General features: G+C 37.9%; 8 protein-coding genes across 16 annotated transcripts; 3 read left to right on the top strand and 5 right to left on the bottom strand.

The window, feature by feature from the left end:
- Nucleotides 1-3,750: 3,750 nt before the first annotated feature.
- On the bottom strand, nt 3,751-8,291 carry LOC6040877 (cyclin-dependent kinase 20). Its single transcript, XM_038249310.1, is given in 5 exon segments — nt 3,751-4,411; nt 7,219-7,485; nt 7,487-7,879; nt 7,935-8,083; nt 8,086-8,291. Coding segments are annotated over 5 exon segments (951 nt in total). The 5' UTR covers nt 8,138-8,291; the 3' UTR covers nt 3,751-4,321.
- A 4,418-nt stretch (nt 8,292-12,709) lies between these two features.
- LOC6040872 (EH domain-containing protein 3) lies at nt 12,710-42,191 on the bottom strand. Of its 2 annotated transcripts, XM_038249309.1 has the most exons (4): nt 40,602-42,191; nt 33,270-33,323; nt 14,469-14,639; nt 12,710-14,408 (listed from the first exon to the last, which is right to left on the bottom strand). In XM_038249309.1, the coding sequence occupies exons 1-4, from the start codon at nt 41,824-41,826 to the stop codon at nt 14,194-14,196; spliced, it is 1,665 nt and encodes a 554-aa protein (XP_038105237.1). In that variant the 5' UTR covers nt 41,827-42,191; the 3' UTR covers nt 12,710-14,193. The 2 variants fall into 2 exon arrangements, with proteins under 2 accessions (XP_038105237.1, XP_001850207.1); XM_001850155.2 differs by lacking the exon at nt 33,270-33,323 and having other exon boundaries at nt 40,602-42,190.
- A 3,764-nt stretch (nt 42,192-45,955) lies between these two features.
- On the top strand, nt 45,956-46,660 carry LOC119765134. The gene is made up of 2 exons (XM_038248330.1): nt 45,956-46,350; nt 46,418-46,660. The coding sequence occupies exons 1-2, from the start codon at nt 46,156-46,158 to the stop codon at nt 46,658-46,660; spliced, it is 438 nt and encodes a 145-aa protein (XP_038104258.1). The 5' UTR covers nt 45,956-46,155.
- A 1,223-nt stretch (nt 46,661-47,883) lies between these two features.
- LOC6040871 (kanadaptin) lies at nt 47,884-50,148 on the top strand. Its single transcript, XM_001850154.2, is given in 3 exon segments — nt 47,884-49,086; nt 49,147-49,461; nt 49,464-50,148. Coding segments are annotated over 3 exon segments (2,034 nt in total). The 5' UTR covers nt 47,884-48,008; the 3' UTR covers nt 50,105-50,148.
- On the bottom strand, nt 50,148-53,052 carry LOC6040874. The gene is made up of 4 exons (XM_001850152.2): nt 52,893-53,052; nt 51,434-52,828; nt 50,358-51,378; nt 50,148-50,301 (listed from the first exon to the last, which is right to left on the bottom strand). Exons 1-3 carry the CDS (start codon nt 52,926-52,928, stop codon nt 50,662-50,664), a joined length of 2,148 nt encoding a protein of 715 aa, XP_001850204.2. The 5' UTR covers nt 52,929-53,052; the 3' UTR covers nt 50,148-50,301; nt 50,358-50,661.
- A 3,346-nt stretch (nt 53,053-56,398) lies between these two features.
- Nucleotides 56,399-58,092, top strand: LOC6040873 (lysosomal acid phosphatase). The gene is made up of 2 exons (XM_001850151.2): nt 56,399-56,981; nt 57,041-58,092. The coding sequence occupies exons 1-2, from the start codon at nt 56,730-56,732 to the stop codon at nt 57,968-57,970; spliced, it is 1,182 nt and encodes a 393-aa protein (XP_001850203.1). The 5' UTR covers nt 56,399-56,729; the 3' UTR covers nt 57,971-58,092.
- A 10,906-nt stretch (nt 58,093-68,998) lies between these two features.
- LOC6040876 (serine-arginine protein 55) lies at nt 68,999-79,561 on the bottom strand. 7 transcript variants are annotated; one of them, XM_038252888.1, is made up of 9 exons: nt 79,348-79,561; nt 78,988-79,135; nt 78,839-78,909; nt 78,172-78,288; nt 77,432-77,513; nt 74,065-74,138; nt 70,825-70,857; nt 70,203-70,511; nt 68,999-70,126 (listed from the first exon to the last, which is right to left on the bottom strand). In XM_038252888.1, the coding sequence occupies exons 2-9, from the start codon at nt 79,111-79,113 to the stop codon at nt 69,793-69,795; spliced, it is 1,146 nt and encodes a 381-aa protein (XP_038108816.1). In that variant the 5' UTR covers nt 79,114-79,135; nt 79,348-79,561; the 3' UTR covers nt 68,999-69,792. The 7 variants fall into 7 exon arrangements, 6 of the variants coding, with proteins under 6 accessions (XP_038108816.1, XP_038108822.1, XP_038108835.1 ...); XM_038252894.1 differs by having other exon boundaries at nt 77,432-77,507; XM_038252907.1 differs by lacking the exon at nt 70,825-70,857 and having other exon boundaries at nt 77,432-77,507.
- A 5,023-nt stretch (nt 79,562-84,584) lies between these two features.
- LOC6040944 lies at nt 84,585-91,043 on the bottom strand. Of its 2 annotated transcripts, none has more exons than XM_038266623.1 (3): nt 90,852-91,043; nt 87,931-88,737; nt 84,585-87,225 (listed from the first exon to the last, which is right to left on the bottom strand). In XM_038266623.1, the coding sequence occupies exon 2, from the start codon at nt 88,698-88,700 to the stop codon at nt 87,939-87,941; it is 762 nt and encodes a 253-aa protein (XP_038122551.1). In that variant the 5' UTR covers nt 88,701-88,737; nt 90,852-91,043; the 3' UTR covers nt 84,585-87,225; nt 87,931-87,938. The 2 variants fall into 2 exon arrangements, with proteins under 2 accessions (XP_038122551.1, XP_038122550.1); XM_038266622.1 differs by having other exon boundaries at nt 87,947-88,737.
- Between the last annotated feature and the right edge of the window lie 11,031 nt (nt 91,044-102,074).

Raw genomic sequence — 102,074 nt, 5'->3', positions numbered from 1 at the left:
AATTGAAGGGCGGAGCGTCAGCTCCTGTTACGTCCAATCAAGCTCATATTTTGGATTTAGGCTTAGTATGCCCACCGGAACAACCCCTTGAATTCCCGCCAAAAAGTCATTTTTGTTACACTCTTTCACCCAAACGACCCACTATTTTCTAATGTCGATGTCGATGTCGATCACCGTTTTCTATTGTCGATATCTCAGCAACTAACAGTCCGATTTACGATGTTAAAATATGAAACATTCGTGAAATTTTCCGATCTTTTCGAAAACAATATTTCTAAATCAAGACTAACATTTCAAAAGGGCCAAATATTCAGTATTTGAAATATTAGTTTTGGTTTAAAAATTTTGAAAATATTTTTTTCGAAAAGATCGGAAAATTTCACAAATGTTTCATTATTTGACATTGTAAATCGGACCATTAGTTGCTGAGATATCGACACTAGAAAACGGTGGGTTGTTTGGGTGAGACTAGGAAAACATCAATTTTCATGTTTTTAAACCTTTGCATGGCAATATCTCAGCAACTAAGGGTTGCATCATCAAAGTTCAAAAAAGCTATTCAAAAATATTTTTTTTTGAGGCGAGCAAACATGTGCACCAATTTTTAAAAATGAAAATAGTCGCAGTATTTTCAAAAAAGTAACTTAAAAATGGCTTTAACTTGAAAACGGTGCACTTTATCAAAATTTCACTACAGTACTTTATGATTGCAAATTTAATTTTAACATCGAAAAATGAAGTTGAAATTTTTTTGCGGCCAATATTTCGATTTTTTGAAAAAAATCAGTATTGATTAAAAACATTTATAACTCGCTCAATGATTTTTTGCACAACTTGGAAATTTCTGAAAAGTTGGCATTTGATATCCTCTAAAACATATCAGAAAATGAAAAAAAATGTGTTTGTTTTAGTGACAAAAAGTTAAATAAAATATCACAATTTTTACCGTGTATCATTTTTTCCAGTGTAGTCCGTATCCATACCTACAACTTTGCCGAAGACACCAAATCGATCAAAAAATTCCTTCAAAAGAAACAGATTTTTGAATTTTCATACATCATTTTTGTATGGACAGCTGCCAAATTTGCATGGAAAATTAAATGGACAAACTAATGATGCAAAATGGCTTCTTTGGGCATACCGAAGGCACCGAAAAAAATCAGTAGGATTAAAAAATACAAAAAAAAATCGAATGACCGAAATCTGAGAGAACTGCTAATTTGATGAACGAGTGATTTAAACTGGCTCCATGGGTGCTAGAGACTCGAGCTGAAAAAATCTTCATTTTGCAACTTTTGCAAAAAATCTTGTTTTGTGAGATTAACCTCGCATGGTTTAAGCCATATGGAACATGGATACGTGAAATTTAAAAGAGTAATTGCTGTAAATACTTAAATGTCTAAAATACGTTCCGCACCATAAACCAGGCACACGCAAGTACACTCTCCACGTGTGAATGCGACCATGCTGAGTTGATTCACGAGCGTTTTCCCGTGACACGTGTGCCAAAGGAAGTTAACCGTGGATGGCATGGTGGGTGAGGGGGGAGGGGTTGTAATGCGATGATACTCAACTTTCACACACCATGCCAGGCCCCCCTTCAAAGAAGAAGCTGAGGCTGCAACACTTCCCGTACATCACCAACTGAAGTGGTTTTTTTTGCCTCAGCTTCAGCGGAAAAAGCTCTCAGATTGATGAAAAGAGGCACCGTTTAGAATCATTGAAAGCTTTTGCAGTGGATAGTTGCTGCTGAGCTGTTCGTTGCAATTTGAATAGACTTTAATTATAAAATCAGGAAAGAAGCTTTAATCAGCACTCCTGAATTTCCCAAGCAGTAAAATAAATAAGTTATAACTCAATAAGATAGAATTTGAAAAGTTAAAGTTTTCATTCGCTATTCAACGCAAAGTCAACCAGGTGTAACAAGATAACGAACCAACTGAAAATTCCTTTCACAAACTGAGCATCGTGGCTCCAGCAAATTTCAATACCTGGACGACTACCTCCTGGGCTCACCCACACATAATTACACAATGGTGCCAAAAGACCAACAACGCTTCCGAAACGACCCGGAAAATTGATTAATATTCGCGCGCCCGCAAACTTTTGCCCATTTTCGGTGGGGGCGAGGAAATTTTCAAAAACAGTTGCCAAAATTTGCCCCGAGTACATAATCCTTCTTTATCGTTTAGTGACCTCGTTTTCACTTTTTCGGTCCCGGCCACCATAGTTCCGGGTGGGAACCAGGAGGAGGATTCTGGACGACCAGCGTGGTCGTCGCAACAAAAGTTTATGCTAAATTGAAGCATTTTTGGGGGGCTCGTGCTTGCTCTCACTCTGTTGCCGAAGGTGGTCGTTTGGTGCAGGATGATTCACATGGTGGCGACTGAAAGTTCTCTGGAAAAAATATCTAATTTGTGACCAATATAAGCAGTGTAGAGCAGATTATAAATAAAGTTTCGTTAAAATATGATGTAATTTTCATGTTGGCAAACAAATACTATCATCATTACAATTATCTGAGTAGGGGAAATTCTCGTATCTTTGGCAGGTTAATCACTCGCACCTAATTCCATCCAATTTGCTGATTTTCACTATTTAAACAACTAAATTTGCAAAACTTTTGATATAAACTTGCTTGCTCACTTCTTATTGAGCTATTTATCACTAGATTTCAGTTGAAAACGCTTTTAATTAGCTTTAATTGAATGTCAAAGTTCTTACCTGCCAACATTAGAGGCACGCTGGAATTAGATGCTGTTCCCTAGGCGGTGTTTGTCCAGATTTTTGGAGAAATTCACTTGTTTTTCTTCTTATGTTGGACCAAAACTAATACGTTTTAGGCAAGTTGTTCTAAAAAAATTTAGAATGTTCTCAATAATTTGATTGATTCGAAAATGTTATAAAATTTAATGGTGTAATATGGCAGAGAAGAGGATTGAAATAGAAGTTTATGCAACAAGTTGCTATAAAAATATTTTCAGCAAGATTTTTAAGTTCTACTTTCTAACATCCATTTCAGTGCTTTAGATATTGAATGATGTTGATTTTTTATTCTGTTATTTTTGGTATCGAAAATGAGGCCGTTTAGTCATGACTGGAAAGGAAGTACTTTCACGACAGAATTGCAAAATAGTAGTTTATGCAACAAGTTGCAAAGAGGATTTTTCAGCATGAGTCGTACATTTATCCAACGAGGTTCACCGAGTTGGATAAATACGAAGAGTGCTGAAAAAATCAAGTTTTGCAACGAGTTCCATACAACATTTTTTCCAATTCCAAAAAACACACACTGAGTGAAATTTTATATTGAATTTTCATGTATTTTGTCAATAAATCGTTTAAATCAAAAAAATGTTGAAAAGTGTTACTTTTCAGCATTTATTTTGAAAAGTGTTGCTATTCGATTCTGCTATTTTTGGTACAGAAAAGTAGGCTATTTCGTCGTTCAAGAATGACAGGAAAAGTAAACAGACGGAATTGCAAAAAATATTGTATAACTCCGTCGTGAAACTTCTTACTTTTCCTGTCATTCTAGAACAACGAAACTTTTCGTTACCAAAAATTATAGAATGGAAATGTTTTTTTTTTTAAATTCAGTTTTTGATTTCAACTGAACTGTGTTTTTCAGCTTTCGTCGTATTTTTTCAACTTTTTTAATAGCTTTGCAGGATTTTATAAGAGAAATGAGATGTTCGGATCACGATGTAACTTAAATTGGATTTCGAAATGTTAGACAAACCCCCAAGATCGCTTGAAACCCAAAACTTATTCGACACCCTGTAATTGCGCCCCTTTTTCTCTCTCTCAACTTTACATTTAAATTAATAATGACGACGATAAAGCGCTCATTTTCCACCCGCCATAACCATCATTTTGCAAGCGTAAGGTTCCGTGTGCCGTGTGATGTCCTGGTGTCGTTTTTGCGCCGCCGGAAACTTTTGCTCTGGCCTCGTCGCCACTCTGCTGCCACCGCTTTTTATCGCGTTAATCACCACCGGTGGAATAATACATATATTTAGTTTACTGGTCTCATCCCTTTTTCTCCGGTCGTTTATTTGCTTCTTCTTCTTCTTTCGTGTCCTCCCGTGATGTTAGTTAAATGGGGCTTGCAGACACGTCCACCAGCGCAAGGTAGACTCTCCTCCTGATGGTAATCCTTTTCCGGCTCGGTGGCTCGACGATGGTCGTCGGTCCCCAGTCGCGACGCCGTGGTTGATGAAGCCACCTTAAACTAGGTAATATGACGACTATATCCTAGAGACACGTGATGATGCTGATGATGATGATGGTGATGATCTCAGCTCAGCCTGGGCTCAGCTCAACTCAATTCAACTCTCTTGCTGTGGTGCTGGTGCTGTTGCTGGTGGTCGGAAGTGTCTCCCTCGGTAAAGTAAGGATGTTGCATGGCCTGAAAAGTAAAAGAGGAAGTAAAGGCAGGAAGGAAGGAAGTAGGATGTAGTAAGGAAGCTTAATGCGATGAGATGTTTTTATTTCATGAGTATTAATGACTTTCTAATTGGTGCTGGAAGCGTGCCAGAGTTGCCGCAGTGCGTAAGGGAAAACTGTAATTTGTTATGGAGGAGAAAAGGCTGTTTCGGTTGTTAATTTGGTCATTAGTGAACCTGGCTTAACCCTGTAACTTGTGTGGTGATGGTTTGAGTAAAGTAAATTTTTAAAAAGTCTCATCAAAAGGTTTTAAAGAATAATGTAAATTTTTAAAGGAAAACAGGAAATTAATTTTGAAATATACAATTTAAGTAGAGAAGATTTTCAAAAACAAAAAATCATACTTTACATTACTTTACAACAACATTAATGAAAATGCTTTTCAATGTTTTTTTTTAATTTTTAAGGGGCCATCCAAAAACCAAGTGGATACTTTTTTGTGCCGTCGGCAAAGTTGTAGAGTAAAAAAAAATCAAAAAAGTTTATTAAATGTGCCAAATTTTTATTTCTTGATCTACACTACACGAAATATACGCCATTTCTGCAAAAAAAAAATGGTCGAAAAAACCTTTTTTTGGTGATAACTCAAAAAGTTATCATTTTAGCGGCCTAATATGTACTGAAGAGTTATTTATAACTAAAAATCTCACCACATTTTGGCGCAAAGCTAAATAAAGCATCTGAAAGTACCCACTTTCAACTACATTTCCTGAAAATATATCCGTGTCTTTCGGTGTCTTTTGTTATATATCTTAATTTGAATTTGACTTGAATTTTTAATAATTTTATTTATAATTTTTATACAGATTCTAACTGAAAACGAGGTGATAATCGGTAAATTAATGGGTAAATTGACTAATGTTAATGGAAAATACTTTTTTAGTAAATCATAAAACGCACTAAAATTATGAATGAAAAAATATTAAATCTTAAATAAATGTTCTTCATTGAAAAAAGCATTTTCCGAAATATTTGGTCATTTTAGAAAGTTTGTCGTGACGGGGAAGAGAGGGGGGTTTGAGATTTTTTTAAATAGAGTCCACGTGGTTTATGGATGGTCTTGAAGACGGTTTTCTTCAACCGAGTTAAGATTTTAGAAAAAACATATTATAAACGCAAAAATATAGAAAACCTAATATTAAATATTTGGCTTTGAAAGTATTCAGTTAAAAATCCAATCGAATAGAGGTGGCCATAACTCGTAAACGGTGCAATTTTTGAAATATCTGTAAAGAACTTTTCAATTAAAAATTAAATTTTTCATAAGGCCGATGCAAATATTTAAAAAAGTTTTTGTCCCTCGGCCCTGGCCGAGGTCAAGGGGGTTAAAAAATAAAAAATATAAAAATTTAAATAACAAGCCAAAATCTTCACATTTAAATGAAAAAAGTGTTTTAAAATGCATTTTACACTAGTTCAGTTGTTTTGCAATCATTAGTTTTCAAAAAATCTAAGATCTGACAAAAACAAAAATTGTATCGAAAAAAAAGATCTTGCATCGAAAATTTTCAAAAAATCTTAAGATTTTTTAATCAACCCAAACATGCTAAAAATGATTTTAAACGCAGAAGAATGTATTTTAATTTGATTTCAGCTGGTAGCACATGAATTTTCATTGAAATTTGGAAGTTTAGTGTAAAATTTGTTTTTTGCCCCCTGATTTTCGGGCCAATTTTGAAGGGGGGCGGGGGGGGACAAAAACTTTTAAAGATATTTGTACCAGCCTAAAAAATGCAGTAAAAAAAAAGTTGTGTAAGATTTTATTTTCCCAAAAAAAAATAATCCCCAAATAATCATGACTCGGCGGCAATTTTTGGCGGTACTTCTCTACGGCTCAAAATTTGCGGGTTTTTGTCCCCGAAAAATTAAAAAAATGCATGTTTCAGAATTAGGGACCATCCATAAACCACGTGGACACTTTTTTGGGAATCTGTTACCCCCCCCCCTCGTGGACAATTGTCCATACAAAAAAACTTTTTTGTATGGATCGTGGACAATCGCCTTACCCCCTCTAAAGTGTCCACGTGGTTTCTGGATGGTCCCTTATTATTTTTTTAAAGAGTTTATTCAAAACCGGCAGAAAAATATTTAAAAAAACATTTAAATATTTTTTGAATATTCCTTATCAATACCTTAAAATTTGGCCAAAGACCGATCAGAAATTCAGATTTTAGAATATTTACGTCGCATTTTGAGCAGCTGCCAAAAATACCAAATATTTTAGACATTTGAAAAGTTATTAAATGTACTCAAATCTTATTAATTGTCAAAAAAATTACGGTTTGGTTCACAAAATTTTTTATTTTTGACAAATGTAAATTCGTTAATTTAAGAGAAGTATGCCGATTTTTTTTTAATATTTTAAAATATTTTCCGGCTTGTCTGTCGAGTTACCAAGTTTTTTTTTCAACACTGCTTGTTGTCACGTAATTTGAAAAATAGGTCCAGATGTCAACATATTTATACACCCTTTTCAAATGTTACTACAGAAATTAAATTGGTATGAAAAGAAATTTGCGCAACAGAGCTCTGCAAAGGGTCAACTTCTTTAAAACTATCTCATAGACATTTTTCTTTGCGAAACGAAGCTTTGAAGGGTGTTTGACATTAGTTAGTTTTTGTTTGCTGGACGTTGCCATGATTCTCTCCCATAGCTGGGTACTGATGTTTCTCTTCCTCGACGGTCCTTTGGATATTGAAAAAGTTTCTAACTCAAGACATTTTTCAAAAAAAAACGCAATAAGATAAAAATAAACAATTTAAACTCACCTCCTCCGCCGTGAACCGCCTACTCGGATTGTACCGCACCAACCCGTCGACCAGCCCGATCTCACACTTGGTCGTACAGCTGGGAAAGATGTCCTCCCACCGTTCGCCCTTCGCATTGGGAAACCTGATCTTGTTATAGTCCGGCAAACTGCGCACCTCGGGCCAATCCTTCAGATTCGGCGTCCCCAGCGTGCGCACCACCAGCGCCAACTGCTCGATATCGGTAGCACCGGAAAACAGCGGCACTCCTCGGAGCATCTCCGCAAAAAACACACCCGGCGGCCCACAAATCTATCGACGGCCCGTACGTCTGGCAGCCCCAAAGAATCTCCGGCGCGCGGTACCACCGAGTTGCGACCTGCGGGCTGTAGACCTTTGTGGGGTCCTGGTCGTTGAAGAGTCGGGCGAGGCCGAAATCGGCGATTTTCAGCACGTCCTTGCTGTCGATCAGGAGATTGGCGGGTTTAATGTCCCGGTGCATGATCCGGAGTCCGTGCAGATACTGGAGCCCGTTGAGCAGCATGGCCATGAAGCGACGCGTTTCGCCCCGGGACAACGGATGCTCTTCGTCCTTCATCCGGCTGTACAGCGTGTGGGGCATGTACTCGAACACTAGGGACATTCCGGACAAGTCCGGATACATGTCGAGGAGGGAGAGAATCTAGCAGAAAATAGTTTGAATTTAGGCGTTTTGAAATCCACAAGTCTATACCTACATTTTCGCACTGCGAGTTCTGCAGCACCTTAATCTCCCGGATGGCGCACGGCGCAATCCAGCCGTGCTTGGTCCGCAGCGTCAGCTTTTTGATGGCCACAATCTTGTCGTCGTTGCTGAGGTCCCGGGCCTTCACCACCACCCCGTGAACCCTTCGCCAATGCGACCCAGCATCTGATACCGCGGGGGCATGTAATCGTCCATAGCTTTCTGCACACTCACTGTGCACGATCTCGGGGGGGACCGATGTTACACCGGGATTGTAATCCGGAAGTGTAACAACACAACAGAACAGACAACACGGCTTCCCTCAGAGCCCGTCGGCCAAGTTTGTGCTGGGGTTTGTTTATTTGGGATGTTTGCGTCGTCTGTTTCCATGGGGACTGAAGGACATGCGGGCCAACGTCAGCGTCGGCGCTTGCTTGGGTTTCTTCACCGGCGGCAGTACACGTGTTACGAAAGGGGTTTGAGTTTGTCTTTCTTTATCTTTCTTGTGAGACTTGTGACAGGGAAGGGATATTAGGGGGAAATCGTCCATTTTCATCAGTGACTTTATTCAAACAACAAAATTACGTAAATTTCAGTGAAATTGACTTTCAAACTTAATTTAGACAATTAATTCGAGCATGTCCTTTGTTACCTGCCCTTTTTCCAGGCAATTAACCCCAAACTCCAGGAATCTTCCATAACCTCCAGCATCCAGGATCCTTCTGCTTCTTCCAAGAGGGAATAAAACAAATTAATTTATTCATGTGCGTCGGACTCTCCGCCGGGACTAAAGAGGGACGGCAAATTATGACGAATCGTCCGATTAATTTATCATCATTTAATTACCCCCGGCCGGTACCGAGAGCCAGCCGAGTAGATATCTGTCCATATCTTTCCGTTTCATCTCTCGGGATTCCGTCGGCAGCGGACGCACAGGAAGCTCGATTCATCAAAAGTTATGCAATAACAATTTGTCCGGGCAGCGCGCTCCGCGTGTTGATTTATGGACTGACATTAAACTTAAAGTGCCGTTTTTGTTTTGTTTTTTGTCGAGAAGCGGTCACGCGTCACGCTAGATTACGAGTAAATCAAATTAGTTTTTTGTTTGGTTGTGAAGCTATCACACTTGAGAGACTGTGGACGAAGTCCGAATTTGGGTAAATTTGGAGGGGTCAATTTGTCGCAATTTGTCATTTGCTCTATTTTTCAAATATAGAGTCGCTATTCGCCCCTTCAATATGTTTAAGTTTGTCTGGGAATATATAGGGGAACAGCATCTAATTCCAGCGTGCCTCTAATGTTGGCAGGTCAGAACTTTGACTTTCAATTAGAGCTAATTAAAAGCGTTTTCAACTGAACTCGAGTGATAAATAGCTCAATAAGAAGTGAGCAAGCAAGTTTCTATCAAAAGTTTTGCAAAATTAGTTGTTTAAATAGTGAAAATCAGCAAATTGGATGAAGTTAGGAGCGAAAGCTTAACCTGCCAAACATACGAGAATTTACCCTAGCCCAAGATGCGACCAAAAACCAAAAGCATTTTTAGAACATATTCTATAATTTATGAGAAAAACCTTTTTCAATTTTAGATGCTTTCGAAAATTAAAAGCCACCCCGTATTTATACGGCAACACTTGATTTATCTATCTCCGATGTTGGCAACATTTTCTGCTCGTTTTGAGAACACTTTTTTTAAAGTTTGAGTTATCTAAAGCCTTTGTAGGTTTAATTTACTATTTCTTACTTAAATCGAATTCAGTGAAAAAAAAAACAACTTGGGGCCATTTAATAATGACGTTACGTAGTGACAAAACATTTTGTTAAAAGTATTTGATGAAGGAAATTTATGGAATAACACAAGTAAAATTATGTTTATTTCACTTAACACAGCTTACACAAAAAGCAATGTAATTATAAATCGGAGCAGTTGGTAAGGTATGTCCACGCATTCTTCCTCCCCTCTGTAAAATGTGATCCGTTCTTAGAATCTTCTCTGCGGTAAACACATCGCAGTAGGGCTGGCAGCTTTAATTTTTGTTATACTTTTTCAAGTGTTCTCGGATTACTGCAACCATTAAAATTGTCAAGAAAAGTCAAAAAGTGCGTTTGTGTTAACTGTTTTATTCACAGTTTTTTCTTGTAAAAAAAATGTTTTTTTTTCTTTTTTAACATTTTTTAAATATGATTTTATAAACAATTTGAAATGATCTAAAAAAAACAAAGACCAATTTTAATAGAAATGTCGAATTTGTTTAAACTAAAGCCTAGCGAGGATTCAGTTTTGAATGGGATTTTAAGGTCGATTTAGTGTCTTCAACAAAGTATATACCCTATATCAAAGGATATAGGGGAACTACAGTATGTAAAAAAAAGTATTTACACCCCTTGGGCACTATGCACATATTGTGATGAAACATCTAAACAATTTAATGTTGACAGAAACCTAGTACTACGTTTTGTTCAGAAACTCATGCCAGACATTTTGCTACAAAAAGCTCATGAAAAGATGATTTCTATAAAAAGTTATATAACAAATACTATTACGAAACTAAAAAAGGTGCAAAAAAAGTTTGTACACCTTTCGAAAAATTAACATAAATAATGTTATTTGTTGACAAATCACCATAAATCCAGTCTCCCAACTTCAAATAGGCATCCTTGACTGATTTATAAAATAATTTGGATTGAATATAAAGTTTACTAACAACTTAGTATAAAAGTTTATATAACTCTGGAAATTCTATATAAAACTTATCTAAACTTAATTTTGCAAACTTTTAATTCAACTAAATGTCAATATATTACCATATAATTGCCAAATAAACATTTTGGAGTGGGTATAACACCGTTTTGGGGGTATTTGTATCGATAGAATAGATTTTTCGTTGGAATTTCGTACCAACCCGGAATTACGTCGTCGGAAAATCCGCCGGCATCCGAACCGGTCCACAATTCTTAAGTCAACCTATGTGGCATCGGAAAGGGCATAAAATTTCCGATCTTTTGATACCCATACATCTAGGTTTTCTATAAAACCCACAATTTTAAATACCTAGGTAAATAGCTCAGATAAAAGTGAGCAGGCAATTCTCTATTGTTGATACATCTGAAAATGTTGATTTAATAGCGGAAAACAGCAAAAGTGATGAGAATTGGTCGAACGGCTAAGGGTGATTAAAATGGGTATATTTACACACACAAAAATATTACTGTAATGACAGAAGTAACTTACTCTTGAAATAAAAAGTGGCCAAAATTTGCTTTATTAAAAGTTTTTTTCTTGTTTTGAAAATAAAAACATTAACTGCTACAGTTTTTGAAAATCTCATTGTTAACTGATTTAAAAGTTTTAACTTTTGGTTCGACTGGATAGTTTCTTTCATTTCTTCGTTCACATGTAACCGTGTTCGCCTAAGTCCAAAATGTAAACAAACGGTTAGTGAGTGGTGGCCCACGACGACAATCAAAATCGATTGCGTCCGCAGCCAGGACTTGGACGCGGAAATCTTCGAAGGAATTGGTGCAATTGGTGTAAAACAAGGTTGGGAGATTTGGGGAAAGTTGTTTTTCAAAAGGATAAGGCCATGTTGCGTTAAATACAAAATAAATCGAAAACTTACTGTTTTACTATTAAAATATTAAAATAAACTTCATCACATTTTTGGGCAATCATCACTGTAATGTTAAATGTTATTTATTCTTGCAATAAAAAGGTTCTTTTTAAATTAAAAGCAAAAAACTTTTGCCACTACAACGATTTTGTTCCAGAAATGTATGGTAGTTGCATGGTAGTATTAAAAACTTTCCAACTTTTAAATTAAAAAGTTTGAACTTTCTACGAATATTGACCAACGCGAACTTTTAATCCAACGAACGATCTTTTTAAATTGACAGTATTTTTTCTTTGTGTGTACCCTTATCTGGACAATTCAGACAGAATAGTGACACTCATAAAAACAATATATTTTTTAATTAGTTTTTTGTCTTGAAAAGTGAAGTACCCGAATCACCATTTTTTGCAATGTTTTAGGTAACCAATACATTTTGTAAAAGATTAAAATTTAAAAAAAAGTCTTAAAAAAATGTTTAAAACTTGAATACGTAAGAACAAATTTGAAATTAGAAAGCACATAGCGTTGGGACATGGAGTATAGGAAACATTGTCAAAATACACAATAAAAAAACAAAATCATGTAATTTCTGGGAAGGTGGACAGATTTTGTTTCAGACAACATAGAGACAACAGACATAGAGGTAAGGGAGCGTTCTTTTACTACGTAACGCAGTTATTGGAGGAAGCCTATTTTGAGCTTCATACAAAAAAGTATGAAAATTGCGTTAAGGAGCTATTAGACTATGGCAAACAAACTCACAAACAAACTTTTTGACAGTTTGGCAGTTCACGTCAGCCTGCAGCCACATTTGGCGAGTTTGGCAAACTGTCAAACACAAAAAATTTCAAGTTTATTTGTTTTCCATAGTCTAATAGCTCCTTTACACAATACAAGAACCCTTATGTTAGCAAAAAAATGCAAAAGCAGTAAAAATAGAAATTGTGGCCAAACAAAAAAAAAAGGAGGATTGATTGAATTTACGGTGTAAATGTTCGAAAACTTCCGAAAAAAAAATTCGGAAATCGTCGAAAGTCTTAAAGATGTGAGTTAGTTTTGTCTAGTTGGCAAATAAAACCTTCAAAATGTTTAATGCTTTGCAGATTTAGGACTTTCTTTCAAATTCACCGAGACAAACTGGGCGCACGGTTTGAGAACAAAGTTTTATTCGCGTTTTTTTTTTTTTTTGTTATCTTTTTCACTACATTCGTATTCACTGCGCTTACTTTGCGTGTCCTTACACTTGTATGTTGTTTACCTTCGATATTTAATTAAACCATTACGATTGATTTATTTAAAATATAGATATTTTTTACAAATTTCCTCAAAAAATGCTACACTGTGTAAATATATATATGTTTTTATTTTATTCAACTTTATTTTCAATGTTTTATTTTTTGCAACCCACCGGTTGATATTCCCTTTTTCGTTTACGATTACGTGATTCTTTTTCTTCCCTTTTTTTTCAGCACTCTCACCTTTCTTAAAGGGAAGCAGGGAAACACTTTCATCCATCAACACTACTCATTGCATTGCATTTAATTTCCTCTCTTTTCCCTTTTCAATCTTTCCACTATTAGCACATGTCCACGTCCATAACTCATCATCTCTCTTTTCACTCCGCCAACACACGCACGCAACAGCAATTTTCCGCAAAATCAGCAAAAACATTTTTCTCTGCGTGTTTTTTTTTTTTTTGCCGATGATTGCTGACATGCTTCACTTCTAATTGATGCTCAAAGCCGCGCGGGAGCAATTAGTTTGATGATTTGTTTACTCTTTTTTGTGTGATGCTGCACTGTCTATCCGACGTTTTTGCGATTTTGTGAATGTTGTATTGGGGGGTGGAGGCTTGTGTGTGCAGACAAGAAGGTGTTTTTACCGAAATCAGTTTTGGGGTAATCTGTCAAAATCAAGTAAATTTTACCGAAGTTCGATAAGATTTTACAGATTTCGGTAATTTTCAGTTTACCGAACTCTTCAGCAGTTCCAAACTCGGTGAAATTGTCCGAATTCGGTAAAATAATAAGTGTGCACACGGCAAAGAAAGGTGATGTTCGCAAAAAATAACATAATAATGATCCACTAAAAAAATGTGATGAATAAATTGAAACAATACCGTCTATGTTGGTTGGATGTGTATTGCAATTCTCTCGTTTTACACTAAACCTAGCTGAACAAAAAGAAATAACAGTTTGATGGATCGTTATCAAAAATAGAGGCTAGTTGTTGTTTGTGTATATTGTTCTAGTCACAATTGGCGCAGCAGTGTAAATTGACCTTACTATTGCAGCGGAGCAGCGCGATAAAACTAATACAAATAACAAAAAAAGAAAAATTGAGGAAAAAACAAAACTTTATAATAATTTATGTATAAGTGACGCTATTTGTGTTGTTTCTCTCTCTCTCTTTCTCTCTCACTATAAAGGCATACATAAATAAGTTATATAAATTGCGTAATTAGACGTGTTTGTGGTTGTTTTGCGTTTAGCTCTTCAACAGTTGAATTTCAAAAAGCCACAATTATCATAAATATGTGTGTAAGAATTAATGGTCGAAAGTCGTCGTCGTCAAAAACGAAATTTGGTGCATCAAAAACTGTTAAATTGTCTCGTAACTCTCCGCTACTGAAATCGAGAAGGAGGAGCATTACCTGAGAGTCGCTTATTCCGCCACGCCGTTCCGCTTGGACGGCGGCACGAGATGGGCCGGCAGCGTGATCGGCAGCTCGTTGCCGTCCATCTTGACGTTGATGAGGTGCATCGCGAGCGCAAACTCCTCCACGTCCAGGAAGCCGTCCTGGTCGTAGTCCGACAGCTTCCAGATCTTGCTCAGCACGTTGTTCGGCAGCTTGGACTTGATCAGCTCGGATTTGGCCGCTAAAATAAGCAAAAACATTACAAATGGTTCCAAAATTCCCCAAACGTATCCCATCTTACCAGCGCCGGAAATCTTCCCGTCGATCGGCTTCAACGTCTCGAAGATCGGATCGGTGCGCTCCCGGTCGCGGTTGCAGATCCAGTCGACCTCGCCGTACCCGGCGTCGATTCCTTCGCCCTTGCGGTAGCCGAACGGCGACACGACGTCCTCAACGCCATCAAAGGCGCCACCTAGGAAAAATGGAAGAGAAAGAGAGAGAGGAGAGAAAACACGCACAACATTAGTTTGAACTTGCCGGTTGATTTTTGTGCTTTGGGTGTGTTAGCACGCTAGGACACCACACCGCGAAAGATTCCAAGCAAGAGAGGGAGAGGGAATCCCACGGGATGATAATTCACACTTGAAGGGAAAGAGAACGATCATAAGGGAGCGTTCGTTTATTACGTAACGCAAAAACGGATGTGTTACGCTTCAAAGATTTTTTTTTTAATTTGCGTGGAAACATTGTTACGATGTGAAAAGGGGGACGTTTTACGTAATAAAAGAACGCTCCCTAAAAGTGGTATCACAGTGCAAAATTCGCAACGTCAGTCCGTAAATCGTGATCATCGCCAATGAGTGGAGCTGGAGAACAAAAAAAAACTGGTTCACCTTGCTGACGACAACGACGTCGACGATGGTGGTCATCGGTGCCATCTCGTTTAGATTGAACGAGCAAATCACAGACAAACGGACGTAAATTATTGAACTTTCAAAACAAAAACCTCCATGAAAGCTCTCTAGATCCGTCTTAATTTATGACTTATGTTTCAATCACTGGCGGTACCAGGGGGAGGCGTTTGGGGGCTCCCGTGTCCCTCCTTCGACAGAAATTTGTTCTAGATTTGTGTCAGTCAACACCGTAAACAAAAAATTTCCCATGCGTGTGTCCCCCTTCTGTCAGAGCCTGGTCACGCTACTGGTTTCAATCAAATGTGTGCATAACGAGCTGTGGTGAATTTAAAATTGGCGTTTATAAAAAGATTTGCGTCTGTTTGTCTGTGGAGCAAGTGTTGTGCAAAACAGTAAGTACCTTTTTGGTATTTGTAGTTTTAAAACACAACATGGCTGCTGCTGCAAATAGACTGATGGCCGGCGCCATTGCTAATCAACGGGGACCAAGACTGACTGGTGACCATCGTTTAGTTAGCACAGGCAGCGAACGAGGAACGAATACCGACGTAGCAAGAAACAGTCAACTAGGGCTTAATCAAGCTTACCAAACTTGAAAATTAAATACAGTCCAAACCTCAAAAATTTGACTTTTTAAAAAAAAAGCTTGTAGTTACCGAACTTTAAACTGCCGAACAAATCGATGACTTGAAAAAAAAACAGAAATTCGGTTGAGCATCGCTTCCATGTCTAACAAGCAGACCCAAAGGTGCACCACAGACAACCAGACGTATAACATTGCGCATTTTTAATCGAAAATTCACCAATCACTGCTCGCTAGAGCCATCTAGTTGTGTACGTGCGCAAACGTGAATTGTTTGATAATGTTTGATTATGAGTGAACACAGTTTTCTGCAACTGTCAAACGAGTGTCAACAAGCGGTGGTGAATTAAAAATAGCCGTGGTGATTTTTCAATTACATAAATTGACAGTTAAATTGGTGGGCAAGACAACATTTTTACAACTTCTTTATTAAAAAGATTGTTTAACTATTGTGTTAAGTTGAAGATATAGAAAAAAAATCAGAATTGTAGAGGTGGGCAAAACCGCTCTTTTTTAGGAGCCGCTCATTTTCGTTCGCTCACTAAAAAGAGCCGCTCTTTTGAACGGCTCTTTCGCTGTTTTTCAAAATTTTGATTTTTTTTTTTGGTTTTTTTAAAGAATTTTGTGATTTTGCGAACTCTTTTCTAAATTCTGATTTAATCGATGAAGTCTATAAACACTGAAGTTAAATCTGGCAAGAGAATTACTTTTTTCCATAATCTTTCAGCTATTTAGTAGATTTTTGGTAATATTTTACAAGCTAAAATGCACAAATTTGTATTCGGATAATACTTTTATGTATGATCAGTTAAATAAAGAAAAGCTTTTCATTTTGTTTAGAAAATCATTTACTTTTGGAATTTCAAAGAAAAGAAGGAAACTAAAAATAAGTTTGAAAGCTTTAACTTTGCTATTTTGGTATCAATTTTTATAAGCAACTATTTTTCAATTGAGAATTGCATTTTCAATTCTAAAAACAAATTTTGTGATGCAATTTGTTCGAAATTCGATAAATTATATGAGCAATTCTCTACCAAAACCGGAAATGGATTTTATTTGAATTTTTGGATTAGGTCAAACTTTGTGGGGGCCTTCCCTATGACCAAATATGCTATTTTGTGTCATTGGTTCACCCGTACAAGTCTCCATACAATTTTGGCTGCTGTCCATACAAAAATGGTATGTAAATATTCAAACAGCTGTAACTTTTGAGTGAATTTTCTGATCAATTTGGTGTCTTCGGCAAAGTTGTAGGTATTGTTGAGGACAATTGAGAAAAAAATAGGTACACGGAAAAAAAAATTTGCAGATTTTTTAATCAACTTTTTTTTCACTAAAACTCAATTTCCCAAAATACGTATTTTTTGATTTTCGAGATTTTTTGATATGTTTTAGGGGACAAAAATCCGCAACTTTTGAGCCATAGAGAAACATGGTCAAAAAATCTGCCGCCGAGTTATGAATTTTTGAAAAAATAGTGATTTTTGAAAAAAAATCGAAATTTCATGCAAAAACAAGTTTGACATTTTTTTTAATGCAAAATTGAATTTGCAATCGAAAAGTACCTTACAGATTTTTTGATAAAGGGCTCCGTTTTCAAGATATAGTCTCCGAAAGTTTGATTTTAGCGAAATATTTGCAGTTTTTCAATTTTTTAAAATAGTGACCATGAGTGAACATTTCTAAAAATATTTTTTTTGAAAAGTTTAGAAAATTTGTTATAAAATTGTCTAAGAGACATTGAAGATTGGACCTTGGGTTGCTGAGATAGAGCCGCTTTAAGAAAAAAAAACACGAAAATTGAAGTTTTCTAAATCTCACCAAAATAACCCACCATTTTCTAATGACATCATCTCAGCAAATAATGGTCCGATTTTCAATGTTAATACATGAAACATTCGTGAAATTTTCCGATCCTTTTGAAAAAAATATTTTGAAATTTTTTAAATCAAGACCAATGCTTGAAAAGGGATCCATCACTGAACGGGGCTGCTCGATATTCGATAGAACTATCTGTCAGCGATCATTTCCCAAAACGATATTTGATCGCTGACACACAACGCCTATCATGACCGTCATTGCTTGGCGACGGTCGATGAACGTAAACACGAAGACGAAACGAACGAAAAATGAGCACCACTCAAGCAGCCGCCCGAACGAGACAACGTGTTCTTTCTCTCGTTTTTGTCTCTCTCTTCCTAGTGTATGCTGCGTGGTGACAGAAATGATATGATTGCTATCATTGGAGGGATGATCGGAATCTCGGTAGAATGTCAAACGACCGCTCTCTATGCGATTTTTTTCCTGGAGGGAAGTCAATGATTGTGTGAGTGACTTTGCGTAGCACTCATTCCTTTGTGTGTGAAACGAACGAAAGCAGAATGTGAAAGTCAGGTTGTCGTGGTGAAGACGATTGCACCCTTACCAAAAATCATGATTTTTTGAGTTCCAAATCCCACTTTTCATACGAATTTTTCAGTTCAACCCATATAACCATTTTTACGGTTGTAGTACCTGAACTCAAAAAATCGTATGAAAAGTGGGATTTGGAACTCAAAAAATCATGATTTTTGGTAAGGATGTGGAATGCTCTGTCAGCTATCACAAAAAAAGTCGAAATTTCGCAAGCCCTGACAAGACTAACATTTTAAAAGGGTCAAAAATTGAATATTACGCCCATTTAAAATGCTAGTGCAAAAGATTGAAACGTTGGCTAAAAAGTTATTTATTGTGCAGCAAAATAAGTATACCGTTCCCTGAAACTAAATAAAACTCGTCTGATATCGTTGAAGCAGAGCAAAATTCCTCTGTCCTCCAAAACAGTCAAGTGGTTGTGGCGCTCAATCACTTCACCCTCGAACTCGAACCGTTATAGATATTATATAGCACATTCCAGCACCCTCAATGTAATTACATTCCAAGTGCATGCACTTATGGTTTAATTAATCACTTTATCACACAGGAGCCGTTCGTTCGTTCGTTCGTTCGTTGGTCCGTCCATCGACCAACCGACAGGGGCCCAGTGCTGCCAGCTCTAGTCTGAAGTAGCGTAGCAGTGCTGCCATCACAATCCTTGCCACTAATTGCCACTCTGCCACGGCCGCTCGACGAGAAGAGAGAGAGTGAGTGATGCTGCACCACCGTAAAATATGTTATTATAATAGAGTGCCAATCAGAAGCCTTTTTTTTCGGGCTACAGGGGATACTCTTCTAGTGCTGCTATAGAGCACCCCCACACAACACTTTGATGACGAGGAGCAACAGGTGTGAAGAATCACTTCACTTTGCTTCGATGCGAGTGTTTGGGGGCGGGTGGTGGTTTGGCGCTATTGATTGAATAATTTAGTGTAGCAACAGCATCGCAGAGGGGATCGCTTTTTTGCTCTTTGATGTGTGGCGATGACAGTCAAGTGTGTGTGTGTGTGAGCGTGTGATGTTCACTTGACAGGTTAAGTATTAAGCGTCAATGTGACACGTGCCAACAAAGTGGATACACGCCTGGAGGTGTGCCGTGATTCAATTTGCGAAATTCAATTAGGTAAAATCATGCGAAAACATGATTTTCTTCAATTCGTAGAAATTAACCTCTTTCATAGCGACGCAGCTTGGATGGCACATCGACTTGTATCTAAAATTCAGATTTATATGATTTATTTGGCAAAAAAAAAAAAACGAGCATAGCCGAGTAACGCGCGGATGAAGCAATCATCAGCATCCTCAATAGTCCAAGAGAGTGGGGGCCCAGCTCTAAAACATATGCGTTTCCTCTTCAGAAAAAAAAACGGCAACATTTCTTCGTCTAGGTTCGTAAATCGTTCTCAATGGATGTGCGCGCACTCCACAGATGCTCTTCAGAAGTTTCATTCTTATGCAAAGCTCAAGTACGATCGCAACAAGTTAGTGGGTATAGTTATGGTAAACCTTGAGAGTTTGTGTGCAGCATACATATCATAGGAAACTAAGTCAGTCGCGCAGGACAGGAACTGGCAATGAGTGTGAATTTAGAGCAATTTGATTGGAATGCAAATGCTCGCCATTTCTTGCGACAGAGAGCAGTTGGCCCAACTCTGTAGGTGGGATATTCCCCATAAATTGTCCAGCCAATTCCCACTGGATGGTGTCAACTTAGTCACAAGGGCAAAAGTTAAACTGTACTAATGAGCGGGAATAGCCGAGGGACTTCTGCAACTGCACTTTGTGAAGGGTGATGAATAACGTCATGCTTCGAAATCCGGACACCTCATCTTGGGCATGATTTCGCATAAAAATTGTGAGAACTGTCTTATTTTATTAAATTTAGCATCAACTTTCACTTAACTTTTATTTGCCAACTTTATTTATCAAATAAATGAGTGTGCCTAAAATGTGAAACAATTCACTGAAACTTTTCAAAAACTTCCTAAACAACGAGAAAGCAAAGCAGAAAGTTATGACTATAAATTCTTTAAATTCTAGCAAATTGTTATACAAACTATCGATTGTTTTGCTGTTAGGGACCATCCATAAACCACGTGGACACTTTAGGGGTTAAGCGATTGTCCACGCTCCATACAAAAGATTTTTGTATGGGCAATTTAGATTCCCAAAAAAGTGTCCACGTGGTTTATGGATAGTCCCTTAACAGCTTGTTCGAGACCTAAACAACGCCGTCCATTAAAATTATAGTCCAAATTTGAGCGATGCATAAAATAAAACGGAGTGTCCGGATTTCGAATCAGCTTTTTAGCTTTAAAACCTTTTTTTTTTTTTTGAAGAATAGAGAAACTCTGCATGCATTCTCTTGAAATAGACTGTAGATGTATGGGTAATTCTCCGCCAACTCACACAGCTGATTATGCAAAAATTATGTATGAAAATTCAAAAATCTGTATCTTTTGAAGGAATTTTTTGATCGATTTGGTGTCTTGGGCAAAGTTGTAGGTATGGATATGGACTACACTGAAAAAAATTGGTGTTTTTACTTTTGTCACTAAAACTTTGCAAAAAACACTTTTTTATTTTTTTTATTTTTTGATATGTTTTAGAGGACATAAAATGCCAACTTTTCAGAAATTTTCAGGTTGTGCAAAATATCTTTGAGCGAGTTATGAATTTTTGAATCAATACTGATATTTTCAAAAAATCGAAAAACTGGTCGCAAAAAAATTTTAACTCCATTTTTCGATGTAAAATCAAATTTGCAATCAAAAAGTACTTCAGTGAAATTTTGATAAAGTGCACCGTTTTCAAGTTAAATCCATTTTTAGGTGACTTTTTTGAAAATAGTCGAAGTTTTTATTTTTTTAAATTTGTGCACTTGTTTGCCCACTCTTGAAAAAAATATTTTTGAAGAGCTGAGGAAATTCTCTATATTTTGCACTTTTGAACTTTGTTGATACGACCCTTAGTTGCTGAGATATTGCCATGCAAAGGTTTAAAACAGGAAAATTGATGTTTTCTAAGTCCCACCCAAACAACACACCATTTTCTAATGTCGATATCTCAGCAACTAATGGTCCGATTTTCAATGTTAAACTATGAAACATTCGTGAAATTTTTCGATCTTTTCGAAAAAAATATTTTTAAAATTTTTAAACGAAGACTAACATTTTAAAAGGGCCAAACATTCAATAAACCTTTGCATGGCAATATCTCAGCAACTAATGGCCTATCTACAATCACTTAGCTTAGAATAGTTAAGGAAAGTAAAACTTAGAAAATGTACACAACTTACGGCCGTCATCCACAATCAACTTAGAAAATTTGCTGGGCTGATATACGTTGCTATGCAGTTGTTTGTTTACCTTTGATATGGAAACGTCAACTTACCGTAGATTTTGAAATTTTCCAAACCAAACGTCAGTTTCTAATTTGATTACTTTTCCATTGTAGAAACTCAGATTCATTTCCATTGATTCAAATTCCTAAGCTAAGTGAAATTTTCTAAGCTAAGTGATTGTAGATAGGCCATAAGAGTCATATCAACAAAGTTTAAAAATTCAAAATATAGAAAATTTTCTCAGCTTTTCAAAAATATTTTTTTCAAAGGTGGGCAAACATGTGCACTAATTTAAAAAAATGAAAAACTGCGACTATTTTCAAAAAAGTCACCTAAAAATGGATTTAACTTGAAAACGGCGCACTTTATCAAAATTTCACTGAAGTACTTTTTGATTGCAAATTTGATTTTACATCAAAAAATGAAGTTGAAAAATTTTTGCGGCCAATTTTTCGATTTTTTTAAAAAATCAGTATTGATTCAACAATTCATAACTCGCTCAAAGATTTTTTGCACAACCTGGAAATTTCTGAAAAGTTGGCATTTGATGTCCTCTAAAACATATCAAAAAATTAAAAAAAAAATAAAAATTGTGTTTTTTTGCAAATCAAGTTTTAGTGACAAAAGTTAAATAAAAAATCACCAAAAAAATTTAACCGTGTATCATTTATTTTTCAGTGTAGTCCATATCCATACCTACAACTTTGCCGAAGACACCAAATCGATCAAAAAATTCCTTCAAAAGATACAGACTTTTGAATTTTCATACATCATTTTTGTATGGCCAGCTGCCAAATTTGTATGGAATTATATGGACAAACTAATGATGCAAAATGGCTTCTTTGGGCATACCGAAGGCACCAAAAAAGTTTCAGTCGGATTAAAAAATACAAAAAAAAATCGAATGACCGAAATCTGAGAGAACTTCTCACCTCTTTTTCACGCAAATCGAAGAGGGGTCGGGGCAACTTTTCCCGATTTCGTGTGAGTTGGTAGAGAATTACCCAGTTATAAAATTTGTAAATCATAGGATTTTTTTTTTCAAAATCCGAAAATTAAAAAAAAATAAGAAAGGGACCATCCATAAACCACGTGGACACTTTAGATTTTCCATACAAAAGATTTTTGTATGGACAATTTCCAAAGGTTCGAGATTCCCAAAAAATTATAAACTAAAAATTTAAAATTCCTAAATTTAAAAATTATAGAATAATATTTTTTTCATTTTTCTGTCACATTTGAGATATTTTTCAAAAAATTATATCTGCACCATTATGCTCACAAGATGTCTTTTTGATTCCCAAAAACTAATATTAAAAATCGAAAATTAATAAATACGTATTTTGGGAATCCACCTTTAAGTGACGAAAAGAAATAAATTAAGAAACGGGAATTTTTTAAGATTGAGACAATTTTTTATGAAAAGTCCTAGTTATAATCTACAAATTTGACACGAAGATACCAAATCGACCAGAAAAAAAACTCAAATTGTAAAATTCTAACACAGAAAATAAAAAATTAAAATAACAAAATTCAAAAATTTCAAAGTTGAAACATGAAAAAAATAGATTTGGAATTTCATAAACTAAAAACAACTTCAAAACCTAGTATATAAAAAATCAAAAATTTCTGATATCGAAGATTTTTAAATTGAATTCGTGGAAACGGGGGCACACAATGCAGCATCCAAAAAACTTTAGAAATACCAAAATTGTCTTGTTCACAAATCGATGCCTCTGTGCTCTCTTTTACTGAACTTGCTGGTTTTCCTATCAAGTTAGCATAAGAGAGCACAGAGGCATCGAAATGTCAACATTCAAAAATTATAAAACTCGAGGAACATTTTAAGGCTCAAAAATTGTATTTCAAAATTTCAATTCGTGGACATCATTTTGGAAAATTTCTATAATTTTCAAATTATTAAATTCTTATTTCTACAATGTTGAAGCTTAAAAAAATAAAAAACCTGAAAATAATAAAAATAAAACAAGATTTTTTTTTTAATTTTGATTTGAAAAATCTCAAACTGAAAAGAACTTCAAAACTTTATACATGAATATTAGGGTGGGTACGTTTTTCAAAAAGTTCTCGGATCAAGTTTTAGTATGGTTCTCCTTGTAGGGCATGCCCATAGGGACTTTTATGCCAAATATTAGCTCATTTGGTTGTAAACTGGCTGCGCGCATCAGGGTTAAAGTTTAAATGGGAATTACTATGGGAAAATTTGAAATTTTGTTCAAACGCTCCTACAGGTCTGGGAAAATAACGCGCCAACTTCTGGTATGGTCAGGCCTATGGGGAATGGTCTGGAGAACACTTTTCCCGAAGAGAGCATATGGATTCGTTGTCCCTAGACCCGGCGCATCGGCAAACAATCCGATGACTCCGAAATCAACGGTTTTCCCCCAAAAAGCATCAAATTTTCCTTAGCATGCTATGAAAGCTTGATGAAAATCGCAACGCCATATGTCAGGCAGCTACCACGTGGTTGAAATATTTGCAAAAAAAATATAAATTCGCTATGCAAAGATTCTGAATTTGAATAAATAATATCAGGATTACTCGAAATTATCATTTTCTAGTTAAAAAAAGGTTTGCAATTAAATATTCCATACGTTTCTCACCCACGTGGTAGCTGTCTGACATATGGCGTCGCGGTGTTCAAAGCTTTCATAAAGCTCTGAATGAAGAAAACGATGATTTGAGGGAAAATTGGTAATTCGAATTCATAAACAACTTATTTCTACAAGTTAATTCTCAAAGCGTGAAACTATTCTTTCCCATAGTAATTCCCAAAAAAAGTCCTTATGGGAATGCCCTCCAAGGGGAACCATACTAAAACTTGATCAGAGAACTTTTTGAAAAACGTACCCACCCTAATGAATATACAAAAAATCGGATATTGAAGATTTTTTAAACAGTTAACAATCCAAAATTAAAAATCTGAAAAAATTTTGAAATCCAAAAATTCAATTATTATAACCTGAAAAAATGTAAGGAATTCAATGTCAAATCTACGCGTGATAATTGATATGCTTAGCTTAATTTAAAAGTTTATTTTAAAATATTGAAATGATTGTATAAAACTTTCTCAGCGAAGCTTCAAGGAAGAAATTAAACAACTAAACAAAACACTGATAGTGCCAGCTCAACGTCGACAAACCTCAAAGTTCACTTCTATGCATCAAAGTAGAAAGAAAGAAAGAAGGTCAAACGCACCGCGTCAGCCAACACCAAAAATTTGATGCGGGCATTTCTTGAACAAAAGTGACAGTGGCTTTGACTTTGAACCCCCAACCGACCGACCGGGGTGCGTAGGAGTGTCGAGATTGTCACTTGAGCCGTGTCGCGTGGATCTCGCGTGTGTGTGTGTGTGTGTTGTTGGTCAATCATCTTTCACTTGACTAAGTTGAGCTAATGACGACCGAGCCGCAAACTGTTGATTGTTGGCATCGGGACAACTTTATTTGCATTTCCGGCGGCGCGGCGTCGTCGCGCGAGATTTCTAGACCGGCCGATGATGGCCACTTTTGACACGGTGCCAAATTCCGAGCGACGCTAATTATTGCTGCTCGCTTTTGAAAAAAAAAACAAATTATCACAGAGAGTCTCTGCTAGTTCCGGACTAAATCGATATCACTAGTTGCAAGGCAGCGCCGCGATGTGTCAAGTTGGCACCATCAATTACGAAACCATCATCTCACCAGTAGTGTAAAATTATCCACGCTCCAGTTATGGACTTAACTAGATCACACTAATGCAACTGACTGACACCGATAAAACGTTCAGTGTCAGCATTCTGATGGATGTGTGACAAATCAGAATCGTGTTTATGACGTCGTCGTCGACGTTTTTGTCCTACGTGACAACATGACGATAATGGATGGGTTTGCTCTCGGACAATTATTACCGTACTCAATTCCGCTTCTCTCTTTACACCAACACAAAAAAAAACAAATAAACAACAACAACTTGAGAAGGTATGTCTACGCATCCTTCCTATCCTGTTAATTCTGTGAAGTGTGATCCGTTCACACTATCTGTCTCTGCGGTTTATGTGACGCAGTAGGCCTAGCCGCCTTATTTTTTTACAATTCAAAAATACCCATTCCCATCACTCTAAGCGGTGGTGTCTGAACGATGATCGATAATGCGGGGTGTTCCTTGAAATTCACTAAAACCAAGTACACCAACCAGTAGAGCAGCTTTTTGCGAACATTTCTGTTTGATTCGACTTTTACCAAAAGTTATTCCTATGTATATTACAAGCATTTCACAAAAATATGTCCAAGCTCTATTCTGGTCAGACGAGAAGGCACTGGAGCCCACGCAATTTCTATTATCGGCCGAGTTCTTTTTTTTCAGCGCGCACTTGCGTGCACTTGCGTTCACGGATAGAAATCATGTCGTCGCCATCGTGCTAACTTGTCGTACGTGCATTTTGGGCCAAATTGAGTTAAGAACGCCATTTTGTGCAGCTCACAATGCCTCACCTTTTGACCTTCACAGAAAGTAGTTTCAATCTTGTCGTGCTATCTTGTCACTCCATGAAAATTGATGTAAGTGCGACAAAAGGCCAAAGGAATTTCAGGCCAGGAAAGTCAGGATGCGTTTGTCGCACGTACAAGCTAGACTACCGTAAACATTTGTAATTATAACTCGGGACTCCAGCAACCAACTTCAACCAAACTTTGGGACAATGCACTGAATGGTGAGCCAAACAAAACGTGTTTGTTATTGTTTACATTGCGTGCTCTCGTTTTTGAATATTCAAGGTCAAACATTAAAACGCGTTTTTCTCGGAACGTCATAATGGCGGGTGCGACAAAATAGCACGACGACGTCGATGTAGGCAAATCATTCCATCATCGTCAACAGTTTTTTCGATTTGGAACAACATTTGCAGTGAAATCGAAATTGACAACAACAATATAAATTGTACACAACTCTCGGCATCACTGGCTCTCATTGACATGCTGTGCTAGTGTTCGTGTGGCCAGCCTTTGTTTTTTAGTTGCCTTCGTTTTTCGTCAGCGTTTGACGAAAATAGGTAAAACGTCAAGTGACTCAGGGCGTTTGGTTTTTTGCTAGCGCTTGCTAACTAATTACATGTTTCGGTATTAAAAATATGGTTATGGCGATTTTCGTTAAGCGTGTTAATGTGTGTGCAACAAAAGTGATGAGAAATGGTACCGAAAAATAGACATTTTGATTGAAAGTGCATTAAATTTGATCTCGTTGGCCAGTAAAAGGCACAAATTTGTGTGCTTACTCGGGGCAAAGCTATTGCTGGCTAGTTTATGGCAAAAAATTCTTCATATGTCGAAGATAGGTGACTGACAAGAATAGATATATTTCCACTACTAACTTTTTACTCAGAAGTTTCACCAATATTTCAATTATTATTGAAACTGAAAAATTTATTTGTACTTCATCGAAGGTTGAAATATCTTGAAAAAAAATAAGCCGACCAGTTAATAGGCCTGAGCAGGGGTAAATCTTTCAGGTAAAAAAATCCTCACATTCCAAGTCACATCCTACACTAAATAATATATTTAAAAAAAAGCCAAGGGGTGTAAAGTTTTCCCAAATTAAGTCTTATTTTTTACTATTGAGCAATTCCAGCTCAAATCAGGATTTTTTATAGTACTTTTGTACCCGACTCTCTCCGATTACAATGAAACATTGTAGACATGTTATCTTAGGCCTATATAAGCCATTTTTGTGTATATGGAGCCAACAGTACTCGAAAATAAGATTTGAGAAGGGCGTAAGATTTTTAAATATTTTTGTATTTTGCAATTTAAAAAATACTGTATCTCGAAGCCGTTGCATCGTATCAAAAAGTGGTCAAAGACAAACTTGTAGGAAATTGGACGGGCTTTCTGAAAAAAATACACTGAAACAAAAATACACGTCACTTCTATGAGATTTTTTGATTTTTAAGTTTAAAAGTTAAATTTCAAGGCGATGTGACGATTTTTTTTCGCTCAAAATTTTTGAGGAAATAGCCTAAAATGTGACAAAAAGACTCACGAAAAATGCAGGATGGTATGTCTCTCAAAAAAAAAAAAATACAAAAATCATTTACTAAAACTGTTTTTTTGAAAAGTGTTATAAACGTCAAAATTTTCAAAAACCGATAGTGGGAATCGATTCCCCAGACAATTTTACATAAAAGTCTCCATATTGACCATTGTCCTAAATCCAATCCTTGGGAAGATACAGCGGTTTAAAAAAAATGATGAAAAAACTGTTTTTTTGGTGGTTTCTGGCAATTTCTATATGACAGACTTGGTTTTTAAGTCTCGTAAATATTTTTATCAAAAAGCTCGTCCAATTTCCCATAAGTTTGTCTTTGACAGCATTTCAATTGGATGTATGGCCTTACAGATATAAGTTTAATTACATTGCTCATAACTGTAAATGGAATATTTTTTTCAGTGTGGTAGAAACCTGTACAGTAAATAAGCTAACATAAATAATAAAACGAGTTAAATTGACAAGCTGTCGAAGACAAACTTATGGGAAATTGGACGAGCTTTCCGGTAAAAATATTTACGAGACTAAAAAACCAAGTTTGTCATAAAGGAATTGCCAGAAACCACAAAAAACAGTTCTTTCGTCATTTTTATTTTTAAAACCTCTGTATCTTCCCAAGGATTGGATTTAGGACAATGGTCAATATGGAGACTTTTATGTAAAATTGTCTGGGGAATCGATTCCCACTATCGGTTTTTGAAAATTTTGACGTTTAGAACACTTTTCAAAAAAACAGTTTTAGTAAATGTTTTTTTGTATTTTTTTAGGAGAGACATACCATCCTGCATTTTTCGTGAGTCTTTTTGTCACATTTTAGGCTATTTCCTCAAAAAATTTGAGCGAAAAAAAATCGTGACATCACCTTGAAATTTAACTTTTAAACTTAAAAATCAAAAAATCTCATAGAAGTGGCGTGTATTTTTGTTTCAGTGTATTTTTTCAGAAAGCCCGTCCAATTTCCTACAAGTTTGTCTTTGACCACTTTTTGAAACGAGGCAACGGCTTCGAGACACAGTAATTTTCAAATTGCAAAATACAAAATATTTAAAAACCTTACGCCCTTCTCAAATGTTATCTTCGAGTACTGTTGGCTCCATATACACAAAAATGGCTTATATATGCCTAGGATAACATGTCTACAAAGTTTCATTGAAATCCGAGAGGGTCGGGTACAAAAGTACCAGAAAAATTCCTGATTTGAGCTGGAATTGCTCTGTTGATAAAAAAGTGACATAACAAATTTGTGTTTTTCGGTGTACTGAAAAGACCAAACACATTTTTGTGAAAAAAAAAATGTATTAAAAAAACCGGAATGGAAAAACCTACGATGCAAAATGATTTATAGGATAGAGTTGTACAAAAAAGAAACAAAATTGAGAATCTCAAAAATAATGCAATAATTTAAAAAATCCTATCACATAAGATTCTAAACGTTGCTAATTTGACAACTCTGACAACAGATTTTGCTACCTGGTTCATATTTTTGAATCTTTTCAGGGCCAGTTTCTGTAAGTTTTAACTAAATGGACTGTCGAAACCGTCTCATTTTTTGAAAGTTATTTCCAAGTCATGTCCGACAAGTCAAAAAGTTGTGAAGGTCTGGCAGCCCTGTAGTTGGATGGCAACATTTGACAGGAATTTGGGCTACTTTTGATGTATGTTTATTTTGATAAAAGTTCCATCCTTTTAGCAATACATTAAATGGGCGTTTGAAAGCCAATCTGGTACTCTGGCAACACTGTCGAAAGAATACGATATATTTTTTTCAAATAAAAAAACGTAGTTAAACGTCGTCGGTTAAATCATTTCCAACCTATTATTCCGATCAGACAGTTATGTAAACAAACGATCAATCTGAACTGACAAAATGTGTGCAAGTGTGTGTGTGTGTGTGTGTGCGTTATTTGCAAACCGAGAGTACACATTGCTCGATTGACAGATTGACCTGTGCCAATGCCAAACGCGAAACCAACGCCAAGCCTCAAGTAAAGCCGGCCGGCATGTTTGCACGAGTTTATTTTCTCTTTCTTTTTTTTTTGTCGGCTTTTATGAGATCATTTGGTTTGGGTTGATGTTATTTTCCGACTCTTGATTTCATTCAAGAGCACATGCATCGAACGCGAGGGGCTCTTTTACTGATATTCTTAGAAGTTCGTACGAAGGAGGCAAAACTAGATTTAAAAAAAATAAAAAATGTGTAATATTACATGTTTGTTATGTAACATTTCCACGGTTTACATTGAAGGTGGAATTACACATACAAATTAGGTAGCATTTTACCCTTTTTGAGATAATTTTTAAACATGTTTTCTGACCTAACAAAAATTACTCATTCCCAGATGTAATTTTACAGTGATTTTTACGTTATTTTTAATGTTTCATTTCCTTGTTACAGGCCCTCACTTTTTGGTTCACAAATTCGCACCGCTGTGCAGACTATAAAAATAGCTGATCTAAGAGCGATGATGCTCATCCGTCATCGTCATCGTGTAAATCATTCTCCTCCTGAGAGGGAAAACTATCAGTGGATTTTCCCAAGTGTTTGGCACTGTCAACTGTTGAAATTCGCGAGCCAACCGCACTGTGACGGTTCGTTTAGTTGCTACGTATACTTTAATTGGAATCAATTAATCGATGACGAGTCCGGGCTTGGTGTGATGTTGAGCGGATGTCAGAGGAAACTAGAACCGACTGCAAACCCAATTGGTCTACGTCTGGCGTTCAGAATTAGAACGTGTGTTATGCAATACTTGAAGGGAAGTTGATGGTATTTTGAAAGACGATGCAGACGGGTTTTAGGTCTGGCCAAACAAAATAAATGATAGAGTTGATTCTTAAACGGTTTTTAAATACACGGTGAAAAAGTTTGATTTTATTAGTATGAAAATATGATGATTAAATATTACCTCTTATTTCAGGTAATATTACATTAATTTACATGTAAAAATTACAATTACAAATAAACAATGTAAATGCACCCATTTTAAGAGGAAAGTTACCATGTTTATTTTTATGTAATATATATTTCATAGAAATATTACATACATAAATGTGTAAATTTACATCTTTTGTTATGTGTAAAACAAACTGAGGTAAACTTACATCAAAACTAAAAAAAAACAAAAATTTAACTTTTTTTAGCTGTGAATAACATCTTCAAGATTTCCCCCTCAATTTCCAGTAGCACTCGCGTAACTTTTCCAGCAATAAAAAAGTAACACATTTTGCAACTTAGTGTGTGATAACAAAAAAAAATCCACTCAACATGCTTATCGGCCCAAGTAAGGAGAGGTGCGCACGCGGTTTCGCACTTCACAAAGGTTCCGCAAATAATAAGCACACCTTCCTCATAATTCACACTGTGCCCCTGCGAAGGGGTTAGTCACTCGCCCTGAGGGTGGTGTCCACCTTTGGTAAATACCTTTCCCGCGAATTGTGTAATTGTGTAGCAATTGAAACGTCAGCAAAGTGCTATCTTTGGCGGAATTTTTCAAGCGGTCATTGTTGGCAAATACTTTTATCAAAATTAAAAACGTGTAGTTATGAATGCTTGAAAAGTGGAAAATAGAAATTAAATTAAATTCAATAATTTCCGGTCAAATTACATAAAAACAGAAGTAAATTCACATTATTTTTTTTTATTGCAGACATTCTAACACTTAAGTGGCATTCATGTAATTTTATGTAATTGGACTGACATTTATGAGGAAAAATTGGATTACATGAAAATTGCGTGAATTTCAACAAACTGATGTAATTTTACACGGTTTTTGTCAAAATACACACCTCTTATTTTCTTCTTTTTGATGTAATTTAACCTAAATTGAATATTAAAAAAATATTCCTGAAAATAATGAATGTCAGTTTACCTTTTTTCCAAGCAACATCAACTTGTAATTTTACACAGTTTTGCATGCAAATTTACATTTTTTTTTAAATTTACCTCTTTTTATGTAATTTCACCATGATTATGTGTAAAAACTAGTTTTTGTCGGCAAATGTTTAATTTTAACCTTAACAAATTCTTCAATTTATGTAATTTTACATTTCCAGTAATTTTACATACATTCTAGGTAAATTTATTCCTTCAAATGTTAAGTCGATCATGTTTACACAATACATTTTTAAATATAAATGAAATTTAAAATTTCTAGGAAAATGACTTCAATAAAAAAACAAAAGGACAAGCAAACCTAAAGTAAGACGTAAATTTTACGGCCAATTTAAGTCACTTATTGCAATTACATGAAAGAAAAAAAAGTCGAGTATGAATGGTGTCATTGTTGAGGGTGGATGAAAAGACAGGGTGTTAATTTAGTTTTTGCCTTCACGTACTGCACAGCAGGAGGACGTGGCAGAACTTATCAGGCAAAATTGAGTGTGCCACAGTAAGAAAAAGTTTGATCTCGAGAGTGTTAACTTTTAAATGTTATTTACCTCAATGTTTTCACAAATTAAAAAGGTAACCCAACAAATTTGGTTATATGACACTTTTCTTGAGGCACAGACAAACATACTCATAACAAGATGTAATTATACAATGATTTATTTTTTTTACTGTGTATTGGAATATGCCAATGACAGTCAGTTGGTGGGTTTGTTGTGAGTCATTTTTTGGGACAAACTTTGACTGGTCTGCAGCAATTCTTGGAAAGCGTGATTGGTCGATCAAAAGCAGATAATTTTGTGACTAATGTATTTCGGGTTATTTGTTCTTAAAAGGAACTTTCAATAAATTTTACTGATTACATCAACATCATGTAATGAACACCAACATTGTTTATTTTTATAAAAAAAAAATATACACAAAGAAAAAGAATGTAAATCTAGAAGATGTCAAATTTGATGATGTAATATTGCATTTTTGTGATGTAATTTCACATCACCAAAGGGGGAATTTTAAAGAAAGCGAGGTAACGTAAATTTACATATCTTAAGAGGTAAAAAAAAATTTTTCTGACATTTTTAGATGTTAGTATTTAAATTAAACTCCTCTTTCCATAAATCAAATCATATGCTAACAAAAAAGTATACAGCTCCCCATAAATCGAATGAAACGTTTCCAACTCAAATCACTCCAAAAACAATAAATAACATTCACGCAAATTCCTCTCCTCGCAACCCTTCCGATGTCTGTTTTTATCATTTACTGTTTGTGTGGCGTAGCAAGCCGATTACAACGCCGCCGCCCAACAGTACCGTGCCTGGTAGCGCCAAGTTGGCCATGATCTAATTCCGATATCAGCCACAGAGCCCCAGCTCGGGTAGCAAATCAGTTTGTGCCATGGAAACGAACACAAGAAAAAAAAAAGAAAAAAGACGAATCGTTTATCACATCGCAGCTAACTGGCAACACAGGCCACTTGGATGAGACACAGCATTTCGGACGACTAGATTGGACGACGCGTTGGTGATTTGATTTTCTTATTTTAGTTTTTTTGTTTTGTCGATCGTAGGCAAATTTTGACACTTCGTCCTAATTAGCACAGGAAAGAGTCGGAAGATAAAAGCGACCATTTTTATGGATTTTTAAATGAATTATGAAGAAATGTTTCAGATTTTAGATATTTACAACAAAAAACAACTCGGATGAAGATCCCGGGAATAATGCGATGAGAGACCTTTCAAGCAATTCCTCGAAACCATTAGCCCGTTTTTTTTCGCTAAATCTATGTACAGAACATAAAAACAATAAGCCCAATTTTCCACCCACGAGACAGAAGAAAAAAAAACACAACGAGTAACATTAAAGGGAGACTTTGACCACCGGCATCACAACCCCGGAAACGCCGGATCTGTACTCACAAATATGCCCCAGGAACACTGGTGGTGGCGGATCGACATTGTTGTGATTTTGGCCTGGAAAAATGCGAGTTTTTGGGTGTTACTTTTTTTTGGGAAAGTATTATTTTCGCAGTGTGAGCAATCTTAAAAGTACGATGAACTTTGTTTTATTCTTAGACGTTTCTCATGGGCTTTTTTCAAATTTGTTATGAACGCTACAATTTTTACAATTTAATAAATACTAACTTGATTAAACCAGTTTTTTTTTTCTCCAAAATGTACGAAATAAGCATAAATTTGGTTTTAATCTTAAGAAGAATCATATGATTTCTTAGTTTTTCTTTTTTTTTAATTTTTTTTTAATTCGACGACAACATTTCAAAAGGCATCATGTACATTTTGACACTTTCTGGGTTATTGTATATTCTGAAAGTACTCCTAATAAGCTACCTCTCCACCAAAAATGAGCAAAAGCTACTTCAGCAAAGTCTGTTCAATAATGATTTTAAATAAAGTAACATAAACAAAATCTCTGTCATCAGCAAACCTGTTTATATAGCCCTGTCAATCTGTCAAATTAATAAAAGACTGTGATTTATGTAGTCTTTTATTTCTAGATGAATAAAAGCATCATGAAAAAGACGCCATGTACATTTGCCGACGAAAAGCGAATCATAACAAAACTTCCCCTCCGCTTGCAAAAAGCGCCATGTACATTCGGCGAAGAAAAAAGAATCATAACAAAGCTTTCCTCCAATGACGACAGCAGGGTGATATAGACGTTTGTGATTTCAAATGAAGTTATGTTTGTTATTCTTAAATATAATGACGAAAATATTGTTTTATTGTATATGGATGATCTGATCTGATTTACTTTTATAACAAAGTGGAAATTGAAAAATGATGCTCAACATTCAAATGCGTTTCTCTCAAAACGTACGGTTTGTAAAAAAATTGAGACCTTATCTAGTCTTCAATAATGATAATTCAAAGTTCTCGTGTCTGGACTGTGGTAACAAAAAAAACAAATTCATTATAAACTTCAAAAATAAAATTTAACGTGCTAAAGTACCATTCATTAAGCAAAACAAGCTCGTCCCTAACATAAACATCAACTTAAGTGAGCAGGATATACTGTATATTTTCTGGAACATTCATGCTTTTATTAGCCAGATTTTGCTTGGCTTGATTTTCACGTCATTTTTTTTAAATACATTTTTTTAAATTTATAAATTAATTTTAATGCATTAAAACGTCTGATTATTTTTTTGTAAATGATGACTTATGTTTGTATTTTTGATTATAAAAATCAGAGGCGACGCGTGGCCAAAATGTTTACCTGTTCAAACAATCTTTTTACTAATTTTCAAGTTTTTTAGCTCAATTATATTTAAAAAATATCTTTTATGCATTGTAAAAAAAATTAGATGATGTAAGCAATATTGTTGTGAGAACTGTTGATCACATGAAATTTATTGAAATAGTAACTCTTTCAAATTACAGCAATTATCATTCTTCAAGAAGTGTAAAATTGAATTGCTTTTTACATTGTAGTTTTCTATGATTACACTCAAACCCCGATGGTTTGACACCAACTGTTGTCAAACGAACGGGGTCACTTTTTAGTTTGACACCCCTTTTACACAGAGTTCACATACACTACTAAACGTTTATTTTGGTAGTGTGCGTGAGCGCCGTGTAAAAAGTGACAGTTCGTCACTTTTTAGTTTGACTTTGACCAACCAACGGGGTACAAACTAAAAAAGTGTCAAACGAAAAAGTGACCAACCACCGGGGGTTGAGTGTCGCTTGTTTTGTAAATAAAAAAACTAAATCAAAACTTGAGGCGTAATCCAACCACAAGTTTTCCCTGGAGTTTTCTTTATAATGAACTCTCTTATAATCCATTGGATTAGATTAGAGCAAAAACAATTTCATTATTCTCAATTCTCACTAAGCAAACATTCCGGATGTTGACCATTCTAATCCTGAAATCACGTGCTCTAGTTTCCTGACCAAAACAAATAGGCTATAAACATTGTATTTTACGCTTCTCTTCAAAATTTTCCTAAAAAACTAAAGGGAAAAAATTAATATCGATGAAAATTATGAAAATCTACAACAAATAAAATAAAAGCATCACTTTATAAAAATTTCCCAAAAAAATTTAAACGTTCAAAACTCAAGAATTCAAACCAAGTAGATATTATTACGGTGGGTCTCGTGGCGCAGGGGTAGCGGCTTCGGCTGCCGATCCCGATGATGCTATGAGACGCGGGTTCGATTCCCGCCTTATCCACTGAGCTTCTATCGGATGGTGAAGTAAAACGTCGGTCCCGGTTTCTCCTGTCTCGTCAGAGGCGCTGGAGCAGAAATCCCACGTTAGAGGAAGGCCATGCCCCGGGGGGCGTAGTGCCAATAGTTTCGTTTTTTTATATTATTACGACAGCTTTATTTTGATTTTTGTTTTTGGACAAACAACATGTATAAGAAATTATTGTATGCTTGATAGGTTAAAGATTTTGTTCTATTTTCTTCCAAATTATTTTGCAAATCTGTCGATGAACTGGCTTGCTCACTTTTAACTGAGCTATTTATACTTTATTTCAGTTAAAAACGCTTCAATGAAGCGTCAATGAAAATTCTCCCAAGCAGCCGCCAACCTGTCCGAATTTCTCCATGCACGAGTTCCCATACAACGCATCCAAAAATACACAGAAAGACTCCCCTATTTGTACACGCTGGACGGTATGAATATGGTAGTTCAGGGTGTGCATGAAAGCTTTTGCACAGTCGACATAAAAACGCGCGAGCCGAGACGCGAGCAGGGAGAGAGCAAAGTTCAAAGAGAGAGAGAAAACTCCAGATTTTGCTCTCTCCCTGCTCGCGTCTCGGCTCGCGCGCTTTATGTCGACTGTGCAAAAGCTTTCATGCACACCCTGAACTACCATATTCATACCGTCCAGCGTGTAATAGGGACTTTCTGTGTATTTTGGATGCGTTGTATGGGAACTCGTGCATGGAAGGGAAATTTTCATTGACGCTCTATGATACGAATGCGCTTGGCTATTTCATGGTTCCAATAAGAGTTGGCGTATTCGTTCAATTATTTTGATGAACATATTTAAATTCTTTCTTCAGAAAGAAATCAAAATGATCACCTGTCCTATGAACAGGTTGAACAGGTGGACGCGACGCAATTTTTGAACGCGACGAATTTTTGAACTTTAAATTTTGAATTCTTGAATTTATTTTTTGTGGTTTCAATTTTTTTCAATGTCTTAATTTTAGAAATCAGAAATTTTAATTTCCAAACTAAATTTTTAGAATTATATATTTTGTTAATTCACATTTTTTATTTTAACTTTTTAGAAATCTGTTATTTTTTTATTTTTCTCATTCTCAAGTAGCAGTTTCGAAAAAACGAAACGAAACTATTGGCACTACGCCCCCCGGGGCATGGCCTTCCTCTAACGTGGGATTTCTGCTCCAGCGCCTCTGACGAGACAGGAGTAGCAGTTTCATGTTTGAGAACAAATGTCTAAAAAGTTAAAATATAAAATTAAAAAAATGTAAAGATATATAATTCTGAAAATTTAGTTTAATTAAAAATTTCGAGGCCTAAGAGTACATTTACAGCACAAAAACTTGAAACCAGAAAACAAAACATTCTAGAATTTAAAATTTAAAGTTCAAAAATTCACAAATTGAAAACATTTTAAAATTCAAAAAATACAAAAATACCAAATTAAATTATCATTCACAAAAAAATCCAAAATTCAGACATTTTTATTTATTAAAATCAATTCATAAATTCAAAAAAAAAATGAATTGTAAAATTCACAGATTTGGAAATTTAACAATATTACAAATCATTTGTTTAAAAGGTTTAGAAGTTTAAATTAAAAATATCAAACATTCGAAAATTAAAAAAAAAAAATCAAGACTCAAAACTTTATTTATTCCAAAAAATAAATTAAGGGACCATCCATAAACCACATGGACACTTTTATCGGGATTCACCGCCCCCCTCCCCCCTCGTGAACAATTTTCCATTCAAAAAAAAAGTTTATGGAGCATGGACAATCGCCAAACCCCAAAAAAAATAAAAATCCGCATAAATTAAACTAAAAATATATAAGAGCAAAAAAAATCGAAATTTCAAAAATTTCAACATTCAATCCAAAATAGCTCAACTTTGCAAATTATTTAAACTTATTTAAAAATTCGAAAATCTATGAGTATAAAAATTTGTCAATTTAAAAAAAATATTTTAAGTTAAAAATTTACAATAATCAAACATTCGGATTTTTTTTTATTTTTCTTAAAGTGATAGGGTACGTTATCCATTAGTGGACCCCTTTCCTATAGTGGACCCTCTGAAGGGTATTTAATGGAAAATTCAATAAAATCACAATTTCAAGCGTGTTGTTGTCTACAAATCATTTATTTGGCATGTTCAGCATCATTTAGAACAATGTTGACTGACATTGAATTGTCCTTTTCACCAAAATAAGTGTTTTGAGTTCGACATCTGAAATCAGCCATGGCCACAAGCATTTTCACAACAAAACTGCATTTATATTTTATGATTGAATTAACCATCTAATCATTTTTTGACTGATTATTTAACTTCAGCAAGTCGAAGTAATGTAAGTTTAAGGATATTTACTAAAATAAAGCGAAGAAATGCAATTTTCTAGCAAAAATTATGGGGGTCCAGTATAGGACAACGAAAATCCAAACTTTTCCAAAAGTGGACCCCTGTTAATTAAACCTTCAAAAATGATGAAAACTGTGTATTCAAGCAAAAGTTTCTCTAAAACATACAATAAATGCTTGTTGTTATCAACCTAAACTTTCAGTTATGAGTATAAATATAGCTGTTTTCATGTTAAAAGTACCAATAATGCTGAAGCCGTAAGAAATTATAATTAATCAAAACTATAGTTAATTGTACTTAACTGAAGCACCATAATTTCAGTTTGAAATGATATTTTATAATAATAAATCAATAACAAAACATTTTTTCCAATAAACATGCGTGGTTTTATCAGCAACTGTAAACAATTCTATTGTTTAGTATCGGACAACCATTTATGTAATTAATATGGAAAAATTTGCATCAAGATTACTTTTTTTAAATTATTTTTATGTTTACAGTGGTTTTTGAGACGTTTTCTCTGATCTTTTTCGGAAATAAATGTGTTTAAATGTCTGTTTGGTTTTTTGTTGTTTTAAGCCAAATTTGTTGACAAAAAATATTTGTTTATGATGAAAAGTGACCAAAATCCATCTTTTATTCATTATATCTATCATTAGACCTACACCATGCATCAAAACATCAAATATCGGTTAAATTTGGTATAAAAATAACAGTTTGCCTATAGTGGACCCGGGTCCACAATAGGAAAAGGGGGTCCACAACAGGCAAAAAAAACTTTTTTTTTCAATTGGCTATTTTTCTGCTCAAAAACAAATAACTGATGAAACAAATAGTCAAAATTGTTCGAAAGACTTCAGTTTTCATTGTTTTGTACAAAGGGTTATGAAAAAGTGCTTAAAATATTGAAAATTTGTGAAAAATGTGCTTCGGCTCTACTAGGGGGTCCACTAATGGTTAAAATACCCTACATCAACAATAAAATAACTACTAATAATTGGGTCCTAAAATTAAGCTTAGATTGCTTATATTATTGCAATAAAGCTTATTTTTCTGAGTACAATGACCCTTTGTACGACCACAAAGAGTTTAAAATGGATTTTCAAATCAATTTTCAAAAATTAACCTCGCGGTCATTCTTAACAGAAAAGCGCCTACCATAGTTGATCCATCGAAAAAATGTTGTCTTGTAAAAAAAAAATTGCATTAAAATGATAAAAAGTGATCAGAAATGGTTTTTAGTCGTGTTTTTTACCGTTGTACATAAAAATTAACATAGGGCTTTAGTACCCAATTATAAGTATTATTATCCCAACAAATCTAATGAAACAAACAAAACTTATAAAAAAACGGAATCGACGTAACACCTTATAATGTGGCCCTCTTAAACCTTGCAGTTTCGTCAACGGATCCACAGGTGTGTATCGTTCTTTTTGCGACAAGACTCCGCCTCCCGGGTCTCCTAAGTGTGAAGGTATGGGCACGGGGAGAGGGCACCGAATACCTATATTTACACTTAGAAAACTTATAAGTTACAAACAATTGGCTCCTTAAGCCCTATATAAATTTTTATGTACTGCGATATGAATGCAAAACAAATAATTGACAAGACAACATTTTCTCGATGCATCAACTGTGGTCTCCTTGGTACGAGCTGTCAAGTAGGAACTTTTGTGTCAAGAAGGGCCGCGAAAATTGCTTTAAAAATCCATTTTAAATTCTTTGCGATCATTCAAAGTATCATTGTACTCAGAAAAATAAGTTTTATCGTTGTGAACAATAATATCAGCAAGTCAGCCTTGATTAAAAATTCAAAAATTCAAAAATGAAATTTAAATTAATTTAATTTAAATAATGATCACACTTTTATTTAGAGGCATGGTTTGTTGCAAGCTGAGAAGTTTTTTTTTCAAGCTGCTCAGATCCCCAATCTGTTCTTTGAATACTGTTCACCCTTACCAAAAATCATGATTTTTTGACTTCCAAATCCCACTTTTCATACGAATTTTTCAGTTCAACCCATATAACCATTTTTATGGTTGTAGTACCTGAACTCAAAAAATCGTATGAAAAGTGGGATTTGGAACTCAAAAAATCATGATTTTTGGTAAGGGTGTTCTCTCTGTGTTACATGATACGACTAACACAAGTATCTCTTCGGAGAGAATAGTTGCTCTCGCTGTGGGTGTCACTGTTTACTCATAAATCATTGGAAGAGATTTTCTCGCTTCCCTGATAGTTTCACAAGATAAACTCAGTAGATAAAGTATAGATGAAGTTTCAGAAATGTGTTGCTTAGCAAAACAAAATTAATTTGTTAAAATCTGGAGTTTTTTTGAAAAGGTCCTATAAACCAAATTCTATTTTTTGCGTTTTGGATGTTTTTGAATACCCCTGACTCAAAGCGGTTCTAAAAACATAACATAATTATCATAGGAACATACAATTTTGTGAAGGTCACCGCCACCTTCCCCAAAATCCAAAGTCCCACCCAGCAGGAACCAACCCCGCGGCACCAGCGCCTGACTCAGCAGCGCACGTCGCGTCGCGATTAGATAAAAACCCCACTCATCAATCTCTCGCGGCAGCTCATAGCAGTTTTTTTTTATCATTAAACACTCTGGCCTGGCCTGTCGTCAACCACCACCACCGGAGTTACGCAATCAGCCTTCTTTTGTGCTACTACTCACCCTTGATGAGCGGCTCCGACACCATGGTCATCTCCTCCTGCGGGATCATGCTCATGAGGCGGGCAATGTCCGTTGCGAGCATCCGGTCGACCACCTCCAGCAGGGGAATTTTGAGCGAGTGGAACTTGCTAAAGTCCTGGTTGGCGAGCACTTCCTGCATCTTTTTGATGTCGGGGAAGTCGCCGGGGGAAATCTGGTGCTCCTTCTGGATGCGGTCGTACACCTGGCCCAGGTTCTTGATGAGATCTTTCTTTTTGCTGTCCTTGCCAAAGACCGAGGGCATGTCCTTGCGCAGTTCGTTGATGATGAAGGCGTGGACCTTGGCCAGCCGGGCTCGCTTGATGAGGTCGTTCAGCTTGCGGAGGGCGGCGTTTCGCGGCAGCGACTGCAGATCACGGAACAGATCCTGCTCTTCGTCTTCAAAGAGTCGTCGATTGACGTCGTAGCGCAGCGGTTGATCCCAGAACGAACCGATGTAGACGCGGGCCACTTCGGGAGTCTGCAGAACCTTACCGAGTGACCACATGAGCGCACCGTAGACACGCATCAGCTGCTGGTGGTCAATCATGTCGGCCTTGTTCAGCACAATACGAATCTTGTCGTCGTGTCCGCGCAGCGCCTCGATCGATCGTCGGAACTCGTCGGAAATGTCCAGCTTGTGGGCGTCAAACAGCAGAATGATTCGATCGACACGTTCCGCGAACCATTCGAGCACTCCGGTGAAATCGTAACCACGGTCAACGCGCTGCTTCTCACCCGACAAAATTCCGGGCGTGTCCACGATCGAGATGGCACGCAGCACCGGCGACGGAACGTGCGAGCACTGGAACCGATTCAGAAAAGCATTGCCGTACTTGCCCAACGGCCGGAACTGTTTCTTCGGATCCACCACCAACGCATTGCCCGGAATGATTCCCTCCTTGTCGTCGTACATGACCGCAATGAACCGATCCGTCGTCGGCTCCGGCCCAATCCGGATACCCGGGAAGTCCCGCTCCAACAAGTACCGAATAAAGGTCGTCTTGCCCGTCGAATACTGGCCCACCAGCAGAATCATCGGCTTCGCGTCAAAGTCCGGATCCTCCAACTTGGGCGAGTGGAAGTCATGGAAGTTGTAGTGCTCCTCCAGCGGCAACAACTTGCTCCGGTAGATCTTCTTGAGCTCCCCGAGCACATTCTCCACGACCTCCTCCTGTTTCGTTTCCCGTTTCAAAAAACTGAACATTTTCTATTTTCTTCTTTTCCCTCGGCGGTGCTCCAATTTCCACACACAAACGCACACCCTCACACTGGTCTGGGGCCTGGTCGGGGGGGCCACCGATTAGTCACACCACTCGCGAAAAGAAAAGCAAAAAAATGAAGGGGGCACCTGAATCCGGAACACAACACCCGGACGGAGAATAGACCCAAACGAAAATCGCAGCTGCTAAATTGCGAATTGAGTCACGTTCCGGAATTTCGCGACGGACGGTCCACGGGTCAACCTCTTTGAAGGAGGAGGAGCAGCACCACCAGCGACGACGACGACGACGAGTTTGTTCGAAATCACTTCGCGAAGAGGGGAATCGAAATGAAAAAATGACACATCACAAGATATGCCTGACATTTCAAAGGAAAATCTTTTGTTTGTGTTTGAACTGTCGAGGGAGTGGTGGCAGGTGTTTTGGATTGTGAGACAAATTGGTAGCGCGTTGGTAGCCAACAAAAATGAAATGTTTCAGACCACTTTTTCAGCATTAGTGCATCTCCAGCGCTGGTGGCAAACATCGAAGCAAAGAGCAAATCTCTACGAAATCGGTCTTTTTTAGAATTTTAATTTTTGTATGTTTTGGTTTGGTTGAAACTTTTTTGGTGCCTTCGGTATGCCCAAAGAAGCCATTTTTCATACTTAGTTTGTACATCTAGAATGTTTTGTTTGAAAAGGTCCAATAAGGTCCAATAATAATTCAAAAATCTGTATCTTTTGAAGGAATTTTTTGATCGATTTGGTGTCTTCGGCAAAGTTGTAGGTATGGATTAGGACTACACTGAAAAACAAAACGTCGTCACAAAAACTTGATTTGCAAAAAAACACTATTTTTATTTTTTTATTTTTTTATATGTTTTAGAGGACATCAAATGCCAACTTTTCAGAAATTTCCAGGTTGTGCAAAAAATCTTTGACTGAGTTATGATTTTTTTAATCAATGCTGATTTTTTTCAAAAAATCAAAATATTGCTCGCAAAAATTTTTCTACTTCACTTTTCGATGAAAAATCAAATTTGCAATCAAAAAGTACTTCAGTGAAATTTTGAAGCCATTTTTAGGTAACTTTTTTGAAAATAGTCGCAGTTTTTCAATTTTTTTAATTGGTGCACATGATTGCCCACTTATGAAAAAATATTTTTGAAATTCACCATATTTTGCTTTTTTTCACCTTGTTGATACGACCCTCAGTTGCTAAGATATTGCCATGCATAGGTTTAAAAAAAGGAAAATTGATGTTTTCCAAGTCCCACCCAAACAACACACCATTTTCTAACGTCGATATCTCAGCAACTAATGGTCCGATTTACAATGTTAAAATATGAAACATTCGTGAAATTTTCCGATCTTTTCGAAAAAAATATTTTAAATAGTTTTAAACCAAGACTAACATTTTAAAAGGGCCAAACATTCAATATTACGCCCTTTTAAAATGTTAGTCTTGGTTTAAAAAATTTGAAAATATTTTTTTTGCAATTCCGTCGTGAAACTACTTACTTTTCCTGTCATTCTTGTACGACGAAATAGCCTACTTTTCTGTACCAAAAATAACAGAATCGAATAGCAACACTTTTCAAAATAAATGCTGAAAAGTTCTACTTTTCAGCACTCAAACGGGTGCTGAAAAGTTTAACTTTTCAGCACTTGTTTCGAAAAGTAACGCTTTTGAACATTTTTTTGATTTAAACGATTTATTGAAAAAAAAAACATGAAAATTTGACATAAAATTTCACTCAGTGCGTGTTTTTTTGGAATTGCAAAAAATGTTGTATGGAACTCGTTGCAAAACTTGATTTTTTCAGCACTCTTCGTATTTATCCAACTCGGTGAACCTCGTTGGATAAATGTACGACTCGTGCTGAAAAAATCCTCTTTTTGCAACTTGTTGCATAAACTACTATTTCGAAAAAAATCGGAAAATTTCACGAATGTTTCATGTTTTAATATTGAAAATCGAACCATTAGTTGCTGAGATATCGACATTAGAAAATTGTGTGTTGTTTTGGTGGGACTTAGAAAACATCAATTTTCCTGTTTTTAAACCTTTGCATGGCAATATCTCAGCAACTAAGGGTCGTATCAAACAAGTTCGAAAAAGCAAAATATAGAGAATTTTCTCAGCTATTTATAAAAATATTTTGTATGAGTGGGAAAACATGTGCACTAGTTTAACAAAATGGAAAACTGTGACTATTTTCAAAAAAGTTACCTTAAATGGATTTAACTTGCACTTTATCAAAATTTCACTAAGGTACTTTTTGATTGCAAATTTGATTTTTCATCGAAAAGTGAAGTTGAAAATTTTTGCGACCGGTATTTCGATTTTTTGAAAAAAAATCAGTATTGATTCAAAAATTCATAACTCGGTCAAAGATTTTTTGCCCGTTCTGGAAATTTATTTTTCATTTTTATACATAAGTTTTGTATGGACAGCTGCCAAATTTGTACGGAAAATCATATTGACAAACTAATGAAAAAACTTTCCCTCGAGCTTATTGATCCTTGCACTGTAACTTGGATTTGGCCCGCACTTTTCTCTCGCACTTTTGACAACAAAATTTCCAAAAACTAGGCAACCAGCAGTTGTTTATTTACAATTCCAGTCGCAGTTTCCACCAAACTGGACATTCGCACTTTAAAATTGCGACTGTGAGCAACATCGGCTCGCTTTGATCATTTTTTGAGAAAATTAAAATTTCCCAAGCCAGTTTGACAAGTCGCAATAGTGCGATCGATAGCAATAATTTAGTGCGAAGTCCAAGTTAGTGAGAATTGCGCAATATTTTAGCAAATTTTAAAATCAAAAATAAGTTACTGTTGTCATTATGGTAATATTTTTTTGTGTGTGCATAAGACATTTTGAGAAATAATGCTTATTTGTGCGAAGCTGCTTCGACAACTTGAATGTAGATGGCGCAAGTGATAGTTCCTGGTGTCATGTCCGTTCGTCCGTGATGTCCGTGATTCAATCCTGCAACCCATAACCCCTACACTGATAGTCCAACATTAGAGGCACGATGGAATTAGAAACTGTTCCCCTACCTACTTTTGACAATAGGTTGCTCGGGAACTGCGTATTAAGGGAGCGTTCTTTTATTACGTCTGCCTGTGTGGATCAATCGGACCGCGCACTGGACTCACAATCCAGAGGTCGCTGGTTCGAATCCCGAGGCGGACGCAAAAAATTCTAAGTGTAAACATAGGTATTCGGTGCCCTCTCCCCGTGCCATACCTTCACACTTAGGAGACCCGGGAGGCGGAGTCTTGTCGCAAAAAGAACGATACACACCTGTGGAACCGTTGACGAAACCGCAAGGTTTAAGAGGGCCACATTATAAGGTGTTACGTCGATTCCGTTTTTTTTTTTCTTTTATTACGTAACGCAGTAGAGGGGGAGGGGGGGGGTCGGAGGCCGTGTTACGCTCCATACATTTTTTTTTAAATTTTTATGGAATTTTTGTTACGAGGGAGGGGGGGAGGGGGTCTAAAAGTTTGACTTTTCGCGTTACGTAATAAAAGAACGCTCCCTTAAGGTGAGAACAAGATTGTCCGTCAGACCTGGACGCAAACGCAAAATTTTGCGCCTGTCATCATAGCCTGCCAGTCATCGAACATTGAACAAAGCAACCCCTGCAGATTGCCCGACTGACAGTTGATGGAAAAATCGAACTGGCACAGCGTCCCTGTTTGAAAAATGTCGCACGTCGTACGAGATGTCGCACGGATTTGATTTTACCGTTTCTATATCGATTGGTCGAAAGGACGACAAATGGACGACAAACAATCGACATGCATGACATCGTTTTTTGCATCGATTTTCTGACAGATTGACGTTTCGGCGGCGTCGGCGAAAAAACTTTGACAGTTTAAATCAAGCAAAAACTTGTTCAGACTGGATTGAACCAAAGTTAAAGATTGAGGTTGAAAATGTTATGTGCAAAACCAAATCGGAGCAAAAAGTTGGTTGGTAAGTTGGTTTAAGTAGTTAGAGGTAGTTAGTTACTTTCTATTTCTATGAATATTTATTGGGAACCTTCTTTACCTCGTGTATTCAGATGCAGTACAGCCGGATACCGGGCCACCCGTGGAAATATGGTTCGAAGCATTGGCCTCCCCACAGTCAGCACCGATCCTGGCCCAAGGCCAACACCATCCGGCTGGTGGTAAAGGCGGTCTCTTCAATGTAAATACCACCAAATTCTTTCATCATCCGGTCGCCTCTCTTACGAACAGTGCCACTAATCCACTTGATCCTGCTCCGCAGATGCAGTAGTTTCCGTTGCCCAATTCGCTACCCCCCAAACCATAATGAAGCGTGGCGAGCCATTTCCATCATCAATCCTAAAATACATGAGGACGTACATACAACGATTCGGCTTTTCCCACCTCCTCTTTGACATCTACAGCCGGATCCGGAGCTCAACAACAACAACAGCAGGCTTCCCACAACAGCCTCAACGTGCCGCCGACTCCGACCTACAACACAACTCCTCCGAATGTAACGTAAGTTCCACTGTACCCAGCCGTTGAACCAAAAACAATAATAAACACCTTACAACATCCTCACCAGGCTACTCCGGAACTGAGCGGACCTCCCGCCGGCATGGGACCGATGCATCATAAACCACCAACACATCTCCACCATCCGCCGCCACACGTCCACCAACACGGACCGCCGCAGATGCCCCAGATGCAAATGTCCCCGCACGATCACCGCTGCGGACTAGAGAACCTCTATGTTCTCTTATCAGTTCAACACCCAGCAGCATCTTCCGCACCATCCGAGCCCCGCGGAAATGAAGCAAGAAGTTAGGCAAGAAGTCAATATAAGCGGAAGTGCCGCAGCAGTTCAAAAGCAAGAATCGATGGAATTGACGCCACCGCCAAGCCAGCGACAGCCGCCACCGCATCGATGATTCCTGCTAGCTTAACCTCATCGAGAACGACGCGGAACAGTGGGTTCCGGACAATCCATCCAGAAAGCAGAAAATACTCGCGCGATCAGCTGATGCAGCTCAAGAATACGGCAACGGCGTACAAAACAAAAAAAAAAACGAGAATCTGCACAACAGATTGAAGAACGACTTGGAGAACTACTCGTGCGTGGTCCAAACGAAAAGGGCATGAACGAGCATCTCCGAGATGCTTCTGCCACCGTTCATCAAAGATTGCCAAATTATTTCCGAGATGCTGCTGCCAGGCCTGCTAGGCAGAGGAGTCGATGGCAACATGATCCAAATGAGACAACGATACATTTCGAAACGACCGTCTTAGCAGGGCAACAGCGGCCAATTTGGATCACAGTCAAACAAACAATCCCAGCATGGTTCCGGATGTGTATCGCAGGTCCCAGATGCTCAGAGACATCCGGGAGAAGACGATGGAGGTGGACGAACGACCCACGGAATCAAACTCGGTCGTCGTGGGATGGCCAACGGCATCAGAACCAGAATCTATGGGATGGCCAATGGCATCAGAACCAGAATCTATCTCAGTTATTTTGAAAACAGTGAAATTAAGTGCAGTGATATTGAAAATGTTCGGAAGGTTATTCCAGTATCATGTTAAATTACAAAAAATAATAACAATCCTATATAATAATAAAAAAAAACTTTAGTTTTTCTTTAAAAAAAAAAGCCTAAAAATAACAAATGACAGCACACGACAAAGGCACGACATTCTAAACAACAAAACCGTGCGACATCGGTCGAATGTCGTACGACAATGTCGTACAATTTCGATTATCGATCGCACGACAAACACGACTTTTTGGTGCAAAAACGTATGACATTCGTGTTAAAAGTCGCACGACATTGTCGTGCGACGTCGTACGAGTGCACGGACGACAAACGACGGACGTCCGACGGACTTTTCAGTCAGGGGTTCTGCGTTCACCACTGCGTCGAACGGACAATCTTGTTCTTAGCTTTAGCATATGTAGATCTGAAACATTTCAACGCAAATCTCTACACCGCGCGCTGTCAATCAAACTTTTTCAAACGTGCGAGTGTAGAGATTCGGCCGAAAACGTTTTTGTTTGTCTTCTTCGCACTGTCATTATTCAAAACAAACCGTCTTTTTCGTGCGCGGAGCAAAACGGTTCCAGCTTTTCGGGGTTCAACAAATCGAATCTTTCGGTTACCGGCGTCCTAGCTGCAATAATGACCGACGACGACGGGACCTTCAAGAAGCCATCGGTCGACCTGCTGGTCAAAGCCCGCAAGCCGGAACTCCCGCCGGGAACGTCAAAGGTGACGGACATCGTCCCCGAGGAGGCGCCAGCAGCAGCCGCAAGCGGTAAGGAGTTGCCCGGCGATGGGAACGAAATTCCGCCGGTGCCGTACCGCGAGCCAGCATGGTCGCGCAAGTGTGCGTCGGGGTTGAACTACGGATTTGAGGTGCTGAAGAACGGGGTGATCATTGAGGAGGTCAAGCAGCTGCAGAGCAGGGCGTTTTGGCTGTTTGGCCGGTTGCCGAATTGTGATGTCAACATGGCCCATCCGACGATATCGCGCTATCACGCGATTCTGCAGTATCGGGGACCTGAGGAGGAGGGCGAGGATGGGGATGAGGAGGAGGAAGAGACGAAGAAGCGGCACGTGACCGTGGAACCGGGTTGGTATCTGTACGATCTGAGTAGTACTCATGGGACGTTCTTGAACAAGCAGCGATTGCCGCCCAAGACGTACGTCCGGGTTCGGGTGGGTTATATGGTGAAGTTGGGCTCGAGCTCGCGGTCGTACATTTTGACTGGACCGGCGGAGGACGAGGACGCTCCGTCGGAGATGACCATCACGGAGATGAAGGAACTGCGCGAGAAGCAGAACAAGTTGCGGGAAGAAATGGCCGAGATTGAACGGCAGGAGCGCGAGCGGGTCGCGAAGCTCAAGGAGGAGGAAGGGGTCAGCTGGGGAATGGGCGAGGACGCGGACGAGGAGACGGATTTGGCGCACAATCCGTACGCCATGTCCAACAACGAGGAGCTGTTTCTGGACGACCCGAAGAAGACGCTGCGGGGTTACTTTGAGCGGGAGGGTCACGAGCTGGACTACAAGTTGGAGGAACTTTCGGCGGGGTCTTACGTGTGTCGGGTTGAACTGCCCGTTGACGATGATTTTGGACGGCCGATTGTGGCGGAAGCCACCCACAAGGGCAAGAAGAAGGAAGTGGTGGTGCAGTGCGCGTTGGAAGCCTGTCGGATTCTGGACCGGTACGGACTGTTGAGGCAGGCAACCCACGGTAAGTGGTCAACGTGACAAATTTGAGAATCTTTTGCTGACCTTTTTTCGATCTTTTCAGAGCCCCGTCGACGGCACAAGAAAACGTCCGATTCGGACGACGACGATGACTACCTGGACCGAACCGGGGACGTCGAGCGGCGTCGCCAGCGGAAGCAAACCAAAGCGTCGGCCGAAGTGCACACCTACGAAGATCTCATCCGGCAAGAGTCGGAGTTGCTGGAAAAGCTGGAGGACATTGAGACGCGCCTGCAGCGTCGTCAGCTCATCGAGAAGGGCACCCGGCTGCCGGAAAACGACGACGACGTGGACGAATTCCTCGAGAAGCTCTCGGACGACAAGCCGTACGACAAGTTCGAGGTGCGCCGACTTCGGCTCGAAAGGACCGGCTCACGAAGGACCACGTGACGCTGCAGAAGCTCATCAAAATTGCCAAGCCGTTGGACCTGCCCAGTATGAGCGGCCAACCGGGATCGTCCTCCGACGGCAAGGACCAGCTCAAGAAGAAGATGCTCCCCCTGTTTGGCAAGCGGAACAAATTGTCCGCATCTTTTGGAATCAAAAAGTCCGAAATTAAGGTTGGCGGCTCGACCAGCGCTCACGGCGAAGAGGTCGAAGAAGACGAAGAGGAAGCTGTTGCGGCTGCGCCGCCTAGGGAAGAACCGCCCAAGCAGGCGGCCGAACCGAAGCGAGTTCACGGTCCCTCCTTCAACCCGGACCTGCTCGAGCAGCACCGGAAAAAGGTCGTCGAAAGCAGCAGCGAGCCGGAGAAGAAACCGCAGAAAAAGCGAAAAAGTGAAGCAGACTGTGAAGAACCGTCCGGGTCCGGGTCGGTGGAGGGGGTGGACAACAAGAAGAAGCGCAGCCGGAATAGGGCGGGACGCGAACGGAATCGGGACAACGTGGACTTTGACGACAGCGAGGAGCTGCAGGCCGAGGACAAGAACGTCGAGTGGGTTCCACCGGTGGGTCAGAGCGGGGACGGGATGACGTCACTCAACCAGAAGTTCGGGTATTGAGTGGGTTGGTTTGTATTAGGGAATAAAAATGACTATTTGTTGAAGTGATTCGGGTCGTTTGTGCGATGACAACTCCAACTCTACGTTTATTTTACACAACTCAAGTCGGACTGTTGCAACGTTCCACGCAGTTGGCATGATCGGGATAGTCGCACACCATCAGCACTGCGTTGAAGTGCAATCCGAGTGGACATGGTCTGGAACAAAAAGATTAAGTTTAGACTTCGAACACAACTCAGCACTTCCCTCTTACCTAAACATTTGAATTCCTCGATCGCACGCAACGTATTGACTGCAATTCCACGGTACCGGAAGCAGCGTTAGCACGGGCTCAACCTCCGTCGGTCCATACTGGGGACACTTCTCCGCCTCGCACGGTTCTTCCTGCTGAGCGCCAGTTAGAACAAAACTAAAAATCAAAACTGCGCAGTACAAAGTTGCCATTCTAACATAAAATTTTATTAATTCATGCAAATCCAACCAGAGACTGAGATTTGAATTTCCCGGCACTTGAATTTATAAGAGCCAACCAGCTTATCTACACACCCCAAGCCACTTCAAAAGGGATGATTCTCCCGGTTTGCGTACAGATAGTCGAGGGCAGCCAGCAGCGCCCGGTAGTTGACCTCCCGCCGGTGCCCAATCTCGACGCCAAAGCACTTGCACAGCAACTCAAACTCGCGGCTCGAGACGGCGTTGTGCAGTTCACCGCGCGTCGCCATCGCCCGGATCAGCTGGTTCCGGTTGACCACGCCGAGGTGGTTGCGGTCAAAGTCTCGCAGCGGGGCGCTCAGATTCGATACGACGTCCGCCTGGCGGGCCAACCTCTGCAGCGCTTTGGACACGATCGTGCGCTCTTCAAAGTTCAGGTGGTTGTGGGGACCATCTTCGGACGGGAAGTGACGCAGCGGAACCAGGCGGGGCGCCTTCTCCAAGTTGCACTGGTAGTCTACCTCGGCGACCGTGTCGCAGAACCGCTTGTAGTCGACCGTATCGTGGTGCAGCGGAGTCTGGAAGATTCGGGCCAGCGTCCGCACTTCGGTTGGGGACAGGTCGATCGAGGCCGTTGCCAGTCCACGGCGGAACTGATCGCAGGTGATGCGGTGGTGGTTCAGCGGATCGAAACCTCGCATGTAGTCGACGATTCGAAGTCTTCGACGCACCACCTGGCCCTTGACCTTGGCCAGTACGCGCACGATGTCTTGCTCGTGGGGGTGAGGTTCTGGGCCGGCGTCCGCGTTGATCTTCGCCAAGCGATCTTGCATTTCTTCGTACTGAAGACAGAGTTGATCATTGATTTAGGAAGAATCAACCGAATTGACTACTTACCGCTGAAGCTATCTTCGGACAGGGGTCAACGTCCTTCAAAAAGTTCACGTAGTTGAACCCAAGATCATCGCTGTACCGTTCGTTCAAAGCGTACCGCTGCTCTTCGGTTATAAACACCCCAGCCATCGAGAGCGCTTCCCCTACCTGACTTCGACTGATGTGCCCATTTCGGTGAGGGTCAAAGTCCTTGAACACCGGCTCGATCAACACTCGACGAGCCGCTACCAGCGTCCGAATGCAATCGACAAGCTCCTTCACCAAATCTCTACTCTCTCTACAACCTTCCCGTTCCAAACCTCCAACCTCCTCCGGCGGAGACTCAACCTCCCGAAACGCACCCTTGTCCAAATTCTTCACCGTAAACACCTCATCAACGTCGTCCGTAAAGCGATCCCACCGAATCCTGTTCACGTCCCGCGCATCCCCGTACCGATCGCACACACTCCGAACCTCCCCGTCCGTCAACGGTAATCGATGCAGTCCGGACAGCCCCACCGCGTCCATCGCCCGCACAAACTGACTCCGACTAATCAAGCCACACTGGAACGTGTCGTACTGCTCGAAAAACTCCCGAATCCGAACCCGGTTCTCCCAGACGTACCGCTGAATGCGCAGCATCAACGTGCGGAAGTCACGCTCCTGTCTCGATGGCGCCAAGCACGGATGATACGCCGTATCTTTCTGTAGAACCTTCGCCAAATCAACGGTCCCGACCTCCGGTCGATCAACCTTCGGCAGTTCTACCGCGATAATCTTCGCCGGTACCTCTCCGTCGCATTCCCGGTCGATCGGACCGCGCCCGTCCAAATACCGCAACAGCCCGTCGATCTCCTCGATGAACGCCTCGTAGTCGATCTTGTAGTGACCAACCATGAACCGCTTCGCCAACAGTGTAAACTCCGGCTTCCTCAGAGTGATCCCCAAAAAGTACAGAACCCGCTTAAAGTACGCCAACGTGACCGACCCCCCATTCCCAGCTATCAAATCGTAATCTTCAAAGTAAGGCCGCAGAACCTGCTCGCGAAAGCGCAGCGCCTGCGCGATCTCCATCAGCACCAGCGACAACCTCCGATGCTCACTGACCGAAAGCGTTCGTTCGAGCTCCTTCCCACCAACCCCTCCATCCTCCCCGGCCACGACGTCCAAAAACAGCCCGTACGCCACCCCTCCCCCGTCCGGCGACCGGAAGTACTCCGCCAGGTGGCAGAGCTCGTTCTCGCTGAGACAGCCGCGCAGTGCGCCGGCAACCGTCCGCGCAAAGTCGTACCCCTGGACGGTGCCGGACGAGCAGAGGTCGTGCCGACGCAGACAGTTGCGCAGATCTTGCGCGTGGTAGCGGTCCAGCGTGGCGCGGATGCGCCTGCATAGCTTCCACGCGAGAAGGGCGCGATCGTTCTGAGGGGGGAAGATGGTTTGGGGGGTGAGCGTTTGGGGAATTGAAATCGTGGAATCGGGGTACCTCGGCGGTTGGGTTTTCCTGGCAGGGTAGCTTCATGGCGTTGGAGGTCTTGTTGCTGGGAATTTCGAGAGGAGAAAATGACAGATTGAGATTGCTTCTTTGAGGTGCAGATTACTGCGATCACACATTTTTGAGTTGCTAAGCTGGCAACAAGATTGTTCGTCGAACACAACTTTGAAAGCAGTCATCATAGTCTGCCCGACATCGACCATTGATCAAAGCAACCTCTGTAGATTGTCGGTTTGACAGCTCTTGGAAAAATCGAACTGGAGCTCAACGTTGCGTTCAACTGACAAGCTTTATCTACCCTTTAATTTTGCCAACGAGAATCGAAAAAGAATGCCCTAATCTACGTTCAATCTTCAAAAGTCAAACGCTGGCATTTTCGTTTACTAAAACAAATCCATTTGCGTCCCACAATGTGTAAATGTGGGCATACAAATTCATTAAGGCGATCGCCGGTTGACCGCATGATCGTCCAAATTACTCGACTCACGATCGAGATTTCTCGATCGTTATATTACGATCGTAATTTTTCGATGATAAGTCGTAATTTGTCGATAGTAGATTGAAATCATTCGATCGTTATTTCTCGATCTACCATCGACAAATTACGACCAACGATCGAGAAAATCTCGATATGGGTTCCAAGCTCGTTTTCGAAATTTTTTTAATTCATGAATTTAAGAAAATTTCAAAAACATCAAAAAACTTTCAGATATTACAAAAATTTTAAAAATTTCAAAAACTTCAAAAATTTCAAGAATTTTACAAATTTTAATTTTTTTTTAAATTTCAAAGATTTCAAACCATTTAAAAATTAAAAAAATTAAAAACGACATTCAAAAATTAAGAAAAGTAGTTTTTTTCTGTATCTTTAAAATTACATATTTTTGTTAATTTGTTCTTGGCTTTTTAAAGTTACTTGCAATTTTTTCAATTTTATTCCGATTCTGTTTAAAAAAAAAATAATATAAAAAACATTTTTTTTTAATTTTTGATTTTTTTAAATTTTTAAAAAATTGACAATTTTGAAATTTCTAAAATTTTCTAAATTTCTGAATTTTTTAAAATTTTTGTAATTTCTGAAATTTTAAATTTTTTTGAAATTTTAAATTCTTTGAAATTTTTAAATTCTTTGAAATTTTTAAATTTTTTGAATGTTTTTTTTTTTACTTTTTAATGTTTTTTAAATTTTTTAATTTTTTTGAATTTTTAGAATTTTTTTATTTTTTTTAAATTTTTGTAGCTTTTGAAATTTTTTACGATTTTTTAATTTTGTTAGTTTTTACATAAAAAATATTGAACTCCGAATATTTTTTTAAATATTCCGTTTAAACAATAAAAAAATATTCAAAAAATGGTATTACAAATTAAGATCGTAATTTCTAGATCCACGATCGAGATTTTTCAACAGTAAAGTTACGATCGTAATTTCTCGACCGTGGTTGCCTCTCACCCAGCCGTCCTGGCTTTGATCCCAGAAGGTCCGTATATTAAAAAAAAATCTAAGCTCAACTTTTTTAATGTAAAAACATAACAAAATTAAAAATTGTAAATTAATGTCTTTTTAATTTCAAACAATTAAAAAAAATAAAAATAAGAAAAATTAAAAATATAACAAAAATTTAAAAAGTTTTTGGATTGATAAAAAAAAATTTCAATGCTTTTAAAGTTTTTAAAATTAATAAAAAATCTTTTTTTTATTTCTAGAAATTTTAAAAATTTGGCTCGATTTAAAAAATCGCCAAAAATTAAATTTTCAACCATTTTTTGATCATTAAAAAGCATTGGAAAGAAGAACTCTTAAAATTTTAGAAAATTTGGAGGTTTATTTGTTAAATGTGACTTAGCCAATGGTTTTAAAAAAGTAATCTATGGCTGTGTTTTTCAATAAATTTTTAAAACTATTTTTTTTAATATTTTTGAAATTTTTGGTATTTTTGAAATCATAATCATGCCCTGAGTAAAGAAGATCTTCTTTCGTAATTGTAATTGATACTTTTTTAAAATGAATTGTCAGTGTTTTTTGAAGTTTTTGAAATAAATAAAAAGAAACTTAAAAAAATCAAATTCTAAAAATTTTAATTAAAAGACCACCAAAAATAAAAATTTTAGCCAAAGCTTGGAAAGAAAAACTTTAAATTTTAGAAAATTTGGAAGTTTTCAAAAATGACATTGACATAGGGGTCAACTTTGGTTGTGTTTTTTTACAAAAATTAAAAAAAAATTTGAAGTTTAAAAAAAATAGCATTTTAATATGTTTGAAATTTTTAAAAATTTTGCTATTTTGGAAATCATAATGATGCCTTAAATAAAGAAGATCTTCTTTCGTCATTGATACTTTTTTTTATTTTCAAAACTTTTTGGATTGATAATTTTTTTAAAATAAATATTCAATGTTTTTTTAAGTTTTTTGAAATAAAAAAAATAATTTGAAAAAATAGAAATTTTTCAAATTTTTATTTTTAGAAAATTTAAAAAAATTGGCTTTGATATGAAAAATATCCAAAATAGTAGTTTATGCAACAAGTTGCAAAAAGAGGATTTTTTCAGCACGAGTCGTACATTTATCCAACGAGGTTCACCGAGTTGGATAAATACGAAGAGTGCTGAAAAAATCAAGTTTTGCAACGAGTTTCATACAACATTTTTTGCAATTCCAAAAAACACACACTGAGTGAAATTTTATGTCAAATTTCATGTATTTTGTCAATAAATCAAAAAAATGTTGAAAAGTGTTACTTTTCGAAACAAGTGCTGAAAATTTCAACTTTTCAGCACCCATTTGAGTGCTGAAAAGTAGAACTTTTCAGCATTTATTTTGAAAAGTTTTGCTTTCGATTCTGTTATTTTTGGTACAGAAAAGTAGGCTATTTCGTTGTTCAAGAATGACAGGAAAAGTAAGTAGTTTCACGACGGAATTGCAAAAATTAAATTTTCAATCATTTTTTGATCTTAAAAAAGCATTGGAAAGAAGAACTCTTAAAATGTTAGAAAATTTAGGGTTCAACTCTGTCTGTGTTTTTTGTACTTAATTTTTAAAATTTTTGAAATAAAAAAAATTAATATTTTTTAAATTTTCTGATATTTTTGAAATTTTGTGAAATAAATGAAATATCGAGATTTTCTCGATTGTCGGTCGTAATTTGTCGATGGTAGATCGAGGAATTACGATCGAATGCAATAATCACCACGTACATTTTAATAACTCGAATTGTTCTTCGATGAATCTTAGGTACAGTGTGTAATCGATTGTAGTTATCCTTTAGTAGGACCATCGATCTACAGAAAAAACACTCTACAACTGATTATTTGGTCAATGTCACTAAAATCGAAATACCTCAACACTGAGTAACGATTTTGACGATCGGTTTTTCAAATTAGTTGGAATTCTTTAAATTTACATCTGATTAAAATAAGACAGTAATGCGATTATCTCTCACATCACGCTAGTGTGCGCACCTACAATGTGTGTGTAGCATAATAAAACTTGGTATTTATTTTTATTTTTTACTGCTCTCATCACCATCTGCAAGTTTCATCCAACAACTGCAACCACTTGAGTCGGGAGATAACCAAATCTAAGAAAATAACTACGTGATAGAGTCGCGATAGTGGCCGCCCCGCGAAGATGCAACGCAGTGCTGCAGCGGTGTTGCTTCGCTGAAGATCACACGTCGATTCTGGAGGATTCTTCAGATGATCGCGTTGTTGCGTTCCGTAATTGGCGTTGGTGACTTATATAAATTGGTTGGTGCGGTGTTATAAATAGTTGCGGGCGAAAAAATAGATCTTCGAATCCGTCAACGGTGGACCACGTGAGAAGCTAGCACAATGGGAGGCTGGGACTGCTGGCAGAAGGGGAAACGGGGTATGACCGTTTCGGTTTGCTTCCTGGGCACGATCTGCCTGTCGGTGATGATGGCCTACCTGGTGTTTGGCGATAGTACCGACGAGGAGGGCGTTCGTTCGCTGCGTATGATCGCCATCATATTCCGCCATGGGGACCGCTCGCCGACCGAGTTCTACCCGAATGACCCCCATCGGAACCATCCGTGGACAGGCGGGTTGGGCGCACTGTCCGAGGTATTCTTGAGTTGTGGAAATTAAAATTGAATGTCACTAATGCGGATCATTTCTTTCAGCTGGGATCACAGCAGATGTACAACCTCGGTAAGAATCTACGGCCACGGTACTACCGGCTGCTACCTCCGAACGGACTCTACTCCAAGGATCACATGTACATCGTGAGCAGCTACGCCGAACGGTGCATCATGAGCGCCCAAAGCTTCATGGCCGGATTTATGCCGCCGTTGGAGAACACAAACCCGCTGCCGATTCCGTGGCAACCGGTGGCCATCAACACGCTGCAACGCGATCGGGACACGATCTTGGCCCAGAAGAAGCCTTGCCCGCGGTACGAACAGTCCCTGCAACGGCTGATGGCCTACCCGCCGAAGGACATTCGCGACCTCAACGAAAGGAACGCCGCGCTTTACAAAACCCTCACCCTGTCAACCGGACAGAACATCAGCACGATCTTGGACGTCGAACTGCTCTATAACACGCTGGAGATCGAGAAGCACGCTGGCCTCGAACTGCCCGACTGGACCGAAACGATCTTCCCCGAGAAGATGCTCCCGCTGGCGGAACGAAGTCTCGCCCTGTTCACCGAGACGCCGCTCATGAAGAAGATCAAGGGCGGGGCGATCGTCAGCGAACTGCTCGACAACATGATCCGCAGACGGTCCGGAATCCTAACGCCCGAGCGGTCCATCTTCATCTACTCGGCGCACGACGTCACGCTGGTCAACCTGATGCGGGCGCTCGGCGTGGTCGACCAGGCCACCGGAAAGCCGGACTTTTCGGCGACGCTCGTGGCCGAGCTGCACCACAGCATCACGTTCGACGACGACTTCGAGCTCAAGTTTGTGTACTACTTCAACAGCGAGGACAAGTACCCGAAGGAGCTGCGCATCCCCAACTGCGGCGATCCGTGCTCGTTGACGCGGTTCGGCCAGCTGATGGAGTCGGTCCACCTCAAGAGTTACGACGAAGTGTGCCAGGTGGTGTGAGGAGAGCAGTTGATTTTGTTAGTTTTTTCGTTTCGTTTAATGTTGTTACCGTTACCACCTCCACTCTGTAAATACATCGATCTTAAGAGAATAAAAAGAAGGATTGTTGATTGTTACAAGGATTTCGAAGTTTTCAACGGCGCAGCAGTGGCAATCGGAATTGTGAACGGAATTCAATTCGAATCGTTTACGTATTCCGTTTCAAACGCAACAACCGATTCCGTGTAGGTACCGGTGGTTGCGTTTGAAACGGAATACGTGAACGATTCGAATTGAATTCCGATTGAGTTGACTGGAAACCAGCCTAGCGTCAACATGGTCGAGATTTGCAAGCCGGTAAAGGTCGGAAGGTGGATCAATCGGACCGCGCACTGGACTCACAATCCAGAGGTCGCCGGTTCGAATCCCGAGGCAGACGCAAAAATTCTAAGTGTTAATATTCGGTGCCCTCTCCCGTGCCACATACCTTCATGTCGTGATCGGGGACTTTCTTTTATAATAAAAACACAGATATTTTGCAATTAACAAACAACACGTCTTATTCCACAGAAATTAACCACAAAACTGATTTGACAATCTTCATTCTCTCTTTCGCCGGCCGCGCGCATCTCGTTGTTTTCTCGCTCGTTGTTCTCTCTCGTAGCTCGCTAGCGCGCTCTCGCACTCGATCCTCAATCAGCTAACAAGGCAATATTCATGAAGGTGCGCACTTTTGTTGCGCTCTTAACTCTTATTTATGAATTATATCAATCTTATAATAAATACTCATTTAATAATTTATTACATATTCAATCCTGCAACCCATAATCCCTACATTCTCCCTCTTTTCTACTCTCAAGATGACGAATATCAATCATAATTCCTAACAGAAAAATTGCATGAATGCTAAATCAATCAATTTTTTTAATTTCCTATAAGATTTTCGTCGGGTTCCTCGACTTTGTTTTCATGCTGATCTAAATACGAAAGCGCAGTCTTCGAAATGTTTCATCTATGCTGTCCAAGAGACTGACATCCGATCGCAGGAGTTGTAGAAAATGGAATGCGCTGATGAGGTTGAAAATTTAAAAACACCTGAAAATATAAGAAAAAGAAAAAACGAGGAGAAAAACAAAAACCACAAATTTTTCTCAAATAAACGCAGGTTTATCAATTTTTTATGCAATACGAGATTAGTGATTGTTAACCTGATTTTCTTTAATTTTTATGTAATTTAAAATTAAAAAGCAAATTTTACAAGCATTGCTGAAACAACACAATTTAAAAATATATTCAAATTCAAAAGCAATTTTTATTTTTTTAAACATTTCGAATGAAATGGAATCACATTATTCTTATTTATTATCATTTTGTGAATATGAAATATAAAACAATGTGTTCTAAATTCAAAAATCTAACATGTTGCTGACTTAAATAACAAATGAAGCATAATTCTGGCATTTTTTAGTTTTTAATTTATGTGTACCATAAAAAACAAAGAATAAACATTTCTAAAAATATATACAATGTGGTAATTTAACTTATTTAAAAAATCTGAAACAAAAACTATGACAGGCACAGATATTGTTTTTACTCAAATTTACACTTTGAATTTATGTGCGCCCGCCATGGAGTTTAACCGACCTATGGATTATGAGCCCAAGCCCAGTGCCACGTCTGATTGATCCACCAGACGGGACTTGAAGGTAAACATAAAATGATTTTAATATTAAATGCAGACGTGACGAAAAGTTTATGGTCCTGTTCAGCAACGGAGAAGGACAACCATGGGTGGTCTCTCATGCTCATGCTCATGCTAAATGCAGACGTGACGAAAAGTATATGTTTGTGATTAATACCCAAAATGGATCTACAAGCAAGCTTATTCCTTCCTCATTTTCAATATTTTCATCTGTACTTTTCTGTAATTTATTCCCAACCAAGCTGTACAGCTAAAACAAACAACTTTTTTTTAAAATAAAGGCTAGTATGGAGATCGGAAGGAAAGGGGCCAAGAAACAGCTTTACGAACAGCAGAACAAAGGAGAGGGAGCGTTTTCTTGAGGCTTTTCTTCACCCTATCTGGCTTGCTTTCGCTTCTACTGCTGCCCATTTGAATTTTTTCTTGACCGGTTCCTTCCAATGTGCAAACACCGCTTAACATTGTATCAAAATTACCGCATTTTAACTAATTTTGAAACTGTTAATAAATCATGGCAAAAATTACTAAAATGCAAAATTAGTAATATTTTCGAAGAATTTGTTTTCATCAGTACCGGTACACTTTTATAAAATAAAAATAGTCTATATTTCAGTTTAAGATGATTTCTTGAAAAGAAATCTCAATAAATGAAGCAAATTGCAAAAATAATATAAATAATTCAATTAATGCTCAAAATGTGCTTTGCTGCACAAAATACATTTTTTTATAAAAAAATAAAATCAAATGTTGTTTATTTTTGCCACAAAAGCTTTCTTTAAAAAAAATACCGATTTAACGATTTTGTTCTGTAAATGCATAGTAGTATCAACATTTTTCAACTTTTATATTAAAAATTTTGAACTTTCTATTAATATTCACTTACGCGATCTTTTAACCAGACAAACGATAGTTTTTACCGAATAGTTTTTTTTTCTCTGTTGTGTCTACTTAATAATATTTTTGTTTATCTTGAAACAAAACATAGTTCACAAAATATTATTCTAATGAATAAAACAAAATCATGTGGTAAATTGTTGCAATAAAAATAAAATATATAAACTGAAATAAATGCCGTTCGGCTAAATTCGATTTCTATTATATGTCAAATTTATTTTCTCTTCAAATTGTAGCTAAAGGTATGGATTCAAGCACTTTTGATATTACCGTAGAATGTTTAAGGTCATATTATTTATATATACCTTCAAAATGTAAAAAAAAAATCAGATAACAACAAAAAACATATTTTATTCAATTATTCTTGTAATGCATAGATGTATAGATTGCAATCTGACTACTTTCTCAAAGAGTTCCAGCTCAGGCGAAACATTTTTCAAACTACCACCGCAGAGGTCAGGCTCCAACACGGAGGAGACAATATCCTAACCATAATTTCCTTCAAAACGTATCTTGCTTATCTAAAAACAGCTGAAAGATTTTTAAAGTTTTATATTTAAATATTTTGTTTTATTTTTCTCGTCATGTAAAATGGGTTCCAAGCAACTTTGATAAATTACTTGAGTAGATTGTTCACAGAAACTTATTTTTTTTAATCACGATCTTCACGATCCCTGTCAATAATTTCTTTTCTTATTTAAAATTTTAACTTTTTCTTTGCTGATAAACTCCTGTTATGTAATCTGAAAAAGTTTGGTTTCATAATTATGTACAATCGATTAAAGAACCCCAAAGTTTCTTTAATTTATTTCAAAATAATGTTTCTCTTAATTTAATTTTGATATATTTACATTACTAAAATTCTAAAGGTTTTTTTTAACTCAATAAAATGATACAGTGTTAAAATATAATTTCTATCGAAATTAATGAATGATTTTGAACTATTTTGATACAAATAACAGATATTGCATTGAAAAATCAAAATAAATAAATATAAATATTCCTAGTTTTTAGAATAATGTTTTTTTCGTTGCTCAAATTGTCACTCATACTTCTCAACTCAAAATTAATATTTAAATATTTGTATTATTTTCTCTTGTGACCAACGCTCTCACACTTTAAATTATATTTTAAGCATTTCTGATGATTAATCATTCTTTTATTTATTATTTAAAAATGCATCAAATTAATTATTAAGTGAATTATTTTACCTTTTTTCAACTAATAATGTATTGTTCATGTTAACGATTACTTAAATTTTTACTTCCCTGTGAAATAATGTTGGGTTTCAAGCAACTTTTGTATCACAGCTGAGTAAATCGATTAAAGTAACAATTAACCATAATAACTATCAATATGGAATACTTAATCATTAACGTCTTTCAATTTAGAGGCTTATCTTTCAAGAGATGACAACTCCAGTGTTAGTGACAACCGTTTTAGTCCTATTCGATGAATTTAAAATCATTTCTTTAGGTAGTTCACAGACATAACGCAAAAATACAAATCAAAATCAAATTATTCGCTCTACAGCATTGCCTTGGCGTTCTCGATTACGAGATTCCTACTCGAAACTAGGTGTTCAAAGGCTTGATTGTTGAGGCAATTGCAAACCTCTTTTTACACCTTAGCTTCCATCCATCCCGGGATTCGAACTGAGGACCTTTGGATTGTTAGTCCAACTGCCTACAAGCGACTCCACCGAGACAGGACCCAGGGAGACAACTCCTACACCTGGACTGAGCTAACGACCTAACCTTCAGGTTAGTCCGGGGCCAACATTTACTTCCCGTCCAACGGAAAGCGTGATCAGACAAATCTCGTCTCGAAAAATGCCATCGGGACCGTCTGGGATCGAACCCAGGCCGACTGGGTGAGAGGCAATCACGCTTACCCCTACACCACAGTCCCTACCAAAATACATATTGCTTTATTTGTGGATACCAAAAAGTGCTCACTATCACATTTAAATTTATTTATTCATTTTCTTAGGTCAATTTCTTTTATGATGTTAAAGACGGTCCTTAATTGAATGAAAAGATTTGCTGAACAATATATTTTTAAAATCCATAAGGCTCCTTCTGCGAAGTTATTAAAAAAAAATCATCACAAAAGTCTGTCGGGTTCCTTTATCGAGGAGATTGTTATCTGACTGCTTTCGCAAAGAACTCCAGCACAGATAATTCATTTTTTTTAATCTGACTACCATCGCAGAGGTCTGTCAGGCTCCAACACAGAGGAGACTTTTTTCTGACTACCATCGCAGAGGTCCGTCAGGCTCCAACACAGAGGAGACTTTTTTTTCTGACTACCATCGCAGAGGTCTGTCAGGCTCCAACACAGAGGAGACTTTTTTCTGACTACCATCGCAGAGGTCTGTCAGGCTCCAACACAGAGGAGAATTTTTTTCTGACTACCATCGCAGAGGTCTGTCAGGCTCCAACACAGAGGAGACTTTTTTTCTGACTACCATCACAGAGGTCTGTCAGTCTCCAACACAGAAGAGACTTCAAAATTAACTATGACTAATCAATTATAACGGCAAAAAACGTTGCTCAAATCAAATTTCAAAGCAAAACATTGATTGTCAATTTCTGCATAAATCTATAACATTTTCATTAGAATTCTAAACGATAGTTTTCAATTTCCACAGCATCAAACAACAATCTAATATTGCATCAAATTCACAGTTAAAATGTATCGTCAATAATAACAACAATAAAATCTTCATTCAAATAAGAACTAAATTTTTTCATTAACCATAAAATTAATAATCAAATTTTGCATCAACTTCAAAACAAAACATTGGTCATCAATTACCATATAAACAATCAAATATTGCGTCAAATTTAAAACTCAAAATTGCATCTTAATCGAAACAAAATATTGGTTTTCATTTATCGCAAAAATAAGCAAATTTGTCATCTTATCATAACAAGACATTGGGCTTTAATTCCCTCATCAACAATCAAATCTTTCAATCAAAATTAAACCTGTAAATTTTGTAATTTGTGATTTTATTGGACTTTGCATCAAGTCATTGCCACAACAAGCATATCTTTCATTGAATTTAAAACAAAACTAACAAGAAGCAAATATTTATCTTATTCAAAAATAAACATTGGTCTTCAATTACCAAAATAACCAGCATCCAATCCAAAATAAAAATAATGATCATCAATAATAACAACAATCCATAACAATCAAATTTTGCATCAAATTCAAAACAAAACATTGGTCGTCAATTATAATAACAACAATAAAATTCAAACAACAAATTTGATTTCAATTACCAAAATAACAACTAAATTAAAAACAAATTATCTACCTTCAGTCGCAAACTAATCCTCCATCAAATTCAAAACGAAATATTGATTTTCAATTTCCACAATCTTGTCAAATCTTTTGTCAAATTATAAACAAAATATTGATTTTCATCAATCACAAAAATAAGAAAAAAAATGAAGTTTAATTCGTAACAAAACATTGTAGTTCAATTTCCACAACAACATTATACATTGCATCAAATTAAAAACAAAACATTGGTCGACAATCAAAACAACAACAATCAAATCTAAAGCAAAAGTGTTATTATACAAAAACAATCAAATTTCGAGCAAATTATTTGCCTTCAAATTCCACCATAAACTTAGAATAAAACATTGGTTTTCAATTATCACAACGAAAAGCCAAACTTACTACTTCAAAACAAAACATTCGTTCCCAATATCAACAACAACAAGCAAATCATTCATTAAATTCAAGACCGTCAATTATCGCAGATAGTTATGCCTTTATCAATTTCAAATAACAAGTTCAAGCAAAAATCTACCTGTTTCAAAACACAGGCAAACAACAAAGCGAGACTTTGGACCTGCATCCTGGCAGGTAAACAAAACTGTTGGATTTCACAACACAACAATTCAAGCAAAACAAATGATCTTTCATGAATCAAAAGGTTCGACTTACCGGACTGTGCCATTGTCGTGATCGGGGACTTTCTTTTATAATAAAAACACAGATATTTTGCAATTAACAAACAACACGTCTTATTCCACAGAAATTAACCACAAAACTGATTTGACAATCTTCATTCTCTCTTTCGCCGGCCGCGCGCATCTCGTTGTTTTCTCGCTCGTTGTTCTCTCTCGTAGCTCGCTAGCGCGCTCTCGCACTCGATCCTCAATCAGCTAACAAGGCAATATTCATGAAGGTGCGCACTTTTTGTTGCGCTCTTAACTCTTATTTATGAATTATATCAATCTTATAATAAATACTCATTTAATAATTTATTACATATTCAATCCTGCAACCCATAATCCCTACACTTCACACTTAGGAGACCCAGGAGGCGGAGTCTTGTCGCAAAAAGAACGATACACGCCTGTGGATCCGTTGACGAAACCGCAAGGTTTAAGAGAGGGCCTTGTTCTCCAGGGCTAGTTCAGTATCAATCGCAGGAACTTGTTCTGGATCAGCTTCTTCCGGTGGGTCACGGTACACCCCTGCCAGACCGGGGAGTGTTCTTGAGCGTTGCTTTTGAACGGCGGTTGATGATCGGATACAGCTTCTTGAACATCGTGATGCCCTTGATGATTCTGTCGTCGACGTGGTACCGATACAGTCGTGGTGATTATTGCATTCGATCGTCATTTCTCGACTCACGATCGAGTTTTCTCGATCGTAATTTGTCGATAGTAGATTGAGATCATTCGATCGTAATTTCTCGATCTACCATTGACAATTTACGACCTGTGTGCTGAAAAGTGGTTTGCAAAACGGCCTCAGTTTTGAACTGTCAAAGTGGAACCAATTTACTGTTCGCCAAAAGTTAAGAGTATTGTTATCGATCATTAAACATTGTTGAAAAGAATGAAAAATGTGTGACTTTTAAGGATTTGGAGTTGACGTCAAGAAATCTTAAGAAAGTAATAATTATGAATGGAAGTTGTTTATGGAGTCGATGTGATTGTATCCATCCAGAAGCTGTCTTTATTCTTTGGTTCCGTTAAAAAACCTACTGGTTAAGTGAAAATCTTCTCTGTTTGTTGGATCAGCTTCGCTAGAATTAGCAATGCTCATTTGCTGCATCAGGAAAAGCTGCAGGATTCCAAAATCAGCCAGGAAATTTATCTGCGTAGAATGACACTCTCGCCGCAGTTCGTCACCCGCAAAAAGTAAAACCTCTTCTAACCGATCAAAACTTGAAACCACACAAAATTTTCCAGCAAAAAATGTCAAATCTAGACAAAATAAAACATATACTACGGATTATAAAACAGCGCAAGTCATGCTTGTGCTTGAACAGCCTCCTACTCTGTAGATGTAAACAACGTGGGATCATTCAAAAATCACGTTACGCATTCTCTCTATTCATCACCCATCACTGCAGTTTACGACTAACGATCGAGAAAATCTCGATACGTGTTTTAAAAAATTCAAGTATACAGCAATTTCAAAAAAATCAAAAATTTCAAACATTTTTAAAATTTCAAAAATTAAAAGAAAAATTCAAAAATTTCAAAGATTCTAAAAATTTCAGACATTTCAAAAAATTCAACTTTTTAAAAAATTTCAGAAATATCAAAAATTTAAAAAAAAACTTAAAAATTTAAAAAAGTTCGAAATTTCTAAATACCTATTTCTAAAAATTTAAAAAATTAGATTTAATTTTTTTACATTTCAAAAAGTTAAAAAAAAATTTTAACTTTTAAATAATTAAAAAATAAAAATTCCAAATAACCAAAAAAAAACAAAAATTCCGAAATTTGGATTATCCGAAGTTCGATTTTCGAAGGTTTGTATGGGAATTCGGATAATAGAATTGGGTACTAAAGCCCTATGTCAATTTTTATGTATACAACGTTGTATACAACGGTACAACATTTTTTCATTTTAATGTAATTTTTTTTTTTTGACTGGATTTTTTTCATTTTTTCGATGGATCAACTATGGTCCCCTTGGAACGAGCTGTCAAGTAGGAACTTTTCTGTCAAGAAGGACCGCGAGGTTAATTTTTCAAAATTGATTTAAAAATCCATTTTAAACTCTTTGTGGTCGTACAAAGGTTCATTGTACTTAGAAAAATAAGCTTTATCGCTGTAAACAATAATATCAGCAATCTAAGCTTCATTTTAGGACCCAATTACGAACCAAAATAGTAGTTTATGCAACAAGTTGCAAAAAGAGGATTTTTTCAGCACGAGTCGTACATTTATCCAACGAGGTTCACCGAGTTGGATAAATATGGAGAGTGCTGAAAAAATCAAGTTTTGCAACGAGTTTCATACAACATTTTTTGCAATTCCAAAAAAACACACACTGAGTGAAATTTTATGATAAATTTTATTTTTTTTTGTCAATAAATCGTTTAAATCAAAAAAATGTTGAAAAGTGTTACTTTTCAAAACAAGTGCTGAAAAGTTCAACTCATTTGAAAAAGTTGCTATTCGATTCTGTTATTTTTGGTGCAGAAAGTAGGCTATTTCGTCGTTCAAGAATGACAGGAAAAGTAAGTAGTTTCACGACGGAATTGCAAATTTTTTTTCGTTTCTTCTCTTTCCTGTTTTAAACTTCAAATTCGAGTTCTTCGACCCCGGTTTTAATCAAATTTGAATAGTAATAGCCTATTTAATAATAAAATGCATTTTTTCAATATTACGTCTTGCATTGCAAAAATTTGAATCACTTTAGCTCGATAATAAAAAAAAGAACAACGAAAAACGAAAAAAAAAAAATTTTCTTGATTCGATTATCCGAAGTGAAATTTTTGCGAGGCCTTTGGATAATCGAGTGTTGTTAGTGTCCTGTTTCTTTTGCTAATGCTTTATAAACGCCCTCTCAAACGCCCTTATTAAGTTTGAAAATCACCCCATTCTTTCGCCATTGATACTATTTTTGAAATTTTAAATGTTATTGGATTGGATTTTTTAAGTTTTTTTTATTTTTCATAACATTTTATCTATTTAATTTTTTTAAAAGTGTTGAAATTTTTAATTTTTTTTAAGTCGTAATTTTACTATCGAGAAATCTCGATCGTGAGTCGAGAAATTACGATCGAATGATGATGATGATGATGGCCCTCCACTAACCCCCGCCCATGGGATTACATGGGATTCGAATGCAATAATCACCAAGCAAACATTCATCAAATTTAAAAATTTCGGAAATTTTAAATTTAATTTTTTTAAAAAGAATTTCAACAATTTAAAAAAACTTGAAAACTTCAAAAAATTTGATAATTTCAAAAATTAAAAAAAAAATTTAAACTTTCAAAAATTTTAAAAATTTCAAAAATTTTAAAAAATTTAGGAATTTTAAAAATATTAAGAATTTCAAAAATTTCAAAAAATAAAAAAAAAAATTTTTTAAATTTCAAAAATTTCCAAAAAATTAAAAATTTTAAATTTTTTGAAATGTTTAAAATTGTTTGAAATTAAAAAGAAATTCGTTTAATTTTGTTATTTTTTCACAAAAATTAACTTAGATTTTATTTAAAAATCCCGTTTAAATAAAAAAAATAACTTAATCCACCTATGTGTTTGATGCCTTCCTCATTTTTAATATAAGTGGTTTGCCAGCTATTTTTTTAGATGCAGAAAAATAAGTACACAGATATAACTTAAGTGGTCATAACTCGAGACAGGGTTGCCAGATCTTCAATCTTTGGACTCGTTGGAAAGGTCTCTCGATTACCTAACCAACGATGTGTCGGATGATGGATCCGGACATCGTTTACATACATTTAATTGAGATCCGGATATATGTGAAAACACATTTTTATACATAACTTTTGAACTAGTTATCAAAACTTCAAACAATTCAATAGCGATGTATGGGACCATGAACCAAATCGAATGCAACCGGTTTGATCAAAACCGGTTCAGCCAGTGCTGAGAAAACTCAGTGAGAATTTTGGTCACATACATACATACACACACACAGACATTTGTTCAGTTTTCGATTCTGAGTCGATATGTATACATGAAGGTGGGTTTTTGAGCTTTTAATAAAAAGTTCATGTTTAGAGCAGGATTATAGCCTTACCTCAGTGAGGAAGGCAAAATATCAAAAAAATGGTATTACAAGTTACGATCGTAATTTCTCGATCCACGATCGAGATTTCTCAACAGTAAAATTACGATCGTAATTTTTCGATGGTAAGTCGTATTTTGTCGATGGTAGGATCGAGAAATTAAGATAATATTACGATAGAATGCAATATTCACCACGAGTAGCCACCTCCGAACCAAGCTCTTTCAGTTTTGATGTTGGTTCGAGTCCTTCGGTGTTGCGGTGGGGATTGGCTTGTTAAATCCGCGTTCACCAGGATCTTCCAGTCGGCGAGGTACTGCGTGTAGCCCCTCGTAGCTGATGGTTGAATCGAAACGAAGAAATGTTAATTGTTACAAGGATTTCGAAGTTTTCTACAGCGCAGCCAAACCAATCCGACCTTATCTTAATCGAGCTTCCTTTATTCAACTCTCTACATCTCTCACTACACTCAACTACCAGAAGTACAGTCCAAAGTGGCGTTACGGAACGTTTCACACCTAAACAAGAGGTACAATCGAATAGGATGTGTTTTATCATTATTGTTTAATCAAGTATCAAAGACGAGAAGACGTGAAATTAATACGCAAGTATTGTTTGTGGTTTTATTCATTGTGTGTCCTTACTTCCATCTTCCTTCAGCGAGAGATCCATAACTTAATTCCATTCACACTCACCAACACACAGTGTCTACACGAAGATTTGGGCTTACCTAGCTTCTTTCCATTTCGTTTCCCCTATCGCTCTTTCCATGACTTGTGTTTCTTTTAACAATTGATATTAAAAGTAATCCTAGGTTTATGTTTTTTATAGTTTTGCTTTCACGCCTTACGCGTATTTTCCTTACAGAAAATAAAAAAAAGAAGATAGTGTGAAACCTTACTGTTTTTAAGTGTGTGTGTGTGTGTTGTATCAATTTATAAACCGAGAAAATTACGATCCGTTTCGCGCTTTTTGTGTGTGTGTGAAAACAACCCAATCGTAATCGTAGCTTAAAACCTAACCTTTAATTGTATGTATTTTGTGTAATCTACATAAAAGAAAACAAAAAAATGCTCCTCCTCTCGCGAAAATCAGAGCAACACCCCCAACTCGTGTGTTAGCTGAGTGTGAGTTTGTTTTTTGCTTGTTTGTTGTTGTTGTTGTTGTATCAGGTTTAATTCTAAAATGTCCCAGCGGCACCACCAAGTTCCGCCTAGTCGTCCATGCTTTCGTTGCGCTCGGGCGAGTGGTCGTTGTTCTTGGGCGACGCCGACCGGGATTTTCCGTCCCGTTTGTCTGCCGGCGAGCGTGACCGGTCGCGGGAACCACCGCGCGACCCACCACGGGAGCCTCCCCGCGAGCGGGAACGCGAGTGCGCCGACCGCGAGCGGCTGCGGGATTTGTTATCCTTGGACTTGGAGCGCGACCGGGAGCGGGGGCTGCGGCTGCGTGACTTGGCGTCCTTGGACTTGGACCGGCTGCGGCTGCGGTCGCGCTCGACGGAGCGGGATCGCGATTTGGACTTGGAGTCGCGCTCGCGGGATTTGCTGTGGAAGAGGGAATGTGTGTGTGTGTGTGTAAGTGAGATGGTTCTAGCAATTGACGCGCGCCGTTAATACTCACTTGGAGCGGGAGCGGGACCGTTTGGAGGCGACGCTGGCACTGCGCGATTTAGACCGGCTACGGGACTTGGACCGGCTGCGGCTGGAGCGACGCGACCGAGATCTGCTACGGCTGGAGCGGCGCCTCGAGCGGGACCGCGAACGGCTGCTGGACGACCGTGAGCGGCCCCGTCCGTTGCGGCCTCCGCTGCTGCCACCGTTGCGTCCACCGCGGTCCTCCACCAGCCGGATGCGACGTCCGTTCAGCTCCGTATCGTCCAGCTTCTCGATGGCGGTCTTCATGTCCGAACTGGTCGCGAACTCGACGACACTGTTGAAAGCCCAAACAAAATTAGCCAAATGTTTTTAGTTCAACCAGCGCGTGACGAACTAGCTTCTCGTTTTGGATAATACCGTACAGGACCCGTTCACCGCGCCAGTAGGTCCATTCCAAATTGGTTTTGTAAAACAATAAAATTTGCAAAAGAATGGACGAACAAACCCACGGGAACGATGAATGGGTTCTCACAATTGCAGCAAATCGACAGAGCTCAAGCTTTTCAACATTCGTTTGCTATTGTTTGTTTTGTTTTTTCATGATGGAATTGTTTGTAGAAAAGAAAAAAAAAGAAGTGTTTTGTTACCCGTAGTATTGCGGTGAATGGCGCCCGCGGGTCCTTTACGGTACATGAAAGAGAGAGCGGGTGTTATTGAATTTGGATTGACTTGGACGGGGTCAATTGGTTGCTCCATTTGGCATAATGTATGGTGGTTTTGTACTGCAACTTGGTTTTGTCACTCCAACTGAAGGGTGGAATTGCAATAATGTGATTGCAGCAGCGGTTAATCTTCCTGTTCTAATAATAGACTGCAAACTTGGGGTTCAGTTAGAGTCCCATGGAAAACAGGTTACAGTCCAGACTCGATCATCCAAAGTGATCCAAATATCTATGTGTGTGTGTGATCCAATCGAATACCCGCGCTGGCCGGCAGCGAAATTACGGGAAAGAATAGTTAGTCCGATGACTTGGTTTAACGTTAGCAACGAACCATGCTAAGAAGTTTTGGTACTTTGGGAATCTCAGGATAGAGACATTAGGTCTATTCCCGTACTTGCAGAATTGCAGAATTTCTGCAGGTTCTGCAGCCAGCATAAGTCCCACTTTTTGCAATTTGACTTTATGCCATTTTTAAGTTTAGTCTGATGTGTCTTTAAGCACATTCTGATACTTTGTTCAGAAACTTCAAAAACAACAGAAGCTGTTTGCATCGTTAAACTTCTACGCATAATTGTCCCAAGTATTTTCTTACACGGAATCATTAGTTTTACTAAGCAGTATGTATTGTTTACCTGTTGTATAGCAAGAGAAACACAAATAATGGTGATAAACTGCTAACTGGGATGATTAGGGACACATAGGGCGAATAGGAACCCACGGGACAATTATGCGTAGAAACAAAGAAATCGGTCGAAAAATTTCAATCGCGTTTTTCTCAGTTGCACTTTTTTGAACATGGGACAATTATGCGTAGAACGGCAGTGCAGTTAGCATAAGTCACTTTTTTGCAGCACGTTCTCGTACTTTTCAGCTCGCTCTCTTCAATTCTCTCTTTTGCAGAAGTTCTGCAAAGAACGCTCCCTGGGTAGCGCGTTCCAGTACTTTTTCTGCAATATTGTACACAGTTGAGTGGATTTACTCAAATTGGGTATTAAAGTTTTTTTTATTTCAAAATATAAAAAAATGGTTGCCAAAAAAAGTTTGAAACAAGTTTACCTCTAAAACGGGGAAATTATTTTTTTATGTAGCACAACATTTTATTTAAAAAATCAAGGATGTATTATTTGTTAAGTAACTAGAAATTAATTATGCTTAGGTAGAAATTATATATTAGTAACAACTCAAAACTTTTACATTAGGTAAACAATTGGGTACTAAAGCCCGATGTTATTTTTTTATGTACAACGGTAAAAAACACGATTAAAAACCATTTCTGATAACTTTTTTTTTTCATTTTAACGCAAGCAAAATTATTGACAAGACAACATTTTTTCGATGGATCAACTATGGTCCCCTTGGAACGAGCTGTCAAGTAGGACCTTTGCTATCAAGAAGGGCCGTGATGTTAATTTTAAAAAATTGAATTAAAAATCCATTTTAAATCCTTTGCGGTCGTTCAGAGAGTCATTGTACTCAGAAAAATAAGCTTTATCGTTGTGAACAATAATGTCACAAATTTAAGCTTGATTTTAGGACCCAATTTTACAAATGAGAGTGGCAAGGTACGTTTAATAAATATGATTTAAAAAAAGACAAAGATTTAATATAGAAGGGACCAAAAATACATGTTTTAATAGCAGAATGTTTGAAAGATTATTCAGGATAACATAAATAAATTATGACTGGATGTCACATGAAAGAAGAACGGTGACGCAGCGAAATTGGCAAATTAAAAAAAAAATGAATCGCAAAATCAAACATTTTAAAACACATATATTAAGAAATGTGGAAAATGAGAAATCCATAATTAAAAATATAAAAAAACTAATATTTTCAAATTGAGAAACTTTCAAAAAACATAAGTCAGATATTTGAGAATTTTAAAAATGCAAATAATTATATCAGAAAAATAAAAAAATAATAAATCACAAATTCAAAGTTTTAAAATTCAAATAATTAAAAACTAAATATTTCAAAATGTTTAAAATTTCAAAAACATCTTAATTTTAAAAAAATCAAAATAAATACACTCAACTCCGATGGTTTGACACCAACTGTTGTCAAACGAACGGGGTACCGTTTTAGTTTGACACCCCTTTTACACGGAGTTCACAAACACTACCAAACGTTTGTTTTGATAGTGTGCGTGAGCGCCGTGTAAAAAGATCGTCACTGTTTAGTTTGACTTTGACCAACCAACGGGGTAAAAATAAAAAAAAAGTGTCAAATGAAAATGTGACCAACCACCAGGGGTTGAGTGTATAATAAAGGTTGAAAAAAAAAATCGAAATAAAAAAACAAAAATTTGAATATTTATGAGTGCAGAGCACCAAATATTTTAAAGTTACAGTTGAAAATATTAAGATAAAAAATTAAAGAAATTATAACTTCAAAAATAAGTAAAATTAAAAAATCAAATCAAATCAATCAAAAATTTTAAAACAACAATATAAATAGAATAGAAACAGTCAAAATTTCCAATCTATAAATCAAGAGTTTTTTTTATTAGGTCCTATAAACATATGAAAGACAATAATTTATTGGTCCTTTTTTTTAAAAAAAAACTTTGGAAATCGTCTAAATTTGAGTTTTTAACCTAAAGTATGACACCAAAAAATTTGTATTTTTTATGATTCAAGATGGCGAAGAAATTAAGAATTTAATAATTTAGGAATTGGAGAATTTAATAATTTAAGAATTTAAAAATTGAGAAATTTTTATTTTTGAAAAGGTTCAATAAGCTTTGTCTTCCATATGTTTATAGGACCTATTCAAAAAAAAAAAACTCTGGATTTATTATTACAACTAATAATAAAATGCTTGTAAGCGTCCATCACACCAAATTGCAGTAACTTATTAACAATAAAGAGAAGAGAGAGCTTGCAAAAAAGTACGGGAACGGTTTTGCTGCAACTTCTACCTCTCTCATTGCAGAAATTCTGCCTGAGAGAAAAGTTACTTTTGTTGCAGAAAAGTACGGGAACGCTCTGCTGCCGATTTCGTGCAGAATTGCAGAATTCTGCAGTACAAGAATAGACCTATTGTATTCGTTATTATTTGAACAATCTGAACTTCAGATACTCAGATAGACATCCGGGTAATCGTGTCTGAACTGGAAGTTATGCCAAATGTGTCTACTATTTTTTAAAGTGATCAAAAACTTACCCCTCATTCTTGCGCTGCTTGTGGGCATCGGCGTAGGTGACCTCTCCGGCTTGGCGCATGTAGTCCTTCAGGTCCTGTGTTTATTTATCCGTCAAAGGCAAACAAAAAACCAAAATAAAAAAAGGAAAGGAAACAACAGACGAAAAGGGTCCATTAGTATTGGCGGGCAGAGCGACAAGTACAGCTTCGGGGTTGAGATTGTGCCTAACACTAGAAAAATGTATTACACGACTATAGGGGAGATCGATCGTCACTTTCACTACACGCGCACTTGAGATACTAGTTTTGGGGGCGCGCCCTCGACATGCCTGCAATTTGTTTGGGGGGGTCAATCTGAGTTTCTTTGTTTCTCTTTCATAATGAAAAGAATCATCTGCGTTTGGCGATCGTAAGGCCGGGCTTCCTTCAAGTTGTGTGGGGTGGCAGGCATTCCTTGGCGATTTCAGCTGTTTCCGTCCTCTTTTGGCAGAAGCTTCTCTCGAGAATATCCTTTCCGTGCGAGATCTTTCGGTTGGTTAACGTCTCTCCTTCTTTATTTTGGCTTGGTTATTCCTCATTTTTTCAACCTTGTTCGTGCTTCGATCCAGATCTTGGTTGTTTGGCTAGTTTTTTGGGCGATGACGATTTGGGGCTTCCTCTCACTCTTTCCTCTTTGGTTGCATTCCAGATTGATCAGGCAAGAATCGTCTTGAGCGTCTTTCCGTCCTCGGTTGTGTGTGAGCATGATTCTTTTCATTATGAACAGATTTTTCCCCCCGTTGTAAAACCCTCGAGACCTTCGCGCGTGGCACACTTTCTGACACGAGCGTAAACAATAACAAAAAACAAAGCAATATAGTGGGGAACACGTTAGTCGTAAGACATGACTGATTGGCTTCTTGCTTGCTGCGGTTTACACTGGTTTCCAGAAAAAAGAAATGATTCTAACGAGAAAGTGAGTACAAAAATATCGACCATTACCTTGGCGGGGTCGGGGACACAAACTCTCTTTCTCGCTCGCTTTCTCGCGCGCTCTCTGTCTCTCACATGGGGGGGCAGATCATCATCATCATCATCATCGTCAACGTAACGGGCGTCGCACGATCCACCAAACGGATCCGACGATGCAGGGGGGGAAAAACGGGACGCGAACCGGGCCTTGTTCCAAACCGGTCCACACAAAACCAACGAGCAAGTGTGACCCCTCCAGCGCGCTTTGGTCGAGCGGTCCGCACGATTGGAAGAATTCTGTCTCTCGATTTGGGGGGGGATGACCTCAACACACGTGACGACCTTGAATAGTGTCTCCCTCTCTCTCTCTCTCTGTTTTGATTTTGTCCTTTTCGAGATTTCAGTCAAGCCTCGTCTCTTCCGGTCTCGCGGATGGGAACCTCGGTGTGAGTAATGGATTGGAGCTTTAAATTTGATTCGAAAATTCAGAAAATTAATAGAAATGATAAACTCTCTCTCTCTGTCTCTTTCTCGGTGTAACTGCTAGGAAAAAAACCCGTACCAACGCTTCAGGGATGGCACATCAAAATTGCGCCAACAAAACAGTTTCCCGAGGGAGCCAGCTTTGTTCAACGAGCTTCGATGGACCCATCCCGAAGCGCGGAGAAGCACGAACTTGTAAGTGTATGAGTGTGAGTGTGTGTAAAAAGGTGAGTACTTTTTGGTGCTCTCTCCCTCTCTCTCTGTCGGGGTAGGCGTGAAGCGCTCTGCAGTGGCGGGGTCCTCGGCCAACGACGACCTTTGGGATCGAGCCTTCCAGGTTGACCACCCCATCGGATGACGGATTTCGGCAACGCCACGCCCGGAAACGGACAACCAGAGGGGGGGAAGAAACTTGTTCCGCGTCTTGTCTGGGGGGGTGCGGGTGGTGGAAGTTCGTCTTTTCGCACATCATCATCCATCGATTGCTCAGATGATCGCGCGCTCATCACAATCCGTGCTGGCCCAGGGTGGTCTTCCGGTTTAGTGTTTGAGCGACAATCTCCCTTTATCTCTCTCTCTCTCTGTCAGTGTGTGTTACTCTGCAAACCTCACGTTTTTGAAAGGAGGGTTGCCTTTTAGGAAAAGATAACAGTAATAAGAGGTTTTACTATGGGGTGGCTTGATCGTTTCGCAGACGGAGTCGGGTTTTTTTGGTTTGATTCATTTTTTTTTTGTTTAGAAATTCTTCCGTAAATGTAAAAGCTCTCAATAAAAGGGGGGGTTTTCTTTACAGATCAACATATACACAAACGAGGTTTAAACAAGGAGGGGAAAGTGGGGGAGTTTGAGTTTAGTGTTAAGGTTAAACAGCTCTCTAGAGAAGACAGGCTTAAAAGGTTTAGAGGTAGTCTCTCAGGTGTGAGGTGGTTTAAAACTACGAAGGGGCGGGGAAAAGGGAATCCAACAAAGCCCAGCGCTCATTTCATGCATAACGAGACACTCGCTGGTGGCGGAACCGACAGCGGAAATCCCAGTGGCGCGACGTCTTCCGACATGAAACGATAGCTTGTGCTTTTCGTCCACAATCCGGGGGGTCCTTCCTAGTGCCTTCCATTGCTTTTGCTTGTTTAGCCCAATCGTCCAGAGTTTTGCCACAGAGTCTGATCGTTTCCAGGAGTCCCGGGCCTTGCCATTGGCCTCAAAATGGGGGTGGGTTTATCGAGTTCCATCGATCCATGTTGGTTCATTTTGGTGCAATCTTTTGCTTTCGAGTTTGTGTAATCCATTGTTTTCGCCAGTGTCCGCCAGAAAATGCCGCCTCAAGACAACACAAGCATGCCGAGTCTTTCGGGGTTCGCAACGTTCGACCACTGGGAATGCCGCTGCCGTGGACAGCCGGATTAGAATGTGAAGTAATAACAAAAAAGTGTGTTTCGATCCAAATCCGAATAAACTAGCTGCGATTTGTGGGTTGTTTTTGAGCTGATTTTAAACTTACAAAAAACTAAACACAAATCTCAGCTGGTTCGAAATAAAAAAAAAACAATGTACACAGTTTGTTTCAACCATTTGCAAAGTCGAAGTTAGATAAAACTAACCAGCTTCAATATAACATCCTTATACCAGAAAACCAAAGAAAACGTAATTTTGTTAGTATTATTACGTAAACAGTAGAAACAAAGTGAGCACACGAACAAAGACGCGCGTTGTCTGATTTCGTTATTGATCGTGTGCCTTGCAGTGAACTTGACCTTAACATGTTTTGTTATTCCAATTGCAAAAAAAAGAACTGCAAAGGACACGACTCTTTACAACACAAATCTACCGAAAAGCCGGGAAACCTTTCATGTTATATAACAACTAAAACTAAAGATAACACACTTTTCTACAGTTTGGGAAACGTGGAGAAACGGGGAATCGGTGCTAAAAAGGCTAAAACCGGTCCGGTACATACCTGCCAGCTGACGCGCGACGACAGATTCTCCACAATCAGGCGGTACTCGGTCCGCAGGGGTGGTCCGTAGCGGGAGCTGTTCCTGCAAGCGTTACGATACCTTGATCATCGGCAATAACAATATCGAATAGGTATGGAGCGCGCGAAAGACCCTTTCGAACTGGAGCTAACGACTCTCCGGAAGATGGACGCTGATGATACCAAAATGACTAATGGCCGCTTAGAGGAGTGGTGTTATTAAAAGCATTCTGCAGAAACAGAATTTTTCTCACCGAAATATATGCACTCGGCTATATTAAAAATTCGCTTCCCAATCACAGACGTAAACTTCAAGTACCTAAAATGAACTAGTTTTTCATTGCTACTACAACTTTGGAGAGTCCAGAAGGAACTCTCCCTGGTTGAGTCTGTCTGATAAAACATACTTTGACTTTTTAACTCGATATTTACAGCAATACTAGATTTACACAAACATTTTTACTAGCCATCGAAATTTGCGTTGTATTCTTGAATATAGACTCATAGGAACATTCAGCAGAAATCAATCCATTAACCATCCTGAACTACCATGACTCTTGAGATTCTATTGAGATTAAGAACCACTTCACTCTGGTACCATCGTTGTCGCTATTTTCAGCTGATTAAACTGGCTCCGCTGCCAGTTCCATCCAAATTACGTTATTCAACGCCATTCCGGTTATGTCTACGGTGCAACTACTTTGACTGTTTGCGCTACTCACTTGTCATAGCGGCCACCGCCGCCCCGTCCGCGATCGCCGTACCGATCGCCTCCGCGGTCATACTCGCGCCGGCCGCCGGGCCCACGTGCCGTCCCGCGGGCAGGTTCAACGACCACTCTGTAAATAGAGAGAGAGAAAGAGGTGAACATGCGTGGGATGACATCATAATTCTGGATTTGCTTTCACAAACATGGCAAGACCACTTTGGGCCGCATAGAGTTCAGCTTGCAGGTCAACAAACTTCGTGGGAACAGGTAGAAGCTAGTCAATATTCGACCAAAGGGTATGTGTTCTGCGCAAAACTTAACTTTTCGAAATCTTCTAGTGAAAAACAATGATAACAAGTTGATGAAGCTTAAACAAGTGGCAAACAATTCAGATAACGCCAAAAACGTCAGAAAAGCTCTTGAGTAAACATTAAACTCAGTAGGCATTTTGCGCTGGTTCCGTTGACTGAAGTTCAGTACAACACAACAATTTTGCAAGCTTTAAAAGTGTACCGCTGATGTCATGCCTGTCTCTAGACAACAAAAATAACATTTATGAACACATTGGGTAGTCAGTCGTTTTGTCTGTCGATTTTCGCCCCGCAAGCATCGAGATCGTTGGGAAACATGTTTGATTGAGCGTATCGACGGCCGGGTTACACAATCTGCTAGTCACTTACCGTTCCCCTAGCAGCTCTTTCCCGTTGAGTTCGTAGACGGCGTCGTCTGCGTCGCGGTAGTCTTCAAATTCCTGCCGAAATCAAGAAGGAAAAGCAACGTTACAGTGAATGCTCCTAAAATTGTGTTAAAATCTTGCTCGAAAACTCACCACAAACCCGTATCCGTTCTTGATCAGAATGTCGCGCGTCCTTCCGTAGCCCTTGAAGAAGCGCTCCAGGTCGCGCTCGCGGACACCGTACGGCAGTCCGCCGACGTACACTCTCGACCCGACCATCGCTGTTTACTCCAGGTGCAAGCTGAAATCAAAAACACATAAACCTTTCATTAGCATTTTTTTCAAAAAAAAAAAAACTTCCAAAGCGCCTGCTACGCGGCGGTTCGTTTCTGCGAAAATCCAACATGGCGGCGATTTTCAGCACCGCGACACCACCAAAAATTGAACGCATCCCGCAAAGTACACCCGGAAACCCCACAAAAACACCCTCAAAAGCACGAAAACCACACTCACCTCACTTTGTAGCAATTTGACACACTTTTCCGAGCGTTTCCGGCGAAGAAATCTCACTTTTTCCACGCACCGCACCAGCCAACGTGGTGAAAAATTCAAAATGGAGTGCTCAAACAGGCGGCTTCGTTTTTTCTTTCTCTGCTCTCTTGTGGGCGACGCACCGCGAAATACGTCCGACCTCTTGCAACGGCAAAGCACGAATGAACGAAGAGGAGGCAAATCGAAAACGAACTTTGCGCTTTGCGGCCCGCGGTTGCGTTGACAGTTGTTGGTAGCGGCAGGGAGGTGAAATGTTTCACAACTAGGGTAGGTAGAGATTGTGGTCGGAAAATTTCAGTTGCTCGATCATACACTGGTAAACAGCATTACACTTTTTTCAGTTCACTTTTACACACTTGTATGGGATTTTTCAGTTCAAGTATGATTACACACTTTCGTGTAATCATACTTGAACTGAAAAATCCCATACAAGTGTGTAAAAGTGAACTGAACAGTGTGTAATGTTGATTATCAGTGTAGAGTTATCTAAGCCCGAGCTCACGCACACTAGCACCCCATTTGTTTTTGCTGGCGGGTACAAATTTTAACTTAAAAACCCTTCGTGTACGTACACGTAATACATGCGCACGTAGATAGCTCTATAGAGATATCTACGTGCGCATGTATTGCGTGTACGCGTACACGAAAAAGATTGAGGTTAAATTTTGTCCGGCCAGCAAAATCAAATGGTGCGCTAGTGTGTGTACGCGAAACGTCATAAAAATCTATAGAGTTATCTAAGCCCGAGCTCACGCACACTAGCACCCCATTTGTTTTGCTGGCGGGTACAAAATTTAACCTCAATCTTTTTCGTGTACGTACACGCAATACATGCGCACGTAGATAACTCTATAGAGCTATCTAAGCCCGATCTCACGCACACTAGCTTACCATTTGTTTTTGCTGGCGGGTACAAATTTTAACCTAAAAACCCTTCGTGTAAAAACACGCAATACATGCGCACGAAGATAACTCTATGGAAATTTCTAACAGAATTAAGCTAAGAACAAGATTATCCGACAGACGCAGAAGTTTGCCCCAGTTAGAAAAATCTCTTTCTAACTCTCTTTTCTTCTCTTATAAAGACCGAATTTGAAAACGCAAAAAATCTTGAAATCAAAGGGATGGGTTTTGTTTTTTGCTTAAAATGAAGTAAACTAGAGGGAGAGTCTTACAAATCAAATCAAAATATTCGCTCTACAGCATTGCCTTGGCGTTCTCGATTGCGAGATTCCTACTCGAAACTAAGTGTCCGAAGGCTTGATTGTTGAGGCAATTGCAAACCTCTTTTTACACCTTAGCTTCCATCCACCCCGGGATTCGAACTGACGACCTTTGGATTGTTAGTCCAACTGCCTAAGGACCATCCATAAACCACGTGGACACTTTAGGGGGTATGGCGATTGTCCACGCTCCATATAAAAGATTTTTTTGTATGGACAATTGTCCACGAAGGGGGGTTCGAGATTTCCAAAAAAGTGTCCACGTGGTTTATGGATGGTCCCCTACCAGCGACTCCACCAGGACAGGGCCCAGGGAGACGACTCCTCCACCTGGATTGAGCTAACGACCTAACCTTTTTAGGTTAGTCCGGGGCCAACATTTACTTCCCGTCCGACGGAAGGCGTGATCAGACAAATCTCGTCTCGAAAAATGCCACTGGGAACTTCTGGGATCAAACCCAGGCCGACTGGGTGAGAGGGAGAGTCTTACAATAATCATTAAATTTTCTGGTAAAAAAAGAGACTGAAAACATAAGAAACATGCAATTGGGTCCTAAAATGAAGCTTAGATTGCTGATATTATTGTTTACAGCGATAAAGCTTATTTTTCTGAGCACAATGACCCTTTGTACGACCACAAAGAGTTTAAAATGGATTTTTAAATCAATTTTGAAAAATTACCCTCGCAGTCCTTCTTGACAGAAAAGCTCCTACTTGACAGCTCGTTCCAAGGGCATAGTTGATCCATCGAAAAAATCAAGCAAAACAATGCAAAAGGGCCGAAGCCGAAGTGTAAACAAAGAGTCTATCCTGCTCACGCCAGTTGATGTTTACGTTAGAAACGAGCAGGATAGACTCTTTGTTTACACTTCGGCTTCGGTCCTTTTACATTGTTTTGCTAGAAATGTTGTCTTGTCAAAAAAAAAAAAAAAAAAAAAAAATTGCATTAAAATGAAAAAGAGTGATCAGAAATGGTTTTTAATCGTATTTTTTACCGATGTACATAAAAATTGACATAGGGCTTTAGCACCCAATTTCGGCATTTAAGGCTGATATCTAGAGTTCTTTTTTTAAAAGGTCCTATAAACCAAATTTTCAATTCTTGCTTGTTGGGTGTTTTTATAACCGCCTTGAGCCAGGGGTATTCAAAAACACCCAAAACGCAAAAATTGAAAATTTTGTTTATAGGAACTTTTAAAAAAAAAAACTCTGGATATGCAGATCGGAAGGAACGCAAAACACCATATAAAAAAAAAACGTCCAAGAAACGGTCATGGAAAGGGTCACGAAAAGATTTTTCTTAAGCGGTACGCAGCTGAAAAGGAACAGAAACGGAAAGTGGCGTTTGACGTTTCTTCGCGCGATGCTTTTTTGTAATATGTTTTGATGAAAAAATCAAAGATTTTGAATTTTACTTTTTGAATGAGACTGATAGTTACTTTAATATTTAATATTCGTTAGAATCTTGAAATTAAAAGGACAGATAAAGTTAGTTAGTTTTTTGGTCGAAACGGAGTAAAAAATAAAAGTTGTCTTTATGGCTGTTGGCCCAAGTGTCGCCAACTATTCCTAGTACCAACCAGCAACCTTTGGGGTGTGAGTTCACTGCACTGTATTCAACAATACAAATCTGGGTGATGAATAGAGCGAATGTGTAACGTGATTTTCGAATGATCCCATTTTGTTTACATCTAGAAAGCAGGAAGCTGCTCAAGCACAAGCATGACTTTTTTCTTACTAGTGAGCTGTTTTATAATAAGTTATTAGTGTTTCATTTTGGCTAGTTTTGATATTTTTTTTGCTGGAAAATTGTGTGTGTTTTTAAGATTTGATCGGTTAGAAGAGGTTTTTCTTTTTTACGGGTGCGGGATGACGAAGAGCTGCGGCGAGAGTGTCATTCTGCGATGTCACAGATAAATTCCCTGGCTGATTTTGGAATCCTACAGATCTTCCTGGTCCAGCGAAAAAGATCGCTAATTCTAGCGAAGCTGATCCAACAAACAGAGAAGATTTTTCTCTAAACCAGTGTTTTCAAACGGATTCAAATTGAGATTAAGGCTTCTGGATGGATACAACCGCTTCGACTCCATAAACAACTTCAATTCATAATTATAAAAAATACGATCTCACCTTCTACTTTTTAAAGATTTCTTGACTTCCACTCCAGATCCTCAAAAGCCACAAATTTCTCATTCTTGAAAAAAAAAACATTTTTGTAATGATCGATAACAATACTCTCTACTTTTGGCGAACAGTAAATTGGTTCCACTTTGACAGTTCAAAATTGAGGCCGTTTTGCGAACCACTATTCAGCACCCAGATACAAATGATTCTAAAATAAAAATTTGACAATATGGAAAAACAAATATTTTAGTAATTTCAAAAAACAAAAAAAAATATGAAGGAAATTCCAACCATTTTTAAATCTTTATTTTGGAAATCCAAAAAAAAATATGCAGGATTAAAAAAAATCTTAAAGTCAAGATTAAACAATTTATAAATTCAATAGCTCAAAAAATTTGAAATTCGAAACCTGAAATGTTTCAGTTTCAATTTGAAGTCAAAATATCAAAAGTTTAAAAAATTGGAATTAAAGAAATTCGAAAACACGTATTTACGAATAACCCGAAATCCAAACATTCAAAAACTCTAACTTTCCAAACATTCAAAAAAACTCAGAAATCCAGAATAAAAAATGTGGAGTTCAGAAATCTCAAAATTTAAAAACTTACGAATAACAAAAACAATAAAATTTCAAAATTTAAAATTTAGGAATTTTAGAAATTTAAAAATTCAAAAATTCAAGAAATTAAGGATTTAAGAAAAACTTTCAAACATTTGTACCATCCTTATTTTATAATTCCTTCCGATCTGCATACCGTAGGGGGTCAAAAAACAGGTTTACCAACGGCAGAACAAAAGAGAGGGAACGTTTTCTTCACCCTTTCTGGCTTGCTTTCGCTACCGCTGCTTCCCATTTGAAATTTTGCTTGACCGGTTTGACCTTACATTGGACATTTCAAAATACAAATAAGGCCGTTGCAAATATTTTTCAAAGTTTATGCCTGACCCCCAAAAACAGATATCTTATCAACTGACAACAATTTTAAATGCATTTTCCCGTATTTTAAATCATATTTAGCATGTCTGAGATCTACCAAAAATATTTTCAATTTTTGTGGAATTCCAATGTACAGCACCCCAAAAAAGTGTTTTTTGGCGCAAAAAATATAAAATCTCTTCAATACAATGGATATTTTGAAAACTATTGATTGTAAAACAACTGGGCAGGTGTAAAATGCATTGTAAAACACTTTTTCCATTCAAATGTTAATACCATGGCTTGTAATTTCAATTTTTATATTTTTCCAAAATTATAATATTTTTAAATTCGAAAAATATTCAATTACAATATCAAAAATTCAAAAATGAAGACAATTTAACTAATAAAATTTAAAATAAAAACTTTTAAATTTTAAAGTTAAATTGTCTTCATTTTTTGAGTTTTTGAAATTCAACAAATCATTGATTCAAATGTTCCGAAAAATCATATACAGTAGTTGTTCGGTAACTGGGCGTTGTTTAACTGGGCGCTCGATAACTGGGCCGTAGCCCAGTTAAAAAGCAGACAAACGTCAAAAAACTAAAACAAACCAAAATGACCGAGGGGTTAATGAATGCAAAAATCATAATCAATAAATAAAAAACTTTTTTCAAACTTTTGTTTAATTTCAAGTTACAATTAAAGAAATATGAAAAGTAAGAATTGTACATTCTACATTCCAGGATAAGGGATTGGGACCATTCATAAACAACGTGATATGTGGAATTGGCGACTCCCGCTCCCCCATGTGAAAAACAGTTTTTTTTTGTATGGAGCGTGGACAATCGTCGTGTTTTTTGTTATTCACACGGTGCTTCAAAAAATTACGTTATAGTCTAAGGGCTGTTGTCGGAAGAGTAAACGAGTCTCACTTTGAATTCATATGCATAATTTATTAAATACATTCGAGAAAAAGAAGTTCACATTAACAAGGGTTTTCACTCCTGGACTTTGTTTAGACTTTTCCTTCTGCTTCAAAAACCTCTCCCGCCATTTGACTTATGCCGTTTACTCCATTGGTATTTTCTTGCTTCGTACACACCGTCACTATTCATGTACCATTTTGCCAATGAATTGTTAGTTTTTTTCTTCTTCTTCAAAGACAAGAGCATTCCGTTAGGTTCTACACACAAATTGGGGTTTGCTTTTTATATAGTTTTTTGTTCAACAATCTTATGTTTGCCTCTTATAATTGGGTGTTTTGCGTTTCAGCTTGAACCATTGCCGATTTGTTTGATTTCTGCTAAAAATTTTACTCGTATCGATAGACATCAAAGCAACATTGTTTAGCGTTTGGTTAATTTTGAGAAGATTTTTGTTTAATTTTTGTTTGGTTTGATTTAGCACGAACATATGCCCAAATACATTCATAAAAGCGTTCGGAAGGAACTAAATGCGCGCATACAGAATAGAACAATAAGTTCCACCGAGAAATGAAAATATTTTTATAAAAAAAAAACAAATGCAACAAGTTGTCCCAAGGAAGTGATTTTCTCTTTGTTGGATTTCGGGAAAAAGTTTTAGTACCAATAGATTATAAATATACGTCTAAAACATTTACACACTGGCTTTCTCTCTCTCTCTTCTAGAACACCAAGTGCGCGCCTCACTCATTCTACTCACAAGTCACGCGTGCGCGCTCTCACCACACTACCCTTCCCCTTCTAGAATATATATATATATAGTATTAGTCCTTTTTTTACGTTAATATGCTGTTTAGACAGAAAATGACTGTTGATCGCATTCTGATAGATATATATATTTTTGCTGCACATTTCTCAGCTCACCTGCCGTGATAATTGCTAGAGCTTCCAGTTAAAACCTTAATAATTCATTCATCGTAATTCTTCAATGCTGTGGTGTGTATATTATCCGCTTGACTTATCGCACTATACAGACACAAATCTTGCTTATTGTTTGCTTGCTTATTCCATTCCGTGTTCACTCCCGCTAGCCGCTTTGCTGTAGTCGTTTATTATAAGCTATTTAAATGTAGCTGCTCGTCCTGCTTGTTCGTGTGTGTGTGTGTGTTCCAGCAAGTGCAAATGGACGTCTTTTCAACAGTTATGTCGCCATCTGTATTTTGAAACGAGCATTAGAGCGCATTTCAACAATAGTCGAATCAAAAAGACATTCATTTGCTCTTGGTTTTATTGAGTTTCGTATCTATTCTAGTTTTTGTTGCTTTTATGTTTTCGTGTGTAGTTGAAGGTTAGGAAATAACGGAAACATATTCTCAGATTGTGTAATTCTGTTATACAAAGTACGTTGACTATATGTATCGGTTAGGACTTGATAAAGATATTTCAGATTTCAGATGCTATCTCTAGTTTTAGTTATTGTATCGAGAGTCTTGAATTTACCATATATATATTTCTGTTTGTTTCGCTGAAGAACGGACATCCCCAAAACCGTCGGACCGTTTCGAATGGCTGCAGGTCCAACCGTTCCAAAGACGCTCGCCCTTTCTTCACCGTGCTGAGGTTACCATTAAAATTTGATTGCATATTTTGAGGCTAATGCAAATATTTTCAAACGTTCCTTGGTTACCGCATTGTTGATAAAGAACGTTTGAAAATAGTTGCATAAGGTAATAGTTTGTGAGTGAATGGACCTGGAATTTGAGCCGAAAACAAAATGCAGAAAATGTCTCAAGTTTTTGTTTTTTTCATGGGGTGCAATTTTGAACCAGTGATTTTGTGTGAATTTGTTTCGCGTAACATATTAAAATAGAGGAAAAATGTGCCGACGTGTTTCGAATCAATCGTGGTGTTTTAAAACGAAGCACTTCGAAAACACTAAGTTTAATGTATGATTTTTTGTTTAGGTTAGTGAAATTGCTCCCTTACATATACTTTTTTTATAGGTTCGTTAATTATCATAATTAATAAATGTGGCAAGTATCACAATTCTTACTAACAATTTAAATAAATAAAAGTAATATTTTATTTTAACGTTTAACTTATCCCATAGCACTTTAAACCATTACAACACTGTTATCGCAAGAAGGATATTTTTAACGGGGCTGAATATTTCATTACTTTGCCTAAATCAATTTGTTTGATGCATATATGCGTGTGGTTATGTTTAATTTTTGTTAATCCTGAGTCCATTGTTCTGCAATATTTGTTGTTTGTATTTAATTACATCTCTTTACCTCAGTCATTACTCTGCACTATTTTCTGCTGTCTTATTCTAGCTCGTTTTTGCGAGAAAAAAAAATCAAATTCACACATGCACATCATAATTGGAGCATGAGTTTGATATACAATATTCAACCGGATGCATCTGTGCGTGTGTTTTTTCTGTGATAATCCAAAATTCCCCCTATTTTCAAAACCCCCAAATTCTCACACACATATGCAGGAAACTTACAACTTTCTATTTAATTATATATACTGTACGGATGGGGTACTTAAACCTAGGGACTTGCGGTCACTGCTGCTGCGACGGCGACCGTAGCGGGAAGCTCTTCCTCCAGCGATCACTCCTTGGTCTTTCGGTAGGCGTCATCTGGGACAAGCAAAAAAAAAAAAAAAACATGTTTTTGATTTTTGGCCGTCTTCGTTAATGATTTGGCTTTATCACTTCTACTACGGACTTCACACTGCACAACAGCTTCAACGCTGTATATTTTCCCTGGGTCTGATCTCGGCGTCCAGGAGTATCCTGCTCTTTTTAGATAGGGTTTCCTTGATCAAAATGCCTTTCTTCCAGTATTTCACTTTCTTGAATTGATTACTTCGTTGATCTCTCTGATGAACAGAATTGGAATGACATTTTAAATCGTTTTTTCACAGAACTACCGTCATCAACACATCGAGAATTACTATTTCAACAATCTTCCGTCTCAAGTGCTCCTCCTGTATCAACAATAACTCTAAGCTCAGCTTTGCGATACGTTCCTGCAGCTTCCATAAACTTTGATCATTTTGCTCTCATTTCCAACTTTTCCTTTGCGTGTCGCTCTGTGTGCCGCAGCTGGGCAGCTTTCTTCTTACAGAATTTCTAGTTCGTTCCTTGAAATATTCTGGTGAGCAATCTACCTTCGATCTTTAGCGATTCCGTTGAAACTTCTCAAAACTGCTTCCTGGGTTGTCCTGGGAAGGACGTCCGTTCAGTCCGATGCACAGAATTGGAATGACACTTTATTTCGTTTTTCACTCAACTACCGTTTCTACCCAATGATTACTACACTCAACAACTTGCTATACTTACACGCCACGTTACTTACACCTCTGAAACTGCTGATGGCCGCCACTGCCGGCCGGCGGTGACGTCGGTGAATCGTCGGTGCTGCCACCCCGCGCCAGGTTCCGCTCGTCAAAGTGCACCACCGTGTTTCGTTCGCGCTGCTCCCACCGGTCGTCCTGCTCGGCTTCCGGGTCGAATACCAGCGACCGCGGTGAGGTAGGTTCACGGAATTTTCCGCCGCCGCCGCCCTTCTTCTTGTCCACTCCTCCGCCTTCGTAGTCCCCGGTACCGCCGCCGAGTATCCGGTTGCCGTCCGGGGTCGTATTGCTCATGTCCAGCAGCAGCTTGGAGACCTTCTTGCACTTGCCCATGTGCTTTTCGGCGCGAGCCATTTCGGTGTAGGTCTTGAAGCACTTGTGACATTTGAACTTCTTCTCGACGATCTTTTTCTCCTTCATGGGTTTGAGATTTTTCATGTGTTCAAACAGGTGCTTCTTCAGTTCCTTCTTCAGCTGGAACGGTTTCTTGCAAAACAGACAGATCGTGTAGCGAACCGTTACGTCCAGTGTCGGGCCGGATCCAGCTTCGTCGTGATCTCCGGCACGGCTCACCACTTCGACGTTTTCGCACGCGTCCAATTCCTCCAGCGATTCCGAGTCCGAGTCACTTTCCTGGTCAAGAGCCTCCAGCTGCCGGTCGATGTCCTCTATGCTGCCTTCGAAGTGCTGTGGACCAATTGCACCTCCTCCGCCACCGGATGCACCCCCGCCACGGGACCCAACATGATCAGCCATTTGAAAATCGGTTGATTCGGGATAATGTTGGCAGTTGCTGAAAGAAAAAAAAAAGGTTAAGTGACAACAATTTCTACAATTACCGTAATGCACTCGTACCGGAGAAAAGGTTAAAAAAGGAAAAGAAATCGTCACTTATCGTGCCGACGACGGCTGGCCCGTTTGATAAGCGACAATTTGTGACATGTTCACACCGCCACTCAAATGCTCAATTGGGTGAACTGTTTTTTTTTACCTCATTCCCTGTTTATTTATCGATTTCCGCGAAATCAAACAAGGTAACGTGCCAAATCACTGCGGATGTTCTCGAAAGGGTTGCGATTTTGTGGAAATAGGATGATGGTAGATTTATATGAAATAAAGATGATGCACCCATTAACATATAAATGCATTGTTTTATCCCTTTGATAAAGCCAGTGTAGAATACTAAACTGTAACTAATAAATCAATGTTTTTGATTAATTAAAAAGCTATAATTCTTTGTTTTAATTTCTCTTCAGAGCCCTATCCAACACAGTTTTAACAGAATTTTAAATACTCTTCTTACTAAAACAAATTTTACGTAAAATATGACTCAACAAGAAAAGTACACAAACATAAAATTAAAGACTGATTTTCATTATTTTTAGCTGTCAATTCATAGGATAGGCTGAAAATACAAAAAGTATTGTCAAACTCTCGAAAAAAAACCATAATTCCGTCAATGTTTTGCCAACACGCAGAAAAATCAATCTGGTTTGAATCAAAAAAACTTTTTGTTATTTTAACTTGACGATTTTTTGTTGAAACAACCCTCAAAACCGATCGAAACAACTCAAAATTTTGAGTTGAAACTACTTGCTGTATTTTGCCAAATTCTTTTGGAAATTACAACAAAAATTTTGATTTGATTCAACCCACAACGGCGTTGAATCAACTTGACTGTGTTTTTTTGACTTAAATAAAAATTATTGTGGTTTACACGTGCCCGCTATCTGTCAAAATGTTGACTTTTTCTCAGTGAGCTGATCGTTTTTTTTTTGTTCCTTGCGGCGAGGCTGTACAAATGGATCCGTGGCTGTTTATCCGAGCGTTTCGCGAAATACGAAAAGGTAGTGCTCGAGATTCGGGTTGATTTCTAAGCCAGAATTAGGCCGACTAAAACCCGACAATAATTGAAATACCAAAGCTCCACCAGAAGTTCTTCAGCATGCACTTGCAAGGCGGTGAATCAACACAGTTTAGCAGATTTATCGGAATTCCCCAAGATCTTAATCTTCGACGGGACATGCTTGGTAAGCGCCTTAGAATTCTACCTAAAATGTCTCTTTCTAACGCCTTTTCCATCCTTACAGACCTCTGCGGAAAACAGAACCACGATCCGGAAGCCAGTGCCACCATGGCCTCTCAACGCGGGGAGGCAAAAAAACTTGTCGGTTCGCTCAGAGGCGACGGTGTCAACATCAGGTGTGGTTCAAAAACAGCGAAATGGCTCACGGTCTCACAGGCCAAATTTGCTGCAACACCTGATGGAGCAGATGGAAATTATTTGAAATTTTCAATAAATAAAAAATGCAAACATCAATAAAATACAATTTTATTTTCAATTCAACATTTTGTTGATTCAATTCAATGACTAACCTTAATTTGATTAAAATCTTGAGTTGTTTCCACAACGAAACCGACGTTGATTCAACAAAATTCTGATTTGAATGCGCCTTCTGTCAAATTTTGGTCAACAAAAGTGAGGGTAGATTCAACAAAAAAGCTGCTTTGAAACAACGAATTGAATCGATTTGAAACAACAAAATTGGAGAGTTGATTCTATGCAAAAATTTTGTTGATTATATTCAACAAAATATTTTGTTGAATCAAACCTCATAAAGGCTGATTCTACAAAATATTTTTCTGCGTGAATACGCAACTTTGTATAGTTTTCAACACTTTCAGCAAGTTCAATTCGATCGAAACAATCCCAACTCAAAGAACAACATCAAAAAATAAACTTCCAGAAAATCCACCCAAAAAGTGACTGGAAGAATCTCCGCAGCCATTTATATTTTCCTCTTCCCAGCTCTTGTGTGTGTGCGGGGCCAACAGAAACGAACTCCACGAAAGAAATAAAAAAAATTTAAAGTATTCCCACCCTCATTCGCCATCGGCCAACATTACCTATCGCACAACACGAATGTGCACGTCCCCGCAGATAGTTCCGAGCGTCGGAACGGATTCGCAGTGCACTGGTTTCGCCGGAAATTCGAGGGGGTTTCGGACAACTTTTTCTTCACTTTGGGTTTTCACGAGCAAAATCTTCTCCTGTCACTCGACACAGTCACACACAGCCAACTGCGATTTGCTCGCACTCTGAACTGACTCTGGCTGCATGTGAGAGGTGGGGATGTGCAGTTTTGACGTTGTAAAAAAGAAGTTTTCGTTGAATGAGAATTTAAAAATAATTTTGCTCATAGAAAGTCTCAATGAAAAAAATCTCACTAACTCACTCAAAAAAAACTTCCAAAATCTGAAAATAAAAATAATTTTCATAAAAAAGGGACACCCCCAGTTTGGGGCATACCTTGGTAGTGGTGGGTGTGTTTTGCTTGATAAATTCACGGATTTTGACATGAACTTTTCCCGGATTATGGCAACAATTTTTCACCGGATCGCGAGTCCGTGCGAGGTGGGAGAAGAAATTTACAACAGGGAACATGTTTCTTAAGGCGGCGCTTGGTGTGTGGCATACATTTTGGCGTTTCTGTTTAAATTTACCGATATGGATGGCGCTAAGTCACACACAAAGTATTATGTTTTATGCTACAAGCTAAACATGCCCAATGAAAAAACTTAAGTTTAAGTTGATTTATCAGTACGTTTTAAAAACTGCAAATGAAAATTTGCTATGGGTCATTCCATCTGAAGCGGAACAGCATTTGAAAATTACCATCTCCGATTCTGCACAAATTTGGCAGAGCTGTTGAGACTATCAAAACATGCAAAAATCCCTAATTTCATCCAAATCGGACCACCCCCTCCATTTTTGTACCCTCCCAAAAAATCGACTTTTTGGCGATTTTTGAGCGAAACCTCTATCTTCAAACGACGATAACTCAGGAACCACACATCTTAGAGGGTCGGTCTTAGCATAGACTAAATATATATAGATACGCCACTCCGCTGTTGGGGCTGGCGACACTACCGCCACGCCAAAATTGCACCTGGTGGCAATTCACAGGTACTAATTTTAGGTGATGCCCTTAGGGAATGTTTGAAAAAGTTGACTTCACCAATTTCAGTTCAGCAATCAGTGAAATCAAAGCAATTCGGTGACAGCTGATTTTTTCACGAAACGTCAAAACACTGGAGTGCCGGTTCGCGAAAAGTTAGAAAATTTCTGAAAATGCTAAAACATGCAGATTCTAGTGCAATGCAACGGAAATTATGTGCTCTTGTTTAAGAAGCAGGTGAGAAAAAGGTTCAACCGAAAAATCCTTTATAATTCAGCTTGTTTTGTTTTTCACAGTCACGTGAGTTTGCGGAAAACTATGGCCATGCTCTGGTGAAAGCGATGAAACGGAAGTCGGCTTTTGTATCCACAGTGAATTGAAAGTCATTGCTTTCAGCATGCCGATGGACAAGATTCAGTTCTACGTTGACGCTACCAAGTAATTTGGCCTCCAGTCACGACCACTTCCACCTTTCCGGCCATCACGACCCCGATTACTGAGCAAGCATCGGCACAAATGCTGACCTCCGCATAAGAATCTTCTGTGATTTGTGACTCTACACGGAACAAATCATTCCGCACATGCAGTTCCGACCTCGTTTATGCCGGAAAAGCTGATCTTTGGCCTCTGATCATCACACGAGACGTACCTTGGAACCAAATTTAGAAACAGTTTAGAACAAATGTTTTGAAATAAAAGACTCCTTGTTATAAAAAAACGAACTCAATTTATTTTTATTAATCTCGTCGCTCACATTTTTCACATTACCAGAATTAAACTTGATAAGAGGTCTAAATGGGTCTGAAGTACATTGCCAGGGAGGTTTCGTTCAAAAACTACGTCAATGAAAAGGGGAAGGGTTTGGGGGGTACTCTGGAATCTCTGGACGTTATTTGAACAACCCACGGAACAACTGCGAACGGAACTGCATTCAATCAGGTTGTTGACATCACGACAAAGCGGCTGTGGATTTCTGCGAAGGCCTTATCAACCAGCGAATCGCAGGACTCACGTAATCGCCTTCCGGGCCTTTATATCGAGAATCAAATATTCGACGATTGGTCCAACCAGCTGCTGCAGATTGCGGTTATGCATTTTCTGATTTTACTGCTGTTGTCCTGGTCAACCTGAAAAAGGAAAATGAATTAATTGTTTTATCAGAAGAGAAGCGTTTTGGTGCTTGCTTCTATCGATAAGAGATGTTTTTTCTTACACTTGGCGTGGCATTTTTTCATCCGCTGACAGTCGAATCTTTCCGGTCCATCGGTGCCCTGTAGTGTACACTGGAATTCATTCACAGCCGTCAACACCACCGTTTTTATTCCGTGAAAATTTATTTATCACAAACCAGCAATCAAAACTAAATAAGTGACACTTTTTGATGTCATCCAACTTTTGGTCGAAAGTGCAAGAGTGCTACGATTTTGTTTAAAAATTTAGTACCTGTAACTTGACTATGGTGGCGCTCGGAGCGCTAAAGGGGTGTCGCCAACTGGATGTATGGAAAAATCTCGAAGTGAGACATCTAGGTAATTAATAATCTATGGTCTTAGACTCAATTTTGAAGGAAATCGGACGTAGAATCCATTTCCGTGATCAAAATTTAGATTACATTATTTTGTCTACCTGTATTGCGCAATTGAAAACATTAAATGGCCGTATCTCAAAACAGCCCTATTTATTTTTTAAATTTGACCTCACCATCGTATTCCCCGTCCGATTTTACATAAGAATCACTTGAATATGTTTCGTTCCAGAGATATCGAATTTTAAAGGTTTGAGTATTTGAGATTACTTAAATTAGTGCATTCAAAATTACCCAATAGATTGTTCAAGGTATTGATTATCTCAAAATCGTATAAAATTATAAAAATAATTCATCTTACAGAACACCAGGTAGTAATTATTGTACACTCACCGCATCTGGTAGAAGCACTCAGTCGTGCTGAACAATAATTACTACCTGGTGTTCTGTAAGATGAATTATTTTTATAATTTTATACGATTTTGAGATAATCAATACCTTGAACAATCTATTGGGTAATTTTGAATGCACTGTTTTTCCTGATCACAGTGTCATTGAACCATATTAGGTAAAATTTGAACTTTTAATAAATATTTATTTGCAAGAAAAAAACATTTTTCTATTGTTTTTATATTTTTTGCCTAATTCTTCATTAAATACATCCCACTTAATCAAATTATTTCTTTTATTTGAAGCGAGAACAAATGTAGAGCTGGCTGTAGTAGATGAAATAATTCTCATGGGTTCTAGAACTTTTGCCATGTACGGTATCGAAATAGTGCCATTCAGCAAAAACCCCAAAATCTGATTTGAAAGATTGATCATATTAAAGCGATTTTTATATTGTGAGCCAGTTTCATCTGAATAACTGATGTTTTTTTCAATTCTGGTACATTTAATTTCAAAAACAAAACCATATACAGCCATCCCTCATATTCGGAACAGTTTACAGATCGGCCAATGTTCAAAAAATCATAGAAAATCGATAATTGAACGTAATGATTCGCTTTTACCTTCATTTGAAAGCTTTTCTTGCGATCTTTCGAATGCTGTATCGAACAACTGCAAATTTTAACTTTTATATCAAGTTTTTGAAGAAAAACTTTGACCCTTGAAATCCACAAATTCGGAACACTTTTTTCTTACAGATGTAAACAAACTTTGATTCTCTCCAGGAGTACATATTTTCTACAAAATAATGACTTCACACACTGGAAACAATAAAACTAAAGCTTAATAATGTTTTATGAATGGTCTGATAACTTTTTTTGTTTAAATATCTGTTTAATTCAGGTGTTCCACAATTGTGGGAGGCACAATAACATCCCAAAATTATAGAACAGGCAATTTGGAGGCAGTGTTTTGCAGCTCTGAACAAAACAGCCTCGAAATGCAGTTTTTTATTCAAAAAGAACTCCTTTTACTAGTCAAATAGCAAGAGAATGTTCAAATAAAGGTCCTAAAAATAGAAGGGTCGCCAGAAAAGATTCATTTGGCATGCTTTTGACAAATTATCACAAAAGTGTTCCGAACGAGGGGCGGGACAATAGTAAAAAATTAAATAATTTAATTAATTAACTGCCGAAATTAATTAATTAACGATTGTTTTCGATCAAAACATCGCCACCTCTTTTTGCACCACATTGATTTGACAGTTTGACGGTTTGACATTGCGCACGATTGTTGTTGTGTTTGGTGCAATTTGTTTGTCGCCGAAAAGTCGGTCTAATGGGAGAATGCATTCTCCCGGTGGTGGCGGTCCATGGTAAGATCACTCCGGTGGACATTCCGGCGGCGGAGAAGGCTGGTTCTACAACCACAACCAAGGTGGTTGCCACAAAAATCGCAACGGAGTTGCCGGTGGTGGACACCCGGATCAGCAGCAGGAGATGTTTCTCCAGATAAACGTTTGATTGCGGCGGGAGATTGTGACTTCGGTGAATCGTGGCACAATCCGGCAGGTTTTCCTCCATTTTTGTGTGTATATAAATTATACTTACTCGTTTCAGAATCAATTGCCACCCAAAGAGTTTCCGAGAAGGAGGGCAGCCATCCTGTCGGCAAACCTGGTTCGATGATCACTTCAACGATGATGTTTCGCAGCAGCAGCACCACCACTACTACCAGTAAAGGAGGGGTAAATGGAACAATGGTCCTCGGGTGGTCCTAGAATTTTCGTGATAACCGTCAGCCGAAGAACGACCCAGACGGTCAACGGGGTCGGATGTGGAAGAGGTCAGTCTGCTCCGAAAACGCGCCAACAATCCGAACGACCTTCTGCTGGACGAGTGCTGCATCCTCCCGAACCGGGTGCGCATCGCCCAGTTGCAGTCAGGCATCAGTCGGTAGTTAAAGGTACTTAACGACCGCTCGAATATCGCATCACGGTGGCCAGAATATGGTGAATGAAATTGCTTTGAAATATAAACTAGGGTTTAAAACAACTTGTATTTATTTATAACAATGGGACAATCGCGTACGCTTCGTACTCCCCCGATCGGTTCAGCCTGCCACGATGGTGTTGCATCTTTTTCTGGTTCTGCTGGTAATTTTGCAGTTTTGGGCTGCTGCTGACAGGGATTCTGACCCTGCTGCTGCTGTTGATGATAACGGTGCTGATTCAACACCGGATGATTTTGCTGAACCTCCTGAACCAGCCGCTGGTTGAAGTTCAACGGCGGCAACCATGTTAAACGCCGGAGGAAAGTTTACTGGAATCGTAAACGTCGGCTGGTTCGTTATGCCGGGAATTCGTCCGCCAAAAGATACGCATCTAAGCGGGTTTCGACAACGGAAAGTTTGGCTGAAGACCGATGAAGAAACCACCTACAATAAACATAAAATTAATCAACAATCTCCCATCATTCAAAATCCCCTCCTTACTTTTCTCCCCGCTGCTGCGATTTCTCCAAATGATGCTGCTGCATTGCCGGATGTGACGTCGGATGCTGCGTTTCTAGCATGTTCGGCATCATCAACACGTTCAGATCCAGCTGCAACCTCGCTTCCCTCTGTTTCAGCCGGACTAAATCTTTGTGCACTCTTCCCAGTCGTTCAGCTCGTCGAATTCCAAATCGTCCGGCATACTGCCGATGCCTTCGCCTCCGCAATCCTCCACTAGATGCGTGTCGAAGCAAAAGAATGGTGGCACCTCGAATCGCAAGTTTTCATAAAAATCCTAATTAAACTCGCGACATATTTTCTTTCTAAAACTAAATCAAAACAAACTTGACAGTTCTGCCAGCGAAAGTGACACGAGGCAAATCAATGTTTTCAAAGCAGGTGTGGTGCTGTCAAATATTAAATGACGCGAGAAATTAAATTCCTTAATTAATTAAACGCGAAAATTAATACATTAAGGCCAATGTCACGCCCCTCGGTTCCGAATTTGTGGGTGTTCCGAATATGTGGGATGACTGTACATCTGATACATGTGGACAGCACCTGTATCGTCTTCCAAGATTTCGAAATGGTTGACAAACAAAAAAAAAGATTGTTGTTCGGACGGTGTCGAAATCAACACCACTGAAGTTGATCTTTATCTGATAATAAATTAGATTAATCTTTGTGATTTTTTTTTTTCATTTTTCAGTTTTATACTTTTCAGAAATCCTCCTCCTTAATCATGCTTCACGAGAATTTAATTCATGCTGATTCATAATTTTTAACACGATAATATATCGTAAACTTTTTCTAACGTGTTACTTACAAGATCAATTGCAATTTCCTGCTAGCACTGCGGGAATTTCATTCTGCCCTGTATTGCGTGTCGTTCTTGCTCTGTCCTGTGGGCTAGCACATAAATTCACCGTATACTATTTTTTTAAAATTTAAGATTAATACAGCAGATTCCTAAAATGTTTGCCTAATTTGCTAATGATTAGTTGGGATGAGATCTTGTTTCAATAAATAACCAGGTAGCAGTTATTGATCAGCGCGCCCGAGTGCTTCTAGCATATGCGGCGAGTGTAGCTAATTTAGGTAATCTCAAATACTTAAAACTTTAAAATTCGATATCTCTGGAACGAAACATATTCCTTTCTGTCGATAAGTGATTTTTATGTAAAATTGGATGGGGAATACGATGGTGAGGTCAAATTTGAAAAATAAATAGGGCTGTTTTGAGATACGACCATTTAAAGTTTTCAATTGCGCAATACAGGTAGAAAAACTATTTGAATCCAAATTTTGATCACGGAAATGGATTCTACGTCTTATTTCCTTCAAAATTGAGTCTAAGACCGACCCTCTAAGATTTGTGGTTCCTGAGTTATCGTCGTTTGAAGATAGGGGTTTCGCTCAAAAATCGCCTAAAAGTCGATTTTTTGGGAGGGTACAAAAATGGAGGGGGTGGTACGATTTGGATGAAATTCGGGATTTTTGCATGTTTTGATAGTCTCAACAGCTCTGCCAAATTTGAGCAGAATCAGAGATGGTAATTTTCAAATTTGCATTTTTTCTTGCACACTTCAAGTGGAATGACCCATATAAAAAAAAATGTTGAGTTAATTTAATTTTGAGAATAACGTGTAGTTTTGACCAAATTTTTGCCATTGGATTTTTCTTTTGAAAGCAATAGTAAATCGTAAATAAGCAATGTTTTGTCTAAATAAAACTAATGACCAAATTTGTCAAAAATGCGAAAAAAATTGTTGGTAATTACTCAAGAAATTACTTCTTCACCTTCACCTTTTGCTCGATCGGGGGAGTTTAGATGTTGAAGGAGATTACAAAGATTTGTGAGGATTTTATTTTCAAAAAAAAGTACAGTTTTTTGGCCCTCCTCATTTGTTGGCGGTGTGTTTATTATTTATTTTGTTGATGAAACAATTATAACAATTTATCAAATTGATTTATAAAAAAATACTCATTGAAGCAAAACTCTTTTTTTTACCAAAGTAATCGAGAAATTAAAAGTGAGAGTGTGTGCGTGCAACATGGAGTTAAACTTTTTGAAAAGCCTTGGTAAGCTTCACAGCAACTGCACAGAAAGTTTAACTCCATGTTGCGATTTGACAGCTCGATATTTTTGTTTATGAACATGCGCAGCGAACATATACAATCAACGAATTTTCTTTTGGAAAATACTAAAATTGTCTAAATTTTCTATTTGGGTTGCAAACGAAGATGTGGCTGTGACTTAAACCAAAAGGAGTCATTTGTCGCCTAATGAGGTTTTTAAGCCCCTATGTTGATTTTATCATACAGCGATAAAAGACATGTAGGAGAACCATTCCTGTTTTTGATTTTCATGCAAAAATAAACGGCAAAAACCACGATTAATAATTATATCTGATCATTTTTTCCATTTTAATGCAAAATACAACATTTGATGGATCAACAGCGATCATCTATGGTCCCCTTGAAACAAGCTGTCAAGTAAAATGCTTTCTGTCAAGAAGGGCCGCGAAGTTAATTTTTAAAAATTAAATTAAAAATCTGTTTTTAATCCCTTTTGCGCGTACAAAGTGTCAATGTACTCAGAAAAATAGACTTTGACTATGCAATTTAAGCTTAATTTTAGTATGAATCAACTTTCTTTTTATCTTGGAAAGTGCTATCAAACTAACCACCTTCTGTCAAGGAAAGCCGTTCATACAAAAATGCTTTTTTGAATATTTAAAAATATTATTCAAATATTCAAGAAAGAGAATGGATTTTCTGATCGATTTTGTCGGATATCTAAGACAGAAATAGTAATACTTTAGAATTGCCTGTGCTTAAAAATAATAATCTGTTTATTCAAATTATCACAAAATTCACTCTTTGAATTTTTCATTCTTAGAATTTCAAACCAGCTCGATCCAGCACATTTTGCTCAAATTTGGTACCAAAGAGCTCAAAGTTTTTTTTTTATATTTTTTTTTTTCCACAAATGGTGAATATCCATTTTTAACAGGATTTTAAATTACGATTTTTGATTAAATAAAATAATTAAGATTCGATTCAATAACCCTCTACTGCCTATTTTTTTTTCTTATGTGCAGGAGGTCATTTCGAGAAACTTTTATTCAACGAAAAGTACGTTTTTGGTAGTATTTGGCCAATTTTCCAACACCAATCATCACATTTTTCCTATCTATTTTCTTAAGTTTTTACAGTCACTTTTTTAAATTTTTCCTTGTTTTTCACATTTTCTGCTATAGAATGGCACCATTATCATTATTGTCGTGATCGGGGACTTTCTTTTATAATAAAAACACAGATATTTTGCAATTAACAAATAACACGTCTTATTCCACAGAAATTAACCACACAACTGATTTGACAATCTTCATTCTCTCTTTCGCCGGCCGCGCGCATCTCGTTGTTTTCTCGCTCGTTGTTCTCTCTCGCAGCTCGCTAGCGCACTATGGGCCATCTTCATACAAACAGGCGGCCAAATTATTTTTTTTTGCTTTTTAAATGTTTTTTCACACAAATTTGGGTAATTGTATGGTATTGAAATGATAAACGTCGATTTTTATGACTTTTCATGTTTTTCAATAGTTGATTGTTTATAATAAATAGTCTTTTCATACATTTGCAAGTGCAACAGAATTGCGTGTATATTGTATTGCAAGTTTATATTATTAAATTATGGATAAGCTAATACATCCCCACTTTAAGGACACAACCCCTCCCTCCTCTATTTTTCACCCCCCCCCCCCCTCTCCTCCTCCCCACCAACAAAATTTGGTTAAGCGTAATAAATTCATTTTAAGTCAAATATTTATTATTTACTGCTGTGTGTTTCTTTTTGTGAGTCCATGCCATATAACTTGAGACCCCCCCCCCCACCCTTACGAGCATAAATTGCGAATATTTGAATTGTTAAATCAAATAACAGAACAATTAATTTTATTCAAAATATTAATTATGAAGTAAAACGATAAAATACAAACCATATTCTTAAAATTCATTTGATTATAGAGTTTGTGACAGCTTCAGGATATGTTAAAGGTACTTTTTATGATGTTTTGTACTAACCAACATAGAACTTAAATGTGGATCAGTTTCATGGATTGATCGCAGAAATTTATCATGCTAAGTAAACATTTTGCTGAATACTTTTTTCGGTATCAAACTGAGATTCTCCAGTTTCGCTTGAGAAACTTCGGTACGAATACCTTATTTTGACTAAGGTACTCAATTTTAAATGTAGGTCACAAGTCATTTCGAACTTCATGAAAAGAGGTATTGATTTTTGAAGCGACGATGCCCACGAAGTAGGTAGCAAAGCAAGTGAAATAAACGGGCGCATATGTAGATTGCAGCAAATTTTGAAAAAAACGTAAATGTTCAAAATGGCATATCTCCGAAAACGCAAAAAATCGCAGGCTGGAAATTTCAGCAATGTTAGATTATAATCCAATCTTTCAAGTGACCTTAGTTTCATGTTTAGCATCGGTTAGCAAAAAAAGTACTCGATTAACAAACACAAAAAAATATGTTTTGTCAAAAAAATGCTCCAGTTATTCGATGAAAACTTCAGTTTCGTTTCAAAGCTTATCTCATTACCTTTCCAACGATGTATAGTTGTCCTAATAAAACATTTAAAATGGCTGAGCTATGTTAAAATTAAACAATCAGCCTTTTTTACGAAAAACGCTAGTTTTTTACTCCATTTTTTGAGTTTCAGCTTGCGTATCTCCGTAATGAACAAATTTAGAGCTTTGAAAATTTGGATTTTTCTTAGTTAGAATGTTTACTTTCGAGAAAAAAATACCAAAAAATATTTGGAGAAGGTCACTTTTTTGAAACTTGGCCACCCAATGTACCATAGTGTAGCGCACTCTCGCACTCAATCCACAATCAGCTAACAAGGCAATATTCATGAAGGTGCGCACTTTTTGTTGCGCTCTTAACTCTTATTTATGAATTATATCAATCTTATAATAAATACTCATTTAATAATTTATTACATATTCAATCCTGCAACCCATAATCCCTACAATTATAACTGTAAAAAAATGCGTAGAGGCATAGTCTGGGACACTACAAACATTACTGCATACTTCTTTTTACTTAAAATATAGGAAATGTTAGTAAAAAACACGGCCAAAGTTGACCCCTTTTTACATTTTTAAAAACATTGGCAAAGTCACATAAAACAAGTCAAACTTAAAACCCTAAAATTTCTAAAATTTCAAGCTGCGTGTAAAAGGCCTGGGTGTAAAATAAATATTGCATTATTTTATGCAATTTTATGTGATTTTACACTCTGAAATATGTAGCCCATCAGTATGGGAAACCTACTTGACCGAAATGTCAAGCTCATATATGCGTTTATCCATGCAACTTTACATCGGTCTCATGGCCGAGTGGGCTAAGGCGCCAGTCCTTACTGTTGGTGCTGGGTTTGAATCCCGTCGGTTGCAACTTTTTTTTGTGTGTTGCAAAAATTGTACATGCAGTGTGTAATATTAAGTGTTTATTTTGACGAAGGTGATGTGCATGCTTTTGCATGCGATTTTACCATCGGATTTTTTGCTGTGTACTGGGAACTCCCAAGACCTTCAAATCAGCAAACCACGTCAAATTTAAAATTTTCAACGCCGTAGATATTTTGTATTTTTTTTAAGTTTTTTTTTAAGTCCTAACATTACAGAGCGTTGAATAAAATGTGTAACCGCTAATTAAACATGATTATATAAGTCAGCGAAA

Source organism: Culex quinquefasciatus, chromosome 1, assembly GCF_015732765.1.
Source record: "Culex quinquefasciatus strain JHB chromosome 1, VPISU_Cqui_1.0_pri_paternal, whole genome shotgun sequence".
Classification (NCBI taxonomy): Eukaryota; Metazoa; Arthropoda; class Insecta; order Diptera; family Culicidae; genus Culex; species Culex quinquefasciatus.
This window is presented reverse-complemented; position numbering and strand designations above follow the sequence as displayed.

What these genes read in the sequence shown, in the direction of transcription:
- LOC6040873 (XM_001850151.2), top strand. Translation starts at nt 56,730, where the DNA reads ATGGGAGGCTGGGACTGCTGGCAGAAGGGGAAACGGGGTATGACCGTT. An exon ending in GGTTGGGCGCACTGTCCGAG is followed by an intron (nt 56,982 to 57,040) that starts GTATTCTTGAGT and finishes CATTTCTTTCAG; the next exon opens with CTGGGATCACAGCAGATGTA.
- LOC6040872 (XM_038249309.1), bottom strand. Translation starts at nt 41,826, where the DNA reads ATGTTCAGTTTTTTGAAACGGGAAACGAAACAGGAGGAGGTCGTGGAG. An exon ending in AGTGTTCCTGGGGCATATTT is followed by an intron (nt 14,640 to 33,269) that starts GTGAGTACAGAT and finishes CATTTTTCCTAG; the next exon opens with GTGGCGCCTTTGATGGCGTT. An exon ending in CGGGAAGATTTCCGGCGCTG is followed by an intron (nt 14,409 to 14,468) that starts GTAAGATGGGAT and finishes TGCTTATTTTAG; the next exon opens with CGGCCAAATCCGAGCTGATC.
- LOC6040874 (XM_001850152.2), bottom strand. Translation starts at nt 52,928, where the DNA reads ATGAAGCTACCCTGCCAGGAAAACCCAACCGCCGAG. An exon ending in AGGAAAACCCAACCGCCGAG is followed by an intron (nt 52,829 to 52,892) that starts GTACCCCGATTC and finishes TTCCCCCCTCAG; the next exon opens with AACGATCGCGCCCTTCTCGC. An exon ending in GTCCGAAGATAGCTTCAGCG is followed by an intron (nt 51,379 to 51,433) that starts GTAAGTAGTCAA and finishes CTCTGTCTTCAG; the next exon opens with TACGAAGAAATGCAAGATCG.
- LOC6040944 (XM_038266622.1), bottom strand. Translation starts at nt 88,700, where the DNA reads ATGGCTGATCATGTTGGGTCCCGTGGCGGGGGTGCATCCGGTGGCGGA. An exon ending in CCATCAGCAGTTTCAGAGGT is followed by an intron (nt 87,226 to 87,946) that starts GTAAGTAACGTG and finishes TGCTTGTCCCAG; the next exon opens with ATGACGCCTACCGAAAGACC.
- LOC6040876 (XM_038252874.1), bottom strand. Translation starts at nt 75,983, where the DNA reads ATGAGCGCGCGATCATCTGAGCAATCGATGGATGATGATGTGCGAAAA. An exon ending in GAGGGAGAGAGCACCAAAAA is followed by an intron (nt 75,459 to 75,712) that starts GTACTCACCTTT and finishes TCAAATTTAAAG; the next exon opens with CTCCAATCCATTACTCACAC. An exon ending in AAGCAGCGCAAGAATGAGGG is followed by an intron (nt 70,858 to 74,064) that starts GTAAGTTTTTGA and finishes TGTACCGTAAAG; the next exon opens with GACCCGCGGGCGCCATTCAC.
- LOC119765134 (XM_038248330.1), top strand. Translation starts at nt 46,156, where the DNA reads ATGAAGCGTGGCGAGCCATTTCCATCATCAATCCTAAAATACATGAGG. An exon ending in ACAACTCCTCCGAATGTAAC is followed by an intron (nt 46,351 to 46,417) that starts GTAAGTTCCACT and finishes CATCCTCACCAG; the next exon opens with GCTACTCCGGAACTGAGCGG.